At 44.2% G+C, this 125,402-nt stretch overlaps 2 protein-coding genes across 4 annotated transcripts in view; both read right to left on the bottom strand.

The window, feature by feature from the left end:
* ctdspl2a (CTD (carboxy-terminal domain, RNA polymerase II, polypeptide A) small phosphatase like 2a) overlaps window positions 1-410 on the bottom strand; it is a 68,995-nt gene extending 68,585 nt beyond the window's left edge. Inside the window, exon 1 of the mRNA XM_085968392.1 lies at window positions 266-410. The gene's annotated coding sequence lies outside the window, so the exon portion shown is untranslated. The remainder of the gene's footprint in view (window positions 1-265) is intronic.
* Window positions 411-17,611: 17,201 nt separating this feature from the next.
* golm2 (golgi membrane protein 2) lies at window positions 17,612-100,438 on the bottom strand. 3 transcript variants are annotated; one of them, XM_085968389.1, is made up of 11 exons: window positions 99,894-100,437; window positions 80,584-80,754; window positions 68,398-68,452; window positions 61,143-61,245; window positions 53,868-53,988; window positions 52,359-52,533; window positions 49,913-49,993; window positions 46,191-46,490; window positions 43,789-43,974; window positions 30,873-31,040; window positions 17,612-19,865 (listed from the first exon to the last, which is right to left on the bottom strand). In XM_085968389.1, the coding sequence occupies exons 1-11, from the start codon at window positions 100,044-100,046 to the stop codon at window positions 19,783-19,785; spliced, it is 1,596 nt and encodes a 531-aa protein (XP_085824515.1). In that variant the 5' UTR covers window positions 100,047-100,437; the 3' UTR covers window positions 17,612-19,782. The 3 variants fall into 3 exon arrangements, with proteins under 3 accessions (XP_085824515.1, XP_085824517.1, XP_085824516.1); XM_085968391.1 differs by lacking the exon at window positions 80,584-80,754 and having other exon boundaries at window positions 99,894-100,438; XM_085968390.1 differs by lacking the exon at window positions 30,873-31,040 and having other exon boundaries at window positions 99,894-100,436.
* Between the last annotated feature and the right edge of the window lie 24,964 nt (window positions 100,439-125,402).

Here is a 125,402-nt window from a genome sequence, read left to right as displayed (position 1 = left end):
CTAACAGCAGCAGCAACGCCTCTCCCCGGGCCCGCGCACCGCCCGAGGCCCTCGCCGCCTCTCCCCGCGCGCCCGCCCTCCCGGCCCCAGCAAACAAACCCTAGGCCCGAGCCGCATCCCCGGCCTGGAGTCGCTGCCTGGGCCGGGGGGGGTTGGGGCGTCCCGCTCCTTTGTCAGTTTTGACGGCCGAGAATCTCTCCCCGTGAGGGAAAAAATGTAATTGAAATGTTTTAAATTTTAAAAGCCAGCCCTCCCCCGGACTCACCCTGTGTGCGGGGCGGGGGCCCGCCGGCCGCTCGGTGTCGCTGGGCCGCCGCTCGCTCGCTGTTTACACTCGCCAGCATTCGGGCGCCATTTCCCGCCGCCGCGCTCACCCAGCGAGAGACGGCTCCCGCCGAACCCGGATGCACCGCGGGCCCGCGCGCGCACGTGCGTGCGTGTACTTACCAAGGCACGTCAAACACACGGGCGCGCACGCACGGAGTCCGCAGGTACGCGCCTCACCCGCCCCGCCCTGAAAGTTCGGCCCGCCTGTGCCCCGCCCCCTCACCACGTGCGTCAATCCGCCTTGGCCCCGCCCCTTCACTACGTGCGTCCACCCACCCCCTCGCCACATGCGTCAATCCGCCTTGGCCCCGCCCCCTTCACTGCGTGCGTCCACCCGCCTTGGCCCCGCCCCCTTCTTTTGCCCGCCAACTTCAAACTGGGAGATGGACCTGATGCAAAAGACAGCGAGACTTGGTGCATTTGTACAGCGCCTTTCACCACCGCAACACGTCCTAAAGCGCTTCACAGCCAATTATGTACTTTTTTTTTTGAAGTGCAGTTACTGTTGTAATGTAGGAAAGGCAGCAACCAATTTGCATACAGCAAGCTCCCATGAACAGCACTGTGCTCATGGCCAGATAATCTGCTTTTTTGATGTTGGTTGAGGGATAAATATTGGCCCCAGGATATCGGGGAGAATTCCCCTGCTCTTCTTCAAAATACTGCTGTGGGTCCTCATACGTCCGCCTGAGAGGACAAGACGGGGCCTCGGTTTTAATGTCTCATCCAAAAGACGGCATCTCCGACAGTGCAGCACTCCCTCAGTACTGCACTGGAGTGTCATCTTAAATTTTTGTGCTCAAGTCTCTGGAGTGGGACTGGAACCTACAACCTTCTGACTCACAGGAGGCTGTTCAGGCCATCATGCCCATAACAGCTCTTTGAAAGAGCTATCCAGTTAGTCCCACTCCCACTATTCTTTCCCTATAGCCCTACAAATTTCTCCTTTTCAAGTAGTTATTCAATTCCCTTTTGAAAGTTACCATTGAATCTGCTTCCACCACCTTATCAGGCAGCGCATTCCAGATCACAACAACTCGCTGTGTAAAACAAATGGCTCCTCCTGTCGCTTCTGTCGTTCTTTTGCCAATCACCTTAAATCTGTGTCCTCTGGTTACCGACCCTTCTGCCACTGGAAAGAGTTTCTCCTTATTTCCTAGCCAAGGATCCCATATGCATTTTTAAACAGCCTTCTCAACATGTCCTGCCACCTTCAAAGATTTGTGTACATACACCCCCAGGTCTCTGTGCCTGCAACCCCTTTAAAATTGCACCATTTAGTTCATATTGCCTCCCCTCATTCTCCCTACCAAACTTCATAGCGTTAAATTTCATCTGCTGTGTCTACCCATTTCACCAGTCTGTCTGTCCTCCTGAAGTCTGTTACTCTCCTCCTCATTGTTTACTACAGTTCCGAGTTTCATATCATCTGCAAACTTCGAAATTATGCCCTGTATACCCAAGTCCAGGTCATTAATATATATCAGAAAAGAGCAGTGGTCCCAATACCGACCATTGGGGAACACCACTGTATGCTTCCCTCTAGTCTTAAAAAAATAACCGTCCACTACTGTTACTCTGCTTTCTGTCCCTTAGACAATGTTGTATCCCTGCTGCCCTGCCCCTTTAATCCTATGGGCTTTCATTTTGGTAACAAGTCTATTATGTGGCACTTTGTCAAACGCCTTTTGAAAGTCCACATACACAACATCAACCTCACTACTATCATCAACCCTCTTGGTTACTTCATCAAAGAAGGCGATCGATCAATGTAGTCAAACATGATTTGCCTTTAAAAAATCCGTGCTGACTTTCAATATGGCCGAGATCACAGCAAGACAACGCCAACCGAGCTTACGGGAGAGAAAAGATTGCAATGTTAAAAAGAAAATCTACATATCACACAGGTGGTGACACTTACCAACTGTAGTTCTTCATTATTTTACCGACAGCGGCTGAAGAAAATTGAAATCAAATCAGGAGATTAAATTGTTACAAAAAAGTTGCTGTTGTGGGGAAAATTCCCAAGTGCCAATGGATATGCTACCACCTGTCATTATGCTATATGTGCTTTAAATATACAGAGCATCCTCCAGAATGTAACGCCTCCCATTTTTTTCCCAGTCAACAAGAACATCACTCAAAGTTGAGTTGACCCCTCTTACTGCAAGCAGCCATTAGTTGCTTTGAGGAGATTGTGAGTAGTTGTCGGTCACTGGATGATGTCACACTACTTGCTACTGCTAACTAAACTGCTCTGGGGAAAATTAGAAATATCAGTGCAGAAGGAATTTTTTTTGATGAGATTTTACAAGAGATTTATTTTTGCTAGATATTTAAAAGGGAAGGAAAACCTACAGGCAGTATTACTTTTTTTGCCCAAACATATCACTGTAAAGGTATTACCCAGTCAGAAACATATCCAATTCTCTGACCTCCCAGAAGGGTTGCCAACTCTGGTTGGATGCATTCCTGGAGGTGTCATCGTATTAAGCTCCTGCCTCTAACCACCACCACCCCCCCCCATAGGCCAGTCATTGGTCGGCCCACACGTCCATCCTCGCAGCACACATGCCCATTGGAAAGTAAAGACTCTTCATTAACCGATTGGTTAAAAGGCATGACGTTGGATAGGCAATGGCTAATATTTAAAGAACGAATGCATGAATTGCAACAGTTATACATTCCTTTCTGGCGCAAAAACACAAAAGGAAAAGCGGCCCAACCATGGCTAACAAAAGAAATTAAGGATAGTATTAGATCCAAAGAGGAGTCATATAAAGTTGCCAGAAAAAGTAGCAAGCCTGAGGATTGGGAGCAGTTTAGAGTTCAGCAAAAAAGGACCAAGAGATTGATTAAGAGGGGAAAAATAGAGTATGAGAGTAAACTTGCAAGGAACATAAAAGCGGACTGTAAAAGCTTCTACAAGTATGTAAAAAGAAAAAGATTTGTCAAGACAAATGTAGGTCCCTTACAGTCAGAAACGGGAGAATTTATAAAGGGGAACAAGGAAATGGCTGAGCAACTAAACAAATACTTTGGTTCTGTCTTCACGGAAGAGGACACAAATAACTTCCCAGAAATGCTAGGAAACCAAGGGTCTAGTGAGAAGGAAGAATTAAAGGAAATTAGTATTAGAAATTAATGGGACTGAAAGCTGATAAATCGCCAGGTCCTGATAATCTGCATCCCAGAGTATTAAAAGAGGTAGCCATGGAAATAGTGGATGCATTGGTTGTCATCTTGCAAAATTCTATAGATTGTGGAACAGTTCCTTCAGATTGGAGGGTGGCAAATCTAACCCCACTTTTTAAAAAAAAGAGAAAACAGGGAACTACAGACCGGTTAGCCTAACATCAGTAGTAGGGAAAATGCTAGAGTCTATTATAAAGGATGTGATAACAGGACACTTAAAAAACGGGATTAGACAAAGTCAATATGGATTTATGAAAGGGAAATCGTGTTTGACAAACTTACTGGAGTTATTTGAGGATGTAACTGGTAGAATAGATAAGGGAGAACCAGTGGATGTGGTGTATTTGGATTTTCAGGCCTTTGATAAAGTCCCACATAAGAGGCTAGTGTGCAAAATTAAAGCACATGGGATTGGGGGTAATATACTGGCATGGATTGAAAATCGGTTAACAAACTGAGTGTAGGAATAAATGGATCTTTTTCAGGGTGGCAGGCGGTGACTAGTGACAGGGATCTGTGCTTGGGCCCCAGCTATTCACAATATATATCAATGATGATTTGGATGAGGGAACCAAATGTAATTGTAGTGTATGTACCCGTCTATCTTTAAGGGAACTATTGAATGTAACCGTTCACCTTTAAGGGAACTACTTTAGGTGTGGCACTATTTGTTTGGCTTCTGTATACTGTAATACCGATAGTGACCACACCAGTATATAAGTGTTGTGGCATGATTGCTGGGGCAGATTCGCCCGGACCTTCGAATAGTAAAGACCTGTTTGTTTGTTACTTCTGAAGTCTGTGTATTTATTAACTGCACAACCCACAGACTTTACAGTGGCGACGAGTCCGATCGTACCCTGCGGCAAGACTACCAAAAGCAACGAAGAGCGTCGAAGAGAGACAACCGCCCTCGTCGTGCTACCAAAAGAAAACACGAGGCTGCAACAACAGAAAGCAGGAAGACTAACAACAAAAGCTGTATCAGCAACAGGCACTGACTACCCTTCTGCCACGGTGCGGAGTGAGCCGACCAGCAAGAAACAAGGCGGCCGAAGAGACTGTGAGTAGGGGAAGGTGTAGAAGTATCCGGAGGATAAGGGCAGAGCACTCGACCTCGGTCGAGGGGGAGCTGTGCCGGCCAAAAGTCGGGTCCAACGGCGTCGGGTGACAGCCGGGCCGCGATCGGCGGGAAAACTCCGGGCAGCGACCGCAGCCACGAAGCGCTGAGCCTGCGAGTAGGCGCGGGAAGAGAAACCCAGCCGCAGCCGGGGAGGGAAACACCGGTCTGCGAGAGGGCTGGGGAGGCGAACGGGAACCGTGCGGGTGAGAGCCGGGTGCGGAGAGAGAGACTGCGAGGAGCCAGTCCAGCGGCTGAGCTGTTCTCCACCAACGGGGTACTCAGAGCCGGTAAAACCGAACGTGCGGGAGTGGGTGAGAGACACAGCCGAAAACGGGGTGAGAGACTGCGCGAGAGCCAGTCCAGCGGCTGAGCTGTTCTCCACCAACGGGGTACCCAGGGCCGGTAGCACCGAACGTGCGGGTGAGAGAGCGACAGAGCCGGGTACGGAGAGAGAGACTGCGCGAGAGCCAGTCCAGCGGCTGAACTGTCCTCCGTTAACAGGGTGTACCCAGCACCGGTATAGCCATGCGGGCGGGAGGAAAAGACATAGCCGAGTAAGAGGAGCTGTGCGGTAGCCAGCCAGCGGCTGAACCTGTCCGCTGTGGGGGAAGCGTACCCCTTCCACCGGGAAGAAACGCGGGAAGCCGCCATTAGGCGGAGAAGACGCCAGAAGCGGGAAACCGCCATTGAAGTGGGCGGGGCGAGAAAGGAAGAGCGGGAAACCACCATTTTTGCGGGAAAACCGCCATCTTGATTGACATACCGCCATTGAAGTGGGCGGGGAGAGAAGGAAAGAGCGGGAAACCGCCGATTTCGCGGGAAAACCGCCATCTTAGAAACAAACAAATAAATAAGAATACTTAAAGAAATACTGGTGCTGTTCCCAAGGGAAGAAAGATGCCTAAGCGAGGGAATATTAACGACTTTAATTCTGAAATAGAAGACTGGGCCACGTACGTGGAACGCATAGAGATCTATTGCGAAGCCAACAAAATAGAGGAAGACGACAAGGCGATAACATTGCTAAACTCGATGGGGGCAAAAACATACGGGCTCTTGAAGCATCTAATAGCACCAAATAAACCAGCAGATCAGACCTTCGAAGAGATTGTGGCTGTGCTGAAGGACCACTTGAACCCCACACCGCTGATGCTGGCTGAACGATTCAAATTCTACGCAAGAACGCAGAAGAAAGACGAAAGCAATGCGGAATACTTGGTCGAACTGCGTAGGCTAGCGAAATACTGCCAGTTCGGAGGGAATCTGACAGAAGCGCTGCGGGACAAGTTCGTATGCGGATTGTCCAAAGAAGGGACGCAGAAGCGACTACTAGAAGAGAACGACCTCACACTGGACAGGGCTGTCCTTATAGCTGCATCGCACGAAGCCGCAGCGAAAGGAACGGCGGAAATGCAACTAAAGGCGGCGGCACTCGGGGTGGACCAAATTACTTCAAGCACAACAAAATGCTACCGTTGTGGGAAGACAACGCATGACCAGAATCAATGCTGGTTTAAGAACCAAGAGTGTAGGAAGTGTGGCAAACTGGGTCACATCGCGAAGGTATGCCGGTCCGGGAAAAAGACCAATAATCAAAGGAAGCCACCACCAGAAAAGTACAACAAGGTACACAAGATGGCTGAGAAGAGTTCAGACGAACAGAATTCAGACTCAGACCCAAACAACCAGGAGCTGGGTAGTCTGAGAATCCACAATGTGGGTAAAGAAACGGATCTACAGGCCATCTGGGTCATACTACAAATAGCTGGAGTCCAAGTAAGAATGGAGCTAGACACTGGATCAGCTCTATCAGTCATCAACCGAAGGGACTACCACCGGCTATTCTCTCACATACCTTTAAGAAATACCAAGTTCGTATTACAGACATACACGGGGCATAACGTATACCCCGTGGGGAAAATAAGAGTCAAGGTGAGAGATAGGGGTAAAGAACACCCAAGAATGAACTTGTACGTATTATCTGAGGGAGGACCACCACTTCTAGGACGGGAGTGGATTAAGAAAATAGACATGGAATGGCATTACCTAAAAGCCATAATGAGGGAGGACTCGGTGCAAGCTATTAGCTCAGATTCTGAAATGGATGATGATAAGACCAAGTCGGAAATGGAAGACAAGGCTAAAAGGGACTTGCCGACGATGGGAAAGAAAACGAAGACATGCAGAAGGACTTATGGTACCAAGAAGAATAAAGCTGTAGAGCCGAACTTCAGGTTGACAGAGAATTCTGAGCCTGTTCAAGCAAAGGATTCATCCATGACGGAAGAACACCGAGCTCGGACGCAAACTTATGTCAAAGTACGACAACAATTAGAACAGTTGAGTGACCGTCTCGTACAGGAGATGAAAAATATGGAAAAGTTCTGGGACACCGAATGGGGGAACCTGGAAAGACTACAGAGACAGCTAGCTCAAGCAGAGAGCGACCATAGAGCCATCGTGGCCAAATACCAATCACATTACCCTGATGCTGTTCAGGAACTAGAATATTTACAGAATGAACCAAAGGAAGAGGAATCTTCAGGGAGCCAGGATTTTATTCCAGTTCTTCTCTACGACTCCTTACAAGCAGAGTGTGAGAAGTTGAAAGAACAGTATGAACAGGCCCAGGCTACAATTCTGGAGGGGGTTAACTCGGCAGCCTCTGAAAAGCTAGTTTCAGTAGAAGCATATGAACAACTAAAGGTTGAACATGAGCAAGAAGTCCAAAGGCTGCAGGAAATTCTTGATGAACTCAAGGCCAAGACAGACTCATCGATAGAAGCTCCATCCATAGATGAGCAATTAGAGGTGAAAATCATGGCAGAGCATGAAAGACAGGATGTCCAAGAACTTATAAAAACATTGAAGGACACCCAAGACAAGTATGAGGCGGCAATGACCGAGGTTCAACAACTTGAAGAACAGATTCAACTGGGAATCCTTTCAGTGGAAGAACAGGACACTGTAAGAATGGTCCCTGAACATGAACTAGAGAGCATCAGGGCGCAACTTTGCCGAGCGCTGAAAGCCAAAGTTCAAGAGGAACGTAAGGTGGAAGTATTGGAGAAAGAGGTGGATGAAATGGAGAAGACTCTGATCCACCATGTTCCCAGGGAAGAGTTAACGGTCGGCCAACTCCTTCATATGCTGAAGGACAAGACTCGGCAAGGGGAACAATCTGAACACGAGCTTCAATCTTCAGGGGGAACGAGTTCGGAGCTCTCAAAAGTCACGGAGATAGCGGAGGTGGCAACACAAATTTTACAAGGATGCCAAAAGTACATTGAATCACGTCAAGGTGAACAGAAGAATGTGGAACCCGTTATTTCAGTAGAAGGGTTAAATAGCCTGATAACGCAATTACCGATGGAAAGGAAGGTATTGAACTCACAAATGAGGTCCGTCGTGAAGGAATGGCAGATAACCCAGGAAGAGCGGGATGAATATGAATGCATGAAGAAGGCTTTTCAAGAAAGATGTTTAGGGAAGGAACCACCGTCAGCTAACGTCCAGACGGGTGAGGAGAAAGAAGAAGTCTCTCTCGCTGGCCTAACTCAGGACGAACCTGAATAGTACCATGACCTGTTGAGTGACACTGAATATTACGAGGATGTGGTCTGCCCAGCTTGTGATGAAAACTCTCAAAGTGCTGAAATCCGGATGAAGCACTTAAGGTCTAAGGAACATAGAGAGTTGGTGGCGCTACAGCTGGCAGCCGAGAAAGGAGCTCCGAGAGTTTCAAAAAGGCAGAAAAGAAAAAGCAGAAGATAATAACGGTCTAAAATATTAGCACTTCTACCATTCCAGGCGGGACATTACGAAAGGAGCTAAATTAGTTGAAAAACTGGAAAATGTCAAGACAGCCAGTTGGTTGTAAAAGTCCGCACTGCTGCTTCAACAGGACGAAAGTTCAAGCTGTTACGTCAAGAAAAAGGCTATGGAGGAGTCACGCTAGCCAGGTGAACCGGCTACACCAAAGAGATGTTGTTTGGAACGAGTCAAGATCAGAGACTGAATCTATGAACTGTTTCCGCAGAGACTGAACCTGTGAACTGTTTCCACCGAGATTATATTTGTAAATTGTTTTATATGACATTGACTCCACTGAGATTATATCTGTAATTTGTTTTATAGGAATTTGAAGATATGTATGTTTAACGGGGACTCTAAGTAATAAGCTAAAAAAGGATTGTAGTGTATGTACCCGTCTATCTTTAAGGGAACTATTGAATGTAACCGTTCACCTTTAAGGGAACTACTTTAGGTGTGGCACTATTTGTTTGGCTTCTGTATACTGTAATACCGATAGTGACCACACCAGTATATAAGTGTTGTGGCATGATTGCTGGGGCAGATTCGCCCGGACCTTCGAATAATAAAGACCTGTTTGTTTGTTACTTCTGAAGTCTGTGTATTTATTAACTGCACAACCCACAGACTTTACAGTAATATTTCCAAGTTTGCTGACGACACGAAACTAGGTGGGTTTGTGAGTTGTGAGGAGGATGCAAAGAGGCTTCAAGGCGATTTAGACAAGTTGAGTCAGTGGGCAAATACATGGCAGATGCAGTATAACGTAGATAAATATGAAGTTATCCACTTCGGTAGGAGAAACAGAAAGGCAAAGTATTATTTAAATGGTGATAGATTGGGAAATGCTGATGTACAAAGGGACCTGGGTGTCCTTGTACACCAGTCACTGAAAGCAAACATGCAGGTGCAGCAAGCAGTTAGGAAGGCAAATGGTATGTTGGCCTTCATTGCAAGAGGATTTGAGTACAGGAGCAAGGATGTCTTACTACAGTTATACAGGGCCTTGGTGAGACCACACCCGGAGTAGTGTGTGCAGTTTTGGTCTCCTTACCTAAGAAAGGATATACTTGCCATAAAGGGAGTGCAGCGAAGGTTCACCAGACTGATTCCTGGGAAGGCAGGACTGTCGTATGAGGAGAGATTGGGTCGACCAGGCCTGTATTCACTAGAGTTTAGAAGAATGAGAGGGGATCTCATTGAAGCGTATAAAATTCTGACAGGGCTAGACAGACTGGATGCAGGGAGGATGTTTCCCCTGGCTGGGGGGGTCTAGAACCAGGGGTCACGGTCTCAGGATAGGGGGTAGGACATTTAGGGCTGAGATGAGGAGAAATGTCTTCACTCAGAGGGTGGTGAACCTGTGGAATTCTCTGCCACAGAAGGCTGTGGAGGCCAAGTCACTGAATATATTTAAGTAGATAGATTTCTAGACACAAAGGCATCAAGGGGTATGGGGAGAGAGTGGGAATATGTTAGAGATAGAGGATCAGCCATGATCATATTGACTGACAGAGCAGGCTCGAAGGGCCAAATGGCCTACTCCTGCTCCTATTTTTCTAATTCTTAACTGTCAGTTAAACAACCTTTTTTCCACCACATCTCCAATATTTTATAACTAATAAATGGCAGTGTTAACAGGAAAGAAAACACAATTTCTTTTAATGCCTCTATAATTTTTCTCACTGGTGTTGCTCGCAGCAGTATCCTGGAGATTATAAATTAATTCCTGGAGGGTTGGCAACCCCGCCTCTCAGTGAGCCACCATTTTGAACCTGGTTTGAGACATTAAACCACGGCCCTGTCTTCTCAGGTGGATGTAAAAGATCCCATGGTATTATTTCAAAAAGCAGGGGAGTTATCCCTGGTGTCCTGGGCCAATATTTATCCCTCAGTCAACATCACAAACAGCTTATCTGGTCATTATCACATTGCTGTTTGTGGGAGCTTGCTGTGCGCAAATTGGCTGCTGTGTTTCTTAAATTACAACAGTGACTATACTTCAAAAAAATACTTCATTGGCTGTAAAGCGCTTTGGGACATCCTGACGCTGTGAAAGGTGTTGTAGAAATGAAAGTCTGTCTTTCTTTCCAAGATGAGTCCACCCATTTTAATGGGTCTTTAGCACATTAGACTGGCCTGGGAGGCAAGCAGGAGTCATCCCAGAAAAAAAGTATACTACAGCAGGGGGTACTTCCAATGTATGAGGAACATCCAGTCAATGGGCATCTTACATAATGCTGTTTCACAAAGCCATTCTTTGCCCTCCCCTCCCTTCCACAGCATAACGGAGCAAGATCATTCACACCATCAATCTGCAATGTGATAAACATGTTTTTAACTTGTGCCTCCATATTTTTGTATTTCTTTTTACTTCCATGCCACAATAGGCAAAGATAACTGGTCAGATTGGCAATCCCATCTCAATTAAGGTTGTAATCTTGTGTGCTTTCAGGGAAAGGGAACCACCTCACTGTTTATTTGCAACTGGCCATGAATCTGAGCCTTGCACTACAGCAACACCAGTCATGTAGTTAATAATCAGTATGTCCACACGCCCTCTGGATTAGAGTCTGGATATCTTGGGTTTAAACACAGTTCAGTTAAGTGATACTGCCATCCTCTGGGTAAGAGTCAGAAATTAAACTTGCCACCTGAATGCACACAGGAAGTCTGGCTTTGGATTATTAGTCCCAAACCATCGCCAACATTGGATTGATCCCAACCTTCTAGCATAAGACGGAGCATCGGAGGGGCCTTTCAAAGGAAGGAAGTGCATGTACAGAAGATTCATACATGAAGTTTAGCTTCGTACCAGAATCCACAAATAAACATCTTGTGTCCCATTGGTAGTGTGTACAACATGGAACTAAATGGTTTTTCTTTAATAATCCTTATTGGCAAATTTTGTGTTCTCTACCACAAGGAGTAGTTGAGGCAAATAGCATAGATGCATTTAAGGGGAAGCTAGATAAATACCAAGCAAGGAATAGAAGGATATGCTGAAAGGGTTAGCTGAAATGGGGTGGGAGGAGGCTAGTGTGGAGCATAAACACTGGCACAGACCAGTAGAGCCAAATGGCCCTTTTTTGTGCTGCACAGTGTATGTAATAGGTTAGCCCTATCACGAGCAAGAACAGACCATCAGGCTTATTAAGCCCACTCATCTACTACACCTTGCATACCATCCACCTATCCCCTCAAGGCTATCTCCTTGGAAAGATAAAAGCCTGTTGCTAGTTAGGGAAGAACTCTGGGAAAATCCTCAGCTCCCCAGGGCAAATCAAGAAAGCTCCAGGAGTGCACTTACACCCGGACTCATCACATTCCCAATAACATACCTGATATGCCTATCAATTAGTCCAATAAAAGGCGACGAGTTAAGAACGTAACTGAAGGTTTTTATTGGCTAAATAACAGAGCCCACCCTCGTGGGTGATCCGATCCAACAGGGAGGAATACTAGCCAGTCAGCTACCTTTATACCTGGGCAGGTAATGGGCGGAGTCGGAGGTGGTCAGCCCAGGTATAACAGTGCGACAAGAGGCGACCTCGTGTAGTGATGTGACAGTGAGAACAGTGAGAACAATATACAGTGATAACTATAACAGTGGTTTACCACATTCACCCCTTGTTTAGATTAGAGTCCGGCGGGGTGAAGTGTATTACCAGCTCTGGTATGTCAGTCTGTCCGGAGGCTTCGTTAGCCTCTCCGATCGTCGCAGCGGCGGTGTTACATTATCCGGTGTTAAAGCTGGTGTCTGCGTAGTCGGCAAAGGCTCGTGGGGTTCCGGCATGCCGTCTACCTCGGCTGGACTCGGGGGGTTGGGAGGGGGGGGTGAGGGTGCGAGGTCTCGTAAGGAGACAGTGTCCTCCCGTCCGTCTGGGTAAGCCACATAGGCGTACTGGGGGTTGGCGTGCAGGAGGTTCACCTTCTCGACCAGGGGGTCCGTTTTATGGGCCCTCACGTGCTTTCGCAGCAAGACGGGTCCCGGAGAGGTCAGCCAGGTTGGTAGGGTGGTTCCCGTAGTCGACTTCCTGGGGAAGACAAACATTCGAGCATGGGGGGTGGTGTTAATGGCAGTGCAAAGTAGTGACCGGATGGAGTGCAGCGCAATCGGGAGGACCTCTTGCCAGCGGGAGGTTGGGAGGCCCTTAGACTTTAAGGCTAAGAGGGTGGCCTTCCATACCGTCGCGTTCTCTCTTTCCACCTGGCCGTTCCCTCGGGGGTTGTAGCTGGTGGTCCTGCTTGCTGCAATACCCCTCTCCAATAGGAACTGACGGAGTTCCTCGCTCATGAAGGAGGCGCCCCGGTCACTATGTATATAGTTCGGGAACCCGAACAAGGCGAAGAGTTTGTTCAGGCATTTAATGACCGTGTTACTGGTCATGTCTGGGCAGGGGAAGGCAAAGGGGAAACGGGAGTACTCATCAACGATGTTGAGGAAGTACACATTACGGTCGGATGACGGTAGGGGCCCCTTGAAGTCGATGCTCAGACGCTCGAAGGGGCGGGTGGCCTTGATCAGGCTTGCTCTGTCCGGCTTATAGAAGTGCGGTTTGCACTCAGCACAGATCTGGCAGTTCCTGGTCATGGTCCTGACCTCCTCGATGGAGTATGGCAGGTTGCGGGCCTTAATGAAATGGTAGAGTCTGGTGACTCCGGGGTGGCAGAGGTCATTGTGGAGGGTCTGAAGTCTATCACTTTGCGCGCTGGCGCATGTAATGCGTGAAAGAGCATCAGGGGGGTCGTTCAGTTTACCGGGCCGGTACAAGATCTCATAATCATAGGTGGAAAGCTCGATTCTCCACCTCAAGATTTTGTCGTTCTTGATCTTGCCCCTCAGCTTGTTATTAAACATGAAGGCAACCGAGCGTTGGTCGGTGAGGAGGGTAAATCGTTTGCCTGCCAAGTAGTGCCTCCAGCGCCGTACTGCCTCCACAATTGCCTGGGCTTCCTTCTCGACCGACGAGTGTCGGGTCTCGGGGCCCTGTAGGGTCCTTGAGAAGAAGGCTACCGGCCTACCCTCCTGGTTAAGGGTAGCGGCTAGGGCGAAGTCGGATGCATCGCTCTCCACTTGGAAGGGGATTGACTCATCCACTGCGTGCATTGTGGCCTTGGCTATGTCTCCCTTAATGAGGGAGAAGGCCGCGCACGCCTCTTCCGTGAGGGGGAAGGATGTGGTTTTCAGGAGGGGTCTGGCTTTGTCCGCATAATTGGGTACCCATTGGGCATAGTAGGCGAAAAGCCCCAGGGTTCTCCTAAGTGCTTTTGGACAGTGGGGGAGGGGTAGCTCCATGAGGGGGCGCATTCTTTCGGGGTCGGGGCCGATGACTCCGTTCTCTACTACACAGCCAAGGATGGCAAGGCGCGCTGTGTTAAACACGCATTTCTCCTTATTGTAGGTGAGGTTCAGCCGTTGGGCCGTACGGAGGAATTTCTCCAGATTCACGTCATGGTCCTGCCGGTTGCGGCCGCAGATGGTGACGTTATCGAGATAGGGGAAAGTGGCCTGTAGTCCGTTCTGGTCAACCATCCGGTCCATCTCCCGTTGGAAAACCGAGACCCCGTTGGTGACACCAAAGGGGACCCTAAGGAATTGGTAGAGGCGGCCATTCGCCTCGAAGGCGGTGTACTGGCTGTCCTCCGGGCTGATGGGGAGTTGGTGGTAGGCCGACTTGAGGTCGATGGTCGAGAATACGCGGTATTGTGCAATCTCATTGACCATGTCCGATATGCGGGGGAGGGGGTATGCGTCCAGCTGGGTGTATCTGTTTATGGTCTGGCTGTAGTCGATAACCAGGCGATTTTTGTCGCCGGTCTTGACTACCACCACCTGGGCACGCCAGGGGCTGCTGCTCCCCTCAATAATGCCCTCTTTCAGGAGTCGCTGCACCTCAGAGCTAATGAAGGCTCTGTCCCCAGCGCTGTACCGCCTGCTCTTAGTAGCGACAGGTTTGCAGTCGGGGGTGAGGTTAGCGAACAGGGAAGGTGGCGGTACCTTGAGGGTGGATAGGCTGCAGGTGTTACGCGGTGGGCGGTTTAACTTTCGCTGGTTGTCGACTGTGAGTGGGGGGAGGGGTCCACCGTATGCTAGGGTTACACTTTGGAGGTGGGATTGGAAGTCCAGCCCTAGTATGACGGCAGCGCACAGCTGGGGGAGTACGAGGAGTTTAAAATTTTTATACTCTGTCCCTTTAACCGACAATGTCACGACACAGTAGCCGCTGATGTCTGTGGCGTGCGACCTCGATGCCATCGAGATGCGGCTGCGCGTTGGCAGGACGGGGAAGGAGTAGTGGCTCACCGTGTCTGGGTGGATGAAGCTCTCCGTGCTTCCGCTGTCGAACAGGCAGGTCGTGGCGTGGCCGTTGACTTTGATGTCCATCATTGAGCTGGCCAGGTGGTGCGGGCGGGCTTGATCCAGGGTCACGGAAGCTAGGGTGTAGATGAGCGCGTCGTTGTCATGACAAGATGGCGGCGAAGATGGCGGCCCCCGTAGTTCACATGAGGCTCTGTTTAAATCGTTTGCCCCGCACAAAGATGGCCGCCCCTGCTGTTCCCATGAGGCTCTGCAGGCTTCGGCTGCCCCGCACAAAGATGGCCGCCCCTGGTTTTCCCATGAGGCTCTGCAGGCTTCGGCTGCCCCGCACAAAGATGGCCACCCCTGGTTTTCCCATGAGGCTCTGCAGGCTTCGGCTGCCCCGCACAAAGATGGCCGCCCCCAGGGTTCGCATGAGGCACTGCTGGCTTCTGAGGATTTGCTTCTGCAGGCCTTGGAGAAGTGGCCTTTCTTGAGGCAGGTTTTGCAGGTCGAGTTTTTGGCTGGGCAGCGCGACCTCGGATGCTTCTCCTGGCCGCAAAAGAAGCAGCCAGCGGCCCGATCGGGGTTGCCTGATGTCGGGGCCGGTACCGGGGCTAGCGGGCCCGGTCGGATCCGTGATGCAGACGCTGAGGTAGGTCCCGGGGGCAGCGCTGTGAAGGGTGGTGGGGTGGGGGTCGGGCCCGAGTCCCAGGGTCGCGAATAGTACCTGGCAAACGCTTCCTGGTCTTGCTGGGTGGCCTCTAGGGTGAGGGCGAGGGCTTCGGCCTTGTCCAGGTCTATGTCCTTAGCTTCAAGCAGTCTTTGCCGTGTGTAGTCGGAACGTAGGCCTCTCACCAAGGCGTCGCGGACATTGTCTTCCATGTTCGCAGTAGCCGTCACCGCTTTAAAGTCACAGTTCCTGCCGAGTTGTCTCAGCGCTCGTGAAAATTCAGCTATCGATTCTCCTGGCTGTTGCTGGCGAGATCTTAAGAGATGCCTAGTGTACATGTAGTTTACCGGGCTCCGGTACTGCTGTTTCAGTAGGTTGATGGCGTCGTCGTACGTAGTCATGTCCTGGATGAGTGTATATACTCTCGGGCTCGCTTGGGCTTTCAGGACTCTTAGTTTGGATCTCTGAGGGACGACGGCTTCCTCCAGGTACGATTCGAAGCAGTCCAGCCAGTGTTTGAAGTCGTTGGCTGAGTTTGGTGCCTGTGGGTTTAGATCCAGGTATGGTGGTTTCAAGGCTTGCAGCCAAGCCGGCTGGTGTGGCCCGTTGTCTGGAGGCTGCTGTTGCTGTGCTGCTGGGTGAGCTCCTTGCTGTTGCTGTTCATTATCAGACATCTTTAAAATTTAGTCAATAAAATTGATATGCCTATCAATTAGTCCAATAAAAGGCGACGAGTTAAGAACGTAACTGAAGGTTTTTATTGGCTAAATAACAGAGCCCACCCTCGTGGGTGATCCGATCCAACAGGGAGGAATACTAGCCAGTCAGCTACCTTTATACCTGGGCAGGTAATGGGCGGAGTCGGAGGTGGTCAGCCCAGGTATAACAGTGCGACAAGAGGCGACCTCGTGTAGTGATGTGACAGTGAGAACAGTGAGAACAATATACAGTGATAACTATAACAGTGGTTTACCACAATACCCCCTATAACTGGAAGAGTCAGTTTCTCAGGAACTTGTCAAAATCTCAAATGCAGCAACTCCATGCTTAGCTCATCTCTAAAAATGTGTTCCCAAGGGTGACATAGTAAAATGTCCCAAGCCCCTTGGGATGCTTTACTATGTTAAAGGCTCTATATAAATGCAAGTTGATGACTCAAAAACAAAACACTTTTGAGACCTAACCCACCACTTTGCCTATGGATTTAATAGACATGACCTCTAGTTCTATCATCCCATCCATTTCAAAAAACCCATCTAAAAACAGACTGCATCCTATACATCCATATTTAAATTAAATCCTATTCCCCTCAGACTGCATTTCTCCCAAGTAAATCACCCTAATTCTTGGGACCTATCCTTATAAGAGCTCTGTGATTTATCATCCCGTGCATCTTCTTCACAACCTCACCCTGTGCAGGGACCAAAACTGGGCACAATACTCCAAATGCCAGCAATCCAAACCCTTATATATAGCTAAAAGTATGGTGCTGTTCTTTTCTACTCAGTGGTCCTTCTAATACAACCTAAAACTATTTGCTTTCCTTATAGCAACACAAGTGATTAAATACTACTCTCGGGTCTCTTTCTGGATTCATTTCTTTTAATTGGTACCCTAGCATGGTACAGACATGTCTGGAGTTTCCCCAATTGTGTGCATGAGCCTCCACTTGTCCATATCTGCCCCCACCCACATTGTCTAAATCTGCCTTCAAATGATCGATTTGTTCCGAATTACTAACCCCACACACATTTGTATCAACAAAGAATGGTTCCGATTGAAGAACTCCTCGAAGGTCATTGATGAAAATCTATAATCGCAACCTTGGCCCCAGAAAACACAAAACTGCCCTCCTAAACGATTTCTGTCAATGAAATCTTCAACTAGCCAGGCGCTATTGCCTGCCTTACAACTTACTTTACAGGTTGTAGCTCCATGTAATCTTCATCTCCCAAGTAACTAATAAGCATAACACCTCTTTTATTCTGTTCATCAAAAAAAGATATATTAAAGTGAACTGAAACAAAAAAAAATTGGATCACACTCCTTCAAAACAAAGTCTAGCTTGAAATGAATGTGCATTTGTTTTCAGGCAGTTTCTGGCTGCACAAGCTAAGGTTAGTCCAAACGATGCATGCATAAATTGACAGTATTTCACAAACACACTCTCCACATCAACTCAAGAAAGAAACTGTTTATTCAAAGTTTTGTAAACAAATCAGAGGAACAGAAACCATGGTACCATGCAGCATCTTCTTACAGTTTTACAACACAGGTGTAACATTTCTGAAGCACAAAATCCAATGCAATTGTTTAACTTGGAAAAAGAACCAACCCCAGCCCTCCCTAAAAAGCTGCACACAGAGGCGGAACTACACTGATTTTTGTTTACATGACTAAATTTGCCAATTACAGAATAAGATAGCTGGAAGCTCGTTAGAAACGCTGTAACCTAATCGAGTGCTTCAGATGGTGCCATGAACCACAGAATGAAGTAATTGATTGGTCAGAAGGTTCAAGAATGAGCTGTATAATTCACTCCCAGTTATCAGATTGTTAAAATCACTTATTTAAAAATGTATCATATTTATATATTGCATTCCACAGTGTCCACCTAATGGCATTGATGGGTTCCCACATTTCCTGGAATTGTATTATAACTCCTATTGAGGATTACCTCACCCCACATGAGTTAGAAGGGTCATAATAAGGTCTGTAGTGATTTATTGAGTTCTTCAATATATAGAGCACATATATGCAGTATTTTACTTTTTAAGCTCATCAGATTATTCTTAAAAAGAAAAAATGCATTATTTCTCTACCCTCTGACGTCCCAATTTTTGCTCAGGTCATAATTATAATTTTTTTTAAAGTACAAACTTTGCAATCAAATTCATTACACCCAATAATGAACATTCTAACTCTAAACAAGATTTCAAATTCATGGAAATAGTATATTGCAATACATTTATATCATTTTCCAAGTCTGCAATTTGTGTATTCACAGTATTTTTTGCCTCATGCTTCAACAGTAAATTAGAGGGCTATACACTTCTTTTGTACAATGTAAAAAATCTACAACAGTCACTAAGTGATAGTGCAACATTTTACTGTTTGCTGACTGTTATATAGAGGATAATACAATATTGAAACCATTGTTACGCTTTTCAGTTCCACAAGCGTGGCTAACTATCTCACAAGGAATGAAAGCCATTCCAAAACACCAACATGTGTTTGGTTTATATTTTATTTAGTGTCAGTTTGTTAGACATGAGAGCCAATTTTCACTGAGCAGAATAGAGCAGGAGATGCCAAATGTGTAATTTATTTATTTTTAAATCTCATATTAGTACTCTCCCCACCAGTAGTGGCAACAACCCACAGGAGGGTCATTCTGTAGGACAGTTTAAGATGGTGGTTTTTCTTATATCACTGTTTGAGTTCCACTGTGTCAACGCTCTTAGATCCAGCAACTGCTCCACACCCATCTGTAGGTAGCACTGTCCAAGTCTCATTACTGTCCCTGGTTTTTATTTACAGGGCAATACAGAAGTTGATGGAAGCAACGAAAGGAACGCGTGTGAAAATTCAATATCCAAACTCTGCTGCCACTGAAGACATTTCAGATGAATTCCATTTGCTGCATTGCATTTGTCAATCACCACATGTATCTATACATTCTTGTATTAAAAAGTTAGAATCCATTCAAATCACAATAGATTCTCGTCACTTCTCCCAAAGAGCCAAGAGACAATATTTACTGTTTCACAGCACAATGCAAAACCTTCACGCCAAGCAAAATGACATCTTATAGATGGCTGTACAAGGCAAAATGTTTCAGCTACTTAGTTGCTAAGTTTTTATTTTTAAATATAGTAAATTTAAACAGATCAGTTCTCAAATGCTACTTTGATTAACCTGAATATAGCAGATTACTGCTAGTCTGGACAGTCATTTTGCTGATTTTATTATTTTTGTGTGATGGTTTAGTGAACTCTGAACCTTTCTCAAAATGAAAACTAAATTCTGTTCATAAAATCTTCAAAAGTACAAAATATACAAAATAATGTACAGAGGTAAATGAAATTCCCTTCTCCCCACCCCCCAAATGTTTGCAGTTATAAATCAATCTAAACAATTTGCTTATAATCTTGAAGAAATATTAGTCTGCATCACCTCCTTCTATTTCACCAGACATCAATCAGAAGTTCTCAAATTTATCAAGTAATGCACTTGTAAAAGGAAAAGGCCATGGCATACTGTACAGCGATTTTGCATTATTGCATCAAGAGTCAGAGTCAGGATTCCTTCCACAGCCCATCAACCTGGACTCAGTCTCACGGTAAACTGTTACAAACCATCAGCTGCAAAGTGACGATTTTTATACACAGCAGGGTTGTTCATGTCCCCTGGAAGGTCTTGTTCCTCCTCGTCTGCCATTGGAAATGAGAGAATCAACAGAATTAGAAATGTTGCTTCAGAAATGTTCTGTTTTATTAATGAATTCATAAAATATATATATATTTAAGAGTAAAAAAGTTAGCCCCAAATTTTAACTCTTAGTTTCAATCAAGAATGAAGTGATGTTTGATCCAAGAAAATATTTAAAAAGCGCAAAATGAAACTGTACTTGGAATCTGGAGATTCTTTTCTCCACCTGTCCTCTTCTGAAGGCAGTGACTCATGGCTCCAGTAGCGCATTCAGTGGCTATTAAAGTAGTGAGTGCTGGCATTGATGTTCGACCTTGGAGGGAATCACAGCTGAACCAGATTCTGTCCTTACCCAATGTTTACATGTACATCCAGTGGGGACGACTGGACCACAATCAGGAGCAGAAAACCCTGCAGATATTTCTCCTTCCTCAACCAGTGAACAGTGAAGCCAACGGCAGGATACCCAATGCTGTCCGACTGACTTTCTCTAACTCAGCGCAAACAGATTAATCCTGGGGGGCTGTGTCCAAGGATGTTCTTATCCACTGAACCACTGGAGAATTCAATTAAACTGAAACCTTGCTAGTACCAGCAAAGTGAGTGCAGTAATAAAAAGATAACCATTGTAGGCAAGGCAATTTATAACATTCACTACAGTTATCTAATTAATGCTACTGACAACTGCTCATAATACAATGTTTTGGAGAGCATTCATCAAGGCAAGTTACATCAATATAATGGTGGGCAATGAAGAGTTTCTGAATATCATCAGTGCCTACAATTGTACCGTACAATGGTAATCCCAATATTCCTAGATGGCTACAACTTAAAATGCATTCAGGTCTCAATGAGGTCTAAAGAGAGTCCAGTACTTTAACAGGCTATTGATGAGGACAAGCTACATGATCACAACACTTTTTAGTCTGTTCATTATACATCAGTTTAACTGAGACTACAACCCAACCACTGCCTCTTAATAGCCTGCGACGCGAGATTAACTCAGTGGGGTGGGATTAAGAAGTTGGCATCTACGTTCAGCACCTCCTTCCAATGGGAGGCGATTGGGAATTGGCCAACTGAATTGCAAGCATGAACTCGCATAACATCACTTCATAGTGTAGTAAGTTAGCAAACTAATGCACAAGATACAAATGAAACCCTATAGCCAATTTAATCCCCCGATTTTATGAAGTCAGAGTCATAACGGCACAGAAGGAGACCATTTGGCCCATCGAGTCCATGCCGGCTCTCTGTAGAGCAATCCAATCAGTCCCCCACCCCCGCTCTATCCCCGTAGTCCTGCAAGTTTATTTCCCTCAAGTGCCTATCCAGTCTCCCCATGAAAACATGGAGTGTCTCCGCTTCCACCACTTCCATTAGCAGCGAGTTCCAGGTCCTCACCACTCGCTGCATAAAAGCTTTTCCTCATATCCCCCCTGTATTTCTTGCCTAAAACCTTAAATCTGTGTCTCCTAGTCTTTGTACCATCAACTAGTGGGAACAGCCTTTCCCCATCTAGCCTATCCAAACCTGTCATAATCTTGTACACCTCTATCAAATCACCCCTCAACCTCCTTTGTTCTAATGAAAACAAATCCAGCTTCTCCAACCTGTCCTTGTAGCGAAGATCCCGAATCCCCGGAGTCTTTGTTGTTCATTTAAAAATATATTTATTCATTCTTATTATTCATTCTCAGGATGTGGGATTCGCTGGCAAGGCCTGGGCTAATAATTCAGAGAACTCGAGTCCAAATCCCACCACAGCAGCTCGGGAACCCAAAACACCTGGAAATAAAAACCTGGCACCAGCAAAATCTGTCACACCACCGCAAAAACTCAACTGGCTCACCACAACGTTCAGTTGCATCAAACTAATATTTAAAAGGAAAAGGTTGCCCTACAGTAAAATGCTTACCTCTTTTACATAATATAGAATTAACAGCACAGAAACAGGCCATTTGGCCCAACTGGTCCATGCCGGTGTTTACGTTCCACACGAGCCTCCTCCCACTAATCTTCAACCCACTGTCAGCTAAATGCACAACCCCTTTTCAAATCATCTCCCACTTTCCTGGCTTACATTTATGGGATCTATGTGCTGTTGTTTTTAAGCTATATTTTTAAAAAATCAATATTTCGAGTCACCATTTGGCCTACAGGCCCCGCCACATGGCATCTGCTTCGATGCACAAACGGAAACACCAACCCATATATTTTTTTTAATTTTTTTTTTTATTATAAAGTCTGATGCGGATGTACCCAGTGGAGACCGCTCTCCCCCCACCTGAAGTGATGGAACCGTCCCTTTCTTTGTCTTCAATTCAGGGTCTCATTCCATACATCTAAACATCTGTCATTTCAGATCAGGACCATCATGAACTGAGTGGAAACACATCTCCAGATGCTGATCCAACCAAATACAAGTGGAACTCACGGAAGGGGAGCAGACACAAGGGACTGCAACCTCACGGAAACATTCTAGCAGCTGTGTTATGTGCACGTGCCAAGGAACAGTCCTGCAGGAAGTCTGCATTCAGAGATCAAACACTTTGTCCAAAGAGCCAGCGCAGCATTTGATCCACACGTTAAGGAATGCTCCTGCGGACTGGCAGCAGTTTAAGATGGAATTTGACAGCCAAAGGGTAGATAGATCGCCTGGAAGCAGGTACACACAATGGATGCTGCTCGTTAAGATCGTAAACAACGGAGTGAAGTTACTGTCCTTATTTGGTTGGTAAACATTAAATCAGAAAGCAGCTGCTCCCACCTTTCTCCAGCTGCCAGATACACAGGAGCGGCCGAGTCGATTCCAAGCTGAATATTCCCCCATTATAGAGGATCACCGAGTCTTCTCTCAGCAGCTTAACCAAGACAGGCAAAAAAAAAGTTTCTTCAGGCACGGGGAACTGCTGAACACCAGGAGTAAAAATTCAGAGCGAGTTCCAAGAACCTTGCACAGTCCCGTCAGTCACAAGTCAGCTGGCAGGTCACTCACTCACTCACCAAAAAATTGTCGCAATCAACATAAAAAGAACAGGATTTCATCTTTAAAGTTGCACATTGCGAGTGGCCACAGCATCAGGAATCGATTTAGCGCCCCCCTGTTGAGGGATCAGAGGCAGCAGAGCATAATTTAAGATGTCAAATAGCTTTGAGGAACAATGACACAAGTTTGCAACATCACTGGGGAGAACAAATGTATTTGCAGAAAGCAAAGACTAATGCTGTATATACTCTGATCAAACCGATCTGAAGGCTCCAGTTCAGTAAAAAGTGTTTAAAATAACTAGCAACAAATGTTCCCATAGGAAATATCTGTAGTCTGTTCTCTACAAACAAATCAGATGTCTCCTTATGCTATTGTAGGTGTATCTCGAGTGGCTTTAGGTTAGGAGGACAATTAGCTCCATACAACAGCCATGCCAGATTCAGGCAGCTTCTCTCAAGGGACTATAGATTGGTGAATCAAGACAGAAAGGGCCACAAAGTCTGTAAGCATTAATCCCATGGTCCACCCTGAATTTCACCAGGGTAACAAAAAGGAGCACAATACATGTACATTTGCAGAGTAACAGTCTACAAATGGAATATAGATTCACCAAAAGATCTCTCAGGTAATCTTTCAGTCTTAGAACAGTAAATGAGCAGTTAGAGAAGATGCAAAAAACCTAAAGGATGCTAATACAGCACATATGGAGGATGAGAAAAAGTTTGTATCCAGCTTCTTAAATGTGCATACACTAAATTATTACTTTCTGCAACTAGTAATCAGTGATGACAAGAGCAACAAGCCCACTGTAAATAGTGATAATCCAAACAGAAGTGATATTTGAGATAAATGAGATGGTAGTGCCAGTCAAGCTAAAAGGGTTCAAAACAAATAAGTCCCCAGGAATTATGTTTATTTATGCTAGAGTACTAAAGACGACAAGAGATGAGAACATCATACTTAAATTGGACAGTGCTCTAGTAAAATCACAGAGAAATGGGTCCAGCTCTTCCCACCGGAACACATTCAGGCCCTGCAGACTGTCCAGAGAAGGAGCACAAGACGGAATCCGATCAGAGGATTCAGTTATGAAGAAAGATTGGAGAAAGTTGGGCTTTTTAGCCTTGGAAGGAAGCAATCCAAGGGTGAATTAATACAAGACTAGGCATTGCTCGTGGGTGGAAACAGCAGGAGTCAACAAGCTTGCAATATGCAGGTCAAGGACGATTAGGCATGTGCAATTGGGCTAAAGTTGAACGCCAGCATAAAAAGGGAAATATGTAGAGGGAGAAAAATACAGCACAAGAAGATTAGAAAATGAAAGAAAAATTAGCAAAATGTTTGGTAAACAAAGGGAGGACCACACGCACACATCCTTCTCAAAACTCATTCAAGGCATTACTCACTCTGGACAATCAATCAACCTGAACAAGACTGTGATTCAATAGTTCCCAAACTTTATCAAGCCAAGTGCGTCAAAAAGCACAACCTCACACTCATCTAATTAAGGAAGCTGGTAATTGTAGGTCGGCAAAAAAAAATCTCCTCCTGCAGTTGGCTACTGTTTTGCCCTCTCTCTTCTCACTTTCCTCCCTCTCGTCTTCTCTTACATTTCACTTTCTTTTTCTCAATCTTTCTTTCTGCTTTCTCCTTTTACCTGAACAGTTTGCTATTCACTCTTCGGAGGGTGCTGCATGGGAGGATGAGGATGTCCAAACAAACTCAACCTGCCAGGGAACAGGGCATCAAAAGGAGCATTGAGGAACAGGGCGAACAACGAGGGGAGTAGGACTTCAACAAGAGCACGTGCTGCCACCACATTGCTAGTTTATTTTCCAGAGACAGAGTGATATCATAAGAAAAGCTAGGCTGAGCCAAGCCTGCGGGAAACCAGAACTTGTTAATAGCACTTGGAGCGAAAGCCTCTCTACATAACCTATTCCACAACCTGACCCTGTCCTTTTACTTATTTGAAAACTTGTCGCATTATTTTTAAATAAAGTGACTGAATCTTTATAGCCAACACTTGATCCATGGGATCTGCTGGACTGGTTTAGACTACCTGAGAAGGGGTTGGGGGGGGGGGGGGTCAAAGAGAAATTTTCCAGAGTATTTTTTCCCCTTATTGCTCTGGAGTTTTTTTGCCTCTCCCAGGAGATTGCATGGCTGTGGGAGGAAGGAAGTGTTTAGTCATGATGCTCCACCCATCATGTGTGGAGCAGGCACGATGAACCAACTGGTCTATTCCTGCCCGTTAATTTTGTATGTTCACAATCACAGGCAGAGGGATTCCTTCAGCATCAGCACATCCTTTGCCTAAATGTGCTGCTGATTAACGCTTGGGGAGTTTCTGCAGAAGAAAATCCCAACCCAGCAGGGTCACCGCCTGTTCAACCCCAACTAGCACATGTCCATTAGTTGGTCCCCAGACCCCGATCCGTGTGGCAGCTGAAGGGGCAAAACACCAGTTCCCAACATTTACAGCTGGTATTCAACTGAACAATTCAAAAGCCAAATAGTGCAGTTGCTGGAAATCGGAAATAAAAACAGAAAATGGTGGAGAGAGAAACCGAGTCAACGGGGCCAATTTTAACCAAACCCTCCCATCGGGAAACTGACTGGATCGGGAGCAACACTGGCTTTACACCCAGCCTGATTTTACTCTCCATTGAGGTCAATATTGGGCAGGGTGCAAAACCAGCGTTCCACCCGATCCAATGAATTTCCCGCCTGACCAGTTCGGTTAAAATTACCCCCAACAATGACTGAAAAAGGTCATCGATCGGAAGCGTTAAACCTACCTTCGCCTCTCCACAGATGCTACCAGACCGGCTGAGTGTTTCTACCATTTTCTGTGTCTAATTCAACAAAACTAAATTTCAAGGCACTGCCGGCAGTGAGCCAGGAGGAGCAAAGAGACAACAGAATGAGAGGAACTTCGAGTATCAGCAGGAATGGAGCAGACGCTAGCCGGGTCGGTCCGTGCCCCAGGAACGGAGCAGACGCTAGCCGGGTCGGTCCGTGCCCCAGGAACGGAGCAGACGCTAGCCGGGTCGGTCCGTGCCCCAGGAATGGAGCAGACGCAAGCTGGGTCGGTCCGTGCCCCAGGAATGGAGCAGACGCAAGCTGGGTCGGTCTGTGCCCCAGGAATGGAGCAGACGCTAGCCGGGTCGGTCCGTGCCCCAGGAATGGAGCAGACGCTAGCCGGGTCGGTCCGTGCCCCAGGAATGGAGCAGACGCTAGCTGGGTCGGTCCGTGCCCCAGGAATGGAGCAGACGCTAGCCGGGTCGGTCCGTGCCCCAGGAATGGAGCAGACGCTAGCCGGGTCGGTCCGTGCCCCAGGAATGGAGCAGACGCTAGCCGGGTCGGTCCGTGCCCCAGGCCCCACTTTGTTGGTTTGTCTCAGTCAGACAGAAGCTGAAACTGTTCCGTCTCGTGTCGATACACCAGCCAGGAAGCGAGACTTTATAATGAGAACAGGAAGTGGGAAATTGAGAATCCAGCTCCCGTTAAATGTTAGCAAAATATGGCGGACGCTGGAAATCTGAAACAACAGAAAACGCTGGAAAAACCTCAGCAGGCCCGGCAACATCCGCGGCGAGAGAAACAGAGTCAACGTTTCGGGTCCAAACCCTTCGTCAGGACTGAGGAGAAAAAGGCAGGAAATGAAACAGATTAAAAGACAATTTGGGGGCTGGGAAATGGGGGAGGGGGATGAAAGAGATATTCAAGGTGAGACGAGATGGTAATAGGACAGGTAAAGAGACAAACAATGGCTCTGGATGAAGTGTGAAATGCGCTGGCAGAGTGAGAGACAGCTGCCATGTGGGAGAGAGGAAAAGGCACAAACCAAAAGTGTGGATAAAAAATATTAAAAAATAGGGGCCGAGGTTATGATCTGAAATTGTTGAACTTTCATCCCCTCCCCCATTTCCCAGCCCCAAACTGCCTTTTAATCGGTTTCATTTCCTGCCTTTTTTCCCCCTCAGTTCTGTAGCAGGGTTTCGACCCGAAACGCTAACTCTTTCTCTCTCCACGGATGTTGCCTGGCCTGCTGAGTTTTTCCAGCGTTTTCTGTTGTTATTCCCGTTAAATGTTGGTTGGGACTTTCCCAGGCGATGATTGCATCAGTGTTCCAAGTGGTTGACTGTGCGATCTTTGCCGAACTATATTTCAGGTGAATCAGCATCAGAAATCAGTTGCTTCTTTCAGCTAAAAAAGAGTACTCAATATTTTTTTTTTAAACTATATAGCTAATGAACTGCATATAGAAAGCATATCTGGAAAACTGTTTCAAATTAAACCATGACAGGGATAAGGAGCACAGGTTCAAACTAATAAAGTGCAATTTTAGAAATGATCAGGAAGTTCCTCAGAAGATGGGTTGATATTTGGAATGGATTTCTACTGGAGTACTGGAGGCAAAAAACTCTAGAATAATTTATGTCAACCGTTGCATGTTCTAATGAGGTGGGTGTGGGGGAGAAGGAGAGGAATTGTAGACTCTTTCTTGACTGTCAAACTAAATGGCCTTCCTCTGTAACTGTAGACCCTGGAGGGGAACTTGAAAAGCTTTACAACATACACAGGAAATTTTAGCCAGATCCACCAGGTATAGTGTGTTTGAAGTCTGGACCATTTCTCATTTCGAACAATCTTTTTATTGCACCTATAAATCTACTCCTTGTACTCAAACACGAAGCAATGCTCAGTCATGGGACGGATATTGATTTGTTGAAGCATTAGGTTTCTCAGCATTCAAGATATTGCAATAAAAGGAATGTGCAAATAAATGAAAATTATATTAAGTTTGTTAAATGTTTCAATGTACCAGCTACAAGGGATGGCTTTAAAAGTCAGGAAAAAAAATTACAATCTAGGGGGAAAATAACCAATGGAATGAAGGATTTGGACCCAGTCTGGCACTATGCCCGACTGTCACAGAAAACCCATCTTTAATTTCAACAAATGATTTCTCCTTTAAAAATAAACAGAATCCACATTCAATGAGGTATACACAATGGACTGTTTGGCTAGTAACCATAAATATCGCTAACTGAATGCACAGTGATTATATTGCTCAGCACTCACCGGCCAGCACTGGCGAGGACTGAGCAGCATTCTGCCAAAGATTAAAACAAAACATTGCCAATGCTAAAAGCACCAAAATTCTTATTGGGGAGAGAATCTGAGCAACGCATCAGACTGGGCAAATCATTAGTGATCCAGTTACTGTTCAACTGTTTGCACCATCAGGGGTGCTCAGCAGTAGCCACCGAGTCATCCTCTTTACCTATTCATATGCTAACATAAATCATATGTCAACCTCAGGGTCCATTCATATGCAGACTCTTAGTTCAGGCAATTATTTTTCAGCAGTATGGAAGACAATTACAACCAAACTCTCTATTATAAAAGCTGGCAGTAATAAAGCAGCAAGTGTTTCTGGAAAGCAAATTTTGATTATAAACAAATGATTACTACAATCAGTACATCGAGGTTACACAATATATGGGACTGAATTTGGTGCAATACAATTTTCCAAGTAGACGAGGAAATCATCTTGAATGAAACATAAGTTAATTTTCCCTTCTCAAAAATGGAATTAACGGTGATGGAAATGATTTTGTACGAAGCGCAAACCCAAAAGTAGACTCAGTTAGTGCGCTCATGATTCCTCAAATTTGCCTCTCTTCCTCCATCCCCCCACCACCTATTTTACTGATTCTAACATTTTATTAATTGATCCTTAACATTATTTACAGCTAAATAACTAGCAAAACCAATGAATTAAACATTCAAGACGGAAAGTCAGAATAACTTCAAATTTAGAAATGACAATGGTGATTAATGTGAAAGCACTATGCACATCGCATTCAAACGAGTTACACTAGTGGAATGCAGCCAGAAGTATAGGAGATGGAAAGATGGTGAAAAGAAAATTGATGCCATCGCATTTTTTGAGGGGTTGGGGTTTGCATGCAGGTATCAGCGGACACACTGACCATTCAGACTTAATAAACACAGAAGCAGATGGCAACATGCAGACAAAACTGAAACTAAATCTAAATGTGTTATCTGCATGATTATATATTTTAATAAAAGGAGACCGCTATCCATTTGCTAGACTTGCGAATTGGTATACAATGTTACCAATTTATCCAGGTGAGAAAGAGAATGCATTTGAAAATTAAGCTTCTCTAGGCATTTGGACATACTATGCAGCATTTAATCCATTATGCTCCCCTCGTTGTCTTAAGTATTTTTAAAAAACCTTTTCTTCATTTATCCTGTTTAGATACCCTATGTGCAGATCCCAGCAGGGAGGTTAGGTAGGTCATTTGTTCTTCTGGCCATTAAAGGATATACAAGAACAAGCCTGAGCAACAGTCTTCCTTTTCACTAGTACGATAGCAAAATACTGCAGATGTTGGAAATCCGAAATAACAACAGAAAATGCTGGAAAAACTCAGGTCAGGCAACATCCGTGGAGAGAAATTTGAGTTGACGTTTCGGGTTGGACCCTTCTTCAAAACTGGAAAGAAAAGAAACTAGATCGGAGGCAGGGCTGCGATCGGACAAAAGAATAAAAGAAACAAAAGTAGTAAGAGAGATTAGAAGCTAGACGAGATGGTAATAGGCTGGGATTAGGTGTAAAGTGTACTGGCAGGGCAAAAGATAGCTGCCAGGTGTGAGAGAGAAACAAAAGGAAAGGGGGGGAGGGGGGGGAAGGAGCGGAGCAATTACAAGAGAAAATGAAATGCTGTCTGCAAGGAAGTGCTTGGCCTACTCTTGCGCCTTATTCCACCACCTTCCCCACCGCCACCTCCCCTCCCCCCCCCCCCCCCCCCCACCTCACCAAACAATATCCCAGCTGGAATCAAGAACTTGCAGTGTGGCTAGTCACTGGGGCAAACTTCACTGTCACTTCATTCACTGGAACACCAATGTGCAGTTCTATACCATTACGCTGCCCCCATCCCACCCTAATTTCCTCATCACTGCGTATTCTTCTTTTGGGAGGATGTTATTTGTGCCTTGCCATGGCAAACACACTTCTGGTTCAGTCAACACGAGGTGTGCCTGCTGCACCACAAGATGAAACAGTCACTTCTCTCCAAGGTAGGGCACAGCACACAAGGGTCCTGGCACGCTGCATGCCCATTCTATGAACCTCATTCACAGCAATACGTTTACAGCTAGGTTATTCCTAAAGTGAAGAAACTATAACATCTGGTATACAAGTCACACCTTTAAATTGTTTTGGTATGCTCTTACAACGTTGTACATCAGTTGTTTCAATCAAAATTACAAAATAGAAGTGATTCATGCATCAAACTCCATTATATATTTGTATAAATGTTTCAGTGGATGTAATTCTTGAGGTTTCAAAAGGTATTTGGTTTAATTACAAAATGAGGGGTTATCAAGACAATTAGAAATAGTAATAAACTTCCCCCATTTAAACCCCTTGAAGTCTGTCACCACTATGCAATGTCAAGCTAGTAAAAGAGTGAACCACAGGCATATCCAGAAGTTTGATCAATGCCATTCTGAAATGAGTTGTTAAGAGGTGCTAGTAACGTAATAGAGACGGATGCTGCCAGGTTTTTAACTGCAAGGATGGGATGGCTTACTTTGTACAACATCTCACCTAGTAGCCTCAGAGGGAGGGAGAAAGAAAGGAGAAAGAGGAAAAAAAAGAAAAGGGGCATGGAAGAATAAGAAGAAATGGTATTCTAAATTAGGACTGACCTGCTCACCTGATGGCTCGATGGCTCATTGCTTAAGATTGCAGGTGTTTGTGAATTTGGATATTTAGAGCCAGAGTGCGACAGGATTGGAGTTACAATAATAAACAAAGCTGATCAAAATTCAAAAAGCAAGAGATTGGGAAAAGTACAGCAGTCTGATTGAAAGTGACCTACCCTTTGGAGCCCTAAAGCAGGTACTCAGCAGATAACACACTCAGATTTAGCACAGTTCTCAGTTTCAAGGAAATAAGGCCCAAGCTCACCTTGGACGTCTTCTTCCCCACCATCACCATCCTCTTCCTCATTGTAAGCCAATTCGGCCTGCTTGTCTGCCTCGTACTCACCCACATTCCCATCATCCCCATTATAATCCGCCACTTTAGAGTCATGCTGCGGATCAGCGGGGGATTCATTTTCATCAAAGAACTGGCCTGAGGAATCCAAGTCAGAAGCGAGAGAGAAAGCGGGGGGGGGGGGGGGGGGGGGGGAAAGAGAGAGAGAGAGAAAAGAGACAGAAATCCATATTGAAAATGGAGAACAAAAGAACTCGAATTGTTATTTTTTTTCTTTTAAGAGGATGCCAACAGAAACTGGACCATCTCAAACCTTTCCTTTTGGAATTCCCTGAAGTTTCAATCCTATTCCATCTTCTTTGCTCATCGGGATAGTGCGCGCAATGCAGCACGGCAACAATTGTCAAAAGCATGGGGTAATGGACCAAAACCACCAGCAAGTCGCAGGGTTTAAATTTCTTGCAGCCCCTTAAAAGCGTTCCCCTTTAATCAGCAACAATGTTCGAACACGCCGCCATTCTGTCTCTCAGCCTGCTCCAGAGTGAAGGCAGTTTCCAGCTGGTTAATATCGCAGTTTCTTATACAGCTGGACACTATTTTAATATGATAAGGCAGGATCTGGCCAAATTGGACTGGGAGCAGCTACTTATAGGAAAATCCGCATCAAAACAGTGGGAGACTTTCAGAAGGGAAATAGAGAGAGTACAACGCCAACATGTTCCTGTAAAGGTCAAGGGTGGGACCAACAAGCAAAGGGAACCTTGGATGACAAGGGACATACAAAAATGCATTAGAAATAAAAGGGGGGCTTTTGGCAGTTACAAAAGACTAAAGACGGAAGAAGCCCTAGAGGAGTATAAAAAATGCAGGGGCATACTTAAAAAAGAAATTAGGAGGGCGAGGAGGGGCCATGAAATAACACTGGCGAGCAAAATAAAGGAAAATCCTAAGATGTTTTATAAGTATATTAAGGGCAAGAGGATAACCAGGGAAAGGGTAGGGCCCATTAGGGACCAAAGTGGCAATCTGTGTGTAGAGCCAGATGATGTAGGCGGGGTTTTAAATGAATTTTTTGCATCTGTGTTCACTATGGAGAAAGACGATGCAGACATAGAAATCGGGCAAGGGGGCTGTGACATACTTGAACATATTAGCATCGAGAGGGAGGAGGTGCTAGCGGTTTTAGCAGGCCAAAAAGTGGATAAATCCCCAGGCCCAGACGAGATGTATCCCAGGCTGCTGTGGGAGGCAAAGGAGGAGATTGCAGGGGCTCTGACACAAATTTTCAGAACCTCTCTGGCCACAGGGGATGTACCAGAGGACTGGAGAACAGCTAACGTAGTACCATTATTCAAGAAGGGTAGCAGGGATAAACCAGGGAATTACAGGCCAGTGAGCCTAACATCTGTGGTAGGGAAATTATTGGAAAAAATTCTGAGGGACAAAATTAGTCTCCACTTGGAGAGGCAAGGATTAATCGGGGATAGTCAGCATGGCTTTGTCAAGGGTAAATCATGTCTGACAAATCTGATTGAATTTTTCGAGGGGGTGACTAGGGGGGTGGATGAGGGAAATGCTGTGGATGTGGTTTACATGGACTTCAGTAAAGCTTTTGACAAAGTCCCGCATAGGAGACTGGTCAAGAAGGTAAGAGCCCATGGGATCCAGGGTGCCTTGGCGCGTTGGATCATAAACTGGCTGAGTGGCAGGAGGCAGAGGGTGATGGTCGAAGGTTGCTTTTGTGACTGGAAGCCTGTGTCCAGTGGGGTACCTCAGGGATCGGTGCTGGGTCCCTTGTTGTTTGTGATCTACATAAATGATTTGGATGCGAATGTAAAAGGTATGATCAGTAAGTTCGCAGATGACACGAAAATTGGTGGGGTGGTAAATTGTGAGGAGGAAAGCCTCAGGCTACAGGACGATATAAACGGGTTGGTCAGATGGGCGGAAAAGTGGCAAATGGAATTTAACCCTGAAAAGTGCGAGGTGATGCATTTTGGACGGACAAATAAGGCAAGGGAATACACAATGAGTGGTAGGACCCTAGGAAGTACAGAGGGTCAGAGGGACCTTGGTGTACATGTACATAGATCCCTGAAGGCAGCGGAACAGGTAGATAAGGTGGTTAAAAAGGCATATGGGATACTTGCCTTCATTAGCCGAGGCATAGAATATAAGAGCAGGGAGGTTATGATGGAGCTGTACAAAACGCTGGTGAGGCCACAGCTGGAGTACTGTGTGCAGTTCTGGTCGCCTCACTATAGGAAGGATGTGATTGCTTTGGAGAGGGTGCAGAGAAGATTCACCAGGATGTTACCTGGGATGGAGCGCCTCAGCTATGAAGAGAGGCTGGACAGGCTGGGGTTGTTTTCCTTGGAGCAAAGAAGGCTGAGGGGGGACCTGATTGAGGTGTACAAAATGATGAGGGGCATAGATAGGGTAGACAAAGAGGAACTTTTCCCCTTAGTAGGGGGGTCAATAACAAGGGGGCATAGATTCAGGGTAAGGGGCAGGAGATTTAGAGGGGATTTGAGGAGGAACTTTTTCACCCAGAGGGTGGTTGGAATGTGGAACTCAATGCCTGAAAGGGTGGTAGAGGCAGGAACCCTCACAACATTCAAGAAGCATTTGGATGAGCACTTGAAATGCCATTGCATACAAGGCTATGGACCAAATGCTGGAAAATGGGATTAGACTGGACAGGGATGGATGGGCGGCGCAGACACGATGGGCCGAAGGGCCTCTTTCTGTGCTGTAAAACTCTATGACTCTATGACTATTTAAAGTTAGAATTTGAACTAAAGTGCCAGTGAGCAGAGTGGAGCCAAAGAGAATGCACGACAACTGTACAAGCAGCTGGAAAGTTCCTTCAGTCTTAGGCAAGCTGAGAGAAGCGGAATACCAGTGCTTAAATAGCTGATTAAAATTGAACTATATAGTATTTACAGCACAGAAACAGGCTGTTCAGCCCAACTGGTCTACGCTCCACAGGAGCCTCCTCCCACCCTACTTCATCTAACCCTAAACTGAAGAGAGGAAAACTCTGTTTTCAATTAAGGCATCACGACAGATGACTTGCCCTAATCATGGCTCAAATGCTTAGGCCTTTATTGATGGTTGGGTGGGACAGGGAAAGAAGGGAAATAATTCAACCAATTTTCCAAAGCTGAAGCTGTAGTGTTTATTTATTTATTTTAAAAGGGAAAATTGCGCTCCAGCTGGAGTATAATTTTTTTGACCAAATATATTACTGAAGCTCAGGAAAAAAAAATGCTCCCAACTAGCTCCACAACAGGGGTCAGTGCTGGGTCCCCAACTCTTTACAATCTATATTAACGATTTGGAGGAGGGGACCGAGTGTAACATATCAAAGTTTGCAGATGATACTAAGATGGGAGGGAAAGTAGTGAGTGAGGAGGACATAAAAAACCTGCAAGGACATAGACAAGCTAAGTAAGTGGGCAGAGATTTGGCAGATGGAATACAATACTGGAAAGTGTGAGGTTATGCACTTTGGCAGGAAAAATCGTAGAGCAAGTTATTATCTTAATGGCAAGAAACTGGAAAGTACTGAAGTACAAAGGGATCTGGGGGTCCTGGTGCACGAAACTCAAAAAGGTTAGTATGCAGGTGCAGCAAGTGATTAAGAAGGCCAATGGAATGTTGGCTTTCATTGCTAGGGGGATAGAATATAAAAATAGGGAGGTATTGCTTCAGTTGTACAAGGTATTGGTGAGACCGCACCTGGAATACTGCATACAGTTTTGGTGTCCATACTTAAGAAAAGACATACTTGCTCTCGAGTCAGTACAAAGGTGGTTCACTCGGTTAATCCCGGGGATGAGGGGATGGACATATGAGGAGAGGTTGAGTAGATTGGGACTCTACTCATTGGAGTTCAGAAGAATGAGAGGCGATCTTATTGAAACATGTAAGATTGTGAAGGGGTTGGATCAGGTGGATGCGGGGAAGATGTTCCCGATGATGGGTGAAACTAGAACTAGGGGGCATAGGCTTAGAACAAGGGGCTGCTCTTTCAAAACTGAGATGAGGAGGAACTACTTCACTCAGAGGGTGGTAGGTCCATGGAATATGCTGCCCCAAAAAGCTGTGGAAGCTACATCATTACATAAATTTAAAACAGAAATAGACAGTTTCCTAGAAGTAAAGGGAATTAAGGGTTACGGGGAGCGGGCAGGAATTTGGACATGAGTCTAGGTTCGGATCGGTCATGGCCCTGTGGGTAGCGGAGCGGGCCCAGGGGCCGTGTAGCCTGATCCTGCTCCTATTTCGTGTGTCTAATTGTTAGATTCAGGAGATGGTTCTGTGATAGCAGATTGGCGGTTAGGATCAGATCAGCCATGATCTTATTGAATGGCAGATCAGGCTCGAGGGGCCGATTGGCCTACTCCTGCTCCTATTTCTTATGTTATGTTCTTAGCTCTGGAGGAAGTGCAGAGTACTAATGAAATCTACTCAGAAATCACTGTTTCTAACAACAAATGCACTTTATAAAGATTCGGGACGCACATACATAGTCGATTTCATGGTGTTGCACACGTTAAGTCAAGAGATTACTGTTTCTCTCCTTCCTCTTTTTTTCCACCCCCCTTAACTTTTCTCGCTTCTGTCTTTTTCTTTCCTTTTGGCTGGTGGCTGGTTTGGCAGGGAAGAACTGCAGACTGCATTTGGGGTTGAAGGTTGCAGGGAAAATGTGGCCTTCAGTGGTTCCCTTCCCACTGCCTCCCCCAATCATGCAAGCTTCCCCCACCCCCTCACTCCAATCGTGTTCCATCACTGCCCACCACACCCTCACTCCCATCAGTACACCGACCCCTTTGAATGAGCCGCTCAACCTCTTTACCCTCCTCTTCATCTTGCTCCGCTGTCACTCACCGCACCCTTAACCCTCTCCCACTCAATTGTTCCTTGCAAAGGCAAGTGACGAGACACCAAAGGCCTAATCTTCAAACAGTTTCATTCCTCCTGGCTTACCTTCCTATCTGTTTCCTTCAGCAGCTTTCATAGAATCATAGAACGGTTACAGCACGGGAGTCGAGCCCATGCCAGCTCTCTGCAAGAGCACTCCCCTGCCCTTCCCCTGTAGCCCTGCAAATTTTTTTTCTTTCGAGTACTTATCCAACTCTCTTGAAAGCCGTGATCGAGTCTGCCTCCACCACCCTTTCAGGCATTGCATTCCAGTTCCTAACCACTCGCTGAGTAAAAAAGTTTTTCCTCGGGTCACCTTTGTTTGCTTTCAAAATGAAATTTTAAAAATCAAAATTAGAAGAAGGAAAGAAACAGTTTGCCTTTCTCTGCATTTGTCTTTCTCTTCGCCACCCCCATCTCAAGTGTTAGAAATTAGAATCTCTGTCATAGCTATAAGTTGTTAACGTTGATCGTCAACAAAACAGGAGAGCTAATTAGATCGCTTCAAAATGCAACCGAGAACTGAAGTAACAGTATTACACACTTGCTTTATCCCCTTCCCCACCATCTCTTGCTCACCCCCACTCTCACTCTCTCCCCCTCCCCTCACTTTTTGACTACACATCTTTTGTAGTTAAAGGCTACAAGAGATGTGCAATCACAAGTCATTTTTTCTTTCTCGCACACATTTAAAAAATACTTCATGTACTTTATCTCAGTAAAGCTTTTGAAATGTATTCTCTAGCGTTTCTTTGAGCATAAACTGCTAGAAGCTAAATACAAAATATTCCTTGGTGTAGTGGAAGGAATGGTACTGATGTACCCTGCACATTCTCAGACTAAACATTCCAACTTCAACTCTCTGCTGAAGTTCTGGGTAAAAGTGTCAACTCCAAGCCCAGGCTTTTGAAAGCGGCCGAAGCCTTCCAGTAAAAACTTTAATAAAGCCATTAAAAGACAAAAAAAGAGAGCAATTTGGTCAAGTTATTGTGAAATATGTAACTTTTAAAAATTTTGCTTAAACCCTTATTTTGGGCATTAGGAATTTCAGTTGCTGAGAAAAGGACAGATGAAAAAACCATCTTCAGAAAGCAGAGAGAATTGTGGGAACCCAGTGGCCAAACTGCACAGCGACAAGTTTATATACTGTAGACATTTCCCATGATAAATATGGACATCGGAATCTATAATGGAAATTGATAAAGTGACAAAAATGTGATAAGTCAAGTGGCACAGAGGTTTATATTTTCAGACAGGCAGACAGCATTCAGTGCACACCATGCTGTGCAGCTAGAAAACGGTGAAAAGTTCAGATAGGAGACAGTGAGAAAGTCAGCCCCACGAGGGTGAAGTTTTTAAAATGTGATGCATTTTGCATTTCAAGCCATTTAATGGTTCATCTTGCATCTGATTTTAGATGTTTTAATTTGTTTGACTGCATTTAGATATTTATTGTGGAAAATGTCTCACTTGTTCCCCCTACTGTTACTTAGTGAAACCATACGCCCTTTAAAAAGACGGTCTTCATTTAAGAACCATCTCCTTTTCCAATCAGCTGATTCTGGACTTATTCTACAAGATGTTCCTTCCCATCATACGAGAGTCACACAGAAAAATGGCAGCCAGAGTGGTGGCAGGAATGGAAAGTGAATTCATGATCAATGAGGAAACTAATAAGAACTTTTAAGGCATACAACAACTTAATTGACTAGGAACGTCGTCGCAATAGGGTCGCCAACTCTGGTTGGATGTATTCCTGGAGGTTCCAACACAAGACCTCCCGCTTCCAACGGCCTTGCAAGAGTCTTTTTTCCCCCCATTTCCAATAAACAAAAAAGTGTTCAAAAAGTTTTTAAAAATGTTTTAATGCTATGATTTTTCTCCTGGGTTGCTCAAAATTCCTGGAGACTCCAAGACATTCTGTGGAGATGGCATAAATCTTCCTCCTCCCCCACACAGTTTAAATGTTTATGGGATATTCTTGGATATAACACAATGGTTGTTATACTGGCCATAAAACATGCGAGGCCACATAAATGTCTGTCTCCAGCGAATCTATTATTCCATATGGGCTAGACTTGAATATCCTCCAATACCAAACTTGATAGAAAGTGCTGTCTACCCAGATCAATTAATAATATATTTTAAAATCTTTGCTCGGTGTACACTTCTTGGCTACCTTTTCCATTATAAATTGCTACATCCACATTTATAATGGAAAAATGACTTGGTAGACTTATCACACTAATTATATGAACCCAGTGGAGGCACTACAGCACCACCATTGGTGGGAGGGGGAGGATGTAATTAGTTAGACAAATTGAGTCAGTTTTCATTCTAAGTATGGACACAGGAATTTATAATGGAAATATTAATGACAATATATGACTTTAAAATGGGAACTGAATTACATCCACTCACCCTGAATTATCTCCTGGCCTCTAAACTTGCTTCATCTAATGTCTATATTTAGCCTTGACTTCCCATGTGCAACACCGTGGAACATCGATCACACTGGTCAACTTTCCCATTATAAATTCCTGCGTCCATACTGTAATTACACCCTCCCACCAGTGAGGTGCTGCAGCGCAGGAGGGCGTAATTACCACTTGACAAGTTCACAGACAGCTTCCATTACAAACGTCATAGAAATTTACAACAGAAATATGTAGAAATAAGGATAGAATGCATGACTTTAAAATGGATTAAATCTGCATGCCCTGGTCCAATGATCCCATAACCTTTAACACTGCATCACCTGAAGACTATACTGGATCGATCCCCCATGTACAAAGCCACAGAAGATTGACCAGCATTATATAAGTTTTGTATATGTCATGCAATCCCAGTCACACTTATTTCTTGCAACATTGTCACATGTGTCAGTCATGATTAAACTTTATCATTTTACTTGTCTCTGACTGAAGTCAGTTGCTGAGATAGACCATGGCATTGTATACTTAGCAGAGACCTGCTAGCTATGTACCCATGAAAGGTCACTGCTGTCCACAGCCCCGCCTGCCTTGCAGCTGTTAAAATTGGGCCTGCAGCTCACTGTTACCGGTCCCGTCCAGCTATCACCTGCGCAACGACTGCCTCAACCACCTCTGCCATTGCCACCTGCCTCAGCACAATTGCACCCCATGCACCAAATGTTCTCCACCCCTGTGCCTGGACCTCTCAACCTCAGCCCTGCACTTAGAATTGGCTTTTGCTGGTGGCATTTTAACTTTGTTGATTTTAAAGAAATTTAAGTAAAGCCCATTCCCAGCACAATGGGGGTGGGGGGAAGACGAGTTACAATTCCTCAACGTTTCCTTGGCAGTGACATGGGAAAACTTTAGTTAAAATAAATACTTCTCTACATTTTATAGAATAGGTTTGTCTAGTGTACCGTTAGAGAAGCCTCCAAATTAAAATAAATACTTAGCTGGGGAAGCCCTTTTCTATGCCATTAAGTGGAGAGAATCCTTCATCTCACCTCCACTTCCACTCAATTGCCTCGAGAACCCATACATTCCCAGCTCCCTCCTACCAGAGTACCTGGACTTTCGTGATGCCTCTTGCTACTCCTTGTCGAGCGCCCATGCCTTTAGTCACTCCCCACTGCCACCTCCCAAAGAAACTCCTTTCGTCAGCAGTATCCCACTTCCCCTTTCTTAATTTCCTACTTCCCAGTACTCCCACATCTCGCTACCACACCTGGCAGCCTCCTCCTCGTCAATCCTATAGTCACCTCGTCAATCCTATAGTCTAGGACATCATTTTTACTCGGAGAATAATTAGCATAAGGGAACCTCTAAATAATGTTTCATTACGGAACTTTTTAAAAATAAATTAAAATATATATAAAACCAAGTTCTATTCTGAAACTGCCCAAGCTTATTTACCACGTACTTAAATAGCCTGAAACGCTCATCAAAACTGCCAGGCAATGTGAAGACATCAGATAAATAGGAACAGGAGTAGGCCATTCAGCCGCTCGAGCCTGTTCGATTCAAGATGATCATGGCTAATCTGTATCTCGACTCCATCTACATGCTATGCAACTAATTTCTCGACCCATTTGAACACAGCAGTTGTGAAATGTGATGCTACTGTGAGTGGCAATAAATTAATCTAAAGAAAGGTCGTCTTCAGCCTGTAAAAGTCAGCCCTGTGGTACATGCCAGGACAAGTCCAAGTTGGCTGTAATACATTTACTCTGTTACACAACAGTAGCTGGTACTCCACACTGGTACTGAATTGATGCAAAATTCTGAGGTGCAGCTGCAGCAGCTCTTGGGTTTTTAATATAAAAGTGCCATAAACAGTTATGACTCTTGCTATGGCGATCTAGTTATGGTGTTGCACAGGACTCGACAACCTGGCAATAGGTTTATTAATTCAGCACAAGCCACTGGTTGTGGGATCTAGTCTGCCCCATTATAACCGGGATCATGACTCTCCAACTCACTGACCATCTTGCTCAGGGAGCCAAATGCAGCGTGCTCTGGTTTCCCCAGGATGTTGTCTAAGCAAGGACGTTGAATTCTTCTCTCCCAAGGGAGGAGTTCCCAATGAAAATGGCACCTTGCCAATACACATTGAGGTGGGTTACCCATCCTCTACAATGGGTGGGGTGTTGGGAATACAAAGGTGGGTTCATCTAGAGCTGCTTTCTTGGGTTAGGGTTTGTGAGGCTATCTCCTCTCGGAGATACTCGTGCTTTGTTTTACTCAGTCCTCATCAAGTATAGTCTGAAGGCTTTCGAATGGGCACTCTACAGCCCTCTGGACTCAACAAAGAGTTCAACAATTTCAGATCATAACCTCGGCCCCCATCACATTTTTTATCCACACTTTGTTTGCGCTTTTTTTCCCCCTCCCACATGGCAGCTGTCCTTCATTCTGCCAGCGCAATTCACACTTCATCTAGAGCCATCCTTTGTTTCTTAACCTGTCCCATTACCATCTCCTTTTGCCTTGAATCTCTCTTAATGCCTCTTTACTTCTCCTGCCTTCCATCCTATCACAGACCTTCCCTTTTGTTCCTACACCCCTCCCCCATTTCCCAGCCCCTAAACTTGCTTTAAAATCTGTCCCTTTTCCTGCTTTTTTCCCCTGAAACGTTAACTCTGTTTCTCTCTCCACCGATGCTGCCTGGCCTGCTGAGTTTTTCCTGTGTTTTCCTGTTGTTATTTCAGATTTCCAGCATCCACAGTATTTTGCTATTGTAATATTCTAAAGGCTATTCAGTGGTGACTAGCACAGTCATTTCTTCACTGGTACCACCCCAGGCATTGCTAGGGCCTTTAAACTGAGGGATCCCCATTTGAAAGGAGCCCCATTTACTGAAGAGCTACCTCCTTTGAGGGATGGGTGTAATAGGAGTATAGGAACAGGGGTAGGCCATGCAGCCCCGCAAGCCTGTTCCGTCATTGAGTGAGGATCATGGCTGATCTGTATCTTAACTCCATCCACCTGCCTTGGCTCCATATCCTTTTCTACCCATGATGACTGGCAAAAAAACTATCAATCGCAGATTTAAAATTATTAATTCAGCTAGCATCTACTGCTTATTGTGGGAGAGAGTTCAACACTTCTACCACCCTTTGTGAAGAAATGTTTCTTAACTTCTCTCCTGAATGGCCTGACTCTGATTTTAATGTTATGTCCCCTTGTCCTGGACTCCTCCACAAGCAGAAAAAGTTTCTATCGACCCTATCAATTCCTTTCAAAAACCTCAATCAAATCACCCGTTAACCTTCTATATTCCAGAGAATACAAGCCTAGTTTATGTAATCTCGCCTCATAATCTAACCCTTGGAGCCCTTGTAATATTCTGGTGAATCTGCACTGCACTCCTTCCAAGGCCAATATATCCTATCTAAAGGTGCAGTGCCCAGAACTGTACACAGTACTCCAGGTGTGGTCTAACCAGGGTTGTGTAGCTGCAGAAAAACTTCCTTCCCTTTATATTCTAGCCCTCTAGTTATAAAGGCTAACATTCCATTAGCCTTTGATGATTTTTTTGTACCTGGCTGCTACATTTTAGTGATCAGTGTATTTGGATCCCTAAATCTCTTTGGACTTCCACTGTTCCTAGCTTTTAAATACTATTTAAATAAAACTCGGATCGATCCTTTTTTGGTCCAAAATGGATGACCTCACGCTTATCTGTGTTGAAATCCATCTGCCACAGTTTTGCCCACTCAATCCATCAGTGTCTCTTGGCAATTTGATGCTCCCGTCTACACTATTTACTATACCACTAATCTTTGTAATCTGTTCTTAATTTACATGGAATTTGGTGCTCGTCAGTACTCACAATGGCAGATACAGTGCAGTGAAAGTTGGTGAACTCTGGCACTAAGGGGCATAAAAGAGTTCACACTCCCAATTGCTGTCTGTACCATGTTGGCACTGCGTTACAGGTAAATCCCCAGTATAGGCTCAAGTTAAGCCCTTGCATATGTAATGCCGAAGTTGCCTCAACATCCATCAGTATTTGTCAGACTCGATTGGGCATGATTGATTTTTCAGTCTTGTGTGCTTGCCTAGCTCGTGCTGAATAATAGAGGAAGTACAGTGCAGCTGTTCCTTATGAATATGGCTGTGTAACCGAGGCAAGTTTGACAAGTTGTACTGTCATGTTTTTACAACTAGTGTTTTACACAATGATAAACGTCAATGATTACAAATGGATGCCGCACTTTGCACAGTATTTAAAGCCTCGGACAGATATTAGTGCAGACATGTAACCCATCTATGGTGACAAGTTTATTTTTGATGCAAGTGACATATTACATGGGTCAGTGCCAAAAGGCATAATGAATAACCACATGTTCTGTATGGAGTGTAAAACTTTAATTTGTACCATAGCCCCATAAAGGTTAATGCTCTTTTGTTTTTTGTTTCCCCACTTGCTTTAAATATGGTTTTCCAAGAAGCACAACATTGGTCACTGGTGTTACTACAGCATTGGTCACTGGTGTTACTATAGCATTGGTCACTGGTGTTACTACAGCATTGGTCACTGGTGTTACTATAGCATTGGTCACTGGTGTTACTATAGCATTGGTCACTGGTGTTACTACAGCATTGGTCACTGGTGTTACTATAGCATTGGTCACTGGTGTTACTATAGCATTGGTCACTGGTGTTACTATAGCATTGGTCACTGGTGTTACTACAGCATCGCTTCCCTTTCCTTTCTAAGCTTGTCCTGTAAATGACAGACTAGTGCGATATTTTTGGAAGCTTGTCATCTGATGATGATCAGCGTCCACACCAAAGTCTAAGAAACCTGAAAAGAAACAGGAAAACCTGGGCTGACTGGATAAATTAACGGGATTATTGATACACGCGTCTGCTGATCTAACCTACTCCAGTAGACAGGCTGAAGACTTGGACTGAGTTTCCGATGGCAAGTAATCAGACATAAGAAGCAAAGAAGCATTGGCTGCTGAAAAGTAAACTGATTTAATGGCACAGGTCCCACGGCGATGTAGGTACAAGAGATTTATGCGCCACCTATCTGCAATCCAAGGACATTGTGTGCACACACCGTGCACGGTTTTCCAGAATCTATCAAGTTGGTTATGCTTGTGTGATGTGTAGAGGAGGCAGAATGAAAAAGAATCCTAGTTCATTATAAACACTAAACATCAAAGGCAACAGATCCTTAAAATTGATTTCTTGCAATCTTGGTAGAAATGATAAATCAATTCAAAAAACCATCCCTCTTAACACGTTCAAATTCAAGATGTTTATGTACTAAAGAATCGACTATATTTGCAGTGTAATTCTGTATTACATTTTAACATGGCAATTAACATGTTACAATAAAAGGGTGCTACTATACAGAAGCAAGAGGGACAGACCATGGTAAAGACTAGCTCCCCATTAAATGCATAGAACTTTGAAATGAATGCAGATGATGACAAAAAGTATATGAGCATCGAAGAGACACCTACCTTGTTGACCTTTAGGATGCTCTCCTGGATCGTTTGCTTTCTCGCGTCCTTTCCCACCCCGGTGATCAAACTGATTTGGCAAGGCTGGGCCAGGAGCGAAACGCAGAGCCTGATTAGGTGGTGGCTGCATAGCAGGTTCCTTGGCTAACTGATGCATCGGTTTTCCCTGATGTTGTCTATCTGGGGCTGTATTTGTGCAGTTCAGGAAGAGGAGAAAAATCATAATCAGGAAGAATCTATCCATTATGTAGCGTTGTGAACAATTTCCACTCCGAAAAGGGAACACAAATTTTAGACAGTTCAATTATGAATTGGTGCTCGTCCCTGTCCCTGTCCCTGTCCCTGTCCCTGCTCCTGTCCCTGTCCCTGTCCCTGTCCCTGTCCCTGCTCCTGTCCCTGTCCCTGTCCCTGTCCCTACTCCTGTTCTTATGTCACCTGTTGTACCTGGACACTGAGGAAAGGCAAGTGGGCTTTACAAATTTGCTATCCTCAATTCATCAATACTGTTCAAGGCAGAGCTCGCAATTACATCAGTTTCTGCTACTTTTGAGTGACCGAGTGTTCCTGTCATTTTGTAGCTTTAAAAAAAAAAAAAAAGATTTCCCAGATTCAAACAGTAGCAGAGCTCCACCTTCGCTACCCATATACCGGAGAGGAGGGCAAAGAGGAGCCATTGGTCAATATCACGTCACTTCTAAAATTATTTGGGATGGTACTTTCAATCGGTTTCAAGTGTTTTCAATTAAGTTTGGTTTGCAGTGATTGGGCAATGAGAACATCTTTTCAAATACTGACTGAATCGAGGAATGCTGTAAGTCTGCAGTATCTACAATCAAGGGATTCAAATGTACCATAAACAGAGAGAGAGAAGCTTGATAACTGTAATAAACCAATCAGGTCTCCAAATACAGGTCAGGGCCTGGAAATCACCCCTACATATCCATAATTTCTTTTAATGAATGGGATTTATTTTCAGCTGCAATGCCATGGTAGATTGACAGCCAAGTTGCTCTGTGCAGCTAATGTCAGAGGACATTCTCACTGAAGGATTAGCAAATGCAACATAATCACTGTGCAATTCATAAGCCAAAAAAAACTCAATTAGTATATATTAGAGAACAATGGAAAGCCCCAAGCGATGAGACTGTAATCTACACGAGAGATACAAACGGCCTCATTAATCACAAAGCTTCAATGTTTAGAACAAATTGCTTAAACCCCAGATTTAGATTTTAGGATTGTTGGTAATCCACTTTTTATTTATAATACAGGCATGTAGTTTTCACTTTATGTTTCTCACTTTGGTCAATTTTTGAGAAGGCAACAACTATCAATGCAGATGGCAACTGTCAGCATGGTCTTCATCACTGAGGCACTAGAGCTCATTTGACTTCCTTCCACAAGCTAACCTGACCACCCAGCTGTTTAAGAGTCCAGTGTCCTGTCCTCAACCACCTCTTCCTGACAACCCATTTTAGCTGTTACATCACCTTCCATCTAAAGAAACCCTGCCTGGGATCCGTCCACAGGAATATTTCCGCCAATAAATATTGCAGGAGTTTGAAATTCATGTTCAACATTGTGTGCAAGGATGTTCACACAATACGGCAATGACAGGGACGTTACTACTGACAATTTATGGAGAAATTTCCTGACGGTGACTACATGGCCACAAAATATGAAGCAAAGTTCCATGGATGCCAAACTGCAAAACTTTAAATGATATTGGATGGCTGATATTGCCGAGTCCCAAGGACTGCAGTAACACTTGTGCACAAGTCCCAAAAATACATTCAGAATGTTCTATTTTTCCCCACAGACTACACTCCAACATGGGAGTCGTTCCCAGTCCACCATTATATAAAATCGACAGGTTGCAACTTCTGGGTCCCGAGCATGGCAACGGTCAGACAGCCACAACAGGAGCTTGAAGCTGGCCCCAGTATTTGGGTCTCTCCAGCCAACAGGCAGGCTTTGGGTCCAGCTCCCTACTGACACCAATGCCAGAAAATACATTGCAGGGCGGGCTCATTTTAATGTTGCTGAGCATGTCTGCCGGGAAATGGGTGGCGGTGATGGTGGTGGCAGTGAAGGGATTTGGCAGAGATGCTGTGCAGTAGGTTGTACTATAAAAAGGTGGTAGAATGTGGGATCACTGTGCAGCAAGAAGTACAGGTATCAATCAACAGCCACATCAGACTGGCATCTGGATCTCTCATTATGAAATGAGGTCACTGCAAACCACTGCCATATTGGAGTGGCATTCTAGTTCAGGTTGGTGCCATGAACTGAGACAACCAAGTTTAGTGATTTAGAGGCATGCGTGTGTAGATTCTAGAATAACTTCCTCATCATTTGAAGGAGATAAAGACCAAAAAAGACTCCACAAAAGGCTGGTTTACCTGGCTGGTGATTCTGAGATTCTCCTATTTCATCTGCTCTGACACGGAGGTCTTCATCTTCTGGATTGGCTGGTTCCCTGCGGTCTACAGGATTGAGCATATTTACAACAAACTGTTTCCCTAGTTTTGCCATGTTTTGCCGATCATCAAATGGCACACGGTTTGGGGGAGCCTGCATAGCAGGACCCCTCTCAAAACGGACAGGCTTCACTTCCGTCTCCACAACCAGTTTGTCATCTCCAAGAATCCCACCACTCCTAGACAATGGTTTCTCAACATCCATTTTGTTTTTCTTGCGATCTAAGGAAAGAATTTACTTAGTATGAAGATGATCATTTTCTGCTTCACCCAATTTATCGCATACATTTGTTTAAGACTTTAATAGTCAGATAAAACTAAAATGTAAATATAGTTCCCATGCAATTCACCTCTACATTGTCTAGCAGAATTAAAGATCTAAACACAGGACACAGCAGTCTGAAACACCATGGGAGGAGTTAGAGAATGTTGGCTGCCAAATGAAATATTCTTTCCACTATATGATCAATCATGCCAACTTTGTGAATTGAACACCTTAATTTCATTGTTGCTGGTCTCCTGCACTGCCTTCACTCACCACCCCCTACCCTGAATTACTAACAGTGCACTGCGAAACTAACTGGACCCATGATCAAACTTTAGACTGCACTGGGAATATTGCGTCCAGTTCTGGTCACCGAGATACTAGAGAGACGTCAGAAGTGCTGGAGCCATGAGGCTAATCCCCAAAGTCAGGGGCGAGTTAGGAAGAAAAACTAGAGAATCTGGGGCGGTTCAGCCTGGAAAGGAGGTGAATGGCTGGTGATCTTAGAGTTACACAAGATTGTTAAGGATATAGAAAAAGTTAACCCAGAATATTACCTTAAATTAAACTGGGAGTAGAACTAGGAACACAACTTCAAAACTAGAGAAGAGCACTTTTAGGACTGGTATCAGGAAATCCTTCATACAGAGAGTGATTAACATATGGAATAAGCTTCCAGCTAAAAGTAGTTTAAGGAAAAACGTTGGAATAATTTCAAGATAAAAGATCTTGCATTTCCATAGCACCTTTCACAGCCTCAGGACATCCCAATGCACTCTCAACCAATGAAGTATAGACACTGTTGCAATGTAGGGAAATGAAGAATCTAATTTACAAATACTGTAGCTAGGTCCTACTGCAAACAGCAATCAAATAAATGACCAATTAAGCCACTGTAATGGCATTGATTGAAGGATGAACATTAGGCAGGGCACCGGGACAACTCTGCTCTTCAAATAATGATGTGGGATCCTTTACACCCACCTGCATGGGCTTGAACTCACAACCTTCTGACTCAGAGGTGAGAGCGCCATCACTAAATCAAGGGTGACTAAACAAACAAGATAGAATCGGATGCTACAATGGAGTGACATGAGGATCTCTCTGGATCGATGTGTCAAGATGGGCTGAATGGCCTTCCTCATACATAAATATCTTCTGATCTTCTAAAAATTGCTTGCTGGTCATTTTATTTTAAATAAATATTCCCACTTTCAGAATATTACCACAAGGTGGCACTGCAACTACAGTCTTTTGCAGCAATGGTTTGCATATGTCCCTGTCCCAACCCCTTGAGGTCCAAGGCGGAGTACAACACATTGCTCAATGTGCAGCGCGCACACTTTTTTTTGTGGGTCACTGCACCCAAATTCATTATGAAGTTAACATGCATTAGGTAAAGTTTTCATCGTTTCAGTGGGCTCATGGTCAAGTAATGACAGAAAGAAACATGAATTATGAATGGGTTCAACGGGGTAGACATAGGGAAGATGGTTCACTTGTGGAGAGTCCAAAACTAGGGGCCATGAATAGAAGATAGTCACTAATAAATCCAATAAGGAATTCAGGAGAAACTGCTTCAACCAGAGTGTGGTTAGAATTTGGAACTCGCTACCACATGGAGTAGTTGGCCGGTTTGTGCTGTAAATTATATGTAATTCTATGTAAATAACAAATTATCACAAAGTATTTACAGCACAGAACACAGGCCATTCAGCCCAACTGATCTATGCCGCTGTTTATGCTCCACACGAGCCTCCTCCCACCCCTCTTCATATCCTTCTATTCCTTTCTCCCTCATGTGCTTATCTAGCTTCCCCTTGAACGCAGCTATACTATTCGCTTCAACCACTCCCTGTGGTAGCGAGTTCCACATTCTCACCACTCTCTGGGTAAAGAAGTTTCTCCTAAGTTCCCTGTAGATTTAACTTTGAAACTATCATTTCAAACCATTACACATGGGAATAAACAAAGCTAATCAGCTGATGCAATGTTATTTCATATTTTCATTTCTGTAATGGATTCCAGTTTGTCAGTGACAATGTAATTAGCCAGTCTGCTCTCTTTTTGAATGTTTCAGAGAGATGGGCAATGCATTGAGTTTAGGAATCTTGCATACGGTGCCTTGAGCAGCAGGACAGAGAGATCGGAGGAAGCATGAACCTGATCATCTGCTGTGCACCCAACTAAGGGGATCAAGGGGTGTGGGGAGAAAGCAGGGACAGGGTACTGAATTTGGATGATCAGCCATGATCGTATTGAATGGCGGAGCAGGCTCGAGGGGCCGAACGGCCTACTCCTGCTCCTATCTTCTATGTTTCTATGTAACAGCCAGTTATGGAGCATCACCGAATCATCATGTTTAGTGGGGAGTATGCAGAGACACGTGAACCAACCAAAAGAGGGGAAACAGAGAAAACGGAAAAGGAAATCAAACTAAAGTAAAGCAAATACAAGAATGGTTCCAGGGATGAGGAGCATCAGTTACGTGGATAGACTGGAGAAGCTGGGGTTGTTCTCCTTGGAGCAGAGAAGGTTGAGAGGAGATTTGATAGAGGTGTTCAAAATCATGAGGGGTCTAGACAGAGTAGATAGAGAGAAACTGTTCCCATTGGCGGAAGGGTCAAGAACCAGAGGACACAGATTTAAGGTGACTGGCAAAAGAACCAAAGGTGACATGAGGAAAATCTTTTTACTCAGCGAGTGGTTGGGATCTGGAATGCACTACTTGAGAGGGTGGTGGAGGCAGATTCAATCGTGGCTTTCAAAAAGGGAATTGGATAAGTAACTGAAGGAAAAAAATTTGCAGGGCTACGGGGAAAGGGTGGGGGAGTGGGACTGGCTGAAGTGCTCTTGCAGAGAGCCGGCACGGGCTCGACGGGCCGAATGGCCTCCTTCTGTGCTGTAACCATTCGATGATTCTAAAAATTTGTACGCATTTATTTAAAGAAAGGAAGTAGGGCAAGAAAAATAATGTAATTTGATTTTCAAGGATTAGAAAGAAAGAGGACACCTGCTGGTCCCACCTATTGCCTAGTTTCTGCTGTTAGAAACAAATGAAAAGTGAAGCAAAGAAGTAGACGCCAGTTACGGCACCACACTGACTTCACCTGCTACAGTCACGTGGTTAGGTTCCTAGTGTCCAGGGGAGCAGTGGTGTGACATAGTAGGAGATGGTTTCAGCACATGGACGAGACCGAGTGCACATCCCATTACAAATTATATTTACACCAATGCTGAACAGTCTGGGGAAAATCCAGCTCATTTGGTCATACGACTCAGGATGTAACTGCATAAAGAAATTGATCTTTTCTGCATATAAATACACTTGAAAAGTTACATGAATTTAATATGAAAGTCTCTTTCTCTTTGTACATACCAATCAAAAGGTCCATGGGTTTGGCCTGTTCATTTTCTTCTATCCCGGGCATACCAGCATCATCGTCTGCTTTGCCCAGATCTGTAAAGACAACACTGAAATTTTAGCAGTATAATCACCATTTAAAAAAGTAATAAAATTGATGTTTAAAAACAACAATTCTTCAGGTGGAAAATCGTGATCAAGTTGAGGATTTTTTTTTTTTTTTTTTATAATATAAATAAGTTTCCTTTTGGAATGTGTGCGATGATGGCAAGGCCGGCATTTATTGCCCATCCATAGTTTCCTCGAGAAGGTGGCGGTGGGCCCTCTCCTTGACCCGTTGTAGTAATGGAGGTGATGGTGCTCCCTCAATGGTGTTAGGTCGGTAATTCCAGAATATTGGCATAGCAACTCAGAAGGGACGACGATACATGTCCGAGTCAGGATGCTGCGTGACTTGGAGGGGAACTTGGGAAGTGATGGTGTTCACACATTATTGGTCTTGTCCTGCTTGGTGACAGATGCCACAGGGAAGTGAGGATCTGTCAAAGTAACCTTGGTGAGCTGCTGCAGGTACATGCTGCATCCACAGTGCACTGGTGGTGAAGGGATAAAGTTCATAGTGCAAGACACCACTAAAGGCTGAAAACAGCAAGGAGGAAGCAATAAAAAGACTTGCATTTATATAGCGCCTTTCACAACCACGAGACATCTCAAAGCGCTTTACAGTCGATGAAGTACTTTTGAAGTGAAGTCACTGTTGTAATGTGGGAAACACAGCAGCCAATTTGCGCACAGCAAGGTCCCACAAACAGCAAGGTGATAATGACCAGATAATCTATGGGATCTTTTACATCCACCTGCGAGAGCAGATGGGGCCTCTGTTTAATGTCTCATCTGAAAGACAGCAACTCCAACAGTGCAGCGAGCTCCCTCAGCACTGGGAGAGTCAGCCTAGCTTTGTGCTCAAGTCCCTGGAGTGGGACTTGAACCCACAACCTTCCGACTCAGAGGCGAGAGCGCTACCAACTTAGCCACAGCTGACACTGACAATAGAAAGGAAAATCTGGAGAGACAGTCCCGAGGAAGGAATTGTGCAATTTAAAAGCCCTGGGAAAGTACCCGTTAGAGCAAGAAAGATATTGTTTTCAACACAGCGAGAATGTACAGGAGTATTTATATGTAGCTTAGGAAGAAAAAAGAAAAGTTCAGAGGAGTGCTGACCATAGACACCATTATCAGATGACAAGTTTTTCTTGCATTCTGTCAAGGAATGCAAGGGACACGATAAGAGCATCTTCAGATTATGGAAGCAGGAGTCCAGTCTTGAACAGACATGAGCTTTAGTGAGTTAAAAGTTGTTGAAAGGAAAAGAAGGTTTGCATGGAAGAGGAAACCAGCTTCTTGGAGGCAGCTTTAGCAATAGAGATTTGAGAATTCCCTTTAAGAGCATGGGAGACAGAGTGAGGCTAAAGATGGTAACTAATCAGAGTACTTGGATGGAATCCAAAGGCTAAGAGGTACAGATTTTGCAAGAGACAAGAAACTGTCAAAGCAACACAAGAAGAATTGAATGAGCGTTGACCAGGGGGGGGGGGGGGGGGGGGCGGCGCAGGAGAGAGAGAGAGAGAGAGAGAGAGAGAGAGAGAGAGAGAGAACAGTTAGCCCATTATTTGCAATACGCCTCAGCTAATTCTCAGCATGTGAAAATCAGATCAGGAAGTAGCAAAATCAGGTGGGAAAAGACCAAATAGAACATTGGTATTTAATGTGAAATATGCAAGAGTCACATTTAACCAAAGTTCCTCTGCTCTCAAGTGTATGGAACATGGACTTAGTTGCATCCCAAGTTGCTGTGTAAATGAATGTTCAAACTATGTTGTTTGAAGTCAAATGTACTAGGAGTGAGACTTAAATATTATTTTCGCATTAAAAGTTCATTGTCTTATTATTTGCTCCGCTCTTTCCCCAATCAGCAAGTTTTCATTTTGTGAAGTATCAGTGTCGAGGTCACAAAACATCAAGTTGTCCATCACTTTGCAAAGGTGACTGCACATAGCGAAACTACAGATCCAAGAGGGAACCAATTACCCTAAAATTATGGTGACAAACTTGCTGGCGTTTGTAGTTCCTGGGATCTTTAAATTTCAATATAACACACACATCAGTATGGCACTCCTACTCCCTAGCTGAAATGTTGTTAATGTTTTGTATATTACTTTTATTTTACATGCAATACAAATGGAGCAATAATAGTCCCAAAGATTAATTTTGTTTTTCCAAAGCTCAGTCATACAAACACCAAAGACAAATCATACCCCAGAGGCATACTGCACTGCAGCTGTGAAACCAGAGTTATCAGTATCTGTGCGCACAAACAACTATTCAAACACGCTTATCCGACAGGCAGTAAATCAGTTGCTAGCTTGCGTAAAGGCATGATTTATTTACAAGCCTCTCTTACTTGGTAATTTCTTGTCATCGTCTTGGCGAGATTGCAGTTTGTTTCCTTCATTAAGATTGATGCTGGGTTTATTGTCCTCAGAAGTCTGGTGCTCCATCTCAGGGTTTACTTTGGCTTTCTTGTAATCCCAGTCAGATTTCCGAGGATTAGCCACTTCCTCCACCTCCTCTCTGGGCTGTGTAACCGAAGTAGAGAGAAATGGGAGGTGCAATTAAAAGGCAGAGCAACACTACTAGCCAGCATCAACAGTGTGCTAGACACTTGCTCAGCAGACAGCGTTCCCCCTGCCCGCAACATCTGTTTGCCAAGGATTTCTACGCATCCTCGTGCCCTGTACCCCCTGCTTGAGCTCCCAAGCGATTCAGGAAATGCTACTGAAAGGAGGGGTCAGTCTAGAAACAGATCTGTTCATCATAATGTTAAGTTGACTGTGTTCAGAGTAAAAGGGAGGTTGAAACTGCTGACCTCCAGGAGCACTCCCTGAATTTTCCTTACCATGACAAGACGCAGTAATGCACAAGCACTTATATCTGGAAGGCAGGAGAGGCAAAAGAGAGGGTCAGAGGATTTATGGTGATTGGCAGAAGAACCAAAGGCGACATGAGGAAAAACTTTTTTACGCAGCGAGTGGTTAGGATCTGGAATGCACTGCCTGAGGGTGGTGGAGGCAGATTCAATCTTATCTTTCAAAAAGGGAACTGGGTAAGTACCTGAAGGAAAAAAATTTGCAGGGCTACAGGGAAAGGGCAGGGGGAGTGGGACTAGCTGAAGTGCTCTTGCAGAGAGCCGGCACGGGCTCGACCATTCTATGATTTTATGATCAATAAGAGAAGGGTATCAGAGATAGGCAATACATGAACAAGGAAAATACTGCATTATTATCCACCAGTTTTTCAATTAAATTGCACAGCTCAAATTTAATTTATTACTGCACTTCCTAGGAGACTACATTTAAGGATATGAAAAGCAGATGGGGAAGGTCCATCAATGCTCACCTTATCTATCAGATCACCTTGCACCTGGCTCCCCAACTGGTACTAATGCTAATTCCCAGAGGAAAACACTGGGAAATTCCTCCCCAACTCAAAGCCAACCAAGCATGCTTCATGAGACCATCAAAAAATAAATGTGGTTCTCATTATTAATTTCGGTTGGCAGGAGAGTAATTTGGGCATGTAAAATGTGTCGAGTTCTTTACCTGGAGCATCTCCCTTCCAGTTTCCCCAATCTCCCTGTGGAGTAGGTGGCTGGATTTTACTCAGCACAACCTTGCAAAGACATTGGTCAAGTCTGGAACTGTGGCTCTGAACACTCATTCCATTGCAGTGCACTGAAGCGCCATAATTCAGTACTTTGCATCTATCTCACCATTGCCTACAGGTGTATTCGACTGCAACAAATCAGTTTTGAGCAACTGAAATTGCATACCCTACAGCAACATGAAATGAAAATATTTTCAGTTGAACAGGACTGAAAATATTGCTCCACAAAACTTTCTCTGCAGCTTACCTGGTTTTGTTTAATGGAATCTTCTTGACGTTTTGCAGGCTGGTCATGCACTTTCCCTAAAATCTTTATCTTCTCTTCGCATTGCTCCTTAAGTGCACTGATTTGCTGACCACACTGCAGGCTGCAAGACAACATCCCCAAGAACAGTAAGCAGTGCTCACAAACAGCAACTTGCATTTCTAAAGCACTTAGATGCAGGAGTGGACCTTAGCGGGAGTGAACAGAGAGCTGAGCGGAGATAAACAGCGTGGCGAGAGCAAAGCAACTCAAGACAGGCAGAATTTGAAAGAGTGACGTCAGAGTAAAAAACCTAAAGGGAATTGGATAAGTACCTGAAGGAAAAAATTTGCAGGGCTACGGGGAAAGGGCGGGGGAGTGGGACTAGCTGAAGTGCTCTCGCAGAGCGCCGGCACAGGCTCGACGGGCCGAATGGCCCTCTTCCGTGCTATAACCATTCTCTCTCAAATTGTTTCCAAATTCACCCAGCATAAAACAAACTATCTGCTTTGGCGCCAGCACAAACAGTGAACTGTAAGGCAACGGGGCATATACAATCTGCAACACCGGAAACAGCAACAGAGTTCACAAAAGGCAATAGTGCTGCTGGCATTAGAGAAACTGCTGCTATTAAACACACTGTAAAATGGTCATGATTCTAATTAACACTAATGAGCTCTCATCTTAACAAGCTGCCAGCAATTCATTTACTTACTGAATTGGAGAGAAAAAAAAAAATCTAGTTTGGGCAGAGGTCAGACACCTGCAACACTGAAATTCCACCTTACTTTTTCCCCTCCAATGTTTAACTCTTTGGAGGAACATTTTCACATCACCCTTCCCCTCCCCAAAATATAGAACATTTATTCTATGGGTACTGCAGAGCATTAATATACACGATTCCCCTCCAGAAAATTCCCCAGAGGCCGAGATTGGCCTGTAGGACAGTCTTTGTGATTTTAAACAGAAACTGGAGAGGGAGGCTCCGCTGTCCCAACAGAAGGTACACAGAAGCATTGGTCTGAGCATCCTCGTACAGTACCTGGTAAATGGTATGAGACACTTTGTGGCCAAGGTGATTCTAAAAGTGGGGGATATTACATTTAAATCAATTTTTAGCCTCAATATAACATGAGCTAGGAACCCATGATTCCCTAGAATAGCAGCAATGGTACACTACAGATAATATGCAAGTCTTCTAACCCGTCCAGAAGGACAGAGATCATCTGCGCCATGTTTTAGCTGCCAGTGTTGCAGGCAACATGCAGTGATGCACTGCCCCGCCCCACAGACAGGAAGCCTGCCTGCAACACCGCAGGTCAGGATGTGGCAGCTAGCTTAGGTGATCAAGACTTATAAAGATGCAAGTTATTTGGGTCACCAAGTTTTTTTTTTGGGGGGGGGGGGGGGGGGGAAGAAAGAGAGAGAGAAGAGGGAAGGAGGGAAAATACATAAAGGAAAGGAGGCATATACAAAATGCAAATAGTCAAAAGATAGTACTATGGGTACATAGAATCGACCATATACACAACACATCTTTCTTTCACATGCATTAAGCAGCTTAACGTCTACACATATCTTGTAGATTTCACAAGACACACTATTCTAAAGGGCTAAAATTCTAATATTTGGCATTCTAAAGTACACTATGCTATGATTGCCCAGAAATGCACAGACAATAATTCAAGTGTGTCCTGTCTTTGCATTTTTCAACAAGCACTAAAACTGCATCAACTTCAGTGGTCCTAACAGTTGCAATTGACGTCGCATTTATTTTATAAATATTTCCAGGTTGTAGTTTGCACCGAGAACTGCCCCTTGCAATGTTATCGGAATACAATTAATGCTTCCTGCGGCTTTCAACAGATCTGCCTCGTTGCTCCGCCGTTTGAGATTATAGCATTGGTTGCTATGCAACCATTAGAACCGGGGGGGGGGGCAGACTTAAGAGGTGCCGGCAATAGTGAGATACTCTGCAGCAGCTGGCAGATTGGATGTATTCAGCCTCAGACAATGACAGGTAATCTAGATAAGAGTAATTCAAATCAGAAAACTGCTGTGTTGCAGACGAGACTGATCATCATTTGGAGAGTAACAGAACGCTGCTCAATCCAACACAAAATGAAGCAGATATAGGGGATGGAATTTCAAACAACAACTTGTATTTATATAGCGCCTTTAACGTAGTGTTTTAAGACAACAAATTTGACACCGATCCACAAGGGTAAATTAGGGCAGGTGACCAAAAGCTTGGTCAAAGAGGTAGGTTTTAAGGAGCGTCTTAAAGGAAGAGAGAGGTGGAGAGGTTTAGGGAGGGAATTCCAGAGCTTAGGGCCTCGGCAACAGAAGGCACGGCCACCAATGGTTGAGCGATTATAATCAGGGATGCTCAAGAGAGCAGAATTAGAGGAGCGCAGATATCTCGGGGTGGGGGGGGGGGGGGGGCTGGAGGAGATTACAGAGATAGGGAGGGGCGAGGCCATGGAGGGATTTGAAAACAAGGATGAGAATTTTGAAATCGAGGCGCTGCTTAACTGGGAGCCAATGTAGGTCAGCCAGCACAGGGGAGTGATGGGTGAACGGGACTTGGTGTGAGTTAGGACACGGGCAGCCGAGTTTTGGATGACCTCAAGTTTATGTAGGGCGGAATGTGGGTGGCCACCCAGGCGTGCGTTGGAATAGTCAAGTCTAGAGGTAACAAAGGCATGGATGAGGGTTTCAGCAACAGATGAGCCGAGGCAAGGGCGGAGACGGGCGATGTTACAGGAGGTGAAAGTAGGCAGTCTTTGTTATGCTGCGCATATGTGGTCGGAAACTCATTTCAGGGTCGAATAGGACACCAAGGTTGCGAACAGTGTGGTTCAGCCTCGGACAGATGTTAGGGAGAGGGATGGAGTCAGTGGCTAGGACCGAAAACAATGGCTTCAGTCTTCCCACTATTTAATTGGATAACATTTTTGCTCATCCAGAACTGTATGTCGGACAAGTAGTCTGACAATTTAGACACCATGGAGGGATCAAGAGGTAGTGAGGTAGAGCTGGGTGTCGTCAGCGTACATGTGGAAACTGACGCTGTGTTTTCGGATGATATCACCAAGGGGCAACATGTAGAGATGCTGTGAAACGGGTTATTTCGGCACGAGTTTTATTTTGACAACTGCATCTACCCATTTGCCACTCAATAAACCCATATAAAAATCTGTATAGAAAATAATCTCACTGGTCGAGACAAACATCAAAGCACAAAAACCCGTAGCTCCCTCTAGTGCAAAGTTGATCTGTATAAATTACATGTTTGGCATTCATTGAGGAAGTTTTTAGTGCTTTAATACCCGTTTCCAGCAATGATTAAGTATTTAGTGAGAATTAGCCACATACACTAATCACTCCCTTCTTTTGTGGCGCACACACACAATCATCCACAAGGACTCTGGAAATCCTCAATCTGCATCATTAACAGATATTTACTTTTTTTTTAGAAACTGAATAGCAAACTTTATCCCACCCTTTAAAACATGCCAAATTTATGCATTTCTGAAAATAGCAAAATGCATTTTATGTTGTAACTGGAGTTGAACCAAACTTAAAAGTTCTGGTAGAACACAACAGATTGAGTCACCCATCAAATGTGCAATAAAACTGCAGCATTCCAGTGGCACAATATTTACTGTAACATTCACATCTGCATTTTCCCCACATTGCAAGTTCTTTTGAGCTGGTGCCAACCAAAGGTAGGACATTTCTTCATTCACAGGGAGGAGGGGGGGAACCAAGGGTGAATCATTGAAGTACAGGTTACAACACAGAAACTGACCACTCGGCCCATCCAGTCCAGGTCAGCATTTATCCTTTACTCGAGCCAACAGTTCCAAGCTCATTTACTTGCCCTGTTCCCATATCCTTTTAACCACTTATTTTTTATTCGTTCCGGGATATGGGCGTCGCTAGCAAGGCCAGCATTTATTGCCCATCACTAAAATTATTCCAACATGTTAGGCATATAGTGAGTCAAACATTTTTTTTTTTTTTTTTTTTTTAAATTTGTAATAGTCAAAGGGAAGGATATTCGTGTTCAGGTTTTAGATGAAGTGTTCTACTAGTTGCACTCAGTTAGCATTAGGTTGAAATTATGCAAACTCTTGTTTGTACCAGCAGAGAATGGGTTTTCATCTCCCCACTCTGGGCGGGATTCAAATCAAGGTCCTACAGGTAAAAAGTCAGCCTTCTAAGCTCGTGTGTTACCCTATGGGACAATAACTTTAATTCCTGCATTATTTAATTTAGATGGGAATAAATTCAGGCAACTCCTGACTGGTGCATCAGTTACAAATTTGCATAGTTTTTAGATGTAGGAATAATCTGACTGAATCAAGATGGCTTGTGGCCATTAACTGGATTCATTTCCAATATCATTTTGGTCAAGTAGGACTGAGGTGAGGAGGAATTTCTTCACCCAGCGAGTGGTGAATGTGAAATTCTCTACCACAGAAGGCAGTAGAGGCCAATTCATTAAATATATTCAAGAAGGAGCTGGATATATTTCTTAAGGCTAAAGGGATCAAGGGATATGGGGAGAAAGCAGGGACAGGGTACTGAGTTTGGATGATCAGCCATGATCTCATTAAATGGCGGAACAGGCTCAAGGGGCCGAATGGCCTACTCCTGCTCCTATCTTCTATGTTTCTATGTAAGTAGTTACCATCCAAGTTTGACAAACTAAGCGACTGTTGATTTTATTTGAAAATACATTTTTTTTGGTATGCAAACACTAATGCACAAGATCCCAAACCAAACAAGATGACAGTCTAGACTTAGAACACAGTAGAAAACAAAATAGATAAACAGTGAGGACAGTTGAATGAGAAAATCAAGTATATCTAATTGGGCACTTTAAAGTGGTCATCAACGAATGCAAGTTATCTGTTGTTAACTGGTGTACAGTTGTTCTTAGTTTTGACCAAGTTGGTGTTGGACAAGTTTAGGTTGTGTTTTTATAGCAATGTCTAATACTGAACCATTACCTAATTCTTGGTGACACGAGATGTATACACGAAGATTTTAAAAAAGTGGGATTTTTCCTCAAAAGTAGATGAGGTTCTAAAAATTATAAACCTTAAAATTGATGACACATGAAACTAGTCAGCACTGAAATAGGATTTTCAGACTGGTTTGATCACCTAATTAAATGTATAATTTAATGTAATGTTTACTTATGCAGACACCAGTTATTGAAATCACGGTCATACGCGATAGCCCTCAGCTAAAATCACATTTAGTGCATCAGTCCACCTGCATAATAAAATCACAGGTACTGTAAGTGATTAGGTTATTTGAAAATAAGAGCAAACACTGCAGGATACCATCTAATATTGCAACTATCGATCTCAGATAGCCATCAGTGGATTGTAATGAGTAATGAGTAGACCAGAGTTATAACACCAGTTGTGCATGTTCCAGCTTTCATAAAGCAGTGCTTAAGAAATCATTTAAAAATGTTGAGAGCCAGGAAATTCATACAAAATTTAAAAAAGTATCCAGCCAGTCCAACAGCCTGCACACCTTTAAAATGCAGCTACATACAAGGGCTGAAATTATACTCCAAGACAGTGCAAATTCAAAGTGGTGCCTAGATAGCCTCCTGACCAGATCTCCCACCGTTTGACCTTAGTGTGTTTAAGTATCGGACAATTATAAAGCCACCTTCACATTTGGAGAAGCCACTTTGCGTCAATGGGAACGTGCTAGAAAACTAACCTAAAATTTCAATGCAGTGTTCAATCATGGCTTATGTTCTGCAGTTGATGTTCCCATGGTTCTGACGAGACAAAACTGTGTGCTCTGCAGAATACGTGATCATCTCTATCTATACTGATCACCATAATTTCAAATCCATTTTGTAAATTGAGTTTTGGCCACCTCCTTTCAAAAACTTGATCAGTACAGCTTTAAACCATTTTCATTAAAAATTCTCTCATGCTCTCACTTCAAGTTTGCAAATGTTTGTATTCGTGTCCTTTACTCAAGCCTGGAGCAGAAGTCAAAATAATCTGCTTATATCCACATTCTGCATTCCAATCATTTTAAAGACCTGAATCGTGTCCCCTCTTAATCTGCTCCCCCACCTCAAGTGAAAAGAGATGATGTCTATCAATTTATCCTCAAGTATACATTGCACTTCCTTCAAAATCAGATGGTTTTATTGTTTAACAACCCATTCCCAGTTATATTATAGCATAGGCAATGTTCGCCAGCAGTTACAAGGTCATTAAACCACCCCACCACACAACAAATATTTATTCACAAGCCTGCCTCATCCCATTTACAAGATATAGTTGCACATCAATATTTGCTCAAAGCACGAATACAGTATTAGCTACTTATATTGAAAATAAACTGTCGCCAACACTTGCAATTCCATTAGAGTGTGATTTTTGCACCATTTTTTCCAGATAGAAGAGCCAGAGGAAAATTCTCTGCCTTCCCCTTTTACCACTATTTTGGGGTAAGAGGTAAATATTTGGAAATACCCTCTTGACTTAGGAATTATACTAGCATTTTCACTTGCATCATATCAAACTACCCTACAAGAACACCATTTTAGATTCATCAATATAAACATACTTCAACATCCACAGCAAAAAATTTTATCAACACAATTGTTGTTGCTTGTGGAAAGTTTATTTGTGGAGAAAGCAGAACAAAATAAACTTGACAGACAAAAAAGGGAAAATGGTGCAAAATCCCAAAATATCAAATGTTGACTTGAACTCTACATGTAATGACTAGCTCATGACCAACGAGTGGATTAATATCAAAAGGGGAAGAACTGTTATGGTCAATAGGTGCAGCAAAATCCTAAGCACGCTCTTTCTGAATCTATTTACAATGTCACGATACATAGGAAGCACAGACCACACATCCCGAACCTCAAGTGAATTAAGCTTTTACTCAAGAATGAGATCAATTGAGCTCATTGTTCTCTATTGATGAATTTGGTTTATACATTTTACCAAACTAGCTTCATTTAAATTTAGAAAGTAAAATAAGAGTTTGGCAATAAAATGGAGTAATTCTAAACTAGTCAATACCAAGCTGTACAGACTTGGTAAAGCACAGTTTGAAGGGTTCGAAGCCGAGGAGTATATTAGTTTTTAATTTAGAAGTCTCAATTTAACTTTAGGACCACCTTCATAAATCTGTTGAGACTAGTACAAAAAGACAGAGAGAGAGAAAAGTTAAGGTTTATTAGATGGAAACTGTATAGAATGGGTACTTCACCTCTCATATTCCAGCTTCTTCTCCAAGGAGGTGGAGTTTTTCCTGTACTCCTGTAGCTGCTCATCCTGCCTCGTGAATTCTTGTCGCAATTCAGTGAGCTGCTCTGTGGAACAGAAAAGCACTTCAGTTCGGCCAAAGACTAATGGGGCAGCAATACACAATATCACACAGGAAAATCCCTGCTACAGAATAAAGTCCAAGGATGTACTTATGTGGCACTTGCACAGCAACCTAAAGTGGTTTTGGTGTGTATCAATGCAAAAAGGGCTCAGGATTAGGAAATGCATTAAAATCTTGTGGAGTGATACTTGCTTCAGGCCACTATTTCTAACTGGCGAGAGTGGACACTGAGTGCAGTATAACTCCAGCCCAAGGGCACTTACTGGCCACTAAAAATACTTACGTTTCACTTTACTGCAGTGGCCTTCAACTGAAGCACTGTTGTAGCAAATGGAGCATTTTTGGAGAGAGTGTGCCTGAAGTAACTGAGTGGGGGCGGCAGACTATATACAATTCCATTTTATTTGCCATATGTAACCAGCACAAGTACAATTACAATGGAATGCTTACTCCCCGTAGGGATGCGTCAGCTATTCATACAGCGCCGTGTTCAGAAAGTCAATACAATGGCTTCCAGTGGCAGTGGGAGCACGATGTCCCTCAGCCGCTCTGTCCTCCTTGTCACCGCGGCCTCCTCCTCACTGTTGCCGGCTCCAAGTGGTGGCCTGCTTTCCCGCTCGGACCTCTGGCCGCCATGCCCGGCTCCCCTCCTCCCAGTCGGACTGCGAGCTTCCCGCCATGGAGCTGCCGGCCAACGTGCTGCAGCGGGACGTCGTGGCTGCTGCTCGTTGCGCTGCGCTGCCTCCGCCCGACTCGCCGAACACATAGTCGGGATGTGAATGCTCCGGTCGCCGCGGCCTCCTCCTCACCGTCTCCGGCTCCACGGTCCGACGGCCCAGGGCCTGCTTCTCCCTCTCACGGTTCGGCCTCTGGCCGCCATGCTCGGCTCCCCTCCTCACAGTCGGAATGCCTTCCCGCCGAGGAGCTGCCGGCCAACGTGCTCCAGCGGGTCGTCGTGGCTGCGCTGCACTGCCTCTGCCCGACTCGCCGAACACTTCGCTCCGGTTGCAGGAGCGAGCAGCGCGAGCTGGCCGCCCAAAGCAGGGAGAGCGCACTCAGCACCGGACCGTCTCGGCCACCATCTTGACAATATGAAACTGATTATTCAATTCTTACTCATTTTAAAAAAAATACACATTCTCTCTCTCATGTTTACAGTGCCCCTTGGTACCACATACCAGAAGGACTGCTCCCAGCCAGGTTCGTATTATAGAGCAGGATGTTAGGAAGCATTCATGATCATACCCGTATGAAGAACTGCTGATGTGACCTTGCATCCTACCTCCCTGCAGTAGTGTGGTGCAGAACCAGGCATCTATGCAACCATGCCTACTAACTACCCGTAGGTACAAACAGCCTACAAAAATTTAAGGGGTTTGTTTTGAAAAGAATTGCTACAGAATATATGCAATTTTTAAAGTTTAATTGAATTCCAGTAATAGACAAGTGGGACGAGAGTACTTGTAACAGAGGCCAGATAGCATAACTGAAGAATTCTAACAGAGTCCCAGCAAGCTGCCTGTCCACAGTTATGACCTATTGTATGCCTTGACTAATATTGACCAATTCAGGGTGAAATTGCAGTGATGCCACACATGTAGTGTCAATTAATAGTTACACCAAAAAGAATAGTTTTAGTTTAATTTTAACACATGCAGCAGGCCCTCTAATAAAAAGTCAAACTGGATCATCCGAACCATGCAAATAATACATGAAGCATTCTGTAAATTACGTCACCAGGTATGGACATCTATAAAAGGCTTGCAGACCCTTTTTGTCACTTGGTCATTACTTCAATAACCAGTTTATAACGGCCCTTTTAAATCAAGGGGTAGAAAATTCTAGAACTTGGAGCCGCAACCCACTTTTCCTGACGAGGACCTGCAGAAAATCCTAATGTTGATGCTACGGATTCTGTCTGGGTAAAACAAAAGTGCTACTGCTGGTTGGTTGTGCCACTAGAAGGAGAAACAATATTCCAACAGCTCACCAATGGGCTCTAATGGCAAGCTGCACCGTAACAGGCAACAGACTCCTGCTTAAGGCTTGAATATTGTTCCACTGCTTCAGTATCAGAAGTCCCACAAATATATACCTATAAATAAGTACAGGTCACTTTAATGGCACTCGATTCAATCACTGGTTTATAAACATCAACATTACTTGTGGCACCAATTAGCTCCCTTCATCCTTCACACACAGCTTGCCTAATAGCAGCAGCAGATCAATGCTCCAACTTGCTGTGCCACAGTGCTGCCTTACAGGAATGGTATTCACAAGCACTTAGTTTTCAAAAGCCAAAAAAAATGCAAGCTGCTTCCATGATCCAATTATCTGAGGAAGGGGACGCATGCAATAAGGACACAGCAGTTATCATGGGTGACTTTAATCTACATATAGATTGGGCTAACCAAATTAGTAACAATACTGTGGTGGAGGAATTCCGAGAGTGTATACGGGATGGTTTCCTGGACCAATATGTCGAGAAACCAACTAGAGATCAGGCCGTCTTAGACTGGGTATTATGTAATGAGAAAGGATTAATTAGCAATCCTGTTGTGCGAGGCCCCTTGGGGAGGAGCGATCATATGATCGAATTCTTCATTCTTCATTAAGATGGAGAGTGAAGTAGTTGACTCAGACTAGGGTCCTGAATTTAAATAAAGGAAACTACGATGATATGAGGCACGAGTTGGCTAGGATGGATTGGGGAATGTTACTTAAAGGGTTGACGGTGGATAGGCAATGGCAAACATTTAAAGATCGCACGGATGAACTACAGAATTTGTTCATCCCTGTCTGGCATAAAAATAAAACAAAAAAGGTGGCGCAACCATGGCTAACAAGGGAAATTAGGGATAGCATAAGATCCAAGGAAAGGACATATAAATTGGCCAGAAAAAGCAGCAAACCTGACGATTGGGAGCAGTTTAGGATTCAGCAAAGGAGGACAAAAGGATTAATTAAGAGGGGGGAAATAGAGTACGAGTGTAAGTTTGCAGGGAACATAAAAACTGACTGTAAAAGCTTCTACAGATATGTGAAGAGAAAAAGATTGGTGAAGTCAAGCGTAGGTCCCTTGCAGTCAGAATCAGGGGAATTTATAACGGGGAACAAAGAAATGGCAGACCAATTAAATACATACTTTGGTTCTGTCTTCACAAAGGAGGACACAAATAACCTCCCAGAGATGTCAGGGAACATAGGGTCTAATGAGAGGGAGGAACTGAATGAAATCAGTATTTGTAGGGAAATGGTGTTAGGGAAATTGACAAGATTGAAGGCCGATAAATCCCCAGGGCCTGATGACCTACATCCTACGGTACTTAAGGAAGTGGCCCTAGAAATAGTAGATGCATTGCTGGTCATCTTCCAAAATTCTATAGACTCTGGAACAGTTTCCATGGATTGGAGGGTAACTAATGTAACCCCACTATTTTAAAAAGGTGGTAGAGAGAAAACGGGGAATTATAGACCAGTAAGCCAGACATCGGTAGTGGGGAAAATGCTAGAGTCCATTATAAAAGATGTAATAGCAGAGCACTTGGAAAACCGTGACAGGATCGGACAAAGTCAACATGGATTTACAAAAGGTAAATCATGCTTGACTAATCTACTGGAATTTTTTGAGGATGCAACTGGTAGAATAGATAAGGGAGAACCAGTGGATGTGGTGTATTTGGACTTTCAGAAGGCCTTTCGATAAGGTCCCGCATAAGAGATTAGCGTGCAAAGTTAAAGCACATGGGATTGGGGGTAAGGTACTGACTTGGATAGAGAACTGGTTGGCAGACAGAAAGCAAAGAGTTGGAATAAACGGGTCTTTTTCCAAGTGGCAGGCAGTGACTAGTGGGGTTCCACAGGGATTGGTGCTAGGGCCCCAGCTATTCACAATATATATTAAATGATCTAGACGAGGGAACTAAATGTAATATCTCCAAGTTTGCAGACGACACAAAGCTGGGTGGGCGTGCATGCTGTGAGGAGGATGCAGAGAAACTCCAGCATGATTTGGACAGGTTGGGTGATTATACTGCATTTGCCCAATGTGGATAAATGCGAGGTTATCCACTTTGTTGGCAAAACAGGAAGGCAGATTATCTGAATGGCAATAGATTGGGAAAAGGGGAAGTGCAACGAGACCTGGGTGTCCTTGTGCACCAGTCGCTGAAGGTAAGCATGCAGGTGCAGCAGGCAGTTAAGGCGGCAAATGGTATGTTGGCCTTCATAGCGAGGGGATTTGAGTACAGGAGCAAGGATGTCTTGCTGCAGTTGTACAGGGCCTTGGTGAGACCACACCTTGAGTATTGTGTGCAGTTTTGATCGCCTTATCTGAGGAAGGATGTTCTTGCCATGGAGGGAGTGCAGCGAAGATTCACCAGACTGATACCTGGGATGGCAGGAATGACATATGAAGAGAGATTGGGTCGATTAGAAAAATGAGGGGATCTCATTGAAACTTATAAAATTCTAACAGGACTAGACAGACTAGATGCAGGAAGGATGTTCCCGATGGCGGGGGAGTCCAGAACCAGGGGTCACAGTCTAAGGATAAGGGGTAAGCCATTTAGGACTGAGATGAGGAGGAATTTCTTCACCCAGAGAGTGGTGAACCGGTGGAATTCTCTACCACAGAAGGCAGTTGAGGCCAATTCATTAAATATATTCAAGGAGTTAGATATATTTCAATGGCAGAGCAGGCTTGAGGGGCCGAATGGCCTACTCCTGCTCCTATCTTCTATGTTTCTCAAACTGAAGTATCAACATACCATAGGAATAAGCACAGATCACAAGAAGAAAATGACAATAGATATCATGGAGATGTTTTTGATGCCAATGTGACACTTGGGATACAACCCATGGGATCGCCCCTTTCGAAGCCATATAAGGGTATCTATCTTCATGTTTATGCAATAGTTCATTACAAAAACAATGACTTATGAATTTACAATATGGCATAACAAGCTCAAGGGGATGAATGGCCTACTCCTGTTCCGATGTATTCATGACATATACTGCCATCATAAAAGTGATGATCTCCAGTGAGGATATAGAATGCAAAATATGGTAACAAAATCTAAAATGGAGGATCCTGTCAGCATAAAATGGTGGTGAAATGTCGACATCGCGGAGTCACTTGCATATTGTAAGAAATGATCATGTTAACTCAAGAAACTGTGAAGGCAGCAGGAAGTAAAATAAAAGAAGCTAAACTGATCTGTGGCTGCTAATATGGCTGGCACCCACGATGTCACACCTTGCTGGTGGAAACAGTGTAGGGCGGAGTGCAGAGGTTATACAGACAATAGGCGATCAGAAAACACATTACCATGATTGCAAATGCATTACCATAATGATTAGGTGATCGTGAAACCATTACCAGCATATTTACTTAACTATAGACCAGTGAAATGTAACTTCTTTGTTTCATACTGCCAGGCCAGGAAATCAAATTAAATGTATACGTGTACAGCTCGGGATTGGTGCAGACTGTACGATGTGTTAATGTCTTCTCAAATGCAAGTATAATAATGTGGCACACTGTATGAAAGATTGCTTGCTCTGGTTTAGCCTGTCGGGACTCTTCTGGAGTCAGGACTGTGCTGTATCAGAGTAAGTCTCCCGGGATGACGGAATAAAAACTGTTGAACTCCACCAGTATTCGACTCAGTGTTTGTACTGAACCAGATTGAGGACCAAAAGAATCCGTTTCAACACCAGTAGGTAACTTCCTTCATGGCAGATCCTCCGCATACCACAGGAGTTCTGCGATAGCAGTGCAACTCAGAAAAATCACACGGGAGTTCAGCATTTTCAAAATGAAAATGCTACCAATCAACAAGTTTGAAGTCAAAGTGGGAGAATACATGTATAGTCTGACTATTGCCCAACTCCTCTTCCCCCCACCCCCCACCCCCTCCATTTCCTCTTCTGAACATGTTGAGGTATGATTTCACAGGTGCCAACACCTTGAAAGGCTATTCTAATCACGGCAGCGAGCAGCATCAGGCCATTTGACTGTGGAATGCATCACAACCAAAGCCAATCCCATCCTCACCTAAAAAGTCTAAACATACACAACCAGCAGGGAGCCACTGGATAGCAGTAAGAGGGAAACACTTTAATGGCTTTTCAGTTCACTAGCTATGGGGCTCTGACATAATTGTAATGCCACAAACACTGTCCAGACTAAGACATTGCAGTCTCATGCAGTGTGCTTAAAAAAAATTGGAAGCTAATAGGATTATAATTAAACTGTGCTTAAATACAATATGCAGATTACCAAGTCTCATATGGCCCTTAACTGTGAAAGAATTATTTTTGTACTGGTTGTTTTACCCAATAGCAATAAGGATCATCACTAAAGATAATCCTATTAGTTTTCCCTTGACTCCTCAAAGGCCATCCTGACTTATGTTGTGAAAGGGTGCATTGTGTTAGCGTATAGTAGAGTTGGAAATTGTACATCGAACTGGTAGGAATTGATTTTTCATTCTCAAAGATGTGGACATCACTGGAAAGGCCGGCATTTATTGCCCAGAGGGCAGGTTCAGAGTCAACCACACTAGTGAGAGACTGGAGTCACATATAGGCCCAGACTGGGTAAGGACAGCAGATATCCTTCCCTAAAAAGGCATTGGTGAACCAGTTGGATTTTTACAACAATCCCACAGCTTCATGGTCACATTTACATATACCAGCTATTTTTTTTAGTTTTTTAAATTTATTTTGTAATGCTGGGAATACAGGAAACTCTTTTTTATCCGGCACCGACGGGACCGGCGTGGTGCCGGTTTATCAAAAAGTCCGGATTAGAGAGGTATAGTAAAAGGTACGAGAGCCCCGTACACAGCAAAAGATCCAGGCGTCCCTGTTGCTTAGCGACAGGTGCAGGAACCCCAGTTACACAGCCAGAGCGCCAGGAACGGCCACTAATATGAAGTAACATTTACCTGAACCTACTGCAGAATTTTGCCGGTTAACAGAGATTTCCAGTTATTTAGGTGCCGGTAAATCGAGAGTTTCCTGTACTATGAGTACATCAGTGCTAGGATCAGTGTTATAGGTGGTAAACTACATTGGTAGCCAAAATCTGAACACTTGGCCAAAAATATCCCAATCCCTCAATTCTTACCTTGTAACCGATGGATCAAAGACAGCTGGTCTGTTAGATTACTCTGAAATTTAACCTGGAGGGAAAAAGAAAAAAAAGTGAAAACCTGTTTCATGGCAAATAATTTTATAAATTTAACTTAAACATTCCTATGCTAAAGCTCATTAATTTTTCATTATTTCAGATGATTTCACAATGGCAACCAATGTTAAAGCGATCTATAGATAATTCTAACAGCACAAAGTTCCAGTGGCACAAAGCTTTAACTATGCAAACCCAAACAGATATCCATCCTTCTTGAATGAATTAATGGCTCAGCAGGTTTATCCAGTATCGCAGGGTTTACAGACCAGGAATGTCCAATGTTTAATCCTTGGTCTTTGCCAAGTTACGGTAACATGTATTTATATAGCCTCCTTAATGTAGGAAAAAATCTCAGTGCACTTCACAGAAATCAGACAAATAAAACTGAGGCAGAGCCAAAGGATGTGATATTGGGACGAGTGACAAAGTGCGGTCAAAGAGGTGGGTATTAAGGAGGGTCATAAAAGGAAATGGAGGCGGAGGGAGGGAATTCCAGAGTTTAGAGCCTAGATGTCGGAAGGCATGGCCGCCAATGGTGGGGCAAAGGGAATGGTTTGTACAAGAGCCTAGAGTTAGAGGACTGCAGTGTTCTCAGGGGGAGGGATTGGGCTGGAAAAGGTGAAGAGTTAGGGAGGAGCGGGACCACGAGGGGATTTAAACACATTTGAGGCGTTGGGGGACCAGGTGATAATGATAGCTGATCTCATTTGAGGTGCTACAATTGGCCTCACCAGTTCTGGGCTAGAGGGGAACAAATCCTGATTGCCATCCAGTGGCTCCTAATGTTAAATAACAGCGTCAGGCTCACCTGCAAGGTCCTTCACAGTCGAATACCCCATCAACTCACTGTATTAGTTCACATGTGAAGAATGGTTACTTAGGCAAGGCACTGGGAAACTGATTAAGCTCATAGAACTATATCCTAGCAGGAGTCAGCACATTCAGGAGAAAGGGAGAAACATTGATTTTAAATAAAGATCACAGCTTATCTCAATCTTGTTCCTGTTTCTTTATTTAACCTCCAAACAAGGTAGAGTCAGAATTTGATACAGCCCATATCAGATTTAACATTAACCTTACCCTGTCTGGCACAATATCTCTCTAGGATTCTGCAGTCAGATGGTTTGATATGTACTATAGGAAATACAGCACCCATTACAAATTGTTCTGGTATATTAATACTCTGGAATATTATTCACTATGATTGCCCAAATATATTTTATGATTGAAAGCTTTTACTTCTTAGAAGATTGGTGAATCTACAGCCTATGTTTTATTCATTTTTCAAGATTTAAGTTCAACTTTGCACCAGTGACAGAAACTGCCAGTGATTCAAAATTCATGATTTTTTTCCTTTAACTCCATTATGATAAACCTCTGCAGTACCTTTCATTATAAAATAATCTACAAGAGGTCGCCCAAACTGATCAAGAAATTTGCACTATTCCTTTTAGAAAAATAATAAAATCCCTCCGTAGGGAAGTTGCTTCCCTGTGTTCTTGGGATTCAGCAGGTGACAATTCTGTTGTCAATGGGATCAGAAAAAAGCTGGACAGTATCATTATGTCATTCTTAAGACTGTTTTATTTCAAAAGACTGCTTAACTGCTGAGAAGAGCTGTTAAGAGCTCCACCGATAGGTTATAAATCCCACTGGTCTCATACTCCAGTATTAGTCCAGTTCTCGATTATATAATGTTACCCAACTGTGTTAGTAAAGCTGATTCAGTGGTTACAACCTGCCGAATTACTGGTTTGTAACATTTTCCAGCTGTCCGATACAAGCATAGGAGCATAGTGGAAGGCCACACTTAATTCAGTAGCAGTTCAAGTAGGATAATTGTTAGCCTTTATTACAAAGGGATTGGAGTGCAAGAGTAAAGAAGTCTTACTACAATTATTCTAGGGCCTTGGTGAGACCACACCTGGAGCACTGGGTAGAGTTTTGGTCTCCTTGCCCAAGGAAGGGAATGCAGCAAAGGTTCACTGGACCGATTCCTGGGATGAGGGGATTGTCCTATGAGGAGAGATCGAGTAGACTAGACCTATATTCCATAGCATTTAGAAGAATGAGGGGTGATTTCATTGAAACATAAAATTTTTAAGGAGCTTGAGAGGGTAGATGCAGGGAGGATGTTTCCCCTGGCTGGGGAGTCTAGAACCAGGGGTCACAGCCTCAGAATAAGAGGTCATCCATTTAGGGCGGAGACGAGGAGAAGTTTCTTCACTCAAAGGGTTGTGAATTTTTGGAATTCTCTACCCCAGAGGGCTATGGATGCTCAGTCATGGAGTATATTCAAGACAAAGATTGATAAATTTTTGGATACCAAGGGAATCAGGGATATGGGGAACAGTACGGGAAGCTGGAGTTGATGCCATGATATTGAATGGCAGAGCAGGCTCGAAGGGCCTACGCCTGCTTATGTTAATCTCCAGGTCCATGCACACTGCTAGAACAGAGATTCAAAAATGCAACTTCTAATTGAATATATTCTTTAAACACATGTCCCAAGTAGTAAGAATAAACACACACTATTTACAATAGTTCTGTATAGCTACTGCTCAAGTAGTAGAAAATAAAGTAGTTCACGACTACTGTGCTAAATCAGGATACAAGGAATATTCTTATGTAGCGATTTTATTTCTTTTCTCACCCGCTTCAGAAGCTATCTAGTCTGCCCATTCCTCACAGGGCTACAGTCAGGCTCTCCAATTTGAACAAGACAAATTGATAAATACCTTCAATCATATAACTGAACAAATCCCACAGTGTTTGTTTGAATGGAGACGAGTCTTGTAAGTGAAACTGCTTATGTACTGTGACAGAATTAAGGAAGCCAATACCATACTAAATCCTAGACAAAATACTAATTGTTGTCACACTAACTTCAAGATACAATTCTAGAGTTCCAACAGAAATTTCTCTCATGCTCAGCATTAAGGGCAGCTCCACTAAGCAAATGCTCACTCTCTACAAACCAAAGTATGACCTTGTACGCAAAATATCTAGCAAATGTAACATTGCCTAGGGGCAAACAGGACACCTGGTTACTGTCATTTGTTCACTAAAAATGACAAGCTCACATGTTCTCCTAGACTTCAGACGGCAGATGAACACCATACAACTTATTTTCAATAAACCCGCTTCTTAGTTATAAGCCAACAATTAACCAGCAACAGAAAGTCAATACAGCGGATTTCACTTGATTACAGAACATACAACTAAATCTCAGGTACAAGAGACTCGACACTTGTCCACGTTTTACGGATACTAAATCTGGAACGGTGTCGAATAAAAAACTTGAGATTGTCTAACCACCAAGTATACACCTCCGCATAGGCTGCAGCACACCAATATTAGGATTAATGAAAAGCCGCAGGATGCTATATGGTATAACCCTAATCCCTTGATATGCTCCTTGTCCCTTTAAAGTTTGGCTCTTAACTCGTGAAACTTCCTGTACTATAAAGAAGCACCACCTCCTTCAAAAGGGTGGACACACAACCACATGTGCGAGGTTGAACATTCTTTTGGGTCACGTCGCAAATTGCTTTGAGACTCTGCTGGCGTTAAGACTTGCCAGCATCCTCTTCACTTGCTCCCCACAGAGCTCCCATTTCAAGTGTATTGTAATAATTTTCCTTGCAGGTCCATCTGGAAACTTGAAATTTTACACCAAGCGTGCCTGCGAAGCAAGATGTTGCAGTCCTGTCTCAAAGGCATCAATAGCAGGTTTTTGCAACAGTGGTCTACATAATGTTGTTCACTTTAATCGGGATTTATCCTGAACAGAAATCAGGGGGTGCATTAAATTTATACCGCTTACATGTGGAGAAACTTAATTTTAATGCTTCATAAACTATAGCCCTCATTTGAGATTTACCACCTATTTCATAATTTCTTTTTAAAAACTCAAGGAATGATGGTACATGAAAAATAAAGCAGACAACTCTTAAATCCATAGCCCCAATCTCCGTTATTAGACAACGTGTGAAAGCCATCTTTTTTTATTTGTGCTAATTCTCTTCTAGTTTAGTACAATAAACATTTCTACTCATCCCAACAATTTCCTTCAGGATTTGAAAAGCTTACATTGGATATACGGCACAGAAACAGGCCATTCAGCCCAACCAGTCCATGCCGACGTTCCACTCGAGCCTCCTCCCGTCTTTCCTCACCTAAATCGATCAGCTTGGATTACACAGTCAGTGGGGTCGGGAACAAAGGTAATGAACCATAAAGCATAGATGACCGAGGGGAAAAGAGGCTGGCAAGCTTTGATAAAAACAAAGTTAACAATGGTCTTCACAACAAAGATAATTAGATGGGTACGAAATGTAAAAATAAAAAGCTGATCCTCCTGACTAGTGTTTCATGAGGTTACAAAAGTATTAATATCCAATATAGTTTATTAGTAAATCTTGTACAATTCAGATTACCCTCTTCAGAAGTTGTTTCTTCCTTGCTTATGCTTGCAGTTTTAAATGTTCTCATTTCTTATAATTACAAATGTGCTAATATCATTTGTGCAAAGATCAACTGTCTATTTACAAGCAGAAATATTTGACTGAGCACAATACCTAGAATTAAATCTCTTAGTGAGATAGTGAATATTTCAATAAGCACAAGGCCAAGTGTATGTATGATAGCAAAATACTGCAGATGCTGGAAATCTGAAATAACAGAAAATGCTGGAAAAACTCAGCAGGCCAGGCAGCATTCGTGGGGAAAGAAACAGAGTTAACGTTTCAGGTCTGGGACCCTTCATCAGAACTGGAAAAAGCTGGAGATGTAACAGATATTAAGCAGGTGCAGAGACAGGGGGGGGGGGAAGGAATTGAAGGAACATACCGTGCTTATGCAAGAGGCAGGAAAGATAAAATGTTGCAAATGCCAAGTGTATGTACGTTTTTGTAATATGCCAACTTGAACTGTGAAAAACACACTGCAGTAGAAATATGGAGAGTCCCCTCCCACCACCCACCCCCCCAAAACTCAAGCTGTGTCTGGCGAGAACATTTTGAGCTATGCAACACTAGGGTGAGGTACTGTGTTAATGTTCCATTCTTTGCATTTTTACAACAGACTGGACAATATCATACATTGTATAGTTATCGGTATATAGGAAAATAAAATAAATCTGCCGAGAAATGATGTGAGAAGGTAAAAATTCAACTCGTGACATCAACAGAACAATTCTGCAATAGGGAATGAAAAACCAATGAGAACTAACGTAACTTTGGCAATGTGTTTGAAGGCATAGTTATATAGGCAGGATTTTAAACCTTTGAACACTTTAGCCCCAAGATCTAGGAGGCAGAACTGGGGGGAAAAAGTGGATTTTACTTCTGCTTCCTCTCCCCAGGTTAGTCTCCCACAGCCATGCTATCCTCTTCCTGATGTTAGTGAGACACTCCAACCTAGGGCTTCTCTAGTGGCACAGCATATCCCTCAGGTCAATTTTACCTCCAGTCTTCAGAACTTTTCCACTGAGATTGGTAAAGCTTTCATTCTGGAGGACCTAGATTGCAAATTGGATTTGAACTTGGGTTTGGTAAAAATTTTCACTCTGGCACAGCTATTGAGAAGATGTAATAAAAATTATGAAACAAAAAGGCAGAAAATGTTGGAGACCCTCAACAAGTCAATTAGCACCTGTGGAGAGAACAGATGAGTTCATGTTTCACATGTAGACTCTTCACCAGTTCTGGTGACACCCAAAACATTAACACCACAGATGGTGACTGACCTGCCGAGCATTTCCTGTTTTGCTTCAGATTTCCAGCGTCTACAGTTTATTTAAGTTTCGTCCACATTAGATTATTTTCTCCCCCCCAGATAAAACACTTCAGCCACTGCCTCTTCCAGTCTTACAATTTGTGCTGCAGTCACTATTAACTGGCGTGCAGTGCCTGAGCAGGGGCTGGTGAAGGAAAACAAGTTGGCTAGAATGGTACTTGGCACATGCTTCGCACCCTAGCCTCATTCTACACTAGACACATACACAAATGGAATATGGTTATTGACACAGACATTACTACTGCCGAGAAACATTTCAAATCATGGCACTGAAAGCATGGTTTCAAAATTGTTGTAGCTACTAAATTCCCCGGCCCCCAGGTTACAATGTCGTCATTTGGTTGAATTTTTTTTTCCCTGTTAAAAAACAGAACAACGTCTGTCATTTTTAATATCAGAGCCTTCTACCAATTACTTCAGGAAAACAAGCACTGCAATGCATTCACTGTACTAGGCAGCAAATTCCACCTCAAACTATTCACATTTCAAACATCTGCTTTTTAAATCACTTAAATCTATTCTTTCCAAGCCTTGCCTTTGTTGTCTTCATTAGTCAGTAGCAATGTCATTTTTGTTTTTTTTTAAAAACTTGGTGAAATACTCTAATGCCCTCTATAATCGTTCAGTTTGCTGACCGACACCTTTCATTCAGGAGAGTGTCATACCAACGCAACTTACTTTAAATTCAGTCATTTGCTTCCTTCTTTTAGGTTCCATCATGCCATACCACACAGCAAACAAGCAAACTGTTCCCTGGTCACACTATGCCTTGGATATGATTCATAAACCTCATTCAGGATCAGTGCTTCTCAAAAATAAAGACACACTTCACAAATTAAATGAAATGTAAAGCAAATCATCTAGTAGGAAAGACAGTCACCTCAGCTGTAAAAGTAAATTAACCTCCCTCAAGACATAGGAAGATGGAAAAATACCTCCATCAATGTTATAACACACACCAGGAGCTCGGTTGTGCAATAGGAAGGGTACACAGCATACAGGTTTGATCTGAATTTTACCACTGTTGATGAAAGTATGATTCAAAACTTACTGAAGCTTGAAATTGTATAAATTATTTACATTTATCTATCACATAGGAGCTCAATTAAATGTAGCTATGAATATTCCATGTTAATATGACGTCTACAGGAAGGAGTCTGTCTAATGTCCACAACCAACCATTCTGCATCATCAGAATAAACTTGCAGCATATGGAATCTATTAACAAGTTGCCCTTTACACATCGCAATACTTGGCCAGCATCTTTTAGGAAAATGTTGATGACTTCTTTAGTATTCAAGGCTGGGTAAAATAAATGGAAATTGAGATATTAAAGTCTACCAAGCATTCGTATGCATCAGACGCTTCTGAAACCACTGGAGATTGGAAAATAGAGGCTCAGATTGTACAGACAGGTTTGTTTTCACTGTTCCGCTACTGTCAAAAGAAACCAAATTGTGACAAATCCATGCACAGTGGCAGTATGGGCTACTAGTACTTTAAACCCCAATAATGGGTGAGAAAAGCAAAGACTAGAAAGCAATAAGAAATAAAGATTTACAGCAGATACCAAGGGAGCACCCATCAACAAGCCAGTTCTTGTCTCGAGTGTGCAGCTAAAGCATCAATCGCAGTGCAGATCAATAGTGCATTCAGCCAAACTGGTTGCAAGTTGAACATATTTCAGTGGGGAGAAGGGGGAAAACAGCCACTGTTTTAGTCAGAATTCTATTTCAGTCAGTCACCTTGACAAATGGCAAAACTATCAGTGCCTTGTTTACAGAATTGAATATTGTTATATTCAGTCAGCTCCGTGTGAAAGGAACAGCTTTTTGAAAGCTCATAGAAACATAGAAGATAGGAGCAGGAGTCGGCCATTCGGCCCCTCGAGCCTGCTCCGCCATTCAATGCGATCATGGCTGATCATCCAAATTCAGTACCCGGTCCCTGCTTTCTCCCCATACCCCTTGATCCCTTTAGCCTCGAGAAATATATCCAACTCCTTCTTGAATATATTTAATGAATTGGCCTCTACTGCCTTCTGTGGTAGAGAATTCCACAGGTTCACCACTCTCTGGGTGACGAAATTCCTCCTCATCTCAGTCCTAAATGGCTTACCCCTTATCATTAGACTGTGACCCCTGGTTCTGGACTCCCCCGCCATCGGGAACATCCTTCCTGCATCTAGTCTGTCTAGTCCTGTTAGAATTTTATAAGTTTCGATGAGATCCCCTCTCATTCTTCTAAACTCATCAAATTCAACTGCAGTAGAACTTGAATTAAGTTATCAGAACGACAACAAAGCAAACTGATTATCTGCGAGGACTTGGAAGGACTGCAGTGACTCCATTTCCCCTGCCCCAGGATTCTAATTTTCTAATACTCTTGGACTGCACCATTAAACCACAACATCTCACATCTAGATTTCCTCTGCACTACATTCTGCAACATTTAGCACAGTTTACAGCATTTCATTTCAGCACTAATGAACCAGTAGAAGTGCGGTCAGCTGTAATTTAAGACGTGCAGTTTAATTCAATCATGGTGCTAGCAATTAAAATCTACTCAAATGTGTCAATCACACCTTAAAGAGCAGTTTTTGGCTTTATTCCAGGAATTTTCCCCCTCCTACATGCACTGACTCTTGCTAGGATACAGCTCAATGAGTGCGGACATCTCACCCAAGTGGCCAGTTGCTATGAATAAGGCAGTATCTGTGGAGAGAGAAACGAAAGGTCATCAACCTGAAACGTTAACTCGGTTTCTCTCTCCACGGATGCTGCCTGATCTGCTGAGTATTTCCAGCATTTTCTGTTTTTATTTGATTTCCACGAATAATGCTGGGGGAGTTGACCATTTAAGTCATCATAGCCGAGCTGGATCCTGTTCTCACTCAACATCGACACCGAAGTACTGAATAGAGCAGCAGCAGAAAGCTGGTTACATTTTCTGCTCCTAGACCAGAGGTTCCGAGACTAATCCACCAACCCCAACGGCTGTTCCGGCTGAGATGGTGCTAACTCAAGACAGATCAGGAATTGAACCTTGTTTGTATGGTTTAATACAACACTGGGCACTGGATTTCCCAACTAGCTCATTGCAAGAGCTTTACTGCTCATTCTAAAGGTTTGCCTTGTTGAGCATTTTGAAGAACAGTCATCAAGTAGGTTTCAGTATTTAAATAAGCTGTGATTTAAGTTGAGCAATATCAAGCACAGCGCAGTAACAGTGCATTATAAATCAAAGACAGCTTTGACTGAAGGAATAATATTCAGGGCAAAAGTCTTTCAATCAAAGAGGTATTGTCAGTGATGCACAACCATCATTTTAAAGAATATACAGTGACAAGATTATTAAAACATTTGATCAAAACCAGCTCTGATCTATCCTCCATCAGCTCAGAGCACTTGTTCATTGTTATCCTCAATTCTGCCTAGTGCCACCCAAGTTATAAGAAACAAGTTTTTAAATCCCAAGCTCCTGGTTATTTGCTTTCTTTTGCTTCTCTAACATAAGGGCTGGGCTACCACCTGCTGATTTATATTAGACAAGGAAAGATCCGAGCTCACATCAGCACGTGCCTCGACTCCACAGAATTTGGATAAAGGACAGATGTAGGGTGAACGTCAGAGGCAGCAGTGTAAAAGGTTAGCTCTCAGATTGAAACTGGATGTAAATCTGTCCCTATATTTTTTGGTAAAGTGTTTTTTATTCCATAACCTGCAGTGCTACTAGCAGCAGGCTTTCAAATCAAACTGTTGCCTCTGGCTTGTTAGACTAATGCAAACACCACTTTATATATACAGCCATGTCCTTTTTTGTAAGTAAGTGTGTTTTTCCAATCAAAAATGGAGATTACCTTGGTCAGGGAAGGTACTCAAGAATAACAGAAGTTAGAGTCGCAGGCTTTCTAGAGAGATCGAGTAGACTAGGCCTATACTCCTGAGAGTTTAGAAGAATGAGAGGTGATCTCATTGAAACATAAAATTCTTAAGGGGCTTGACAGGGCTAATGCTGAGAAAATGTTTCCCCGACTGGGGAGTCTAGAACGAGGGGTCACAGTCTCAGAATAAAGGGTCGGCCATTTAGGACTGAGATAAGGAGAAATTCCTTCATTCAGAGAGTTGTGAATCTTTGGAATTAGTCAGAGTGTATTCAAGACAGAGGTCGATAAATTTTGGGGAACTAAGGGAATTAAGGGATATGGGGATAGTGCAGGAAGGTGAAGATGAGGTAGATGATCAGCCATGATCTTGTTGAATGGCGGAGCAGGCTCGAAAGGCCAAATGGCTCCCATTTCTTATGTTCTTAATAAAAACAGGAAATTCTGGAAATACACAGCTGACTTTTAAGTAGGGCCCTGGTGAAGAGTCACATCCAAAACATTAAGCAGTCTTCTCTTGCACAAGGCCACACATCTGCGGTACATTTCCAGCATTCCCCGATTTTATTTCAGATTTCCAGGACTGGATTGATCTTTAAATCTTCAGAGTAGCAAAAACAAACGAAAATCAAAAAATCCTTCAGTACTTAAAAGGGTCAAAATGGCTGACTGTTAAATCCCATCGCTGATTCGCCCAAGTATTACGCTCACTTATAATTGACATCTATTAGGCTGTCGCTGCTTTTTCCAGAATGTAATGTTGAGACACCCTCAAGTAGTGGCATAATTTTTTTTTATACCATACTCCAGTTACAAACCCCCTCAAACATCACAATCCTCATTAAAATGTGTATTTTATCCCTAAAAAGGTTAACTTGTGTATACTCTTCCACCCACTCAAACATCTTAAACTACTTCATAAAAATCATGCATGCCATGCAACCATATAGAGTCAGAGTTTTACAGCACAGAAAGAGGCCCTTCGGCCCATCGTGTCTGCGCCGCCCACCCATCCCATATTTTGAATATTAAAAAAGTTTTTGGACGTAGACTTCTAAGATTTGTGATCTGCTTCTTGAACTCAACAGCTCCTCCCGACTGGAAATGATTCGTGATTTAAGAGGCAACCTTCTATCCAACAGTGACGTCCTTAATCTGACAACTGCGACTGCATAATTCTAACAAAAATTTATAACAAAACTGACCAATCATAGGCTGTTATTTGGGAAACAGCCGATCTAAAAACTCAAGTGAACACATTTTTTTTTGACATTAAGGATAAATTTCTAAAATTGCACCAACCTGAACAGAACTTAATCTGAACCCCACCTCAATTTATCAAAATGGTCAACAAGAACAAATGTAGAGCTTATTCTCTATAGAGTTTGTCAGACAAGGGGTTTCTTAAATGGAGATTCCTGGAGGGGCAATGTATTTTAAGAGTGTTTTTCATTTTAGGGTATGCAATTCTCTAGCTTCTCTTACTGAAGACTTCGACTCCTTGCTAGGGTATGGTTAATGGTCACTGGGCAGTCTCACCAAGCAACAATTATTTGTGCGCAAGCCTCGACACAGAATACTGGCAGACTCTTTGAACCTGGGAGTACAATTCAAGACATTTTTGTTATTCCAAGCATATGTTTCGTTTTGATCCTGATTAGCTTTGCTAGTGGAGAAGAACATTTGCTAGTGGCCACAGCACTACCAGCAAAAAGGTTAAATTACAGCCCTGGCAACCCTGAATTATGTATGACATTAATTTGATAGCTGGAAAGGAAATTCAGTGCTGAAGAAGTTAAATCAAATCAATTTATTTCACACTCTGCACAGCTTAGAAATTGCATTTTGAAATAGTTTAAAACTAGTCAGCTTGCATTTTTACTTGCTCTGAATTACTAAGTGACAAATGCATCACAAAATTCATTTCACTGTAGCCTGTGATCCTGATCTATTATTAAAGCAGGCTCATCACTTCCCAATCTTCAGAAACAGAACACATTGTAAGGCTATGTTGCACCTGGATTCTTCATTTACTGATTGCATTCCTTAGCAATTTAAAACTTCGTAGCAAGAGATGGCTCTATGTAAAAATTTAATTAAAAATGCAACAGGGAAGCTTGTTCAATTTTCTGTTCTCCACGGAACATTTAGCTTCGTTACAAGAAACATCACTATTTTCATCCTTCTAGAACAAGCAATGTGGTTATTAAAATAGTAGATATTAACCAGTTCCCAAAAATAAAATCAATATTGCAGGAAAACAAGTGACAAATTAAAAAACATTTGCATAAAAGACCATGAATAAATTAAATGCAAAAGGTGTAATCTTTTAACAGATGCTAAATATCGGAATACTGCACGGCTTTGTCAACTGCTAGTCTTGGTGTGCGCATTGTGACCAGAACATAATGTCACTTCTAATATGAACATGTTCCTCTTACCTTCTCCTCAAAGCATTTCTTCATCAAATTCTCTTTATTTTGGAGCTGGTTACCCAGATTATGACATTCATCCTCTTTTTCATCAAGCTGCCTCCTGTGAGTATCCACTTGTCCCATGAGCTCAGAGTTCCTCTTCTCTAGACGACTTTTAGCAGTATCTGTCTTCTTCACCTAGTGGAGTAGACAAATGGAATTTGCTGCACAAAGTGAGGGCTGGAAAATTTGATTGGGAACCATGGGATACAGAATTGAAGAAATGAGTTATAAATTAAGATTCCCAGTTATCTTCATGCGGAAATGGTACAATATTATACCATGGGAAGAAGGGGTGGGGAGAGGGCGAGGAGCTTGGCAGGAGAGGGGGGGGGGGGGGGGGGAAAGAGAGGTGGATTTGGCTTTGGGTAATGTCCTCTTTGGTTGAGTAGACTATCCAGCGTCTGGGCTCACAAAGGAAGAATGCCACTTGGATGTGGCATTGGAGGGTTGCTTTTAAGTGTGAAATCATACACAAGAGCAAGTATCTTCAGGAGAGGAGGTAGAGGAAAAAAAAAGTGGAAATCTGTGTTCCACAGTCCCCCATTACATATTCTGCTTATTCAAATTTTTATGCAATAATGTGGAAATCAAGTAAATTTAATGGGACATTAAATTCATGTGTTCTTTGATACACTTTAGTTAGCTTTGATTGGTTGTTATTAAGTAGATATACCCTTTGTACCATGCATGTGGTAAACTTTGCATCATATTTACATTCCATAATTTGGATATTGACACCCGTAGTTCTCAAACTACATGAAGACCCCCTAGAATACTGACACACTCAAGGACAGTGTCCTAGTTTCCAAACAATGGCAACAGCTACCTATAGGTAAATGATGCAATCAATACAGAATTCTTTTTGTTGGCATACAGCAACAGAAATAGATATGCATGTTAAAAAATCTAAAATATACAAGTCTAATGACCATGTAGGTCTCTATTTCCCTGGGAGACTCTCCAAGGCCTGAGTTTTCAAACCTGGGTCCATCAGGTGATCCCAGGGGGGTTAAAAGGTCAAATTTCCATATTTACATTTCTGTATTTTTTGACCTACAAAGCATGTTATTACTTATAGAATTAAATCCTGTTCCTGAAAAAAATTTCTACAATCCTACCATTGTTTGCTTTTGGGTAACTGACGCCGTCTTTCAGAAACAAGGATTGGCGGGGGGGGGGGGCATTCAAGATTGCGTCAATATTTGCAGCGGGTTCCCCCACACACAGAAACTTTGAAAACCTGTCCGAGGGTCTGTGGAGGATTGTTTGAAAACCTTAAATTTACACAAACTCTACTTAAATAAAACAGTTGGCTTCAGGATTGAAGTGCTTTTTTTTTAAAATATAAAAAGTTTCAAAGTAACTTGATGTTGTAGAACATCCAGTCCCAAACTATACAGATGACATGCTTGCCAAACTTGTAAGAATAGTTCCAATTTAATAATTAATTTTGCTCCCACAGACACCATTTCGTGTCTCCTTTCTCAGCCACACATTCTGATACAGGTTGAAGATGTGGTAGTATTGGTCAAGGAGAATGTTACAGTGCTGGAGAGAGAGGATGTCCTGGAGTTGTCAAGGACAGAAACTATATGGCTAGAGTTAAGAAATAATAGAGGTGCCATTACACTACTAGGTGTATTCTATTGGCCAACTAGAGGGGAAAATATGGAGGAGCAAATTTGCAGAGAAATTAGAGATGCAGCAACTATAGAGTAGTGATAATGGGGGACTTCAACTATCCGAATATATGTAGACTGGGATAGTAATAGTGTAAAGGGCAGAGGGGGAAGAATTTCTGAAGTGTGTTCAGGAGAACTTTCTTGATCAGTATGTTTCCAGCCCAACGAGGAAGGAGGTATTACTGGATCTAGTTCTAGGGAATGAGGTAGATCAAGTGGAGCAAGTGTCAGTAGGGGAACATTTAGGGCACAGTGATCATAGTATCATACGTTTAGATTAGCTATGGAAAAGGACAGGGAGCAATCTAGAGTAAAAATACTTAGAGGAAGACCAACTTCAGTGGGATGAGAACGGATCTGGCCCAGGTAAACTGGAATCAAAGATTGGCAGGCAAAACTGTAATGCAACAATGGGCTGCCTTTAAAGAGGAAATACTTAAATACTTTGGGTAGAGTCGAGGTATATTCCCACTCCCGGGGGGGGGGGGCAACTAAAGTCAGAGCTCCCTGGATGATGAAGCAGAAAAAGAGCACGTATGACAGATGTCAGGTCGAGAATACATCTGAGAATCAGGCTAAATATAGAAAGTTCAGAGGAGACCTGAAAAAGAAAAAAAAGAGGGGCAAAGAGAGGGTATGAGAATAGAATGGCAGCTAACATAAAAAGTAATCCAAAAGTCTTCTATAGGCATATAAATAGTAAACAGGAAGAGGAGGGGTGAGACAGATTAGGGACCAAAAAGGAGACCTACATATGGAGGCAGAGGGTATGGTCGAGGTGCTAAATGAGTACTTTGCATCTATCTTCACCAAGGAAGAAGGTGCAGCCATAGACAGTGAAGGAGGAGGTAGAGGAGATACTGGATGGGATAAAAATTGATAGAGGAGGTACTAGAAAGGCTGGCTGTACTTAAAGTAGATAAGTCACCAGGACCGGATGGGATGCATCCTAGGATGCTGAGGGAAGTGAAGAAAGAAATTGCAGAGGTACTGGCCATAATCTTCCAATCCTCCATAGATACGGGGCTGGTGCCAGAGGACTGGAGAACTGCAAATGTTACACCCTTGTTCAAAAAAGGGAGTAAAGATAAACCCAGCAACTACAGGCCAGTCAATTTAACCTCGGTAGTGGGGAAGCTATTAGAAACAATAATCAGGGACAAAATTGTCAGTCACTTGGACGAGTGTGGATTAATTAAGGAAAGGCAGCATGGATTTGTTAAAGGCAAATTACGTTTAACCAACTTGATAAGAGTTTTTTGATGAGGTAACAGAGGGTTGATGAGGGCAATGTGGTTGACGTAGTGTACATGGATTTCCAAAAGGCGTTCGACAAAGTGCCACATAATAGGCTTGCCAGCAAAGTTGAAGCCCATGGAATAAAAGGGACAGTGGCAGCATGGATACGAAATTGGCTAAGTGACAGGAAACAGAGTAGTGGTGTACAGTTGTTTTTCGGACTGGAGGAAGGTATACAGTGGTGTTCCCCAGGGGTCGGTTCTAGGATCACGGCTTTTCTTGATATATATTAATGACTTGGATGTGGGTGTACAGGGCACAATTTCAAAATCTGCAGATGACACAAAAGTATAGTGGACAGTGAGGAGAATAGTGATAGACTTCAAGAGGACATAGATAGGCTGGTGGAATGGGCGGTCACGTGGTAGATGAAACTTAACGCAGAAAACAGCAAAGCGATCATTCTTTCTACCAAAATGCGAGAGGAAATATAAACTAAAGGATACAATCCTAAAGGGGGTGCATGAACAGAGAGACCTGCTGAAGTGCTCACAGAGAGCTGGCACAGGCTCGATGGGCCGAATGGCCTTCTTCCATGATGTAAGCATTCTATGATCTCATGTATTCTGGCATTGCCCAGAAATTAAGCCTTTCAGGCCACCTGAATCGTGACCTGTATGTACCTAAGCAAGGAAAGGTCAAACGTGGTTGAGTACACTCAGTTAGTACAAGATCTTCCAGCTTAAGCACTTCTGGATTGGCACCAAGTCCAGTCCAAAGTGCCAAATGCTAGTTAAGTCAACACAGCTACTCTCTGCCCCACCTGTAACTACGTAATAAGAGCAGGTCTGTCTGTGAAAGATGATCCAATATGGCAAGTCTCCATGGAGGGCAAAATTAATTATTGAATTGAAGCTTTAAGTTACACAGGTGAAACTATATATACACACTTTCAGTGTAAAGTATTGTTCCCCAGGCGTTCCTTCTCCTTAATATGAATGGACTCGACAGGCCAAATGGCCGCCTTCCGTGCTGTAACTATTCTATTCTGATTCTATGAATGAATTCACAAGTCAGTGAATGGAGGCTTCCACTGTTTCTACTGCACAACCCACACAATCACAAAATGAAACAATACTGCTCAGTAAACATGAAAATCAGCACTCATTACGAGTGATAATCACACGTGTTCAAAGTATGACTCTGATGTACGCTATTCCTCTCCATCACAAAGACCGCCTATTTCCACATCTGCTTATCTCCTGCTGCTGAAATCCTTATATAGGCCTTTGTCATCCAAAATGGGCCCAAACACAGTGCCTCATGGAACACAACTCACGTTTCCAGTCCGAGAAACTTCCTTTACCTTTTGTTTTCCGACCTTCAAACTTTCTACCCACATGGCCACGTTCCCTTTAAATCACCTGTGCCATTAGCTTTGCTGTAAGTCTCGTACATGATACCTTAAATGTTTTTCGAAAATCCATATAAACCATATCCACTGCATTATCTTTTTTTCCTAAGAATTCTATAAAAGTGGTCAAGCATGATCAGCAGAAAGAACTTGCAAATGTTTTTTTTAAACACATTCCCTTGCTCCATATTGGAGATGCCAAAAACTATTCCTAACATTTTACTGAGTTGAAGTTACAGCACCGCCACAACAGATCGATGAGTTTCTAACATCATAAAATGTTTCATTATATTTATTTAGTGTAATGCTACATTCAACAGCAGTAAAGGGATAATTATAAAAAACATTTTTTTTTTTTTTAAACCGTGCAAGACCTCAGGCTTTTCAGTATCTCAGCACAGGAGTATTTTTTTTTTTTTTTTAATTACTTGTACAGCAGAATCTCAACTATCTGCACTACAATTATCCACAAAAATTTCAGTGGGTGTCAGGGCTTAGCTTTGTATAAATCCACTAAAAATGAAATTGTGTTTTAAATCAATTTTTCCAGACATCAACTGCGGAGCCAGCAGGAAAAGTCACCATTATCCAGATGTTCAATAACTGAAAGAACCTCCTATCTATGCAGTTCTGATATTTAGCTCTGTCAGTGGACCAGTAGGGGCCCTGGGCTCCGGGTCCAGGAGCCCAGTTTAAAATAAAAAAGCTGGGTGCTACCATTCTTTACCCCCCCCACCACCACCACCTTAATTTTAAAATGTTGGGCTCGGCCATCCTGACTCGAGTCAGAATCTTAACAGGAAAGGAATCTTAACAGGAAAGGGAAACTAAGAAGAATTGCGCTGACCCATAAAATAACATGCTGCATATTCTGTATTGGCCGCCTCCCCGATACTGATGGTAAAAAAAAAAAAAATTAAACTCACCCATCAAAAGCTACAGTTGCAATAGAGCATTATATAATATCTGAAAATATTGATGTCAATACAATATTTTGAGGATAATCACAGCTAGAATTTAAATAAAATTATAGGGTTACGGAAAAGATATGTTAAAGACACGTTACTTCTAATTTTTTGTCACTTCACTCTTTATGATCACTCTGCACGACACAGCCAAGAGAATGAGCTAAAGCCTACATGCTCACATTCTCAACACTGCTCCAGAGCTGGCTGCACAAGAACAGCATTTCCATTTTCTGGAAACTGTTCGATCATTTACAAAATTGGCAAAGATGCTGAATATTGTTAACATAGTAGAGTGCCACGTGGCAGCAGTACTGTAATTAGCTATACAGGAAACTCTCGTTTAAACGGCACCTAAATATCCGGAATTCTCTCTTAACCGGCAAAATTCTCACTCCGAAAACACCTCAATAACCGGCAATGTTGCCGAGTCCGAGTCTCCCGCGGTGGCCGAGTCAGTCAGTGGGGGTAGTTCTCCAAACTGCCACTATTCTGCTTCTTGGCGCTGTCGGAAGTCCGAACACCTCAATAACAGGAGTCTGACTCTCCCACGCTGCCGATAGTCTCTTCTGATCCGCCATTTTACAGGGGTACTGTGTGTCTCCCACGCTGCTGGTAGTCATTGCATTGCATTACCCTCAACTGGCAGTACTGTACTTAATCAAGCATCTTCCACCATCCATTTAACACATTCTGCAGGTGAGTACCCAATTACTGTATACTGCACATTTCTTGATTTTTTAATTTTTCTTTGTTAAAAATAGCCTCAGCAGATAACCTTCTCCGTCATCCGGAATTTTTGATCAACCGGCAACACGCCGGTCCCGTCAGTGCCGGATACCAAAGAGTTTCCTGAACTTTGTCCAGATTGATAGAATCTCAAAATTCCACTGAAATTTAGGGCACAGAATGAAGCCATTCAGTCCATCGTGTCTGGGCTGGCTAATTGCAACAGAAATCTAAAACAATCTCCTCCCTCCCTCCCTCTCCTCAGCTTTGTACCTTCATCTGCTTCAAAAGGGATTTCAAACTATAATCTAATCGTAGTTCAGAAACCGTCATAAGCCACTCAAACTGATCATGCAAATTGCAAGAGAAAGCTTATGATTACTGCCTCACAATCATCCACATGGATCCACTAATTTTCTATATAATGTTTGAAATTTCCCTTCTTCCCAACTCAAAAGGATTTTTTTTTTTTGTTTTGTTTTTTTAAATCCCTCCAATCGCCATCTTGAGTTTAAAAATGTTTTGAATGTGAAAAGCACCCCCTTATTATACTGACATACAATTTAATTTAATTTCCATTTTCCACACTCGTGTTCAACTACAAAACAATGCGCAGAATTTCAATGAATGAAAAAACCCTTTTGATTTTCTCCCTAATCCAGATTTGTTTTGAACGGAGATGTGAAGAGTCAAATATTGGAACACCATCTAAAATCCACACTAAGTCTCGTTTTATGCACTGTGGCAGGGACTCTTGGACACATACTTTTATATTACAAAGTAACACCACCAATAGGTTGCTAGGAGCAAATCAGAATGCCAAACCAAACTTGTAAGATAGCCACTACCAAACACAGGAACTTTAAAAAAAAACTTTACCTCCATCCATCCTTACTCTCTCAGCTCACAGCCACCAAACATCCTTCTCAGTCGATGAGTTCTTCCTACATTTCCTATATTCACTCTTCAGCTGCCTTACTATTCCATTTCTTCTGTATCTCCACTTTTGATTTTAACACTTTGTTGCCATCATGAATTGTTCTCAATTTTCATCCCTTAACCACTACTGAGCACCATCTGCACTACTGATGTCACAGCAACCCCACTGCATTCTCTCAGCAACTCATCCATCCACCACTGTGAATCAACTTACTCCTCAAAAACTTCCAAAACAACATTTTCATAATTAAGGAAAACTACTATATGCGCTTCACAAAATCAAACCACAAGAAACTCCCGATGCTAGAAACACTCATGGACATGGCGCAATAAAAATGTGACTTAGCTGCTTTTTTATTACACAGTTGGAGCGTCACTATTGTTGCATCACATGTAAATTTTATTTAGTAACCACAAAATTATTTGTTTATAAAGACTAGATCCTCCAGGGCACTGCACACCATCGTGTAGAGGACATCGCTTTAGAAGGGCTGTTTATCATGCAACACACAATGCATTATTCTGTTGCTAAAGTGCAGGTGTCCCTTTAACACTACAAGGTATAAATGTTCGCCACTGTAATCAATGACACGTTCATTTATCTTAGCAGATGCTCAGGTCAATTAGAAGTCAAACCTGATTTCTCGTTACAAAGTGTGACTTAGAATTCAATTCAATTTTATTTGTCATATATGCAGCAGACGCGTGTACTGCACAATGAAATGTTGATTTTTACGAGTCCTCCAAACATTGGAATAAATATGGCATAACAATGATAAAAATACTAATAGAAATACAGTAATAATAAATAAAACAGTAATAAATAATAATAAATTATACATTCATGAGTCTTATGGCCTGGGGGTAGAAGCTGTTTTGAAACCTGCTGGTACGAGACTGTATGCTTCGGTATCTCTTACAGGACGGGAGCAGGGCGAAGAGGTTGTGGCTGGGGCGGCTCGCGTCTTTAATGATTCTCATTTAATGAAGGGCAATTAAACAATTAAAGGCTACAGGCATTCTGATTCTGACCAATGTGGTATTTACTGCTGCTGGGGAAATTTTCTCGATAGACTGGAAATACAGTATTCAACTATGCAACACAAAATTTGCATATAGAGAAATGCAGCTCCCAAGTATGAGGAACAAACACGCAACACATGAACTTTCAAAAGGAAAAGAATGGCCCAGATTTTGCGCTCCCGGTGACAGCCTCCATAAGGCATGAAAAACCTGGAACTTACGATCGGTTAAGGTTCGCCTCGACAGATCTACTGCACCGAATCGAAATTCACTTTCGCTGGCGCAGAGTTGGGTTATTTTCCCAAATACTGCCCAGCAAATGCCCACGGAACCCTTATGCCTGGTAAAAGCAGCCTAGGGCCTGCTTTCACCAGCGGAAGGGTTAATATAAATCTTAAATTAAACATTTGAAAATAAAAATCATGCACAAATATTTAAAATTAGTTTGTAAATTTTGGTCCAGATTAAAATATTTAAAATTATTTTTCAACAAATTAAATTTTTATTGTATATGCTTTATTGAAGGGACCTAATTAAATTTGAAAATGGGAACATTTATTTTTATTCCAGTTGTATAAATTATTTAATTATTTGGGGATTCCATTCGTAAATGGAATCCCCATAAGCATATTAGGAATCTTCCTTTCTGATTGGAGGACCTGGCCCACGTGATCCCAGGAACGCTTCCGACCCGCCTGCGTCCCTGGGATCCCTGAGCCTTTATGCAGGCCTGTCGGCCCAGAACCCGAAGTCTCCGAAGCCCGGGAGCCTGAAGGTAGGTGGGGAATTTATTTTTATTTTTTTTAATATATAAATCGGGTCCAGAGGCCGACTCCGGCGTTACACCTCCGACTGCAAATTCTGGGCCATTATGACTCACTATGGCACCTGAATTTTTTAAAACTTGAAAGCACCAGACTAAATACAAGGGATTCTATACATTAACAAGACACCTGTCTAAACTTGCTAGTTAGTTTTTTTCTAGACCTCGCTTGAAGATGCCATGCTGCTCATCTCATCTGTACCAAATTTACAAGATACCAATTTCGGTAGTGTATCCGGTAATTCTACTCCCAACAGGATTAATATTACACACCATTTTTCCTTCTTTGTACTCATCAAGTAAGTCCATGCTGGCGAATGCAACACCTCCCACTTTAGACATTCAGTGTCAGCATCAAGCACCCCCAGCTTACATGGACTGGATCTGAATCCAAGTACTAGAGGTGAAAGGCCTGTCAATCCCACTGAAGTTCCCTACACAGTGATCCACTGGGGTTACACAATGCCTTTTGAACTGTTGGACCTAGTTTTGACTATAAGCCAGACTGACGGGATGAAAATCTTCACTATCCGTTTGCTACTAGAGTTCTACACGGAATGTGTTTGAAGAGTCTCATCCAGTATCTAGTGGGCACAGACCAACATCATATCACTGCCCAAAATTTGGCATTAAATTACCAATCTCATTTAGAGGGGCCACATGATGGCCCCTGCAGGAAGTAAACAAAACATCTCCATGGTGCTTTAAGGGGTATAATCCTCTGCAGTTGGAGTTGGGATACATTGCTGCAGCAGAGTAAAAGGAGCTTTGCTCTGTATCTAACCATGACTTGGGAACACTAACTGCAGACACTGGCTTCCTGAAATGGAAATTATTCTATTCCCCGGCACTAACATTCCTCACCTCTGATGGGTCTAAAATTCACAGCAACAATAACCGTGTACACAGAACGAACAAAGAATTTAACAGTGCAAAAGCAGTCCAGAAATAGTTTTAGGAACTGTACAACAAAAATAAAAATCTGTACCATCACTAGAGAGATCTCTGATTTAACATGGGAAGTAAAATTCTATCCACGAAATGCAACATAAATTTTTCCTCCTTGTTTTTGAAGGCTTCAGATCCAAAACAGATGTTGCCTTGTGACAGATTATGTGATATCTTAAGTGACGATCATTTGATCATTCATGAAAGTTTAACTTCAGAATGAGCGGAAAATATGGAGGTACAAAAGCTATCAAAACGTAGACAACCATAACATGTGACTTTAAAACAGCAGAAAACTACGTTTGACAATTTTCCATTGTACAGAGCAGCATTTCTGTCAGACAACACTATCAAGACGTAATACATTCAAGTGAAGAAAAACTTGGCTTGATAGATTTAGGCGAGAGGTTTTCAACTACACAAGCGGGGAAGTTACCCTTTGGAGATCAAAAACTTTGGGAATCCTCAAGTGTTCAAATTTGTGTCCACACTGAATACCTTGTAAAGAGCTTAAGCTGACAGTAAAGAAAATTCCTAATCGCATAAAGTCAGCGTCTGCTTTCAAGGTGCAGGCTGTGGCAGTGAAGGGGGGTAGAGGAAGTGAGTAGCTGGGCCAGAAGTTAACATGCAAAAGTTGATCGCCAAAATTGTTTGCTTCTGTAATATAGGTCAACGGTTTCAGAGGATCTGCACTCCTCAGGAAGTCTTGGTTTAATAAAGGCTAATTATTAATTAATTCCTGACCAGAAATAGTTGGGGAAGCAAAATTCATAATAGCTTTTAAAGAGGGAAGGGGATAAATATTTGACAGAAGCATTTTAAAGGCTACAGGGAGAGAGCAGGATTAGGTGGAGAACTCTTTCAATGAGCCAGCACAGGCAAGACAGGCCACCTTCTGTGCTATAAAATTCTATCCCAATAAGTTAGAAATTAAAACAAACAGAACCCCCTCAGGCCTAATCCACAGAATTTGCATCTTATGTGGATATCCCTGCCATGACCTCATTGTACTGACACTCAACATCTGCATTTCACAGCTGTATGGTTATGCTGTGCCTTTTTTGTAAAAAGCAATTAAATGCAAAAATATGAAGAGTTTGTGAAAGGATTGTATTTGAAACACCATTAAGGAAATTCTCTTTTCTAAAGTGGCACATTATGGTTGGAAGAATAAGGAGGTCACATACTCCTTGGAAAATTAGAGTGTCTAAATGGGGTGGGGAGCAAACAAATCTAGGGGTACACATTCACAAAATCATTAAACATAGCAACGCAAGTTAACTAGGCCATGAAAATGCAAACAAAGCAATGGGGCTCATTTTTGAGGAATAGAATTGGAAAACAGGGAAGTTATGTTAAACTTGTATTGAACCATGATTAGCCCACACCGGTCTCCATATTACAAAAAGGATACGGAGGCACAGGGGAAGGGGCAAAAAGAATTTATACGGGTGATACCAGAACTGGTGGGTTATATTCAATAGGCTGGGGTTTTTTTCTCTAGAAAAGGGAAGGTTGAGGGTAACCAGAGCGAGGTCTTTAAAATTATGAAGGAATTTGATAGGGTAGAAATAGAGAAGATGTTTCCACTTGGAGAGTCCAAAACTAGGGGCCATAAATATAAATAAGTCACTAATAAATCCAATAAAGAATTCAGGAGAAACTTCTTTACTCAGTGGTGAGAACGTGGAACTTGCTATGGAGTAGCTGAGACGAAAACTCCGATGCCTTTAAGGGGAAGCTAGACATGTACAGGAAGGAGAAAACAATAGAAACTAGCCACTGACTCCATCCCTCTCCCTAACATCTGTCTGAAGCTGAATCACACTGTTCGCAACTTTGGTGTCATATTTGATCCTGAAATGAGCTTCCGACCACATATTCACAGCATAACAAAGACCACCTACTTCCACCTCCATAACATCGCCTGTCTCCGCCCTTGCCTCAGCTGCTGAAACCCTCATCCATGCCTTTGTTACCTCTAGACTTGACTATTCCAATGCACTCCTGGCTGGCCTCCCACATTCCACCCTATGTAAACTTGAGGTCATCCAAAACTTGGCTACCTGTGTCCGAACTCACACCAAGTCTCATTCGCCCATCTCCCTTGTGCTTACTGACCTACATTGGTTCCTGGTTAAGCAACACCACTATTTCAAAAATTCTGATCCTTGTTTTCAAATCCCTACATGGCCTCACCCCTTCCTAGCTCTAATCTCTTTCAGGCCCCACCCTCCCCCAACCCCCGGAGATATCTGTGCTCCTCTAATTCTGCCCTCGAGCATCCTTATTATAGTCACTCAACCTCTGGTGGCCGTGCCTTCTGTTGCCTAGGCCCTAAGCTCTGGAATACCTGACCGAATCCTGTCTGCCTCACTACTTCTCTTTCCTCCTTTAAGACGCTCCTTAAAACCTACCTCTTTGACCAAGCTTTTGGTCACTTGCCCTAATTTCTCCTTATGTGGCTCGGTGTAAAAATTTTTGTCTTAAAATACTCCTGTGAAGCACCTTGGGACATTTTATTACGTTAAAGGCGCTATATAAATACAAGTTGTTGTTGTTGATATGCTGACAGGGTGAGACAAAGGAGGGTGGGAGAAGGCTCACATGGAGCACAAATACCAGCATTGACTTGTTGAGTCGAATGGCCTGTTTCTGCATAAAGGTCCTCCAGCATATCAGAACAAGAACATGATGATTAGGATGCTGCGCCTAGGCATCTGGCAATGTTGCTTAACCAGTTGATAGAAGGAACAACAGTTGTCCAGTGCGACTTGCCCTCCAATTGTTCAGGAGAGCTTAGACAAGTTGGTGGAATGAGCAGACTGGTGACATATGCAGAGAGGGAGTGGATGAAGCTTATGGAGGAATAAAGCAACTAGGGGTGCAAACACACAAGTCCCTCGAAAGTTGGCACGGGGCGAGTTAGCTACGGTAGATTGGGAAACTACATTAAAAGGTGCGACAGTAGACAAGCAATGGCTAGCATTTAAAGAATTAATACTGTACATACTTTACAACAAATATACATTCCTTTAAGGCTCAAAAATCCCACAGGAAAAGTGGTCCAACGGTGCCTAACAAGAGAAGTTAAAGATAGTATTAAATCAAAGGAAGAGGCTTACAATGTTGCCAAAAATAGTAAGCCTGAGGAATGGGAGGATTTTAGAATTCAGCAAAGGAGGACCAAGAAATTGATAAAGGGAAAATAGAATGAGAGTAAACTAGCAAGAGACATAAAAACAGACTGAAAAAGCTTCTATAGGTATGTAAAAATGAAAAGATTAGCAGAAGTAAATGTGGGTCCCTTACAGGCTGAGGGAGAATTTATAATGGGGAAGAAGGAAATGGCAGAGAAATTAAACAAATACTTTGTCTCGGTCTTCACGGAAGAAGACGCAAAAAACTTCCCAGAAATAGTGGAGAACCAAGGCTCTCGCGAGAATGAGGAACTGAAAGAAATTAGTAAAAAAAAAAGTACTGGAAAAATTAATGGGACTGAAAGCCGATAAATCTCCTGAACCTGATGGCCTACATCCTAGGGTTTTGAAAGAAGTGGCTATAGATATAGTGGATGCATTGGTTGTCATTTTCCAAAATTCCATAGATTCTGGAACGGTTCCCACAGATTGGAAGGTTGCAAATGTAACCCCACTATTTAAGAAAGGAGGGAGAGAGAAAACTGGGAACTACAGACCAGTTAGCCTCACATCAATAGTAGGGAAAATGCTAGAATCTATTAAGGGCATGGTAACAGGGCACTTAGAAAATAATAATAGGATTGGGCAGAGTCAACACAGATTTATGAAAGAGAAATCATGTTTGATGAATGTTATTTGATGTTGTAACTAGCAGACTAGATAAGGGGGAACCAGTGGATGTGGTGCATTTGGATTTTCAGAAGCATTCGATAAGGTGCCACACAAGAGGTCAAACAAAATTAGGGCTCATGGGATTGGGGGTAATATACTAGCATGGACTGAGGATTGGTTAACGGACAAAAAACAGAGAGTAGGAATAAACGGGTCATTTTCGGGTTGGCAGGCTGTAACTAGTGGGGTACTGCAAGAATCAGTGCTTGGGCCTCAGCTATTCACAATCTAGATCAATGATTTGGATGAGGGGACCAAATGCAATATAGCCAAGTTTGCTGATGATACAAAGCTGGGTGGGAATGTAAGTTGTGAGGAGGATGCAAAGAGGCTTCAAGGGGATATAGACAGGCTAAGTGAGTGGGCAAGAACATGGCAAATGGAATATAATCTGGAGAAATGTGAAGTTATCTACTTTGGTAGGAAAAATAGAAAAGCAGAGTATTTTTTAAATGGAGAGAGATTGGGAAATGTTGGTGTTCAGAGGGACCTGGGTGTCCTTGTACACGAATCACTGAAAGTTAACATGCAGGTACAGCAAGCAATTAGGAAAGCAAATGGTATGTTGGCCTTTATTAAAAGAGGATTTGAGTATAAGAGTAAAGACGTCTTACTGCAATTATATAGGGCCCTGGTGAGACCACACCTGGAGTATTGTGTACAGTTTTGGTCTCCTTACCTAATGAAGGATATACTTGCCATAGAGGGAGTGCAACAAAGGTTCACTAGACTGGTTCCTGGGATGGGGGGATTGCCCTATAAGAGATTGAGTAGGCTAGGACTAAATTCTCTAGAATTTAGAAGAATGAGGGGTGATCTCAATGGAACTTACAAAATTCTTACAGGGCTTGACAGGGTAGATGCAGGGAGGATGTTTCCCCTGGCTGGGGAGTCTAGAGCCAGGGGTCACAGTCACAGAATAAGGGGTCGGCCATTTAGGACTGAGATGAGGAGACATTTCTTCACTCAGAGGGTGGCTCTGTTGTTGAGTATATTAAAGACAGATATCAATAGATTTTTGAATATTAAGGGAATCAAGGGATATGGGCAGGAAAGTGGAGATGAGGTAGAAGATCAGCCATGATCTTATTGAATGGCGGAGCAGGCTCGAAGGGCCAAATGGCCTACTCCTGCGCCTATTTCTTATGTTGTTAAGTGTGAGTGCAGTTGGCTAAAGCCATGAAATAGGCTAACACTACATGGGTTTACAAATAGGTGCATAGAATACAAAAGAAAAGAAGTTCTGATAACTCTACAATACAAGTAGAGTTTTGGGCACCTCGTAATAGAAGACATTGAAGCCATAAAGAATGCATAATGTGCATTCACCAGACTAATACCAGGGAGAAACTATAGTTATAAATCAGACTTAAGATGCTGGGATGATTTTCATTGGAGCAGAGAATAAGGAGATTTTAAAAATCATGAAAACTTTTGAAAAGGAAAACAGGAAAGATAATTTCTGCTGATTATCAAGTGAGTGACGAGCAGTCATCAATTTAAAATCATCACTAAGAATTAGGAGAGAGTTATTAGAAAACAGAATGCTATTCCAGAGTAGTTGAATCAGAGAACCATTGCATCACTTAAGGAAAAACAAACATTTGGAGCAGAGGACGGTACAGGGCTCCGAGGAAAGAGGGCAGGGCAGTGGGATGTGTTTTGGATTGCTCTAGCAAGGAGCCAGCACAGACACAATGGGTTGAATGGCCTCCTTCTGTTCTATCAGCTTTCAAGTGAGTGAACGGTTCAGATTTATGACGCAGCTCATGCTACCAACGTTTGTTTCTTTCAAAACTCCATTACACATTCTGGAAGGGCAAGACACAGAACAATACTTGTTCTGAATTCCCATAAGAACCTACTCCAAGATATCAATACCTTCTTAGAATCATAGAAACTTGAGCTCAAAAGGAGGCCTCTCCCAGTACTGCTCTTGTCACAGTTGGTACGAGACCAAACCAGAGCCACTAGTCCTCTCTTCATTCCCGCCCTGCGGATTACTACTTGGTCTCGCATACAAACTGACTGTCCAGGCTTTTATTTGAAGAATGAACATTTGCATTAGCTCCTGGAGTGAGCGCAATATTGGCCATGGCAGCAGGTCTACAACCCATCCTCTGACGGGAAAAGTTCACCAAACTGGGACATCATGAAAAGGAAGACATTTTTTGTTTCTGCAGCTCTAATGCACTAAGTTGAGTGTCCCACCCCCATCATAAACAATCGTCTTGTGCTGCCACAATAGACTTATTTAGAATACACTTCCCCGGGTACCCCCACACATTATCCAGAGAGCGAGCTTCTCAGCCTTTACAAAGCCACTATCTAACTATGCGCCAATGCGTGAATAAAGATTAGGGTAACATGCCCATTGATTTTCCTTCTGACCCTGTGAGCAAGCATCAGGTCACTCCTTGGCATCCCTTCCTCTCAGGCAACAGTGGGAACTCAATGAGAGAAACATGGTGGGCAGCAACTTTGTGTGACATTGAGCCACTAGAATAAACCCTATTGTCATCATGTAGTATACATAAGACAGACTTGAACTGCTGATGCAATATTACACAATGCAGGATCTGAAATGCAGCGAGTTATTTGCCTTTATTTTATAACCTGTAACTAATGCTGGTATGACAATTAAGTGAAGTCATTGCAATCAGCAGCTGTGTTCATTAAAAAAAGTTAATGATTATAAAAAAAAGTACAAGAACTTTAATTTTGCAGTAGTACATTAGGAGAACATAATTCAGCTTGTGGAATCAGGAAGTACATAAATCACTTGACTTTTGGGCTTGTGAGCTACAGTTCCAGGACAATTGGTGAACTCGTTTTCACATCAATCCCTGGCCTACCCCAAAATAATATTGTCTTCACTTCTCTCATCCCAATTCTGCTGCAGCAAGCACTGGACAAGATGGGCAGGTAACTTGCTCCCACATACCATTTGCAATGCACTAAGAACAGATAACAAGCTAGTACAGTAGTGTGGTCGCTGATGACTGTTCTTCATTCACATGATCATTCTATTCCAATGGGCATCACCACCTTCTCGCTTGTAATTACAATGTGAGTTTCCAATTTCAAGTGCCAATTGTGTTATAAATTCTATTCAACTAAATGTGAATCTATGGCTCTATCATCATCTTCAGCCCCCACCTCAAGCTCCATGCCGTCGCTGCCAATTCCATACCCGACCCCAGCCACACTCAGGTGGAAGCAGGCCTGTCGCAAACTCGGCACTCTATCTGACCCCAAGCTGAGCTTCCAACCCCAGACCCCAAGCTGAGCTTCCAACTCCACACCACAAAGGCTGCCTCCGCCCACCTGCAGCTGAAACCCTCACCATGCCTTAGGGGGTCGTTCAGCCCAATTGCCTGCCTCTCTTCCGCGGCCATGTTCGCGCCCAGGTGGCCCTGGAGATGGAGCACGCGGTGTCCGCCGGCACACTTGAGGCCTTCCGAGACCGGTGGGCGCCGCGGGGACTGGAGTGCATCATCACCCCGGCCAATGTAATTTTAATTTGTAAAGTTTTATTAATTTACAGTTAAGTTGTTCTAACCAAAAGAGCACCATGCCTTTGTCACTTCCAGACTTGATTCGTCCACGGCTCCCCTGCCCAGCCTCCCATCCTCCATAAACTTCAGCTCATCCAAAACTCTGCTGCCCATCACACACCAGGTTACCTGAGCTCACTGTCTCCTGGTCCTCCAACCCCTCAAATTTAAAAATTCTTATTCTCATGTTCAAATCCCTTTATGTGCCTCCCTAACCAATATTCTCCAGTCCTACTAGAACTAAGTTTGTCCCACTCCCTATGCTCCACCATCGGCAGCTATGCCTTCGGCCGTCTAAGTCCGATGCTCTAGAATTCCAGCCCTAAACCTCCTCTCCGCCATCAAGACTTTCCTTAAAACCCACCGCTTTAACCAAGCTTTCAGTCACCCCTCCAAATAGCTCCTTCTTTGGCTCGGCGTCCATTTTTGTCCGATTACACCTCAGCAAAGCGACCTTGGGACATTTTTCTACATTAAAGCAGCTATATACATGCAAGTTGTTATTTTATCAGCACATGTAACAATCCCTACCTAGATCAACTCACCAAAACCGAGATGTTGTACCTGTACCTGCCCCTCCCTAACTGGATCTTTCTTCATGGTGTGAATTTTTGTGTCTTATAATACTCCTGTGAAGCGTCTTGGGACATTTTATTACGTTAAAGGCGCTATATAAATACAAGTTGCTGTTGTGTGTGACAAACCCAGGAACACCTACACCAGACCCTTATATAACCAACCTGCTTTCTTTGTTCATAATGCAAATTAAACTAATCTGCAGTTGTGTCCGTATATGTAGCAAACTCTACTATGTGGTGTTTTCATAAAACTAATTCACCAGTGATGCCAGATATTTCCCAATGAGATTATTTTCCCACATTCTACTACTCCCAAGATACAGGAGCAATTTATTTACACCACTTTGTACGGCACAAAACAAGGAAGCGACATGTTTAGGACATGCCTGGTGGGTCCTAATGGTGTTCAGTCCGGTACATTGCTATATACAGTAACCCTTATACAAGCCTGCTGCACCTTCAATACACACAAGTTGTTAGGTAGCCATGTTTATTTAGCATAATCAGTGGTTTCAGGGCTACCCGTGGAAAATATATACCCAGATCAAATCGACTAGTCCCATCTGAGTTGTGAACTTGCGGGGTATACAAGACAATCTACACCAACCCCCACTATTTAACTTCCATTGTAAACCTTATACTGTATAAGCTTTCCAAGTCCTTCAGTGTGCGTCGAGGGGAGAAAGACAAACCCCTCAGAGAAGTGCGCGTGCATGGGGGGGTGGGGGGGAGACAGCCCCTCAGGTGTGTGTTTGGGGGGGGGGGGGGGAGACGGGGAAAGAGACAGCCCCTCAGGTGTGTGTTTAGGGGGGGGGGGACAGAGCCCCAGGTGTGTGTTTTGGGGGGGGGGGCCAGAGCCCCAGGTGTGTGTTTAGGGGGGGGGGGGGGGGGGAGAAACAGAGCCCCAGGTGTGTGGTTAGGGGGGGGAGCCAGAGCCCCAGGTGTGTGTTTGGGGGGGGAACAGAGCCCCAGGTGTGTGTTTGGGGGGGGGGGGGGGGGGTGTAAACAGAGCCCCAGGTGTGTGTTTTTTTTGGGGGGGGGAAGAGACAGAGCCCCAGGTGTGTGTTTAGGGGGGGGGGGGGCAGAGCCCCAGGTGTGTGTTTAGGGGGGGACAGAGCCCCAGGTGTGTGTTTAGGGGGGGGGGGACAGAGCCCCAGGTGTGTGTTTGGGGGGGGGGGGGTACAGAGCCCCAGGTGTGTGTTTGGGGGGGGGGGGTACAGAGCCCCAGGTGTGTGTTTAGGGGGGGGGGGTTACAGAGCCCCAGGTGTGTGTTTAGGGGGGGGGGTAATATAGCCCCAGGTGTGTGTTTAAGGGGGGGGGGTACAGAGCCCCAGGTGTGTGTTTAGGGGGGGGTACAGAGCCCCAGGTGTGTGTTTAGGGGGGGGGGGGGTACAGAGCCCCAGGTGTGTGTTGGGGGGGGGGGGGGGGTACAGAGCCCCAGGTGTGTGTTTTTTTTTTTGGGGGGGGGGGGGGGAAACAGAGCCCCAGGTGTGCCGCCGCCCTACCTGGACCTGTATCTCGGCCACCTCCAGCTGCAGCCTGCTGCTCCTCGCCGCCATCACCCAGTAGTTGAAGCCCAGCACGCCCAGCAGCACCAGCAACCCGACCAGCAGAAAGGACGGCACTCGGCCCCCGCGCCGGCTGTTCCCGAACATCATCGACAGAGAGATGGGGAGAGAATCACCTCACAGCACACAAAATAATAAAGGAAAACCCACCCCCAGGGGGCCCGGGCCTAGTCCGGGTCACTATGGAAACCTGGCGTACTAAATTACCTCATCCCCCCCCCTTGAGGTAAAAGCGCGATTTTAACGGCGGCAGGCGAGCGGGAGGCCGGGCCCGGGCCGGCCGCTTTCTCCAACAATCGCCTCAGTTTCGCGCGCGCCCCCCACGGCAAAAACAAAATAAATAACTAAAATTTTTCCCCTATTCGCTCCCAACCGACCGATTACGGTTTATCGATTCAGATTTGCCCTGAATATTGTTGTTTTTGTTCCCCCTCTCTCGATAAGCGCTCAGCTCCAAACGACGGACGCCCGCCCGCTCCGCGGCCGCCAGCCCGCTTATATATAGAGCGAGAGAGGGCGCAGCCTAACCTGCTGTCAGGGCATTGTGACGTCCGATGGGGGGGCGTGGTGTTGGTGTTGCCAGCTCGACCAATCACTCCCCGCCCTCTCGCTTTCTGACTGGTCGCTCCCCACCCCCCCTCCATTGATATAAATCGTCAAGTGGGCGGGATCGACTGCGGCAGCAAGTTGGTGCGAGCGCGCAGAAGCCACGCGCACGCGCGAGTTTACGCATCGCTCTCAGCTGGCTGTGAGTGACAGACACCGGGCTCAGGTGCACATCCAGCCAAACCCTGTCTGCAAGAAAATTCGCGTATTCGGTGTTTCCACGGGTCTTGAGAAAGTGCATGGCTCCTTTTTCCCTGGAAAAGCTGAAGACGTGTATAAGGACTATGATATTACATGGTTAGATAATACCAAGTAAAAATGAGGAGTCATTAGATTTCCAATAGGATTGGTGTAAAATTGTTTTTTTTTTACTATGGGTGCCTGTACTGTTAATATTATTGATTTATCTGTAAAATTTACCATTGCATTTATACTGTTAACCCTAAAGCTGGCTTTAAGGCTTTGTTTTATTGCGGCTAATGAATGTAATGGATTTATTATGTAATTGATGAGTTGTAACAAGTACTATCATATTTAAATAAATATGTTTGACTTAAAAAAAAAACCTGTTTGCGCGGCGGTGCGCAAATTTCTGCACAATCACCCAAGCCCTTCAAGGGTTAAGTTACGAGGAGAGATGACACACATTAGGGTTGTGTTTCCCTGGAATCTAGAAGGTTAAGGGGTGACCTGGTTGAAGCTTTCAAGATATTAAGGGGAACAGATAGAGAGAAACTATTTCCGCTGGTTGGGGATTCCAGGACAAGGGGGCATAGTCTAAAAATTAGAGCCAGGCCTTTCAGGAGTGAATCAGAGAATGGTTACCTCACTATCTCTTCTCTCGACCCCTCCACTGTGTGTTTGAATTGTCAGACTGCTTGTCCGACATACCGTTCTGGATGAGCCAAAATTTTCTCCAATTAAATATTGGGAAGACCGAAGCCATTGTTTTCGGTCCCCGCCACACACTCCGTTCCCTCGCCACTGACTCCATCCCTCTCCCTAACATCTGCCTGAGGCTGAACCACACTGTTCGCAACCTTGGTGTCATATTTGACCCTGAAATGAGCTTCCGACCCCACATCCGCAGCATAACAAAGACTGCCGACTTCCACCTCCGTAACATTGCCGGTCTCCGCCCTTGCCTCAGCTCATCCTCTGCTGAAACCCTCATTCATGCCTTTGTTACCTCTGGACTTGACTATTCCAACGCACTCCTGGCTGGCCTCCCACATTCCACCCTACGTAAACTTGAGGTCATCCAAAACTTGGCTGCCCATGTCCTAACTCGCACCAAGTCCCGTTCGCCCATCGCCCCTGTGCTCGCTGACCTACATTGGCTCCCAGTTAAGCAGCGCCTCGATTTCAAAATTCTCATCCTTGTTTTCAAATCCCTCCATGGCCTCGCCCCTCTCTATCTCTGTAATCTCCTTCAGCCGCACAACCCCCCCGAGATATCTGCGCTCCTCTAATTCTGCCCTCTTGAGCATCCCTGATTATAATCACTTAACTTTTGGTGGCCGTGCCTTCTGTTGCCTGGGCCCTAAGCTCTGGAATTCCCTGTCTAAGCCTCTCCACCTTGCTACCTCTCTTTCCTCCTTTAAGATGCTCCTTAAAACCTACATCTTTGAACCAGCTTCTGATCACCTGCCCTTATTTCTCCTTGTGTGGATTGGTGTCATTTTTTGTCTTAAAATACTCCTGCGAAGCACCTTGGGATGTTTTACTATGTTAAAGGTGCTATAGAAATACAAGTTGTTGTTGTTGTTGTATTTGGTTACAGCGCAGAAGGAGGCCATCGAGCGCATGCTGAGTGAAATTAGGACTCACTTCTACACACAAAGGTTGGTGAAGTTTGGAACCCTCTTCTGCAAAGAGCAATTGCTGCTAGATCAATTATTAATTTTAAATTGGCGATTGATAGCTTTCTGTTAACCAAACATATTAAGGGATATGGGCCAGAGGCGGGCACATGGAGTTAGGTCGCAGATCAGCCATGAACTCATTGAATGGCGGAGTAGGCTCGAGGGGCTGAATGGCCTCCTAAATGCAAGGTTATCCATTTTGGTGGCAAAAACAGGAAGGCAGATTATTATATGAACGGCAATAGATTGGGAAAAGGGGAAGTGCAACGAGACCTGAGTGTTCTTGTGCACCAGTTGCTGAAGGTAAGCATGCAGGTGCAGCAGGCGGTTGAGAAGGCAAATGGTATGCTGGCTCTCATAGCGAGAGGATTCGAGTACAGGAACAAGGATGTCTTGCTGCAGTTGTACAGGGCCTTGGTGAGACCACACCTTGAGTATTGTGTGCAGTTTTGGTCGCCTTATCTGAGGAAGGATGTTCTTGCCATGGAGGGAGTGCAGCGAAGATTCACCAGACTGATACCTGGGATGGCAGGAATGACGTATGAAGAGAGATTGGGTCGATTAGGCTTATATTCGCTAGAGTTTAGAAGAATGAAAGGGGATCTCATTGAAACTTATAAAATTCTAACAGGACTAGACAGACTAGATGCAGGAAGGATGTTCCCGATGGCAGTGGAGTCCAGAACCAGGGGTCATAGTCTAAGGATAAGGGGTAAGCCATTTAGGACAGAGATGAGGAGGAATTTCTTCACCCAGAGAGTGGTGAACCTGTGGAATTCTCGATCACAGAAGGCAGTTGAGGCCAATTCATTAAATATATTCAAGAAGGAGTTAGATATATTTCTTAAGGCTAAAGGGATCAAGGGATATGGGGAGAAAGCAGGGACAGGGTACTGAATTTGGATGATCAGCCATGATCTCATTGAATGGCGGAGCAGGCTTGAGGGGCCGAATGGCTTACTCCTGCTCCTATGTTTCATAGAATCATAGAAATTTATGGTGCAGAAGCAGGCCACTCGGCCCATCGCGCTTGCGCAGGTCGAAAAAGAGCTAGCCAGCCTAATCCGACAATCCAGTGTCAACCGTGGCTCAGTGGGTAGCACTCTCGCCTCTCTCTCCAGAGACCTGAGCACAAAAATCTAGGCTGACACTTCAGTGCAGTGCTGAGGGAGTGCTGCACTGTCGGAGGTGCCGTCTTTAGGATGAGACCTTAAACCGAGGCCCCGTCTGCCCTCTCAAGTGGACATAAAAGATCCCGTAACACTTATTTGAGCAGGGGTGTTATCCCCAGGTGTCCTGGCCAATATTTATCCCTCAATCAACATAACAAAAACAGATGATCTGGTCATTATCACATTGCTATTTGTGGGAGCTTGCTGCGTGCAAGTTGGCTGCTGCATTTCCTACATTACAACAGTGACTACACTCCAAAAGTAATTTTTTAAAATTCGTTCATGGGATGTAGGCATCGCTGGCAAGGCCAGCATTTATTGCCCATCTCTAGTTGCCCTTAAGAAGATGGTGGTGAGCCACCTTCTTGAACCACTGCAGTCCATGTGGTGAAGGTTGTTAGGGAGGGAGTTCCAGGATTTTGACCCAGCAACGATGAAGGATCGGCGATATACTTCTAAGTCAGGATGGTGTGTGACTTGGAGGGGAACTTGGAGGTGGTGGCGTTCCCAAGCACCTGCTGCCCTTGTCCTTCTAGGTGGAAGAGGTCGCGGGTTTGGGAGGTGCTGCCGAAGAAGCCTTGGCGAGTTGCTGCAGTGCATCTTGTAGATGGTACACACTGCAGCCACGGTCTGCCGGTGGTGGAGGGAGTGAATGTTTAAGGTGGTGGATGGGGTGCCAATCAAGCGGGCTGCTTTGTCCTGGATGATGTAAAGCTTCTTGAGTGTTGTTGCAGCTGCACTCATCCAGGCAAGTGGTGGAGAGTATTCCATCACACTCCTGACTTGTGCCTTGTAGATGGTGGAAAGGCTTTGGGGAGTAAGGAGGTGAGACACTCACTGCAGAATACCCAGCCTCTGACCTGCTCTTGTTGCCGCAGTATTTATGTGGCTAGTTCAGTTAAGTTTCTGGTCAATGGTGACCCCCAGGTTGTTGATGGTGGGGGATTCGGTGATGGTAATGCCATCAAATGTCAAGGGGCGGTGGTTAGATTCTTCATTGGCTGTAAAGCTCTTAGAGACATCCAGTGGTTGTAAAAGGCACTATATAAATCCAAGTCTTTCTTTTCTTTCTTTCCAGCTCTTGGTCCGTAGCCCTGTAGGTTGCGGCACTTCAAGAGCATATCCAAGTACTTTTTAAATGTGATGAGGGTTTCTGCCTCTACCACCCTTTCAGGCAGTGAGTTCCAGAACCCCACCACCCTCTGGGTGAAAAAAGTTCTCTTCAACTCTCCTCTAATCCTTCTACCAATTACTTTAAATCTCTGCCCCCCTGGTTATTGACCTCACTGCTAAGGGAAATAAGTCCTTCCTATCCACGCAATCCAGACCTCTCATAATTTTATACACCTCAATTAGGTCTCACCTCAGCCTCCTCTGTTCCAAAGAAAACAACTCCAGCCTATCCAATCTTTCCTCATAGCTGAAATTCTCCAGTCCTGGCAACATCCTCGTAAATCTCCTCTGCACCCTCTCCAGTGCAATCACTAAGGATAAGGGGTAAGCCATTTAGGACAGAGATGAGGAGGAATTTCTTCACCCAGAGAGTGGTGAACCTGTGGAATTCTCTACCACAGAAGGCAGTTGAGGCCAATTCATTAAATATATTCAAGAAGGAGTTAGATATATTTCTTAAGGCTAAAGGGATCAAGGGATATGGGGAGAAGGCAGGGACAGGGTACTGAATTTGGATGATCAGCCATGATCTCATTGAATGGCGGAGCAGGCTCGAGGGGCCAAATGGCCGACTCCTGCTCCTATCTTCTGTTTCTATGTTTCTATCACATCTTTCTTGCTTTGCATTTTTGCAATTTCCTTTCATTCGAAATAAAACTGCCTCCTTAAAATATGTTGAAGTTTGACAGAGCATCTGGTTAATGTTTCTTTACCTCAAGCAGATGAAATCAGCAGGGATGTCGTGGATGGTGTAATTTATTTATTTACATTCCCATTACATAATCCTCATTCATTTATGTTACACATTTTCAGTTGCATAAAATTTTATCCCCCTCATAAATGTAAGTATTGTTAATGCAGATTGATGAGAAATCTTCATCCCACTACAGAATGGATAATTATGAATGGTCTGTGGCACACAAATCTGGGTTCGGATTAAAGATTTGCGGATATCACTTTCTCAAGCTGTTTGGCTCACTTTAATTTTGATTAAAATCCTTGATTACATGTTAATGAAGAAGCACAATAATCTTGATGAAAGATAAAGATAACTTAAAATAGCACATAAATTGAAAAAATTCTTAATATTCATCACCAAAAGGATAATGTAACGGTAAATTATTATAATTTACTGACTTCAGTCTTGGGTGCAAACTCATTCTTGTAGTGTATGTACTTTGCAGAAGGAACTATATTCTGCAGCCCCTGTATACTGCAGTACCAGTAGTGACCACCCCTGTATATAAGCCTGTGTAGTAACTTTGCATAGTTAGTTTCCGTTTGTCTCCACTCAGTAAATGTTAAGTATGTGTATTGTATTGAACAATTAACACAAAGACTTAAACGTATAACTCAAACAGGTCTTTACTGGTTGGAGGTAGGGACTATACGTAGGTCTTTACTTCATGCCCACAGGCGGGAACTGAGGGGCGATCAGTACCCACAGTACTATTTATACCCCTATGGCCGGGAGTGGTACTGCGTATCACTACGCCCAACAAGTAGTGCAGTCCTGTCCATAGGTTCAAAGTAGCACACATATTACATACACAACATTCCTCCCTTCCTAGCTTTACAGTCATCTCCCCATTTAACATAACATAATAACATATATACATATATAACTTCAGGTTTACATAACAGAATAACATAGATACATAGATAACTTCATGTCAAAACAGATCACAGATTCAGTCTCTGCGGAAAACAGTTCACAGATTCAATCTCTGGTGGAGTCGGTTCACGTTGCTGGAGTGACTCATTCAATAGTCCTTCCATGGATTTAACAGTTTGAACTTCCGAACTGAATTGGCTCCGTTCGGAGGGACCACGTGTGTGATCTGGTAGAGGTAATAATGGTTCAGATGGGTCATCTTCTGTTTCGACTTTTCCTTTTCTGCTTCTTGGAGACTCTCTGGGCTCCACTGTCAGCTGCCAGCTGCATGCGCAGTTCCTCCTTCTCTCCCTCCTTTTTCCGTAGTAGAGCCACCTTCTCCCGATGTTCCGTAGACTTTCGGTGCTCCTCCATGATTTCTGTATGGTGGGAGTCGAAGTTACAAGTTGGGCAGGACAGGACATAGTAATATTCGGTGTCGTCCTGATCTAGGCCAGCGAGAGGGTCTTCTATTTCCTCCATACCCAGCTTTTGTTCCAAGTCCAGACATCTTTCCTGAAGCGACTTCTTCATGCGTACCTCTTCATCCAGCTTTTTCTGGGCTTTCAGCAAGTCGTTTACTAATGACCTCATTTGAGATTTTACTACTTCAACTTCTTTTGGAGATTGATTGATCGGACTATTCAATCCCTCTACCGGAGCAGCTGTTTCAGCGGTCTGTTGTTCTACGTTGACGTGAGTCAGCGTACTTTTGGCATCCAAGGGCTGCTCTGTTGCAGTCATCTCAGTCTGTGTTGCCACCTCAGCTCTTCCAATAACCTTTGAGAGCTCCGAACCCCTTTCGTTTGAATATTGAAGTTCGTGTTCAAGTTTTTCCCATTTCAGAGTCCTGTCCTTCAGCATATGCAGGAGTTGGCTGACCGTTAACTCCTCTGACATCAGACGTTTTGTGTGCTCCTGCTCCATTTTCTCCATCAGCTGCTTCTGTTGTCTTTCCAGATTCTCCAACTCTATATCAAAGAACTCTTTCGTTGCATTCAACTCTTGCTCAAAACGGCGAAGCATTTGTTCTAATTGCTGTTGTAGTTTGAAATGGAGTTGAGTTCGAGCCCGGTGTCCCTCAGAAATGGGCACATCAGTAGACTTGCCAGACTCAGAATCCACAGTTAAACTATGTTGTTGTTGCTCAGTGGAATTCTGTGCTGAAACTTTGTCTTTTGCACCTGAGTTGGGCTTACCATCATCCGTTCCAGAGTCTGGGCCGACTATCTTCACCGAGTTCTCACTCGTTATTGTTTGTAGGAAATGCCAGTCCATATTCATTTTCCTAATCCACTCCCGTCCTAGTAGTGGAGAACCTCCTTCAGATATCACATATAAGTCCATTATTTGACTGTCTTCGCCCTTGTGGACCACTGCAACCTCTATTTTCCCGATGGGGTACACTCTTTGCCCCGTGTATGTTTTCAATATAATCCCCGTATCCTGTAGGGGAATATGTTGGAATAACTTTCCGTAATCTTTCTTATTTATGACCGTCAATGCCGATCCAGTGTCCAATTCCAGTTTTACTTGGACTCCTTCTATCTGAAGAGTGACCCAAATTGTCTGGAGGTCTGCACCCTTACCAGCGTTGAGTACTCTTAAGCTAGCCAGTTCATTACAGCTTAAGCTAGCCAGTTCATTACTGCTAGCGTCTGAATCGGACTCCTGTTCGGTCACCTTGTGTACCTTTGCGTATTTTCCTTGCGGTGACTTCTTGTTGCTGGTCTTCTTCCCTGACCTGCATACTCTAGCTATATGTCCAAGCCTACCACAAGTTCTACATTCTTGGTTTTTAAACCAACACTGGTTCTGATCATGCGTTGTCTTTCCACAACGATAACATTTGCCAGAACTCACACCCAATTTGTGTGCACTGAGCTCCGGTGACCGTAGCTGCATTACTGCCGTGCCTCTCGCTGCGGCTTCGTGTGCTGCTGCCATAGTGACCGCCTTCTCAAGCGTCAGCTCATTCTCCTCGAGCAGTCGCTTTTGTGTATCCTGTTTAAATAAACCACACACAAATTTGTCTCGTAGTGCATCTGTCAGTCCCGTTCCAAACTGGCAATATTTCGCTAATTTACGCAATTCCAGCAAATATTCAGCATTGCTTTCATGCTGTAGCTGCCTTCTGTCGTAAAATTTAAATCGTTCCGCTAGCATCAGCGGCGTGGGGTTTAGATGATCTTTCAGGACAGTAACAATCTCATCGAACGTCTTATCCGCCGGTTCATCTGGTGATAACAGGTGTTTCAATTGCCCGTATGTCTTCGCACCCATTAAATTTAATAATGTTAGAGCTTTATCTTGGTCACGAATTTTATTGGCCTTACAATAATTTTTTACTCTTTCAACATATATGGCCCAATCTTCGAGGTCACTATCAAAGGTACTAATATTCCCGTGTTTAGGCATTGTAGATTTGCAATTTCTCAGATTTTATTTTGTTTACTTGTTATCAAAGATGTCGGCTTCCCGCTCTTGCCGTCGTCCTCCGCCCACAAAATGGCGGTTTTCCTGCGCTTGGCGGTCTTCACCCGTCCCCCGACGCCGTCTCCCTTCAGCCCCCGAGTGCGGCCCTTATCTTCGCCGCGATCGATAGCCCGCGCTGTGCACCGCGGCTCTCGCACCTTGAGCTTCTGCAGCCGCTGCGCCTTTCAGTCCGAGTGCGGCCCTTATCTTTGGTCCCAATCGCTGGCCCGCGCTGCGCCTCGCACTTGAAGCGGCTCCCGGCCTCTGGCTCACCCGCTCGCGCGGCTCTTGCTCGCTCCCTCCCGGGCTCTGGCTTACCCGCTCGCGCGTTTCACCGCGGCTCTTATCAGGGATTGCGATCGCCCTTATCTTCTCCAACTTCCCCAGCCCTGTCTTTGCAGCCAACGCTGCACGGCTTACCCCACCACCTAGGTTGAACAAGGAAACTGCAGAAAGACTTCTGTCAGTCGCTGGAAGCTGTCAGGATGGCTGCTGCACTCCAGTGCTCAGTCGCTGATGGAGGCTTCAGAGTCCTAAAGCCTGTCGCTTCTAGTGGGGTGGTGATGTTTGAAACCTCTCTTCAACTGCCGCAGGGTAAGAACCTGACTCGTCGCCAGTGTTAAGTATGTGTATTGTATTGAACAATTAACACAAAGACTTAAACGTATAACTCAAACAGGTCTTTACTGGTTGGAGGTAGGGACTATACGTAGGTCTTTACTTCATGCCCACAGGCGGGAACTGAGGGGAGATCAGTACCCACAGTACTATTTATACCCCTATGGCCAGGAGTGGTACTGCGTATCACTATGCCCTACAAGTAGTGCAGTCCTGTCCATAGGTTCAAAGTAGCACACATATTACATACGCAACAGTAAAGACCTGTTATAACCAACTCCTGCAGTCCGTGTCTCAATTACACACCGACATAATACTGGCGACGAGCAGATCCGAACTTACCTACAGTCTACACCACCTCATGGGGATCCATCCCTGAAGCGAAGTTGCCAGAGGTCGAGGCCAGAAGGAAGAAAAAAAAACAAACAGAAGAAACGGGCGTCGACCGTGGGCAACCGCCTCTGATTCATCGGAGTTGCAGATTTGCAGGAGAGGCTGTCGAGAGCGGGGCTTGGTTATCCTGTCGATGGTGTTACAGCTAATCGGGCTGGTGGCAGGTAGTACACTGATCCTTCCTGGGCTGCGGCGGGCTAGAGCTCGATCGGGTGGCTTTTCAACGGGGCCGAGCAGCGTTGTCGGGAAGAGGAGAGAGAGAGAGAGGGTGGAGCACACAGGGCGCGGCCGGTACTACGAAGCCGGGCAGCGTACAGACCCGAGAAGAGGGAGGAAAGTGTCCCGTAGGGTTGCTCCGACGACGGGGAAGATAAAAGAAATTAGAAGCGCAGAAAGCCGCGAGGAGCTGCAGTTTGCCACGGGAACCGCGGAGAGCGGCGTTAGCAGCAGCGTGGGGGGGGAAGTGCGCGAAGACCATAGGGCGTCGCCATCAAGGCATAAAACGCCAGCAACAGCGCTAGCAGCAGCGGAGAAGACGGAAAGCGCGGGAGGCGCCATTTTGTTAAATCGGGGAAGAAGGCAAAGCGCAGGAGGCGCTATCTTAGATTTCCAAGATGCTGAAGACTGGCAATATCACTGCCTTCGATAATGCAATAGAAGACTGGACCACGTATGTGGAAAGAGTCGAAGTATATTGCGAGGCAAACGAAGTAGCCGATGAGAAAAAGGCATCGGTACTACTAAACTTAATGGGCGCAAGAACGTACGGCCTATTGTGGAACCTGATTACTCCAGCCAAACCGATGGCGAAGTGTTTTAACGAAATTGTTGATCTCCTACAGGAACACCTAAATCCTACACTGCTGCTGATAGCAGAAAGATTTAAATTCCACAGGAGAAATCAGCATAAAGATGAGAGCAATGCTGATTACCTTACGGAACTATGCAAGCTATCAAAGCACTGCCAGTTCGGAGCAGGAGTGACAGATACTCTATGGGACAAATTTGTCTGTGGACTCCTGAGTGAAGGAACCCAGAAGAGGTTACTCTCAGAGAAAGAGCTGACGCTAGATAAGGCTTTCAGCGTGGCAGTATCGTACGAAGCAGCAGCAAGGGGAGCTGCGGAAATACAGCAAAAGCCACAGGAATACGGCACCCACAAAATGACACGGGGATTTGAAAAATGTTATCGCTGCGGCAGAACAACCCATGACCAGAAGGACTGCTGGTCCAAGGACAAAATATGCAGGCAATGCGGAAAGATGGGACACATTGCACGAGTTTGCAGGTCTGGGAAGAAGACTAACGACAACAAAAAGGCTACTAAGGAACAGTACAGGAAAGTACAAAAGATGACGGACAGTAGTTCCGAAGACCAGATGAGCGATAGTGAATCCGGGAACAAGAGACTAAGCTGTCTCAAACTTCACAACATAATCGCAAAAGAGGATCACCGAACCATTTGGGTCACCCTCACAATAGCAGGGTCCCAAGTCAAAATGGAATTGGATACAGGATCAGCCCTGACCATCATGAATCGACGAGACTACGAGCGGCTATTCTCACACATACCCTTGAAAGAGACATCCATTGTCTTGAAGACGTATACGGGGCAAAAAGTATACCCCAGAGGGAAAATAAGGGTGCCTGCCGAATACAACGGCAAGGAAATACAGAAATTGTATCTGTACATACTGCAAGATGGTGGACCACCGTTATTGGGACGTGAATGGATCAGAAAGATAAGTTTAGACAGGCACTCCATTCAGGCACTGACGGTGGCTGGTAAAAAGGATGACGACGGTGCACCTGGACGATTGGCAAAAATCTTAGCTAACGCCAAAGAGATATTTCAACAAGAACTGGGAACTCTTAAAGGCGTAACCGCCTCGATAAAAATAGAAGAAAATGCAATTCCCAAGTTTTTCAAAGCAAGACCGGTACCATATGCAATTCGCCCAGCCGTCGAGACAGAGCTGGAGAATCTGGAGAATGCAGGCGTGTTATCTAAGGTAGACTGGAGCAAGTGGGCGACACCCATCGTTCCTGTCATGAAGAAAACGTTAAACAATAAGTCTGAGGAGCCAAGGAAGGTTTGCATCTGTGGGGACTTCAAGGTGACGGTGAACCCAGTCCTTCACACAGTACAATATCCTCTCCCAAGGATAGAAGATATTTTCACCTCACTATCTGGAGGGAAGCGTTTTACAAAAATTGACCTAGCACAAGCATATTTGCAGATGGAGGTTGAAGAATCCTCTAGGAAGTATCTCACGATAAACACTCACAAAGGTCTTTACCAGTATAATTGACTGGTATTCAGAGTAGCATCAGCTCTGGCGATATGGCAAAGAGCGATGGAACAAGTCCTGCAAGGGATTCCGGGGACTCAGTGTTACTTGGACGACATCCTAGTGACAGGTGAAGATGACAGTGAACACCTTGCCAACCTAGAGCAGGTGCTCACTAGACTAAGAGAACATGGGCTACGAGCCAATCGCCCCAAGTGCGAGTTTTTTAAGAAACAGATATCGTATTGTGGCCACGTGATTGATGAAGAGGGGTTACATAAGTCCCCTGACAAAATTGAAGCGGTAGTTAAAGCTCCAGCGCCTGAAAATGTGTCGCAACTGAGGTCATTCCTCGGATTGGTGAATTACTACCATAAGTTTTTCCCGAATTTGTCAACAATTCTGCACCCACTGAACGCCCTACTACAAACTGGAGTAGCATGGAAATGGAGCGATGAATGTAAGCGGGCCTTTCAGAAGAGTAAAGACCTAATCACTTCAAGAGAAGTATTGGCTCACTACAACCCATCACTATCGATAAGACTGGCGTGTGATGCGTCTCCCTACGGCATTGGAGCGGTACTGTCACTTAAATTTCTTGATGGTTCAGAGAGGCCGATAGCTTTTGCGTCACGCTCGTTAACTTCAGCCGAGCGTAACTACGCCCAGATTGACAGAGAGGCTCTCAGCCTGGTGTGGGGGGTGAAGAAGTTCAATCACTACCTGCACAGTCAGAAATTTACTCTACTAACTGATCATCAACCTCTTGTCTCCATTTTCAACCCTCAGAAGGGCGTCCCGATAATGACAGCACAACGGCTACAGAGGTGGTCCCTTTTCCTAGGGCCACACCAATATGACATCGAGTACAAAGGAACTAAACAGCATGGGAATGCTGATGGATTGTCACGCCTACCGTTGCCGACGGTGGAAGAAGCACCTGCAGTGGATCCAGTGGAGATATTCCACTCGACCATAGTCGAATGTCTACCTGTGACGAATGCAAACATAGAAAAGGAAACACGAAATGACCCGACACTCTCCTGGGTCTATGATTTAACGGTGAAGGGATGGCCAGCACATGGCGAACCACTGTTGCCAGCATTCTCGCCGAGAAGAGAACAGCTGTCAGTGTGCAGAGGAACCTTGATGTGTGGATCCAGAGTAGTAATTCCACCCAAATTGAAGGATAGAGTGCTCAATGAGCTTCATGAGGGTCATCTGGGAGGGGTAAAAATGAAGAACTTAGCCAGAGCGTTTGTGTGGTGGCCGGGAATCGATAGAGAAATCGAAGAGATGACCAAGAGCTGTACAGGATGCCAGAAGGTCCAAAACGCCCCACCACAAGCCCCTCTACATCCATGGGAGTGGCCCTCATCTCCATGGCAAAGGGTGCACATTGATTTTGCTGGTCCATTTATGGACTCGATGTTTTTAATTGCGGTGGATGCACATTCAAAGTGGCCAGAGGTAATAAAAATGTCCTCAACCACCACAGAAAAAACTATCACAGTCTTACGAACCATATTCGCCAGAAATGGGCTGCCTGAACAGATTTGCTCCGACAACGGACCACAGTTTGTGTCTGAAGAGTTCCGGAGGTTCTTAAAGAACAATGGTGTTAAGCATTACACATCCGCCCCATATCATCCAGCCACCAATGGATTGGCTGAGAGGTTCGTTCATACATTCAAGAAGGCTATCAAGGCAATGTGTAATGAAGACATACCCCTACAACACAAGGTGGATAACTTCTTGTTTGTCTACCGGAATGCGACACATGCGGTTACCAACCAAACTCCAGCCATGATGTTCTTCAATCGAAGACTACGATGCCGCTTGGATTTGGTTAAGCCAAACATCAGAAGAGATGTGGAGAACAGGCAGTTTCAGAATATGAATGAAAGGCCGACCAGGAGTTTTAAGATAGGTCAACCAGTTTTGGCCCGGGACTACCGCACAGAGAAATGGCAGCCAGGAACAATCTGCACACGGCAAGGACCTCTAATGTATACCGTGGACGTTGGAGAGAGCATTGTAAGACGCCATGCTGACCAGATTCTAGAGTCACTGGAAAACGTCAATTCCACACCACGATCCGATACACCTGGTGATGAAACCAAAGTACCAATTGCATCTACCTCAGAATCGGTGATATTGGAAGCAGACGAACCAAACAACGACGTTGATCCCGAATCAACTTTGCCAGAAGAACCTGATACCCCAAAGAGGCGTTATCCAGACAGGATCAGGAAGCCTCCTCAAAGACTGAACTTATAATTGCTTAACTTCAGCTAATGTATCTAGCAACTGTAATTGTAAATATGTTATTTAATTATTCATCAAATGTTATGTACTGTTTAGCTAAAAGGGGAGGAATTGTAGTGTATGTACTTTGCAGAAGGAACTATATTCTGCAGCCCCTGTATACTGCAGTACCAGTAGTGACCACCCCTGTATATAAGCCTGTGTAGTAACTTTGTATAGTAGTTCCAGTTTGTCTCCACTCAGTAAAGACCTGTTATAACCAACTCCTGCAGTCCGTGTCTCAATTACACATGGACATAATAATTCTGAACATGTGTATAATCAGAGCTAGCAAAGTCATGAACTCATGGCTCAATAGGACAGGGTTATGGGGTCTGTTCAATCTGCAATATTAACAACACCAAAAAGAAAGAAAGTCTTGCATTTCTATAGCACTTTTCACAACCTCCGGACATCCCAAAGCGCTTTACAGCCAATGAAGTGCTCTTGAAGTGTAGTCACTGTTGTAATGTGGGAAACGTGGCAGCCAATTGCACACAGCAAGCTCCCACAAACAGCAATGAGATAATGACCAGATAATCTGTTTTAGTGATGTTGGTTGAGGGATAAATATTGGCCAGGACACCGGGGAGAACTCCCCCGCTCTTCTTTGAAATAGTGCCATGGGATCTTTTACATCCGCCTGAGAGAGCAGACGGGGCCTCGGTTTAACGTCTCATCTGAAAGACGGCACCTCCGACAGCGCAGCACTCCCTCAGCACTGCACTGGAGTGTCAGCATAGATTTTTGTGCTCAAATCTCTGGAGTGGGGACTTCAACCCACGACTTTTGGACTCAGAGGCGAGTGTGCGACCCACTGAGCCACGGTTGATACAATAATAAATTATGTTATGACACATAACTTATGACACCTTGCATTTATACCCCACTTCTCTGCGCAGGAAGATCTTTCAAAATACGTTACAGGAATAAATAAAAGTATACAGTGAGCACCAAGCATTTGGAAAAGGGGAAAAAAATCAGTGGCTAGGATGGAGAACCAATGGCACAGCTGAAGAGGAGGATTTTGAGGCAGTTTTGAAAGCAGAGGGGGGGATAGTAAGATGGAGCTTACTGGGTAGAGAGTTTCAGAGGGCAAGAGACTGAGAGGCCACTGACAATGGAGCGGGGGGCCAAAGGGTGAGAAGTCCTGTTAGAGGATTGGACTGTGTGTGTGGGAAATCATGACGGTAGGTTGGTACGAGGCTATGGAGACATTTAACAAGGACAAAAAGGTTGCAATTGACACAGTGAGGCATGGAGAGCCAATGGAGCTTGAAGAGGATGAGGTGATGGGAATGTGGGTATTAGTGTAAGGTACACGGCAGCAGCATTGTGGATACGTTGAAGGTTGAGGAGGGAAGGCTGTCTTGTGGGGGCTTAGACAAATCAAGCTTTGAAATGATGAAGGCATGGTCTAAGTTTTCAGTAGCAGAAGGGGAGATAGGTGCAGAGACATGCAGTGGTGTGGAGGTGGAAGAAAGTGGTTTTGGGAAGATAATAGATGTGTGAGAGGAAGCTGAGCTCAAAGGTCAAACTTCAGGAGGACAAGGTTCTGCACCTTCTGACAGAGTTTGAGGTGGTAGCCAAAGAGGTTTCTGGAGTCGAAGCCAGAGGTACCGACAGGATCCAAAGAAGGTGGCCTCGGTTTTTCTGACGTTCAGGAGGATGTTTTGACTCATCCAGGTTTTTATATCAGGCAATCAATTTGAGAGCATGCCAATAATCTTTGGGTCAGTGGAGAAGGCAGCGAGGCATAACTGAATATCGAAGACATACAAGTGGAAGTTAATCCTGTTGGAGAAAGGGTGGAGTCAATCCCAGAGCGGGTTGAGGACGGCGAGCAGCAGCCGGAAGTACTTTTGTGGAGGACCGCTGGTTAGGCCACTGACCGCCTGGTACCAATGGGCGGGGCCACGGGCGGCACACACTCTACCCATTTGTACCTGAAAATTACACACGGAGTCCTATAGCCTGCGTGGGACTCCTGGTTACCATACTTGAGCAGCCGCCCACCTGTTTCAGGTGACCGGGCTGCTCGGCCATTTACAGACCCACCTGAACATTACATCAGGCGGGCTTTGGGCATCAATGGGAAAGCCAAGGTGCCCCCCCCCCCCCCAACTACTGTCCGTCCGTTTATCAGGCTGGAGGTTTGTTCAGGAGTGGGGGTGTCGCTACTGTGTAGCTGGAAGGTTTGTGCCAAGGTTGGATTTGAAGTTTGAGTCTAATATACCAGATCGTCCGATAATCTGATATATAACAACAACAACTTGTATTTATATAGCGCCTTTAACGTAGTAAAACATCCCAAGGTGCTTCACAGGAGTATTATAAGACAAAAAAATTTGACACTGAGCCACATAAGGAGAAATTAGGGCAGGTGACCAAAAACTTGGTCAAAGAGGTAGGTTTTAAGTAGCATCTTAAAGGAGGAAAGAGAGGCAGAGAGGTTTAGGGAGGGAACTCTGTAATGTATGTACCTTTAAGGGGAGAACTACTTTTTACAGCTCCTGTATACTGTAGTACCGGCAGTGACCACACCTGTATATAAACCCTGAGTAGTGATCTGTACAGTTAGTTCTAGAGTAACCCTCATTCAGTAAACACCTGTTGATCGTTCCCTGCAGTCTTTTGTCTGATTATTGAAGGACACAACAACAAGATACACGGATCTAACAAATTCCAGAGCTTAGGGCCCAGGCAACAGAAGGCACAGCCACCAATGGTTGAGCGATTATAGTTAGGAATGCTCAAGAGGGCAGAATTAAATGAGCGCAGATATCTCAGGGTGCTGTGGGGCTGAAGGAGATTACAGATAAGGAGGGGCGAGGCCATGGAGTGATTTGAAAACAAGGATGAGAATTTTGAAATCGAGGTGTTGCTTAACTAGGAGCCAATGTAGGTCAGCGATCACAGGGGTGATGGGTGAACGGGACTTGGTGCGAGTTAGGACATGGGCAGCCGAGTTTTAGATGACCTCAAGTCTACGTAGGGTAGAATGTGGGAGGCCAGTCAGGAGTGCGTTGGAATAGTTAAGTCTAGAGGTAACAAAGGCATGGATGAGGGTTTCAGCAGCGGATGAGCTGAGGCAAGGGCGGAGACAGGCGATGTTACGGAGGTGGAAATAGGCGGTCTTTGTTATGCTGCGGATATGTGGTCGGAAGCTCATTTCAGGGTCAAATATGACACCAAGGTTGCGAACAGTGTGGTTCAGCCTCAGACAGATGTTAGGGAGAGGGATGGAGTCAGTGGCTAGGGAACGGAGTTTGTGGCAGGGACCGAAAACAATGGCTTCGGTCTTCCCAATATTTAATTGGAGAAAATTTCTGCTCATTCAGAACTGGATGTTGGACAAGCAGTCTGACAATTTAGAAACCGTGGAGGGGTCGAAAGAAGTGGTGGTGAGGTAGAGCTGGGTGTCGTCAGCGTACATGTGGAAACTGACGCTGTGTTTTCGGATGATGTCGAACAATAGATGTTTAAAGAAAGGAACAAGGGGAGCTGGATTCCAGTTGTGCCTGACTTGTTACCTCAAAGAATGGGCAGGTGATCAAAAAAAGTTAAATTTTGTAGCAAGAAACAAGTTGAAACAAGAAACCAGTAAATTATTTTTCTAATAATAGATTACCACATGATTCACCATAATAGCTGTTTTCTGTCCTTGGTATGGTACATGCTGTCCAATGAAGTAATATATCAATAACAACAACTGGCATAGGTCGCACTGTCCACTGAATTGTTTTTTTTAATTTGTTTATGGGATGTGGGCATCGCTGGCAAGGCCAGCATTTATTGCCCGTCCCTAATTGCCCTTGAGAAGGTAGTGGCGAGCCGCCTTCTTGAACCACTGCAGTCCGTGTGGTACTTCTTTGTAGCGGGAATGGCTCGCTAGGCCATTTCAGAGGGCAGTTACGAGTCAACCACAGTGCTGTGGGTCTGGAGTCACATATCGGCCAGACCGGGCAAGGGCGGCAGATTTCCTTCCCTAAGGACATTAATGAACCAGATGGGTTTTTACAACAATCTGGTAGTTTCATGGTCACCATTACCGAAACTAGCTTTTTATTCCAGATTTATTCAATTCATGGATTTTTTTTAAAATTCCCCAGCTGCCGTGGGGCTCATTGGGCTGGATTTTCCCAGCCCTGAGGAGGCGGGTTTGGAGGCGGGACTGCTGGGGAAAATCAAAAAGAATGGGAGCGGGTGCAGTGCTGAGGGAGTGCTGCACTGTCGGAGGTGCCGTCTTTTGGATGAAACATTAAACCGAGGCCCCGTCTGCCCTCTCAGGTGGATATGAAAGATCCCATGGCCACTATTTAGAAGAAGAGCAGGGGAGTTCTCCCCGGTGTCCTGGTCAATATTTATCCCTCAATCAATATAACAAAAAAAAATGATCTGGTGATTATCACATTGCTGTTTGTGGGAGCTTGCTGTGTGCAAATTGGCTGCTGCATGTTGTAAAGTCTGTGGGTTGTGCAGTTAATAAATACACAGACTTCAGAAGTAACAAACAAACAGGTCTTTACTATTCGAAGGTCCGGGCGAATCTGCCCCAGCAATCCTGCCACAACACTTATATACTGGTGTGGTCACTATCGGTATTACAGTATACAGAAGCCAAACAAATAGTGCCACACCTAAAGTAGTTCTCTTAAAGGTGAACGGTTGCATTCAATAGTTCCCTTAAAGGTAGACGGGTACATACACTACAATCCTCCTTTTTTAGCTTATTACTTAGAGTCCCCGTTAAACATACATAACTTCAACTTCCTATAAAACAAATTACAGATATAATCTCGGTGGAGTCAATGTCATATAAAACAATTTACAGATATAATCTTGGTGGGAACAGTTCACAGGTTCAGTCTCTGCGGAAACAGTTCATAGAGTCAGTCTCTGATCTTGACTCGTTCCAAACAATATCTCTTTGGTGTAGCCGGTTCACATGGCTAGAGTGACTCCTCCATAGCCTTTTTCTTGACGTAACAGCTTGAACTTTCGTCCTGTTGAACCAGCAGTGCGGACTTTTACAACCAACTGGCTGTCTTGACATTTTCCAGTTTTTCAACTAATTTAGCTCCTCTCGTAGTGTCCCGCCTGAGATGGTAGAAGTGCTAATATTTTAGACAGTTATTATCTTCTGCTTCTTCTTTTTCTTTTCTGCCTTTTTGAAACTCTCGGAGCTCCTTTCTCGGCTGCCAGCTGTAGCGCCACCAACTCTCTATGTTCCTTAGACCTTAAGTGCTTCATCCGGATTTCAGCACTTCGGGAGTTTTCATCACAAGCTGGGCAGACCACATCCTCGTAATATTCAGTGTCACTCAACAGGTCATGGTAATATTCGGGTTCGTCCTGAGTTAGGCCAGCGAGAGAGCCTTCTTCTTCCTCCTCACCCATCTGGACGTTAGCTGACGGTGGTTCCTTCCCTAGACATCTTTCTTGAAAAGACTTCTTCATGCATTCATATTCATCCCGCTCTTCCTGGGTTATCTGCCATTCCTTCACGACGGACCTCATTTGTGAGTTCAATACCTTCCCTTCCATCGGGAATTGCGTTATCAGGCTATTTAATCCTTCTACTGAAGTAACGGTTTCCACATTCTTCTGTTCACCTTGACGTGATTCAACGTACTTTTGGCATCCTTGTACAATTTGTGTTGCCACCTCAGCTATCTCCATGACTTTTGAGAGCTCCGAACTCGTTCCCCCTGAAGATTGAAGCTCGTGTTCAGATTGTTCCCCTTGCAGAGTCTTGTCCTTCAGCATATGAAGGAGTTGGCTGACCGTTAACTCTTCCCTGGGAACACGGTGGATCAGAGTCTTCTCCATTTCATCCACCTTTTCCTCCAATACTTCCACCTTCTGTTCCTCTTGAACTTTGGCTTTCAGCGCTCGGCAAAGTTGCGCCCTGATGCTCTCTAGTTCATGTTCAGGGACCATTCTTACAGTCTCTGAGTTTCTTACAGTTTCCTTTTCTTCCACTGAAAGGATTCCCAGTTGAATCTGTTCTTCAAGTTGTTGAACCTCGGTCATTGCCGCCTCATATTTGTCTTGGGTGTCCTTCAATGTTTTTATGAGTTCTTGGACATCCTGTCTTTCATGCTCTGCCATGTTTTTCCCCTCTAATTTCTCATCTATGGATGGAACTTCTACCGATGAGTCTGTCTTGGCCTTGAGCTCATCAAGAATTTCCTGCAGCCTTTGGACTTCTTGCTCATGTTCAACCTTTAGTTGTTCATATGCTTCTACTGAAACTAGCTTTTCGGAGGTTGCCGAGTTAACCCCCTCCAGAATTGTAGCCTGAGCCTGTTCATACTGTTCTTTCAACTTCTCACACTCTGCTTGTAAGGAGTCGTAGAGAAGAACTGGGATAAAATCCTGGCTTCCTGAAGATTCCTCTTCCTTTGGTTCGTTCTGTAAATATTCTAGTTCCTGAACAGCATCAGGGGAATGTGATTGGTATTTGGCCACGATGGCTCTATGGTCGCTCTCTGCTTGAGCTAGCTGTCTCTGTTGTCTTTCCAGGTTCTCCCATTCGGTGTCCCAGAACTTTTCCATATTTTTCATCTCTTGTACGAGACGGTCACTCAACTGTTCTAATTGTTGTCGTACTTTGACATAAGTTTGAGTCCGAACTCGGTGTTCTTCCGTCGTGGATGAATCCTTTGCTTGAACAGGCTCAGAATTCTCTGTCAACCTGGAGTTCTGCTCTGCAGCTTTATTCTTCTTGGTAACATAAGTCCTTCTGCATGTCTTCGTTTTCTTCCCCATCGTCGGCAAGTCCCTTTTTGCCTTGTCTTCCATATTCGAATTGGTCTTATCGTCATCCATTTCAGAATCTGAGCTAATAGCTTGCACCGAGTCCTCCCTCATTATGGCTTTTAGGTAATGCCCTTCCATGTCTATTTTCTTAATCCACTCCCGTCCTAGAAGTGGTGGTCCTCCCTCAGGTAATACGTACAAGTTCATTCTTGGGTGTTCTTTACCCCTATCTCTCACCTTGACTCTTATTTTCCCCACGGGGTATACGTTATGCCCTGTGTATGTCTGTAATACGAACTTGGTATTTCTTAAAGGTATGTGAGAGAATAGCCGGTGGTAGTCCCTTCGGTTGATGACTGATAGAGCTGATCCAGTGTCCAGCTCCATTCTTACTTGGACTCCAGCTATTTTTAGTATGACCCAGATGGTCTGTAGATCCGTTTCTTTACCCACATTATGGATTCTCAGACTACCCAGCTCCTGGTTGTTTGGGTCTGAGTCTGAATTCTGTTCGTCTGAACTCTTCTCAGCCACCTTGTGTACCTTGTTGTACTTTTCTTGTGGTGGCTTCCTTTGATTGTTGGTCTTTTCCCCGGACCGGCATACCTTCGCGATGTGACCCAGTTTGCCACATTTCCTACACTCTTGGTTCTTAAACCAGCATTGATTCTGATCATGCGTTGCCTTCCCACAACGGTAGCATTTTGTTGTGCTTGAAGTAATTTGGTCCACCCCGAGTGCCGCCGCCTTTAGTTGCATTTCCGCCGTTCCTTTCACTGCGGCTTCGTGCGATGCAGCTATAAGGACAGCCCTGTCCAGTGTGAGGTCGTTCTCTTCCAGTAGTCGCTTCTGCGTCCCTTCTTTGGACAATCCGCATACGAACTTGTCCCGCAGCGCTTCTGTCAGATTCCCTCCGAACTGGCAGTATTTCGCTAGCCTACGCAGTTCGACCAAGTATTCCGCATTGCTTTCGTCTTTCCTCTGCGTTCTTGCGTAGAATTTGAATCGTTCAGCCAGCATCAACGGCGTGGGGTTCAAGTGGTCCTTCAGCACAGCCACAATCTCTTCGAATGTCTGATCCGCTGGTTTATTTGGTGCTATTAGATGCTTCAAGAGCCCGTATGTTTTTGCCCCCATCGAGTTTAGCAATGTTATCGCCTTGTCGTCTTCCTCTATTTTGTTGGCTTCGCAATAGATCTCTATGCGTTCCACGTACGTGGCCCAGTCTTCTATTTCAGAATTAAAGTCGTTAATATTCCCTCGCTTAGGCATCTTTCTTCCCTTGGGAGCAGCACCAGTATTTCTTTAAGTATTCTTATTTATTTGTTTGTTTCTAAGATGGCGGTTTTCCCACGAAATCGGCAGTTTCCCGCTCTTTCCTTCTCTCCCCGCCCACTTCAATGGCAGTTTCCCGCTTCTGGCGTCTTCTCCGCCTAATGGCGGCTTCCCGCGTTTCTTCCCGGTGGAAGGGGTACGCTTCCCCCACAGCGGACAGGTTCAGCCGCTGGCTGGCTTCCGCACAGCTCCCCTTACTCGGCTATGTCTTTTCCTCCCGCCCGCACGGCTCTACCGGCGCTGGGTACACCCCGTTAACGGAGGACAGTTCAGCCGCTGGACTGGCTCTCGCGCAGTCTCTCTCCCCTTGCTCGGCTCTGTCTCTCTCTCCCACCCGCACGGTTCCTGTTCGCCTCTCAGCCCTCTCGCAGACCGGTGTTTCCCTCCCCGGCTGCGGCTGGGTTTCTCTTCCCGCGCCTACTCACAGTCTCAGCGCTTCGTGGCTGCGGTCGCTGCCCGGTTTTCCCGCCGATCGAGGTCCGACTGTCTCACGACGCCGTTGGACCCGACTTTCTGACCGGCTCTGTTCCCCCTCGACCGTGGTCGAGTGCTCTGCCCTTATCCTCCGGATACTTCTACACCTTCCCCTACTCACAGTCTCTTCGGCCGCCTTGTTCCCTGCTGATCGGCTCACTCCGCACCATGGTAGAAGGGTAGTCAGTGCCTGTTGCAGATGGAAGCTTTTGTTGCTAAAGTCTTCCTCCTTCCTCCTGCTGCAGCCTCGTGTTTTCTTCCAGCAGCACGACGAGGGCGGTTGCCTCTCTTCGACGCTGTTCTTGCTTTGGTAGTCTTGCCGCAGGGTACGATCGGACTCATCGCCACTGTAAAGTCTGTGGGTTGTGCAGTTAATAAATACACAGACTTCAGAAGTAACAAACAAACAGGTCTTTACTATTCGAAGGTCCGGGCGAATCTGCCCCAGCAATCCTGCCACAACACTTATATACTGGTGTGGTCACTATCGGTATTACAGTATACAGAAGCCAAACAAATAGTGCCACACCTAAAGTAGTTCTCTTAAAGGTGAACGGTTGCATTCAATAGTTCCCTTAAAGGTAGACGGGTACATACACTACACATGTCCTTCATTACAACAGTGACTCCACTTCAAAAGTACTTATTATCGATGGGATAATCTTTCATTTGAGCCTAACATGGGCTGGGGCGGGGGCTGGGGGGGAGTGGGGAGTGGTCTACTGAAAGTCCATTCTAGGGCGGGGAAGTAGCTAGTTTAATAGGCAGTCCTTCTGCCCAATCCCTGGGCAGGGGGAGGGTCTTAGCTGCTAATTTCCTGTCCAATTGAGGACAGGAGGAAAACAATCAGTCGGGATGGTCTGCTGAGAAAAAGACTAGAAAGGCTTTGGTTCTTTATTGTAAGACTAGTGACGATCAAGCCCCTTTTAAGCCTTAATAACAACAGGAAATGCTGGAAAAACTCAGCAGGCCAGGCAACATCCGTGGAGAGAGAAACAGAGTCAACGTTTCGGGTCGAAACCCTTCGTCAGAACTGAGAAAAAAGCAGGAAATGAAACAGATTAAAAGACCAGTTTGGGGGCTGGGAAATGGGGGAGGGGATGAAAGAACAAAAGGGAAGGTCTGTGAGGTGAAGAGACATTAAGAGATATTCAAGACGAGACGAGATGGTAATAGGACAAGTAAAGAGACAAAGGACGGCTCTAGATGAGGTGTGAAATGCGCTGGCAGAGTGAGAAACAGCTGCCATGTGGGAGAGAGAAAAGGAAAGCCTTTTAAGCCTTGGTCAGTTTCAATGCTAGACTGATGAAAAGCAAGTAAAGTCAGTCTGCTAACCCAGTATGATTGATTCTTCACAAGCAGAAGTTTGCAGCTCAGTGAAGTGATTTGATTGTAACTGTTAATCTGTACATTCATTTGACCTCTCTAAAATAGAACAGCTTGATGATTTGTGTTCGGCCTTGTCTTACTAAACAACAGTAACAGCACTCAGCACCTCCTGTAAAAGATCCAATGTGTTTGGGTGAAAAGGACTGCGAGCAGCACACCGAAGGTTTCAAACAACAACTTGTATTTATACCGCACCTTTAACGTAGTAAAACATCCCGAGGCGCTTCACAGGAACGTAATCAAACAAAATTTGACACCAAGCCACATAAGGAGATGTTAGTACAGGTGACCAAAAGCTTGGTCAAAGAGGTCGGTTTTAAGGAGTATCTTAAAGGAGGAAAGAGAGGTGGAGAGGTTTAGGGAGGGAATTCTAGAGCTTGGGGGCCCAGGCAGCTGAAGGCACGGCCGCCAATGGTGTAGCGATGAAAATTGGGAATGCGCAAGAGGCCAGAATTGGAGGAGCGCCGAGATCTCGGAGGGCTGGAGGAGGGATGAGGCCATGGAGGGATTTGAAAACAAGGATGAGAAATTTAAAATTGAGGCGTTGCTCAACCGGGAGCCAGCGTAGGTCAGCGAGCACAGGGGTGATGGGTGAACGGTAACTTGGTGCGAGTTAGAATACGGGCAGCAGTGTTATCAGTTCGGATACTGAATATTGAAGAAACATATACGAAAGTCACGATATCCAGTTTACACCACAAGGAAGTACTATGGTTACTCCCCTGGATATTACTACCATATGATTAAATATAGAGCAGTACGTGTGTACTCTTGACCATAAGACTCAGGCACCGCTTATGGGAATGACCAGTACCATTGTACCCGAGCGAGTATCTAAGGCAGACCCAAAAATTGGAACCAGGGGTCAGGGGAAATGCCAGATTTTGGACATTTTATTTACTGAATCTTTGATTAGATTTTATTTGATG

The sequence above is a fragment of the Somniosus microcephalus genome, chromosome 27 (assembly GCF_052327205.1).
Source record: "Somniosus microcephalus isolate GS21.2 chromosome 27, FLI_Smic_1.0, whole genome shotgun sequence".
Taxonomy (NCBI): domain Eukaryota; kingdom Metazoa; phylum Chordata; class Chondrichthyes; order Squaliformes; family Somniosidae; genus Somniosus; species Somniosus microcephalus.
The sequence above is the reverse complement of the archived record's forward strand: the minus strand, read 5'-3'. Positions and strand labels throughout refer to the sequence as shown.

Coding starts and splice junctions, on each gene's coding strand:
- golm2 (XM_085968389.1), bottom strand. CDS start 100,046: ATGATGTTCGGGAACAGCCGGCGCGGGGGCCGAGTGCCGTCCTTTCTG. Junction 68,453..80,583: donor AGAAATGCTTTGAGGAGAAG/GTAAGAGGAACA, acceptor TTTTCCCTCCAG/GTTAAATTTCAGAGTAATCT. Junction 19,866..30,872: donor TGGGGAAGAAGACGTCCAAG/GTGAGCTTGGGC, acceptor TTCCAATGGCAG/ACGAGGAGGAACAAGACCTT.